This window comes from Aythya ferina, assembly GCF_964211825.1.
Source record: "Aythya ferina genome assembly, chromosome: 1".
Taxonomy (NCBI): domain Eukaryota; kingdom Metazoa; phylum Chordata; class Aves; order Anseriformes; family Anatidae; genus Aythya; species Aythya ferina.
In genome coordinates, this window is record NC_140296.1 from 16,484,238 (window position 1) to 16,628,416 (window position 144,179).

At 41.2% G+C, this 144,179-nt stretch overlaps 3 protein-coding genes and 1 pseudogene across 20 annotated transcripts; 2 read left to right on the top strand and 2 right to left on the bottom strand.

Annotated features, from left to right (window-relative positions):
• Positions 1–10,511: 10,511 nt before the first annotated feature.
• MSANTD4 (Myb/SANT DNA binding domain containing 4 with coiled-coils) lies at positions 10,512–23,344 on the bottom strand. Of its 8 annotated transcripts, XM_084513524.1 has the most exons (4): positions 20,422–21,055; positions 20,172–20,296; positions 14,300–14,926; positions 10,512–12,463 (listed from the first exon to the last, which is right to left on the bottom strand). In XM_084513524.1, exons 3-4 carry the CDS (start codon positions 14,759–14,761, stop codon positions 11,888–11,890), a joined length of 1,038 nt encoding a protein of 345 aa, XP_084369650.1. In that variant the 5' UTR covers positions 14,762–14,926; positions 20,172–20,296; positions 20,422–21,055; the 3' UTR covers positions 10,512–11,887. The 8 variants fall into 8 exon arrangements, with proteins under 8 accessions (XP_084369650.1, XP_084369653.1, XP_084369654.1 ...); XM_084513527.1 differs by lacking the exons at positions 20,172–20,296; positions 20,422–21,055 and adding an exon at positions 23,301–23,344; XM_084513528.1 differs by lacking the exons at positions 20,172–20,296; positions 20,422–21,055 and adding an exon at positions 22,620–22,675.
• Positions 23,345–23,697: 353 nt separating this feature from the next.
• On the bottom strand, positions 23,698–40,113 carry KBTBD3 (kelch repeat and BTB domain containing 3). 10 transcript variants are annotated; one of them, XM_084520733.1, is made up of 6 exons: positions 38,533–39,468; positions 33,699–35,752; positions 32,529–33,337; positions 32,108–32,198; positions 31,629–31,870; positions 23,698–29,243 (listed from the first exon to the last, which is right to left on the bottom strand). In XM_084520733.1, exons 5-6 carry the CDS (start codon positions 31,850–31,852, stop codon positions 27,623–27,625), a joined length of 1,845 nt encoding a protein of 614 aa, XP_084376859.1. In that variant the 5' UTR covers positions 31,853–31,870; positions 32,108–32,198; positions 32,529–33,337; positions 33,699–35,752; positions 38,533–39,468; the 3' UTR covers positions 23,698–27,622. The 10 variants fall into 10 exon arrangements, with proteins under 10 accessions (XP_084376859.1, XP_084376863.1, XP_084376857.1 ...); XM_084520737.1 differs by lacking the exons at positions 33,699–35,752; positions 38,533–39,468 and adding an exon at positions 39,838–40,113 and having other exon boundaries at positions 32,990–33,337; XM_084520731.1 differs by lacking the exons at positions 33,699–35,752; positions 38,533–39,468 and adding an exon at positions 39,838–40,113.
• Positions 40,114–40,157: 44 nt separating this feature from the next.
• AASDHPPT (aminoadipate-semialdehyde dehydrogenase-phosphopantetheinyl transferase) lies at positions 40,158–73,279 on the top strand. The gene is made up of 6 exons (XM_084520808.1): positions 40,158–40,374; positions 41,425–41,650; positions 65,580–65,701; positions 66,167–66,328; positions 71,974–72,051; positions 73,000–73,279. Exons 1-6 carry the CDS (start codon positions 40,231–40,233, stop codon positions 73,156–73,158), a joined length of 891 nt encoding a protein of 296 aa, XP_084376934.1. The 5' UTR covers positions 40,158–40,230; the 3' UTR covers positions 73,159–73,279.
• Positions 73,280–85,115: 11,836 nt separating this feature from the next.
• On the top strand, positions 85,116–94,547 carry LOC311437480 (very low-density lipoprotein receptor pseudogene; annotated as a pseudogene). Its single transcript has one exon. The product of its transcript is annotated as a very low-density lipoprotein receptor pseudogene (transcript).
• The last annotated feature ends 49,632 nt before the right edge of the window (positions 94,548–144,179 follow it).

Genomic DNA, 144,179 nt, shown 5'->3' on the forward strand with positions numbered 1-144,179 from the left:
ACACTGAGAATTGATTTGAGCCATTTTTTTCTGTTTCTGACGCAAATATGCTCAGCTCTAGTAAACTTGTTTGTCCCTGCAGATTCCTACCAATATAACAACAAATCAAACGACTGCAGAAATTCACAGTGGTACCACCAAAGGTTGGATTTTCGTAAGAAACAAGCCAAAATTCTAGATTAAAATATCCAGACTTTGGTGTGTGTGTGTTTGATTTTATTTCTCACAAATCCCTTGTTATCCCTTCCTTTAATACTCGTTTAAAAGTGTTCATACCCTCTTTCTCTTTTTGCTCAGTCTCTGCTTTTTCCCTTTGTCCACCATCATAAAAAATCCGTGTATTTTGCAGAAATTCCAGGCAATCACTGTGCACGAGGTTTGGGAAATCTGAACAGGATACTTCTGTTCTACTTTCCCTTTCACTACACTAACTAATATATATATATATATATATATATATATATAACATCAGTTTGAAATTGATTGATTTTTCTTATAACAATGGAAAATAGAGGAGATATGGCTAGAATAAATTTTTTGTATAGAAATGCAAGATTTAAAAGATTGGAGTGGAATTTACATTCTGAAGAAACAAACACACTGACAGAAAACAAACTTAATCGGAAGACATCAGTTCCCCTGGGGGGGGGGGGGGGGGAGGGGGGGAATTCAAAGCTCCACATTTGTATCTGTTGTACTGAAATTTGCTTTCTGTTATCCACTTTGAGATATCCAATTAAAACTAACTCTGAGCAGTGAAGTTAGCAGTTGTGCCACATAAACTGCATCTGCTCACCTGTCTCAGACACCCACCCCAGGGCAGCCCCATATTCCAGGCCTTAGACAAGAAATTGTCTGTCAGGGAAGCATGCTATGCAGCTAGCCTGAGCAGCTAGCGGCACCTCCCCATCTGGTTGAATGATTTCCTTTTCCTTGGTGCACCCCTAATTTTCTGACACTGTTACCAGGCAAGCCCATCATTACTTCTGAGGAGTGCTTTCAGCCCGAAACCTATTTATTTCAGTCTCATCCAATGAGATTGGATAGTCAGTATGAACACTTCTTAGCAACAGACTTATTTCAGTCTCAAAGAAGTTTTTAAAAATCCTTATTATTTTTGGCTCAGGAAACTTTGAATCACTGCCCATGGTGTCCTCTTGGTCACTGGATAGCCGTAAGCACTTTAAATTTTCTTAGGAATTATTGGTATTGTAAATTTTCTTTCTTCTTGGGAGCATCTCCAAATTCTCCAACTGTCCTTGCCCTCCAACCCTTTTCTCTTCTCTAGATCCAGTTCCCAACACTGCAGGGGTGATGCTGGGGAGGCTGTGCAGTAGATGGAAGACCCTCTGCCACAGGACCAAACCTCTTGTGCCACACTGGGCAAGGCTAATAAATGAAAACAACAACCTCCTTCCCTCCCAGCCAAAAATTCCACATGCTTCAGATATGTAGTATGTACCTGGGTAGTGGCAAGACCATGCATTGGAGATGTGTTCATCTGCACCACCCTCAGGCTCCTATCTCAGGTCCATGGCGTCCATCTCCATCAGAACCTATATTCTTCTAAACCTGTTTTGGCTTATATGCACACATACATACACTCCCACACACACACTTGGACATTAGTGCAATGCTGGTTAGGAGTGGGACCCAGCATGGGTCAGTCAGACCCATGCTCCTGCCACCATCTGTGCCATATAGAGGGTCCTGCTGACCCCAAGGGATGGTGACAGATAGAGTCCATCCAAAAGTCATTCCCCTCTGTTTGGCAATGGCAGAGGAGGTTTGGTAGGAGGTCTTTCAAAATCTACTCCACTTTCACTACTTTTGTGCTTCCCCTAAACTCTTTCTGAACTCTTGGAAGAAAACCTATGAACTGAAGTTCTGAGAGCTCGATTTCTGTCTTTCCCAGAAAGATTTTTGTTCTACAGGAAATAACTCTTTTCTACAAAATGAATAAACATATGAGCCACTCAGACTTAACAATGGTCATATATCAAAAGGGACAGTGTGAAGAGGGCACAAGGGACTCATTATCTGAATGAGTTTGCTCATCCTGAATAAAAGCTGGCATCTTCTAATAGGCTGAATTTTCTTTTCTAGAGAACAGTCCAGCTAAATTGACAAGTTTCTGAGTACAGCCTCCAAAATAAACAGGCTTGTCTTCTTGCAGAAACATTGCAGTTATTATAAATACTGCAGATGGGAAAACAATTTGAAGGAAGGGAAGCTGGCAGGACCCAGGAAGAAGGAGGAGCAGGAGTGTGCACTTTGATGCACAGAAAAGATCCTTTTGTGAAAAAAAAAAATGAAGCAGGGCAAGTCTTCATTGTCACTTCTGCCTCTGAAAGAACTGCTTCTAGAAAGTGTTTTTTTATCAAGATGCTCTATGGCCAAAAAATTTTAAAAATACGAATATGAATTGAAGGTTAAATACAAATCAGTTCTTAGAATAGGATGTGACAATGCACATTTCACTAGACAGAAATGCTGTTTTTTCAGTGTGAGGCAGCTCAGAGGTAGGTGACAACCTTTAGTTTGTCTATAAAATTAAGGTAGGTGATAATCCTTAGTTTTTTTAATAGAGTAGGATTTTTCCCAGACACCATTCTGGATTGGCCCAGTTTCTCCACTATATTTCTGGACCAAAGATCTTTCCAGCCCCGAGTTGTAACTGCAACAGTGCTAGTTCTTTTAGGCATAGTCTGGTGTTAGTCATTTAGAAAGCCATTAGTGCACAACTAGACAGCCCTAGGGTGGGTAGTGTGCCAGGGAGATCTGCACACATCTAAAAGCAGCCATGCTCCTGTCTGGGCAAGTCTGTAAAAGCAGCAGAAACTCCCATACATCCAAACAGCAAGACTCCCCAGGGAGGAATAGCCCAGTAGCCCTCAGTACTGCAAGTGCCCCAGGTGCTAGTGACTAAAATGTGCTTGTTGAGCACATCAGAACCCAGGCTGAAGAAAATTCACAGTTCTTCTCTTCACCTTTGTGTGTTCATTTTCCCACCTTTTCTGCTCTTTTTGCTTTCTCAACTGCTGTTTTTCTGCAGTAGTACAGAAGGATGCATACCAGCAATGGAGGGACAAATCACCTGGTATAGCTTCACAGCATTTCTCCTGAACCCTCTACAGTGGAGCAGTTTTCTGTGCTTGTAAACAACCTGCAGTCTGCCAAACAAAAGACCTATGCATTAATAAAGTGGGTATAAAGTAGTAGTGACATGTTCATTTAAAAGTCAATTGAATACATGAATGGATAGAAAAGCATATTAGTCCTGGAAAGCCAAGAGGAGAAGATGCTATCAATCCTACAGTCACTGACCTTCTTGCCCTTCACCTGTGTCTTTGATATTCACCTCCAGGCTCCAGCTCTGCTCTCCAATTCCTGATCTGTTGCTTTTATGGTGTTGTTCTTTTATTTTTACAGTGGCCATACTGGCCCCCATCACATAGGGGATGCTTGGAACAGCTGCTTCAGTGGAAAAAACAAAGTGATGCTGTATAGTATCACCCTGAACAGGAGGAGGAGGCCATGGGGCCGGGCAGCTCACCTGTGTCCTGGGACCATTTCATCTGCTGTCCAGTTTTGCCATGTCCCTCTCCCCCTTCCTAAGTATCATAATGTAGTGGTCACGGTCACAATCACAAACAATGAGGGTCACCCCACCTGTGGGCGCACAAAGATCATGATCTTGATGGAGCCCATAATACACAAGGACACAGAGGCCTGTTTCTGCGTATTCTTTTATTACAAACTACTACTTGTAAAAGTACATACGTACCACAAGTTATTAACAAATTACTATTAGGAAAGTAAGTACACATTACAAGAGTAATGCAAACACATATATTGCAAGTTACTAGAGAATTTAGACAAGTGAAGAAAGTGAATACTTCAGGTCAGAAACACCTGCTGGAAGCCAGTTTCAGGAACAGAATTTCTGGCCAGTTGCACCACTGCTTTGCTTCAATAAAACAACCCATATGTGTGCCTGTATATATTATGTGAGGCATTAGCAGCAGGACTCTCACCAAAATGCTCCTAGAAGTAAGGTTAATTGATGATGAAAAAAATCCTGCCTCAGAGATGACCCATGACACAGAGCCTGGAGTCAGCCAGGCATCCCCAGTGAGGCATCCAGTCTGTCCTGGGCATTCTTGCAGGGAAGTTCTTGTGCAGAGAGGCTCTTGCAGAGTTTGGGGTAGATAGTGAGTTAATCTTTATACCTGTAGCTGCAAAAGTGGAGTAGGACTGGAATAGGTGTTGCTGACTTCTGCTTTCCTGGAAGGTCAGTTTGTTATCATGGTCTTTGTCCTTCCAACTTGGGGGCCCCTGGCTAAATGCGTATACATTTTTGTCAGTAACTTTATGGGGGTCATCTTTATGGTGGATCACTCCACAATTAGTGATTTCAGCTTTTTAATATCCATTGTCACAGTAAGGTGTATACTACCTGCCTTAGTAATCGAGTCCTCCTGTTGCCCTCTTTCTCTTGAACTTCCACCCAGCTCTGTGACTGAATGCCGAGCCTCAAGCCTTTCCAATGTATTGGGTACAAGATAACCTTGACACTAATACGTCATTCTGCAGACACCTCCTCCTCAGGTTGCTTTGCCATTTAGGCACAGTCAGATGAACAAACCTTCTTCAGGGTACCTGATCTTGCAGTTTCTGCAGCATTTTTAACTCTGTCATTTCTGAGTGGGGGGCTCTCACTGCTAGATCTTGGCAGAAGGATGAGATACTGAAAGGATGGCAGGTAGGAGGTGAGACTGAAAAGCCTGAGGTGCAGACCTGTACAAAAGTCAAACAGCAATGAGAACAACATAATTTTATTACAGAAATAAGAACATCTCATCCATAGTTTTTGTCATCAAATCATACAGTTCTATCAAGATACATAAGAACATGAATGTCACTTCACTGAAGCAAAGCAACAGCGTGTCTGGCCAGAAATTTTGTCCCTGAAATCTGTTCCTAGAAGATACTTCAGAAAAAGTGTAAATCCACCCTATTAGGATAAAACTTTACCTCAGGGCACTAGGGTGTCATTTGATCATGAGGGTTACAGCCCTTCCCACTGTTATTCTTTTAGCAAGGTGTTTCTGGCTGTTCTTCCAACCCCATTACACTTCCTGCAGCCTGTACTTGCAATTCTTCCCTTGTTAGGGAGAGGCACTTCCCATATCTTACGACTCTTTGAAAGCTGGTTGCCACTTCAGAAAAGTCCTTGATTCATGAACACTCCTGTGACAAAGCAGAAAACATTTGGAAATATATATATTTCACAGGCCTGGTATGGAACAGTAGTAGTAGTAAGACCATCAGCTCATTTCACATAATCCTTGGAATAGTTATGAGAAGCAGGTAATGGTTTCCTCCAGCATATTGAACGGGTGACTAAAAGATCTGCACTTCATTAACAGAGCAATGCACAATAGGTTTCTGTGGAAAAATGTCTAATTTATATCTTTCCTGTTTTGCAAACCAAAACTTTAGAAAATGCTTTTCAAACTTCACTTCTCTCCTTTAAGTTTTCATTTCTCTAATCTCTTCCTATCTCAGTGAGATAAATATCAGTCTGAAAAGCAGTGTTCAAGTAGGTAAATTGACAGAGGAGCAAAATTAAAAATTTGCTTCTTCCTTTAACTCTTATACACTCCGTGATGGTGCTATCCATCAAGAGTGAGCTATCTCAGGATTGATCACAGGCCTGGCACAATGTAATTACTGAACCAGAAGCATTGTATTATATAGCATGAAATGAAATAGCAACTCTGCCTTCCACATTATGAACCAGTTGACTAATGATGGAGTGTTGCAATTAGAAAATATGGAAGTAACAAGGCAAGGTATTCCACGGTCTGCTAATGTGTAGAATAAAACTACTGATAGTGTGAAGTAGGGAAATTAAAAACAGTAAAACTGTAACAGAAAATAACAATGGTATTCTTAATAAACTGTAAAAGGAGGGGATGAAGTGTCCTTTAAAGTAGGTCAGGTTTTAAAGGATTATGTGTAGTGCATGAAAAGGGTTTCTTCTTGTCTTGTATCAGTGAACCTTTGTTTTTTTGATTTGTTTTGACACTTTCTGATGTCTGAGAACTGGTGTATTCATTGGCATGATAACCATGACCCAGAACCAGGACATCCTGCTTTAAAAGACCAGGAAGAAAAAATGATGAGATCAGGAGTGAGCACCCAGTGCTCCCTCCCCAAACTCCAATTTCATGCTGTGTGAGTGACAAATGGCCAGATCACAGAGTGACACTGAGGCAAAAGCTCTGGTGGCATAACTAGTGGTTTGAAAAATCATCATTTTGCTATAAATTAGCCTCCCCACAAAAAAAAAAAAAAAAAAAAAAAAAAAAGAATAAGAGGAAATGATGAAGTTGCCCCATGTCAGTACTGAAAGCATTCTTCCCCTGCCATCCCTCTCTTATTGCCTTGAACCTGTTTCTTCAAATAAGTTGATTATCTGGAAAAAATAGGTTGGATATTTATTTTAAAATGCAATAAAATTTTTAAGCCTGTATTAAAATCTTTTAGTAGTCATGAAACCAGCTACAAACATTCTGGGTCACTGGTGCAAAATAAACCAGCCAACATGTGCAAGAACCTGGTTCATTTACATTTTATCTTAATGTCAGCATCAAACTTCAGCAGTGCCTGAGTGATGCAGGGATTTAGACTTCCAGTGACACCCAGCTTTGTAGGAGCTTGTAGCTGCTGCTGCTGCTGCTCTCAGTCTACTAGCTTGTGCTGTGGGATGGATAGGTGAGGGAGGTTAAACTCCCCTGACATGCACTTGCCACCAGAGGGGCTGCTTGTCCAGGAGTTTTAGCCTCTCGGAAGGAACATTGTCCTGAAGAGGCCAACATTTAGACAGTGCACTAGCACAAGTGATGGAAAAGGTGAGCAAAAAGTCAAGTGCTGGACCAGAACTTGCAGTATGAGATGCTATTTGAACACCATAGGCAAAAATTTACAGTGTGATGTGTTATTGACAACTGATCCTGGGGCTGACTATCATTTCCAATGGGAGTCAACCAGTGTTACCAGAAGGGCATCCAGCATGCTACGACAATTGCTAAAGCGTGCTGTGAGGTGCTGTCAGGGTCCTGAGGGCACCACCAGGCCTTACTGGGCCTCTCCCCTCTCTGTCCATTGCCAGGACCCCATCTCAGCTCTGCCTGGGGCCTGATACCTACTCCAGTGACCAATGTGATTTACCAGCCCCTTTCCAGATGAGGAGAGGAGGATTTTGTCTGAAAGATTTACGTTTTGTTCGTCTGTTTGTTTGTTTTCTGAGGGGGACATAGTACGAGTGTAATTCGTACACTTTGAAAGGGCACTTGGCAGATAATTGTCCAGGTCCAGATGTGACATACAAACAACATGCACTCCTGGATTACTCAAAGAGCTGGTGTAGTAGCTGTATTTTTGGCAACTTCTACTAGCAGACCACTGGATAACTGCCTGATGTAACTGAGAGACCCATTCTCCACTCAGAAAAGTTCACAAGAATGCAAGCTTCAACATTTCTTTCCCTCTTGGTCCCTTCACACTATTTCAGAGCTGCCAGTGACCAAGATGTTTTGTCCAGCACATAATGCAGCTTGAGGAAAGTGGTACTGCCTTGCCTCATTTTGCCCAGTCTTGCTGTTGTCCCAGAGGCAGCAGCAGCAGCAGTGACAATGACACCATTAAGCAGTCACATCGCTCCTAACTCCACTAGTCGGTGCTGGAGAACTGCTCTGTGCACCACAGGTTGGTCAGTCAGGAGCTCAGCTCTGCAAGACCACAAGGACAGTTATCAGGGAGATTGGACCTCCTCTGACTGTTATCAGATCAAATTTCTGGTAGACGTGCAGCCTTCTGTCAGGTCTTTAATCCATGGCTCAGCACAACTGCCTACCCTCAGCTCATGCTGATGAGAAAACTGCAAAGTTGAGAGAGAAATCTCAGGAAGTTTGTAGAGAAGAGTCAAACAAGATAAGGGAAAAAAAATACACGGAGGTAGGATTGTTAAGATAGCATCAGCAGCAATTTGAAGATTTAAGGGACAAAAAACCTACCAACATGGAATGATTAAGAAAGCCCAAAATGAAATAAACAGCCAAACAAACAAGTTGGAAAGCAGCAACTCAGCACTATCAGAGATCTCCAGGGAGCCCTGGAGGACGACCCTTCCTCTTTGAGCTAGCAAAGTCTCCTTGGGGTAACAAGGATGCTAATGCTTAGTCTAACTATTTATTAAATTTGAATCATCTTTTGTCTTAATAAATATTTTATACTTTGTGCAAGTATTGCTTGCACCATCTTTCATGCCCAGTGAAATTGTTCTAAATGTCCTGGAGACAATGTGGGGCAGCCTACTCAAGGACATGAAGCTGACTTTGAATCCTACCATGCTCTCACAGGTGTCCCCACTCAGAGATTGGCTGCTGGGCTTTTCTTGGGGATCACATTTACGACTTTGCCCTGTGTGTGAGCTTCTCCATTTTATTTTATAATACTGTTAAGCATTAGTCAGTTTGTCTCCAAAGTGTATTGTGAAAATCCCTCTCCTTCCCTCCTGATTAAGGAGGTATTGGGGAGGCATTGGGGAGGCAAGGACAATCCCCAGACATGGACTGTATATCTCGAAACACGACACTGGAACTCATGATAAGGAAGCGGCAGACGGACAGAGAAACAAACGTAAGGACTATAAATCTCAAAACTGGACATTGGAATTCATTATAAAGATACAACAAATGGAAGAATTAGCAACAACCAGCTCTTGCAATTAAGAAACCTGCCAATTCAGCAGATTCCTGACCAAAGGTGAAAAGTACACTGTGAGGAAGACTCGGGGTCTTCCTCCCAAAGACCCCTGCCCACAATTCTTGGAAGGCTCTACGCAGGCGCAAGGTGCCAAAAGGCTAATTAGCATGAGAAGCGAGGGAAGGCGGGGATAGGTAATGTATATATATAGGTGCTTGTAGAATATTGATAGATTGATTGTATAAATTCAAGACTGCTTTTTGCTTTGGGTATGCACGATAGGTGGAGAGATCCCCCGTGCATCCAGCGCTGCAATAAAGAATATACCACTTAAAGGAATTACGGCTTCGATCTTTGAATCACTCCCCACCCCAATACTTGCCTTTTCCTCAGTATGCAGGTTGTTTCCCTCGTCTTAAAGTCGTTCCCAGTCTGGGAATGTCACTCAGATTACTTATAATCACAGGCTCTTCTTGTAAGCAGGAGTCCAAATTTATCTAGCATAGGAACTGAGTTCATGTGTACGTCTTGACCTTGGTGACATCTATGTGGTCTAAACCTTGCCCTTAGGTTTTGCTGTCAAGAGCCCAATTTGGTAAATGAGGCAATTAAGTTTTAAGAGATTGCAGATTAGTATTTGAAAATAAGACATTTAAATTAAAATTACAAAATGACTGCAATTTTGGTATGAAAAAAAAAGCAGGCTAGAAAATCGTTGCATTAAACTTTGTAATTTGCTCTGCATTTTTTGTTGAAACAGTATTTTCAATGATTTATGACGATACTTAATTTCATCATTCAGTATTTTCCAAAAGGTTCTGTATAACCAAAGGATCCATCATTTCCTTAGGAGGCTGAATAGACAGTTGTTGGGAGGACATAATCGCTTACATACTGCTCTATTCACATTTGGAGAAGCGTTCGAATTTATGAAATGAAAAAATAATCATTCAGATTTATCTCAACTTCCCCCCCCCAAAAAAAAAAAAAATGCTCTTAAGGCACGATTTAGAAGATGTCCGATGTAAAATACAAACCATTATTTTAATGGTTAAGTTATTCAACTGGAGTAAAATGTGAAGACAGCAGCGCTGGTACTGAGCAACAGTAGTAACTCCCTCCCAACAGGAGCCAGATTCCACATCTGCTCCTCTCTGGCTGAGTGCCTCTCATAGACCAGCCCACAGAAGCATTCTCTGTCCCAGCTTAGTCCATCGGGTCCCCACCTCATGCACTGGTGGCTGCGTTGCCCCTCATTCCTCAGTTTGGCAGAGAAAGGAAGTTGGTCACCTTAGGACACAGCCATCATGAAATCCAAGTTATCCCACTACCTGGGTAAACGTTCTACGCACTAAGCAACCCCCCAGATTTTCTTAATTCTGCCTCTCCTGTGCTTTGAAAGAAGATAAGTTATTTCTTCATATTGAGAGAAAAACTTTGACAGATGACCACAGAAAACAATTTAATATAATTTTTTTTGACACATCAGGGAGATGAGAAGTCCTCACTTCATTTCACAAAGAACAATTTCAGATACTTCTCTCCCTGAGGCATTGCTATCCAGCTGGCTTGCGTCTCCTTCCTTTTTCCTTTCTCAATTAAGTGCTGCTTGGTTTGAGTCCTACTCAGAGATGCCTCGTCTCTTCCACTTACAGGCACCAGCAACTTTGGGGTATTGCAATATTAGTATCCATCTTTCTCTTCATATACTGCTGTAAAGAAACTCTCAAGAGTGATTTTGGGTTGTAGTAGTCAAATTTATTTTCACTGTAGAAGCACACTTGTTTCAGTAATAAAAAAATAACATTTTCTTTGCAGAATAAAAGTAATCCTGTAGTGGTATAAATATATTTACTTGCACAAGAATCCACGTAAGTCACTCCATGTATATTCAGATTTAGTATTCCCATACTCCTAAGTGTCAAATGGAGTCAAAAAAGATAGTTGCTCACAGAAAGATGAGTAATCTGAAGTCTGGCTCAGCTGTGATTTACAGATACATATATGAAATAACAGAAATCCTGTTTTTTTCTTTTAAATTAATACCTTGTACATGGAAAAATAGTGACAGCCATCAGTACTGACCATTTCTGTTTGACTAACTAAAACATGGTAAATGGCGTCAGCCACAGAAGGCTCTTCAAGCTGTCTCACAGACATAACCAGTTCTGTCTGGGCAGCACTGAGGTATCAAAAGTTTTAGTGTTCAAGCTCAGCAGTCCTTAGCCTGTGTTCAGCCTCCACTCACAGGCTTCCCATTGTCAGTTAATCTCTTTGAAGGAACAAGCCAGGTCTAGTTGCTTTACTTTAGGGGACTGACCAGACAACAGTTACATCCTGCTACTAAGCCCCTGTGCTGCTAATCCAGGTGTAGGATGCTCCATGCAGCATTATTAACGACTTGACAGGCCCACAGTCCAGCTTACGGTAACTATGGTTATGTGTAACTGCATCTGGTATGAATACTTTATGTAAAAAGGAATAATACTATTTTCCACACTCCCATTCAGTTCAGGTCATGAAACAACAGTGAACACCACTGTAGTGGATTTAGCCTATACTTCTTTAACTTTTAGACAATTGCTGAACTCCTCTTTCAGCTGGAGAAGTAGAAAAAAAAACAAAAAGAGGAAATCAAATTTAATGAATCAATCACATGACTCTGTGTTATGTTCTGCCTAATTATACCTATTTACTGTGTGGGCTATCTTCAGCACCATGCCCTCAGAACATATGCTGATTTATTCTGATGCTCCCTTACTGTTACTGCATTAAAAAAAAAAAGTACAACAGTCAATCTTCTCAATTGTGTCTGTGAAACAAGGACACCAAACTAATACAACACAATACTGAAGACAAGAGAACATTTAGTTTTCATACACTGAAACGCAACTTCACACGTAAGCTTATTTATGTAGGCACACTGACTTATTGAGCACCATTCTTTTTTCCCCCCCCATCTTTTTTTTTTTTTTTTTCTTTTTTAAGTTTAACATCAACATTCAACTCTGAACGGAATAACATTAAACCTCTAGGACAGTTTCAGTATTAGGAAAAGAACTACCTCTATTTTACAAACATCAAATCGCTAGTACTGACTTGGTTGAGAAGTTCACTGCAGGTGACCCTCTCTCTGAATTCGCAGACGTTCTTTTTCCACTTGCAAGCGTTCCTTCTCAATCTGCAGCTTCTCTGACTCAAATTTTAAGAACTGAAGCCTCTCTTTCTCTAACTGCAAACGTTCTTTCTCAAGTTTTAACTTTTCAGTTTCTAGATCCAGAGGCTGCACAACAGGCTTTTCTGTTTGGGTCAGGTCATTTTCCAGGGCAGGTTTTTCAGCATGCAGAGTCTCTAGCCTCAGTTTCTCCCGCTCGATCTGAAGTCGCTCCTTTTCAAGCTGAAGTCTCTCATGCTCCAAGTCAACATGCCGCAAACGTTCTTTTTCAATTTGCAGGCGCTCCTTCTCCACTTGCAATCTTTCAGCTTCTATGTCTAGTCGCTGCTTCTCCAGCTCCACCTTCTGCTTCTCCAGATTTATAAGCAAGTGAGAATCTTCATAGGCTAACCTAGCTTGAGCAGAGCTCAGATTTCCAAACTCTTCAATGTGGGTGAAATCTGGTAGGTCATTTTCTTTTTTCGAATCAGGCAAAACTGATGACAAAATTTCTTCTTCTTCCTCAATAGGAAACTGCGGAGAGGAGTGCAATACACAAGAATTACATTTCAGTTTCTATGTTAGAATAATGTTGCATACAACTTCATTGAAAATAACAGATACTGTATTTTTCACAGAATCTCAGAATGGTTGAGGTTGGAAGGGACCTCTGGATATTATCTGGTCCAATTGACCTGCAAAGCAGGATCACCTAGAGCACGCTGCACAGGATGACATCCAGAAGGGTTCTGAGTATCTCTAGAGAAGGAGACTCCACAATCTCTCTGGACAACCTGAGCCAGTGCTTTGTCACCCTGATCTCTGTCTCTCTCTCCACCTTAAAAATACTCCAGAAATATTTAACTTAGATTCTACAAAATAACCACGTTATATCAAAAAAAATAATATTTTTTTTTCCCCATTTACACAGGTAGAGAAACACACTTGACCTATAAATTAATACTTAGCCATGAAAAATGGAAAATCTGTCTGTGGACATGCAAGAGCAGCATAGGAAACACTGCATGAGAGATATTAGAGTATTCAGAACCACTGACAGAAAATAAAACTGGATCTAGAAAGCCTATGTTGTTCTTACTTTTCATATAGCTCAGTGACATTTACTTAAGCCATTGGGAATTTGTTGTGACTAATTATCTATCAGAGCAGCTGGATCCACGAACTACGTGGTATGTAAGCTAACCCAGCCCTCATTAACACAAGGATTTAATTTCTAAAAACATTTAACACTGTACAGTATTTAAAACCATCTGACATTTTTCACATGCTCCTAACCCATCAAACTGCATTAAGCAGGTCAATAAACAGGGCTTGTTCAACCAAGTTTATGTTGTCGTGTTTGCTGGAAAAACACTTATGATGCAGATGATGAGGGGGTTAGCACCGCTGTTCTTGGTGGAGCATAAAGGCTGTAATTCTGCAGGAGTTATGTGCTACACACGCATAGTACACAAGGGATCACTGTGACCCATTTGTACACTGCAAATGGAAGGCAAACTGAACAAGTTATGGGTTCAGAAAACAAGACAATGAGAGCCACTGCCACTCTTTAAGTATTAGAGAAGACAGACACCTTTCAACAGCTGCCAGGCAGCAGTTCCCCTACCATTTAGCAGTTTCTCGTGATTTTTGGCAGCACATATCCCATTGGAGTTAAGACTCAGATGTTCCCAATCTAAAGAAGTATCCCTTTTTTTAATTAGCACTACACACTTGTACAGGCAGAACAGAACTACAGCTTTGTACAGGCAGACGTATGTAATTTCAGTCTCGTTGGCTGCCTATCCCAGACAGGACAGCCATGGTGTTACTAAGAGCAGAAACCAGGCCCACAGGACTCACAGCTGCTTGATGCAATTCACACTACAGTTCTGACAGAGGAATGGCTGATTGATTTATTCAAGTAACATGTTCAACTCCCGTGGGTCCATTTTAAGAAATGCAAACACTATGCAATCGTGCCTACAGGCAATGTATACTTCATTTGTTAAAGAGGTGCATTTCTCTTCTCCCTTCATCCATTCCAGTAACTTAACTTATTAAAATAACCAGTTTCCTTCAAGAGTGTATTTGCTTTCTACTGACTGGAATAATTCCTGTCTATGACACACAGAAATGGAAAACGTACAAATACATACTTGTATCAAGGAATATCAACCTTACATAGCGCTGCAAGTTGCTAGATGTAAATATCATCTTTCTGAAACATACCTGCTTCTACAATTTCTTTAATTCACACGTTCAGACAAGACAGAAAGAGATGCTATGAAAAAAACACAGCAAAAATGTCCTACGCTGAAGTGAAAAGGGGGTCATATTGCATATAGTTAATGCATGCCAGTCACTTACCTCAAAATTTTGTGGATCTTCCTCTTCTTCTTCTACTTTGATTTCTGTTAAAGATCCACCTGCTTCTCTGAAGTCAGTGATATTCTGCCATTCAAAACTAGATTCATTTGCAAATCCCATTTTGTCATCCATATCTTCATTGAGAGAGTCATCTAGATCAGATGAAGGAAGATGAAACCCAGCACCTACCATCTTGATGTTTGCATTCAGGCGTTTTCTCTTCATGAGTGCTCTCCAGTCAAGATATCTCCTTTTCACTTCTGTCCCCGTTCTCTGCTCTCCTTCACCTACAGCGTTTACACACTCTGCTATTTCCTCCCAAGCCTTCCGTTTCATCTCATTAATTGTTGTATTAAGTTGTTTTGAAAAGAGTACTTCTCTCCTTTTTCTGATTTCCTTAAGGAGAGTTTGAGTTTCCTGAACACTAAAATTACTTTTTCTTTTTCTTTTTAATTGTTTCATTTTTTCCAGCTTTAACCTAATAATTTTACCACAGTAGACTACAAGGATTATTTGACACTAATCAGCTAGTAATACAAATAAAATTTAGCAATGAAAGCAGAGCTCAGTTCTTGTGAAGTGATTTTTCTCTTCACTTTGTAGTATTTTTCCTATTTGTCAGGCTTCCTAAGAGAAAAAAGAACAATTTAAAAGAACAAAATAAATCTCAAAGATACACACTGTGTATTTTCCTTTAATGAACTTGGCTCCGAAATCACCAGTTAAGGAATGCATATTCTGAACCGACTGCTCATCTGATAGAAAAAAACAATTTTGTTAAACTCTGAATATAAAGTAGCTACAGATAAGCTTCTCTAAACTCATATGAATTATAAATCCATTAATATATCCATGTCACAAACCGTTAAGGTTGAGTTGGTATTTCCATTATAGAAATACAGCTATTTTCCTTCAGCTCTTACAGTTTTGCCAGTTGGGATATGCTTAAGGCTGAAATTTGACATATACATCTCAGTTTGAACGTCATTTCCAAAAGAAGCTAAAATTGTTACATCATTACTTCAAAACCAAAATGTTTAGGCAAATGAAATTTGAGACATTTTTTAACTACTTCTGTGAAGAAAAAAAAAAAAAAAAAGCAGATATGTTAGAAGTTGAAGTTTTAGAGGTTCTTCTGACTTATCTTAATCATAAAAAGAACTGAAGCAACCCTGCTGAATAACAGAAAATAGCTATTTGAACTAACTGTTCAAACAAAAGCCACACAGTTTTAATAGGAACTAGTTTTAGGAATAAGTCATTACACACCCATGTTAAAGCCCTCCTCCATAGTACTCACACTGTAGAACACCTCAATTCATGTCAGGTGTGACCACAGGTTCAAAGCTCAGTGCCTCTACCCCAGCTCCAGCTAATCCCATCCCTCATGCTGAGGAGCAGGCTAAAACCTCGTAACACACCTGACATCATGCACAGCTCTAAAAGGAAGCAGAAAGTCTGGGAGAAACACGGGACTGTTACAGCAGTGATGAATATAGCACAGACCACATTATCAAAAAACAAAACCAAAACAAAAAAAAAGACTGAGAATCAATAACAATTCCTGTTCAGACTGCTTGGTAAATTCATCTTAAATTCATCTTAAGATTCTTCATGAACTTTCTTTTCAATCACATTAACCTACCACTTTTAGAAAAAGGCTTCAAACCCACCAGGGCAATAATTTACTATACTTACAGTTTCATGTTATGCTTATTATTGATCTAGTTTGCCTTCCATCCTCCAGAAGCACACCGCTCAGATTATATATTTGATTGCTACTGACTAATGACTAGTGGATTTTATCCTCAAATAACTTCCACCCCTAGGTTTTTATAGGATTCTTGTATTACTAAGTATGTAGTATTCGTATATAGGATTTTATGCAGGATTTTTGTATTACTAAGTATTTTTCTCCTGTTATTCTCCTGAAGTTGGTTAAAACTTACACATCAGCACATCACACAAAAGCTTTCCAGTTGGGAGGTAAGGTACATCACCATTCAGAGATCAGTCTCCATCTTCTATGCACTATTTACTGTAAATAAGTGGTTTACATATAAAATCTTCTGAGTTTTCTGTATCAAACAACATTCTTTCATTCCCAACACGTAAGCATACTGGCATCATTTTTCTTCCAATATTGCATTTAGGAAACTGTTTTACTAAATTTCCTGGTTGAAATATTGTCCCTGTTACAAATGAAGTCTCAATTCAATCTGAATTTAGTAATATTTATAAAAGACAAGTAAACAGCGCTGGGTGCACGGGGAGTCCATGCTCTACCAACACGCACACAAACACTGAACACTCTAAATATACAGAACATTGCTTTTACGTACGCCTATATATATGTACAATCAGAACAAACAATCCTTTAAGTAAGTCTATTACTATTAATGTCCATAACTGGGGGAGCATAGTTGGCCTGGTTGAAGTACTCCCATATATTCCATGACTTATCAGTCTCCATTTTCTATTCCTTTTCTTGATTACAAACACCGGAGAATTCCAGGGCTAGTCGTTCGAACAATATGTCTCGCTTTAAGTTGTCAAGCAACTGGTCTTTGGGACGTATGTATCCCATTCTTCCTGGATCGAAGAAAAGCGTATCCATCTCTTTTTCAAGGCCAATAGGGCCTGGGTCAAAAGGCACGTCCAGGTCACCAGGGGGCGTAACAGCAAAAGCCTTTGATGGCAGTAGCAGCAGAGGGGCCGATGGCATAGCAGTCGGATCAGTAAAGGAGCCCGCAGCTCCCTCACTATCTGGCAAACCACACGTTTCTGACTGTGGTCCCACACGGCTCTTTAAGGCCTCAGAGACTGCTCGCCAGGTGCCAAGCAATCCCACTGCAACCTTGTCATTTTTAGTTGCAGAGTCCCACACCTTGACCTCAGTTTGGTCCCTTATTACAGGCCCATAAACTGTCCGATTGTTAATAAGGAGAATAAGCTGTAAGGCTACCAGGACAGTCTTTGTTCCTAAGGATGTATGATTCCCCATAATGCGCAACTGCTTACCAGCGAGAGGCAGCTGTGTGTGCGGGTCCGCTTCTCTCAGCTTGAGATTATTCGCAGCTCCAGTGCACCTATTTCCAGCGACCTTCTGTACGAGCTTCTCTGAGCAGTTTGCTGAGTATGGCCGACCCTATCTTCATGAGGCGATCAATGTGCCTGTTCCTGTCCTGGTCCCTGTTCTGCTAGCCTGTTCCTTTTTATTCCTTCTTTCTGCTTCTTTATTGATGACGTAACTTCATTATATCGTGTTGCCTTTTTATCTCGAGGACAGGCTCCCCTCTTACACCCTTCACCCCACAGCAGTTCTTTTCAAAACAACTTTTCACTGGTCAAACAACTTTGCCCGGCAACAGCAAACACCCTACAACTTCCATGCCTTAATAGCTGGAAAAAGGAGCAACCCAAGACTGCATGGCATCTCCTTCTTTGTTCCCTCTAAACTCTTTTACATTCCTGATGGCCTCATCGTTAAGAGTCTGATATTCTCATCAACCACGGGGCTTGCCAACCCCCATGGCCACACTCCCACATCTCCCCCTTCTTTATTAATATCAACCATCTTCTTGACACGAATTATTACTCCATATATCACATCCCTACTGTGAAATCATTTATTTCTGGTGGTTAATAGCTAGCCAGTATGCAAGCCCTGAGTCCCAAGAACAAATCGATTTCATAGAACATAAACCTGCATCAGCATGGACCACTGTATGGTGCTCCCATGCAGCTACCTGGCACTTTTGACTCCTCAAACGCAAGTTGGAAACTGTCTATTGTTGTTTAAGATACAGTGCAACTTCCTGCCTTTCTGAAAATAAAATGGATTCATTTTGAAAAAAGACAATTATTGGAGAATGTACTAGCTCTTAGGTTGGTAATGTATACACTCAGCTTGCCACAACTTGTAATATAAGAAGCAGCAAACAACTTTCTGCAGTTTAAAGTCAGATTTATACCACAACACAGCACTCTATCTGCTAGAATTAGATATTTTATTTCTAACACCTTTTACCTGATCTTTAAGCTATTCCCTTAACCTTCATTATTATAAGGTTGCCATGAAAAGATACTTGGACATTCAAGGAAGCAGTATCACATTTACTTGCGTCTAGCAGTAAGTCAATTTATTTGGTACTTACTGTGCTTTTCAAACTCAAATTGTAATGTTAGTACTTTTCTGTTATTATGGCAATTGAATTTCTTGACCTATCAAATTCTTAACTTTATTTTGTGTAACGTGCTATTTTTTGTTCAGTTGATTAAACAAAGCAAAACAAAAAGTTTAAAAAGCCATTCAGCAGGTAAGTTCTTCAGAAAAGTTGCCAATACACAGAAAGAATTAAGAATACTTTTAGAGGTTTCACTGTTCATATAACAAGTATTCTGGATTGACAAATAAATAGATTGAGCCAAACTCTTGTTGCCAGGTACTTCATGTTTACTTCAGAAACTGTGCGTGTGCGTGCCTGTATGCCTGTTTCCCAGGTAAGGAGTATTACACAGAGCTCTTATAGCAGACAGTTTCTCTGAGTTTTCACTACCAAGACACTGAATCTTTGTTTAAGGTCAAACCCTACTTAGGATTACTGAACTTGGCAGAATTTCACATGCTTGATTCCAAGAAAACATCCAAGTACTTCACTAGCTATTGGACAATGGGTCAGACTATCCAAAGTACTGGATAAATCAAACTCTTACAGTACTACTCAACTGTCTTTTTTTTTTTTTTTTTTTTTTTTTTTTAAAAAAAAGTAAATATTAGACTCTTACCAAATCAAAGTTGTTTTCCTCTCAAAGCAAGCACCAGCTAAGTCCAAGGTTCTGGTCATTCCACTAATTGGGAATCACAGGATTTCAAAAACTTTTATGTTATTTCTTTTTAACCCTGGACCTTGCTAAATTTCTCAGTGCTAGCATGGCAGGGGAAAGTAGGCACAATCACTTGGGGTGTGTGTGGGGGGTGTTTCAAATCACTTTTCCATCCTCGTTATCTTCTAAATATAATTCTACATGAATAAGGAAGATACAGACAAACTCAGTTTTCCTCTTAGCTCCACGTCAGGTTGAGTTAAAAAACAAAGGTCAGGCTTTGAGTTAAAAAACTACAGGTCAGTTTCACTGCTGCTCACCCAGGTGCTCTGCGTCACCTGCCCAGTCTCCCCTTCCACTCTTGAAAACCTCTGATGTAATAATCCCTTACTATGTAGTTTTAAGACTTTTTTTTTTTTTTTGCTATAGAAAGGGAGAAGCTCCTGAAAGCAACTACAAAGCCTACCTGTTTTAAAACTCATGACTAATCGATAAGCACATCTTACCTTTTCTCTTTCCTTTCTGAAAACATATTGCCTTATTAAAGATGTTTATTTTCCTATTAATTCAAGTGGTGTTTATGTATTTTCTTAACATTATATTAACATCCAGATTTGGATCAACTCTACTGGGGACTATTTACCTTTCTGGTATATTAAATAAAAAGAAGTATTAACTTTACTGAGGCTGGGGTTTGTAATATTCTGCTTTCTGATATTGCTAGATGGTGCTCAGGGACTTAGTTTATAATTCTGGAAAATTAACTGTTACATGCTCAAAGTATTTAAGGGGCAAGAACACGTAACAAGTCTGAAATATGGAAATGCATACATTCAGCAATAATTCTACATGGAAAAACATTACAGCTTTTTCCAAAGAAAAAGGATGTGAAGATAAGAGCAGAGGTGAAAAAAGTCCAGTTATGTGACAGAGAAATCTCTGGGAAGTAATAGGATACAAACAGCCCTTTATGTGACTAGTCATGCACCCCATCACATGGCACGAGGCTCGCTACAAATGCAAAATTCTGTCTGCATATTTGCACCTTTTGGGTAGGAATGCAACATGCTGGCCAGAGAAACAGAAACGCTGTTGATCATGAGAGAACAGAAAGCTTTCGAAGGGCTCCCAGGTAAGACAGCAGCATGATGCTGTGAGCTTGATGCAGTCCTGTCAGGCAGAAGCAAGCAAAGGTTAAGACGGTCCTCATATCGGGACTAAAGAAAATGAAACTACTCGTCAGTGTTGAAATGAAACAGGTATTACAAAAGTGAACAGAACATTAATACACAGACCAGTAATAACTGCGGAGTGCAGAACGACAGAGGCATCCACATTCTGCCTTTTTGTTTCCTTCGCTCACACCTCACTGTGTGCACATGCTGAAACGGGGCGTTTAAAGCCACAACAAAAAGCCCACAGCCAGAATTCGCCAAACAACCCCCAAACCCCATACAGTCGCCGGGGCTGAAAGCCTGGTGTTAGCATTAAGCTTTAATTACCCTCTAGAATAAACCTGACCTTCATTTTAATTATTATTATTATACCTATATAGTTTGGCTTTTTTCTTTTACAACTTTCAGAGGTCAAGACTAAAGAAACAAGTTTTAAATGAAGGAACCCTGGAACCAATTTTTTTTTTTTTCCTTTTTTTCTTTTTAATTTTAAAATTTCGAGCTCCTCGGAGGCTCTACACGCGATGATGAAGCCCGGGGCTTTCTGGAAGCCCCGAGGCGCGATCCCTCCCCCCTCTCTGGGGCCGTGACGAGCCGTGTTCGTGTGGCAAGCGCCTGGCGGAGCGCCGGAGGCCGGTCCTGAGGGAGGCCGCCGGGCCCGCAGCCCCTTTCCCATGGGGCAGGGGGCGCGGAGCCGCGCCGGGAAGGCCTCCCCCGCCGGCAGCCCCTCCGGGAGGCCGGGGGAGGCGGTAACAAAAGCGGCCCGGGCCCGCGGCCCCTCAGAGGCGCCCGCCCCGCTCCCCAGGGAGCCCCGCGCGCCGCTCACCTGCACCCACCTCGCCCCGCCGCGCCGCCGGCCCTTTAACGCCCGCCGCCCGTCCATTGGGCGAGCCGCGTGCCTGTCAGCCCGTCCCGCGCGCCTATTGGCGGGCTAGGAGCATCGCTTCGTTTTTGCCCCGCCCCCCTTCCCTCCAGCCGCGCCGATGCGCCCCGGGTACGCGCTGGGCGCTGTAGCAGCTCTCCCCGCGGAGCCGCCGCAGCGCGCAGCCCCCGGGCGGCCGTTGGCTGCAACCGCTGCTTGTCTTGAGGATGCTTTGTGGTGATTGGCTAAGATCTGGTAAGGACCGCCTCCTCTTCAATGAGCTTCCGGCGGCGCGTTTCTCGCCGGGTCAATGAGGCGGAGGGCGGGGCCGGGAGCAGGGGGTGGGGCCTGGCTCTCGCTGCGCTCCATCACCATGGTAACGCGGCCTGTGCTAGGCTGCGCGGCAGGGGGCTGAGAAATAAACTTATTATTTATCACTTGGTTCATACAGCTTCATTATTTATCACCTGGTTCACACGGCTTCTGGGGATCGTTGCTCTGGTGGTGAAACCCTCACTTTATGTTGCCATTTTACACTTTCAGCCCACAATTCTGGCAGCGGTGTTCCTGAAATATTTATACAAACCAAGCACAGAAACACTACAAAGTTCTGTCAGCCTCCAGAAAATGATAGTTTTGCTGCTATGCTTGCCCATTGTGTACAGAATACCAAAAAATTTTAAGAAGGAAAATAGCGAAGTAGGGTAATGAAACCATGCCATGTTATTAGCAATATATTATACTGCATATTATGGTATTATTACAAATCCCAAGCATGACCTAGGCTTTAATTTATGCTATTTTATTTTGACAATGCTCAGAAGTAAGATGCAAGCAAGCACTAAAGATCTTGTAAACTTGTTCAACGTAGATTCAGGTGTAATAGGTGGAGAGAGTGGAATTCATTACCAGTCTGAACCTCTGCCAATCTGCAACAATAATTACAGCTAATTATAACTCATTAAGTACCCCTCTTTCATTGTGAAGCACAAAAACACGAAACATGATTACTGCCTAGTAAAATAGTTTGAGCTAAGAAGCATACTTTTTCATATGGTAGCTGTGCTCATAATTTTAAATGGATCTCCTTTTTCCCCATTGTTATTCCACTATTACAGAACTATTAATCAAAGGTGAAAAAAATATCGGTATATACCAGCTTCCTCCACCAAAAAGTTCTTAGAGCTCCTTCATTCACGTGAACTCTCTTGAATTTACATCTAGTTCACTGAAGCCTAAGAAAAATACAATTATAATCACAGAATCTCTATGTTGTTTTGTATGTTGCTGGCAGTTGCGACAAATCATCTCATAGATTGAGATTGTCATAATTTGACAAACATCTACAAGTCTGTTGTAGTTCTGTAATATGCAGAAAATTAATCTTCCAAATTAGCAGAAACTTTTGGTTATGAACTGTAGCACAGAACCAGTCTGCCACAGAATCATTCAGCACCTGAAGCCTGCCTGTGTTTGTGCCAGACTGGCTTGTCGTGAGCTGCAGCTCTGCCCAGTGTCTGCTTTCTTTCTGGCTTTGTAGTCACCAACTCCACATGTAGTGCATTTTTATAAACTTCATTATGTACAGAGTCTGGTTCCCTGCTTTTGATCACAGTGAGAAAAGCCATATCGTACAGTCTGTTTCACATACAAACTGTGCAAGTCCAAGGTGAGTTAAAGGTTTCTGTATCTGTCAAACATACATACACAGTTTTCTTCTGATCGTGCACAGGGTTACATAACTACATCTCTCAAATTTGGTCTGCAAACTCATTGTTCTATATAAGCTTTTAGCATTGTGAACACTGTCAGGGTGCCTTGTACATGCCTTTTGCTAGTTGTTGGGCAAAGGCCTTGGGAGATTGGAGTATCAATTTTTATTGCTGTAACTCTAATTTCTCTACACAGTGGTTTGAAGGTTGCTAAATTTTAAGTTCTGTAAGAATATAAGACAACCCAGGGCTCCCCCATTTTGTATTAATGCTATTGCTGCATGCGTTGCACCTGAATTTTAAAGTTGCTTATACCCTTTTATTTAAAGCAATTTTAAGCAAAATAAAGTAGTATGGAAGCCCATTTCAGTCAAAATAAATACCTAATCATTTGCAAAACTTAAACTGTTAAAAATGCTACATACCAATGTGATCTAGTTGCGTCCAATGAAAATATACCAAGCTAAATAAATACTTTGCAGTCAATAAATCTTAAAGCTTTCCAGCAGACAATCAGTTTGGCTTAGTAGGTGCAAACTGATAAACAAACGATATAACAATATACAAAGTCCAAGGATAATTAAAAAACAAACAAACAACAACAACAAAACCCTCTCACTGCAGTTTTTATGCCTGCTAACTTCGCTCTTGGTCACAGCCTAATATTCAAAATGTTCTACTATGTGTCAACCTAATATTCAAAAACATACTTTAATTGTTAACCTAATTAGAAATATTGTTGATTCTCTGTATTTTGAAACTCAGTGGAAAACAACAAGAAAAAAAAAAAAAAAAAAAAAACAGAAACAGACCTGAGAAGGATTCAGTTGCTCAGTGCTTTATTTCACAGAAGAATGAACATCTCAGCAAACATACAGTATCGCACTTTCCACATATCAGCAGAGCCCAGGCATTAGCAAAATGTTACTGATCTCTATGCTGTATTGGATGTTGGAAGGGAAAAAAAAAATAAACTGAGCATAACGTTCAGATACAAATATTGTCAAATATATCCCTGGTTTAATTCTGTTTTAATTAAAGTAGATCTTGTGCTGCCTCCTGTCGGTCAACTACAAACAAAAACATCTAAAAGTAGACTCCACGTTTCAAAATGCAAACAGCACATCCTATATCCTAGACCTTACCTAACAGTTACTAATAATCAGAAGAGGTATACAGCTTTCTTAATGGAGTAATACCAGGAATAAATCTGACCCAGTAAATCTACTCCATTTTTAAAATATAATGATTTTCTAACAGCAGTAAACTGACTTACTATTAATGTATTTAGAATATAGAAAATAAATTCATTAATACATAAATAATGATCATCAGGTCTGTGCAAACATAATCAATATAAACACCTGAATAATTGATATTTATTATAACTCAACCAATATGATAACATTACCAAAGTGCCATAATGTTTTGATAGCATTCTTTAAAAATTAAGATTATTCCAATATAATCATTACTGGGTATTGAAGTTCCACATACAATATATTATCTTAATGTATATTATACTGGTCATGCTTATAATGTGTTCTGTGACATATAATAGACAACTATTAGAAATGTTTTGGTTACATCATTTAAGTGCAAATAGTAGCATATACTTTTACATGCAATTTGAATGTTTTAAACATTTTACTATATTTCAGTGAGAACATAGGTAATCATTAATCTAGTCATGGACTGTTTTTAGAGGAATGTACATTTTCATAAAGTTCTGTGAGCTTTTAAAATCAGAAAAAATACAGAAAAAAATGCATGAATTTGGGGATCTTTTTAAATTCCATAGCTGCTGTGTAAAGTGAACTAAAAATATATATTTGATCCAGACTTACAGAAGTAACTCAAACAAATAATCCATATTCTTTTGAGCAGTGTAGTTGACTTCACTGAGATTTCATCTATCATTGGGTATTAATCACAGCATGCGGAATATAGGCCATTAGTCATATCATAAAGCCTTGTTTCTAACCATGACTTTCTAACACAGCTGCTTCTGCACTCAATTTCGCTATCAGATTTAACCCTTGTATGTGAAACTACAGCAAACAGCCTTTTTATTCCTCCACTGGCTTACCTACATAATGGAAGAAATTTCATTCTATTTCACAGTAACTTCTTACAAGCAATAGTGTAAAATAACTGACACTACCACTTCATTTCTTGATCACCAATTAAGACAGCTAAACTCCATTTGAAATCCATGAACGATTTGTCAGACTGGGAACTGACGTTAGTTCCTGTGCAAATGTCGCGTAGAATATTAAAGAAGCATGTGTTTTTCCAAATAAAGCTGCATCGTTTTCACTATATATATATATATATTGTATAATTTACCACATATGCCATTGCTCTGTCTGATGTCATGTGACAGAGGTGTGTGCACATAGCAAGTAGCTGGATGGAGGACCACCAGATAAAATGTGCTGGAAGGAAAAACTTGGAGGAAAGAGCATCACTTTAATTTGTGACTGACTCAGTGCTGTTTATGTGGCCCACCAATTTGGTCAGGACGGTGGCAATTAAATAACTCGCACTTCTCTAGTTCTTCCAACTTGCATAGCGGTTTCTACCCACGTGCTATGGGCATAATGTTACTTTTGTCATTGCATAAATTGCATACTTATTACTTGGGTATAAAAACAGCATGAAAGCACAAGCAAAGAATTAGTATTTCTGATGGAAAGTGACAAGTTGCAATAATTAATGGTTAATGAAGTCTCTTTGCTACCTTGAGTAGCCTTATTAAAGCTAAAACTACTGTTCTCCTGTACATCTATTTATTTGTCTCTTGATGTTTCAATAAGCAGAAATAGTTTTCTCCATCTCTCCTAAACTATTCAATACATTTGGTTTGCACTAATGAAAAGTAGTTCTGTTCCAGTATAAAAATACTTGCATTTTCATATGGTGATTCTATAAGGTACCTGTCTAAATGTAGTTATGAGTTGGAGACTCATGATGAAAAGAGCAAAATAAATGTGGAAGTTATCTGAAATACTGCTAAAACAAACTATTGACTTCTACAGAACTGACACATACCTTAATAGAAATTATCAAGGTGGAAGGTTCCACTAGTAATAGGTTATCCGAATGTGCATAATTTTCATTTATATCCTTATGAAAGTATTTATGATAAATATTGTGTACTTTTTTAAAGATATCTGATAACAAATTATAAAAATCACAGAATTGGAGCTTGCCATTGTTTGGTATCTGAAAGAAAAATACATTGCAAGGTGATACCAAGCTTTAAGTGCAAATGTTGAGCTTGACTTTTGCAAACAGTACATGCAGTAGAGATGTGATAACGAAAGTTGCACATAGTTGCTTCAAGCTGTGTGAAAGATTTTTTAGCTACCTCACTAAATTTTGTTCATTTTTCAGCTACTTGGAAAAGACATGCTTAGATGTTTAGAACCATTCTGCCTGGCATAACACAACTTTATGGCTTAAACAGTATATAAGGGCTCCCAAAACCTTATTTAAATATCTGGAAAGAAAGAAAATTATCAGGCTGGGGAAGATTACAAATGAGTTTATGAAACCTAGCTAACACCAGTGTCCTTCTGTTAGACACAGCTCCCAGTTTGTATGCATGAGATCAAATTTACTTCACTATGTATGCCTACACTAATAGTAATACTGAAAGTCCATTACAATTTTAACATGATGATAGATTACTGTAGGAAGTTTCTCAAGCAATATATTATGTAGTGTTTACCGTGTAATATTTTACCACTTAAAATTACTATGAAGTACAAGATGAAAGTGTCATACGTTTAAAATACTATAGAAGTAAAAAAAAAAAAAAAAAAAAAAAAAAAAAAAAAAAAAAGAATAATAAGGTGTTATTTCACTTTAGAATACTATTTACTTTAGGTATGGGGAGTTATTTATGTAACACTGTATTTTATATATGGCAAGATACAAACTTTTCCCGTAATTAACTGAAGCAACAACTAAAGCTTACTGTGCAGCTTGCTTATCAGATAGCACTGCAGACTTCAGCGATGGAAGACTTCTGTTCGAAGCGTTTTTCCTTTCAGCGACTGAGGTGACCATCAAGTTCCCACAGGAATCATCCACCCTGTAGAAATCTTTCTCGTCCTGCAAAATGGCACCAAGGTTTTTCTTGCCACAGCTATGGGATGACAACGGAAAGTACAGCTACTACTAAGGCACAAGGATGGAGAAACACTGGTCAAACGGAAGAGCTGATGTAAGATGACAGAAATTATCAGTCTCTTCATGTTAGATACCTGGTTTTAATGCTGTGAAGGTCACTTTGGCTTTTGCCTTTGCTAAGGTCATTCTAATAAGATAAAGCTGACAAAAAAACAACAACACATGAATGTAGATTTCTTTTAAACTTCAGTTACATAGGGAAAACAGTATCACAAGTACTTTTTTCACTCAGCAATTTGTCTCCTAGGTTGACTGTGATTATTACAGAAATAATGGCACATTACAAGATGAATTCTTCATAACTTCTTTCTTGAAATGTAGTGTTTTGAAAATTCAGATAACTACAGAGAAGACTTGTATATAAAACTAAAAATACTTTATATATAATGAGTGACAGTTTTATGGACCCTTTCAAAAACAAGTCTATAGCTGACAATTTAAACTGAATAACTTAAAACAAAAACAGTACATATTCTTCTGCAAATTAATACCTAAAAATCTATTCTAAATCTTGTGCATTTAAATAGATTCATCTGACACAAGAGTTTCAAAATTCTCCGGAGCAAATTGTCATTACAGATGACCAGGGGTCCCTATATTTATTAAACTGAATGACCTGACAGTAAAACTCAGTTAAGGCTCTTGGCATTGGGGAAACTTCTTCCCACTCAGACCTACTGCTGTGGTAGACTTGAACTTCATCTGTGATTTCTTCTGGAGCATAATCACCACCTAATATATAAATTTTGTCTTCTGTCCCAACTGCGCCTGCATTAAAGCCAGCGCATTCGAAAGATCCTTCCCCTTTCCATACACAGGTTTCTGGGCAAAAGCTGTAGACCTTGTAGGTGGAGAGATCACATATATACAGCGTGCAGTTCACTGGAACAGCTTTGATTAGAGTTGCATGGAAAAACTGCCCAAATTCTGCTACAAGCTCCGACCACTGATCAGTCATAGCATTATACTTAAAGAAACAGTCAAGAGATGGATTAAAGGCATCAGTAATCTCTACTTCTGAGCCAAGAACGTAAATTATATTCTGACATGCACTTGCTTCTGGATAGTAGATACCCCTTGGTAGTTGGCTTACAGATTTCCAGTCTTTGGAAAGGGGATTGTAACATTCTACATCCAAAAGACTTCGGGTTTCTTGAGCTCCTCTGGTCTTTCCACCGATTACAAACAACTGATTTAAGGTTACAACAGATGTGTGCATTGTCCTTGGCTTTGTCATAGCTGACACGATGGAGAATTCGTTACTGACTGGGCAGTAGCACCAGGTTTGGTCTGTGGCATCATGAAACGGTTCAGCAATATGAAGCCTGACGGTCCTGTAGCAATTCCCTTTGCATCCTCCAGTTATAAATATTTTTTCTCCATAGCTAGATAAACTTGACCCTGGAAGATCAATCATGTGTGTATTTGGTAGTTCTTTCCATTTATCTGTTTTGATGTTATAGCAAAATGTATGCCTGTTTTCTCCATCTTCATCAGTTTTATGAACAAATATGTATTTTTCTGTCGTTGAAGGGCGTGCATCTGGAAACAGTCCACTAAAGTTTTGCACACTTTTAACTGCATCATTGATTATTACTGAACAATTAGCACTTTTCAGTAAATATTCTTCAGAGTGCAGGAAGTCTTGCAAAGTCTTTTCAGGTAACTGGTGTAGTCTCACTTTTTGGATCAAATTAGGCAGATATTTCTGTCGTGTTTCTAAGTTGTGTTTGGTCCATTGAAGGACAGCTTTCAACACTGATTCTTCCTCAGGGACATCTAGTTCATCAGCCTCAAGACATTTTTGCAATATCTCAAAATTAATCTCCAAGAAGTCACTTGATCTGAGCAGCAAGGAAAAGTGGTGCTGTACAAAATCTAGTGCGTGATCAAATAAGCGGTCGGAGCCGTAACTTTCCGATAGCGAAAGCAACTGTAAGCAATTCACAAGATCAATACTTTTTATTAGAAAGTCACTGCAAGCTTTGGAAAGGAGTGAAACTTGAAGAAATGATGACAGCTGGAAGAGCATTTCCACATTATCGTTTGTTATCTCTGTTTTTCCTGTGTAAGCATAATCAAGAAAAGCTTTCACTGCCTTGGGTGATAGATTACTAATAGTAACATTGCCATCATCTCGTTCTTTCATATTAACTTCAAACATGGCTCTGTGAATAAAATACAGAAGATATACACAGAAATTAAGGATCTAGCAAACAGAAGAGAAAGCTGATGTGAGAAGGAGGAGATAATAAGGTGGGATGGCTGTATAGATCTAAAATGTGAAGGTTATCAAAAATAACAACACATTTGCTTGATATGGTAGCAGACATAAAGGAGTGGTGATAAGAACATATTCAAAGTGATAGCTCATAAAAATGATAGCAGCAGCTGTGTTTTCTATGGATTTTCAGAGTTAGATGAAGTCTACAGCTCTCAATGGGAACAAAGATGTGAAAATGTTAGGGGCAGCATCAGTTTCAACACTGAGAAAGAAAGGCAGATTTAAAAAATATATAGCAAAAAAAACTAACATGATTTAGGTCATGCACTGTGGATGAATACAGAAAATTAAGAGAAAAAGAAGGCCTTCAAAATTGCAGGCTGGAACAAATGGCAGGATGGATGATGGGTGCATGCCTCAGTAATAAAAGTGGACAAGTGGTGAAAGAGGAGAAAAGTATGAAGAACCTTCATTTTTACTATAGAGTTGACAGATAGATTTATGGGTACAGGCAGATGTCAGAAAAATGAGCTTTTGACATAGTATTGGATGATAAAATGAATCTTGTGCAGAAAGTGGATTGTGACTGAATACAAAGAATGGTTGACATTATGAAACAAACATTATTGATCAGTAGGTCTGTCCAAATTTTACTGCAACTGAGTATTTTATTACTAAATATGCAATAACTACTCTTTAACTTTTAACTACTGCACACGATAGCAACAGCTCCTGAATTTGACAAATGATATTAGAGAAAAATTAGACAAATGATTCAAAATACTAAGTACATCTGGATAAAATACTAAGTACTACATCTGGATTATTAATATATCCAATGTAGTTGCTATTAACAAAAGGAGCTCTGTTACACAATTAATATCTGTATAGCATGTGGTTTTTAAAATCCCATACTTCTATGAAGCCAAAAAGAAAAAAAAAAGATAAATCACTCTGTATAGCATACTCTTTGGAAAGTGAAAATCAGGTAAAGCAGGAACTCACCTGAACAAGAAGGTAAAATTACAGTAAGAAACTTACATCCCAAAGAACTTTTTACATACTAAACAACCCAATCTTTTGAATCCTTTCCTCATTGACCCAAGAGCTATGATATAAATCTCTAAGTTGTAGAGTAAAATAGAAAGGATGCTGGATGCCTAGGAAATGTACTACAGCTTCACTTACCCACAACAGCAACTGAATGATACCAGTAGGAGGAAAGCAGTCTAGGAAAAGGCTTTGGATTTAAAAGTTAACCAGTAGGGAGTAAAATATTGATGAATATTGGGTTCACAAAGTGAAACCAAAACTAAGAGAAGTCCGAAGGTGAGAAATATAATTTTTCAGATGAAAAATCTTTCATGTAGTGGATGTGGATACTTTCTATTCCATAAAGACAGTAAACGGGCCTTGCATTCCAGGATAACGTCTAATTTTGATGGCTGCTGTTAGCAGCTGTTACATGCAAACCCTCCTGGCAAATTTTAACCTGAAATGACTATAGGTAGTAAAAAGGCCACGTTACCATGTGCTTACTTCAGTTCTAAAAATTACCACTGGAAGCTCTTTCTACCAGTGTCTTCATGTTTCAGTAAAAAGTGTACTTGGAAACAGATTTTCAGCATGGAATTGCATGACTGAGTCTTCCTAATGAAAAGCTCAGCAAAGTTCTTCATAAATTTATATTCTGTACATGAAAAATCTGTCCCTTAAGAATGTATAGCTTTAAGTACCAGAAGGAAAATCACAGGTTTGTTTCATGCTGAAAGGCTGAACTCTGTAGTTTTGAAAAAAATATTAGATATCTGATAAATAACTATGAAGACAAACTGTACTATGCTGATCACTCATCTTATTATAACAAAATCCAGCCCCACAAACAATTTATCCACAATTGTTCGATACAAGATGTATATGGAATCAGCCTGTTACGTTTCACAATGTAAATGTGCAAAGTACATAGCCTGTCCCAAACAGTCAAGCAATACCTTTGCAGTCCTTCAAGTATAGGTACAGGCAACTTGTTTCAATTCTACCAAACAGCAGAGTCATGCAGTTATGGTTTGACATTTTTATTTCACAGTACAGACTGCTATTTGCATCTAAAATTCATAGGGTCCTCATATAATTTTGGAAATATAACACTGCAATTTTTTATTTTTTTTAATTTTAAGTATCCTTAATATGATGTTTGACCATGTTGATCAAAACCCTGCAGACATATGAAAATTGTGGTGATTTATCTTTTATTTTTTGGTATTCCTTCCCTCCCTCCCAGAGTACTTACAAGCCATTTCCTGCAAACTCATGCCAAAATTATGTTTACCTGAAAAAATCACTGCATGCTGCCAGTACACAACGATGACAAGGAATTGTTTCATCTTTCACAATAATTTTAAAGTCAAAAAATATATTTTGTTCTCTGAACTTTTGTAGTACTTTTAGAATTTGTTGTCCATGACCTTCAGCCACTAAGGAATTGATTTTATTTTCAGGAACAGAAATTCCATTGCAAATAGGTCTGCTAATGTAATCCCGTTGATTGGCCATGTTTTCTTCAATCTACTCCTGAAACGGAAAAATAAGTAATGGATTTTACAGTCTCATTATTTTTTTAATCAATGTGCCATAAAACACAAATCCTGAAGTTGGTTTGCAAGTCTTATGTACGGTTCTAAATTTAAGTGACTTTTACACTGAATTTGATAATAATACTTCTACTTTGCAAAAGACATAAAGAAGACATACTTTGAAAAGTAAAATATCTGATGCGTAGCGAAAAGCATATATACAAATAGTACCTACCTGTAGGATTTTTTTCAATAGAGTCCACAGGGAACATACCAAGGAGTGTGATACAGATTTTAATGATCATGAGAGTATTCCTAGGCTTATCCTCAAAAAAAAAAAAAAAGCACACTCTTATAATTTGATGAAAAATGAAGATGGAAAAGGAGCATTTCATTACATATTTTTAGATTTTAAGAAGGTTCATCTGCATACTACAAACCCCCAAACGCAAAGGAGTCCAATGGTCTTTCTAAGGCTTACAGAGCACAGGAGATACAGGCTCCTGGATTCCCATTAGGTACTCCAGATGAAAATAACAGCACAAACACACCCTGGCCTAGTCACAGGATTGCTAGGGGTTACCAGCTGGGGTCATTTAGAGACAGTTTGGTGACAGTACAGCTTTGAGTGTTTAGGTAATTGACACTGACTTTACCTTGCAACCTCTACATTTGCCCCTGAAGCCGGCTGTTTGCTTACAGCTTATGTTGCATGCTGGGAGCTCCACTTACTGAGACGTAAACATTAACTGGGTTCAGAACTGATTTAAACTTAAGACAATGCAATCTTCCTTTCAGTAGACAAGGTTTTCTTGTGAAAAACCCTATACTGAATAAAGTGCATGGTTTGTACAGTAAGTTGGGCTTTGCTTTTTTGTTTTTTTTGTACATTAAAAATATTTTATTCCACTTTCATGGCATAAAGAAACTTTAAATATATTTTATTTACACCTGTCTTGAGATGTATTTATACTGCTACAGATGCATAAGCTGGCCTTGCTGGAAACTTGTGTCAAGCTTGCCTATTTCAAAGCTTAAGGAAACACGGCACAGTTTTTCTATTAGAGGATTCTGCTTCCACAATTCCAATTCCAATTAGCAATAGATAATGGCCCACCTGAATTGACAAAGAAGGGGATAAAAAAATCCAAGCCAAACACAGAGACCATAAAAATATCGATTCTGCTTTTTAAATTTCATGAAAAGGCTTAACTAATCAGGTGATACATTCAGAACAAACTACGCCATCAGGCAGTCTTCTTCATGGGAGGTACTTTCACAGCAGACTGATCTACGCTTTTATCTAGTCAGGTAGCTCCAACCACAAATAGACCTCCATGTCTCCTGGAATAGAAGAGATCCATTGATCTTGCTCCCAGCACTGGCACCCTTGGAACAGGCATCTTCTCCTTGCCATGGCCAGACAATCTCATGTATTCACTCTTTCCATTCTAAGCCTGAGGAACTAGGAAAATACAGAAGAACAAGACCACCATTTATTCTGATAATATATGGCCTCATAAACCTCAACTTCCATAAATCATAAAGCTTTTTTTTTGTATGTCAGAATTCTCTAGAATTTTCTTATGACCTTCAATTCTACTCCTCAAGAGACTGAACCTGCAAAAGCAGTCACTTCAGTAAAATCAGTTTCCCACAACTGAATGAAACTTAAAATAAGTCAATTTCAAGGTTTAATTAGCATTATGTAAAGTAAAATTTTTCTAAAGGACATGTAAACCTTTTTAACAAATTCTGGAATTGATAATAGATAGTAGACATGTTCCTCCTTTTATATGTAATTTCTGTATCAAGCTCTGACTTACTACTTGTTTTCTGTGGGTAAAATTACCAGTTTCGGAAACATTCATCATTGTATAAGGAACACAGAAACATCTAATGTCATCAGGTCCATCTCTGCAGGCAAAGACATCATATAATCACTTTCATAAAAGCATATATTTTCCAATTTTTCTTTTACCACCACTATTTCCACTGAAAGGCTTTTCCACTACTATTGATGACAAGACTGCAAGCGTTCTTTTAAGTACACATTCAATTTATTAATGCTTACGCGTATTTGTTCTTCTGACAAAACTGTCATTTGACTTAATTTTCCTTTGTGATATTTAGTCACTCACAACCATCAAGTGATGATATCCTCTTTTTCATCCATGTTTGTTCGGATGAATTAAACAACTGCCAAAATTTCTAACACCATTTATGAGACTGAATTTTTCTTTTGCTTATTATTTCTTGCAGCTTTTTCTTCACTCAGTCCAGTTTGAGCTCATCTTTGTTTCATTGTTACCAGATTTATTGTACAGCATGATGGTTAAATTCTCAGCAGCGTCTCACTATTCATCTGGTGCATCTTAATCCTAATCTGTGATAGCAGTGTCTCCTTATTTTAAATTAAAAGCAATTTTCAGTGATGTACTGCAACTGGTTTTGTCCACCATTAAGGAAGATATACATAATACTGTGCCATGGTTTAGCCTAATTCACTCCTCCCTCTGCTTCAGTAGAAAAAAAATACATCAATTCTCATTTCTTCTGTAGCTAATTCCTGCATTATACGATATTTTTGGTACTATATTACCAGTTTGACCGATCTGTTCATGATTTTATATCCCTACAAAATACCTTGAACAATTCAGCTAAAACTTTGTACGTTAAAAACAGAGCCAAGTAGTATTTATAATTATTTCATGCATCTTCTACAAAGTCATATGAATTAATCAATAGTTGCAATTACATTTATAAATATTTGATCAAGTTCCTGACAGCAGAGTTCAAACATGGGGGGTGCAGACATATGTTGCGTAGGTCTGGAGTTCAGAAAAGCTGGGCAATGAGACTCCTTATTTTTGTTCCTTGTAGGAACACAGGATTCCAGTTACCGAGCCTGTCTTTACATGAATTATTACCATGAACAGAATTTCAGTAGATGGTTCATTAGACTTGGGATCTCCTATTTTTATTTCTTAACGTATGGCTGTTTGCCATACGTCCTCTTCCCAAGGCACACAAAAGCTATACCTTCTCAGGCCCTCTTCCATCACACAACCCCACAGATACTCGTCACACAACTGCCTTCTGGCACCTCCTGCAATGTGACACATCAGATTCTGGGTACTGGCATATGGGGCTGGGTATTGCCTGCTCTGAGACCAAACGTGGTCTCTGATGTGACCAGACTGAGGGTACCCCACCACTCAGCAAAGCTTCTTTGCTCACGTACTTAATGTTTTCACATCTTGTACTCATTAATGCCACATTTTGGTCACTGGGTAGACACACCACTGGCCATAAGAACGGCAAGACTCATGGCATGCATCCTGAAGAGGTCGGGAGGGACAGATGACAGTCTCAGGAACCCTTCAGCTACCTGCCATATGGCCTCCTCGATGAAGACGCCCTGACAGAAGGGAGCCTTGGGTTGTTGTCTATCTTTGTGCTTGTGGGCTCCATCTGATCATGGCTGATCATTTGCTGCTCTTACTGTATGGTTATCCCCTTTGTTGCCACTCTGCCTTGTCAAAGGGAATTTAATCATTGATTTTTCCAATCTCAGAGTTCTGTGTACCCATAAGTATCAGCCCAGCTTTCTAAAAAATGAAACCAAACCCCCTTAAAGTTTTCCCACTTGAAAGTCACATCACAAAGTGACCCATTGGCCACTACAATTACATTTGACAAAGATGTTTATTTAAGATCAACCCCACTTAAACACATAATCAGGAAGATATATGTACCTTCCAAGGCTGCCTGTTCAGACTTCCACTTGAGATGTGAGACATTCTGCCCACCTGACAGCTGAATGGCAAGAAATGGCCATTTCATATCTGGCCACAAAGCAAGGCAAAGCAGCAGGCACCTGAACAACAGGAGGTGGGGATGGTAAGGTAATGGCAGTCGTTAGGGTGTCATTTGAGGTGGCACCCTACACCATCGGCCCCTCTGCCTACAGCCATCAAAGGCTTTTGCTGTTACGTCCCCTGCTGACCTGGACATGCCTTTTGACCCAGGCCTCACTGGCCTTGAAAAGGAGATGGATATGTTTTTCTTTGATTCAGGAAGAACAGGATACATAAGGCCCAAAGGCTGAGTTGCTTGACAACTTAAAGCAAGACATATTGTTCAAAAGGAATGGAAAATGGAGACTGTTAAGTCATGGAACTTAAAGGATTGTTTGTTACCTTTCCTGATTGTACGTATGTATAGGCATACTCGGGTTTAGTATGTAAAGCAATGTTCTGTATATTTAGAATGTTTGATGTTCGTGCGTGCGTGTTGGTGGGGCATAGACTCCCCGCACACCCAGCGCTGTTTACTTGCCTTTTATACTTTTTATGAATATTCCTTTTATGAATATTACTAAATTCAGATTGAGTTGAGACTTCAGTTATAACAATCAGAACATAGCCATAGAAAGTACTTGCGTTTACATACTGAACCGACAGCCCAGATAGCCTTAGATGCTGTGACTAACAGATAAAGTGGTTAGTTACATTTTGTGCTAATGAAGATGAGAATGGTATGAGATGTGCCATTCTATGTGGGTAACAGAGGTAAAATTATTAAACAAGGAAAGGATGAAGGCACGCATAGTAAGAATCAAGCATGAACACCCAGATGAGGAGGACATGGTACAAAGTAACGCTGGAGGAGACTAACACCAAACTCTTACGATGATTTATAATAGTAAAATAAAAATCTATATAGAAATATATCCAACTTTGTAATAGCCAAATGGATGTTTTGTGAAAGTATAGAACATATATAAATATTGTGCCTAAGCTAGCATTTTGTGAGAAAAAAAACATGCCAGGGCCATGCCTGCCTGACAATAAACATGACTGAACCTCTGCAATTGAACAGAAGCTCCAGACTGTTCCAGCACATTGGACGCCAATTTTACTTGACCAATGCATTCACACAGCACAAATAACATTCTCCGTGTAAATGTTTTCTCCTCTAATAATGCACACATCCGAAACAGTCTAAACTCAACACTGAAGTACCAAATAAAGGTTAACAAAAAACTGTAAAGCACCCTTTAGCTGTTTTATCTCAAAGCACAATATCACTGTGCTGCAGCACTCTCTATACAACACTCTGTAAATTAAAGAAGAGAAAAGATACTATTTCTTAATAGTTCTTAACCTATGAGAACTATCTCATGAGAAACAAGCAGCCTTTGTCACCTCACCTGCTCCCAACTTGGTTGGTGTGCCTTACTAGACAAAAGGGTTTTAAAAAAGAGAGATTGTAAATGCTGTTATTTTACAGAATACTTTATGTACCTAGGAAGAAAGACAATGAAGATAAAGAAACTCTATTCATTTTTGAGAGGAGGCTTTAGTTTTCTAATACAAAATTTAACTGTACAGACAGTGTAAGTTTTGAAAAAATACTCCCTCCTAACCTCCAACTGCTTTAGTGTAATAAGAATGCTATAAAATCTCAGGAGGTTCGGTATGTCAAGTTCAATGTTTTAAATTAATATTTTAAAATTTATTTTTAATATTTCAAGTACTCTACATAGTTATTAAGACAATTTGCTGTTTTCACTCCTGATCTATTCGAAGGGGGAGAAATTAATAATTTATTGTCAAATTTTAAACACACAGCTTCCCACTACACATCTAATTTAACAGCTCCTGATTCAGCAAGATGAGAATGAATGGAACAGGTGTCTAAAGGGTACCTTTGGTAACTCTTCTAATTGTTGACTGTACAGGCAAGAATGGATTAAAAGACAATTGAAGTATAAATACTAAGTAGAAAGTTCTGCATTTCTGTATTTTATTATTATTTGTCTCCACTGTATCAATTATCTAAGGTCTCAAACAGTAACAGAATTCCAGGTTCCTGTCTTGGAAATTCAGTGCAACTCAGTCTCATAGCTTTTTCATAAATAAGTGAACATCGCAGAAAATTAATACTTAGTCAATCATTTTCAGACAATCAAAAAAGATGCATGTGACATTATGAGACATTTACTCCACAAAAAAAGTGGCATTTATCAATAAAACATACTGAGACAGTACTGTAAGAAGAAAAGGTGACACAGAGACTTTAAAGTTTTGAATTCTTTAGAAGTGATTAAAAAAAAAAAAACAGCATGAAAAGAAAAAAAAAAAAAAAGGAAGAAGAAGAAACAGCATGGTACCAGCAGGAAGCAGTGAAATTGCACTGGTTCCTGCAGACATTCCCAATGTGGAAGATTCCCTCTCTGCAAGCAGCAGTCTGTAATTGCATATCCTTTCACAAACACATAAATCCATTAAGACAAAAAAAAAATAATCAGGAGAACTCAAACTGCTTGGATTTTATTGTAAAGCTAGATTTATTAAAATCATCAGGTTCCTTTGGAAATTATTTTCAGATAAGAAAGGTCAAGAATCATAATTTTCATTTTCAGAAAAAAAAAAAAAGTGAATTAAAATGCAATGTTGTACTTCTAATTCTGGCAAAAGTAATAACTGCAAATTCCGGAAGAGAAAAAAATTGCTGCTTTTACTGTTACTGGGTTTTCTAGTCTCTTAATTTCTGTATGTGATTAAAAATAAGTTTTTATTTTCAAAGAGTACATGCAATATTGAACACATTTATAGGATATTTTAGCATATTTATAATTCTAGCCCATTTTACCTCTAATCAAAATGTGGCTTTATATTGAATTACTCATCATTATCTTACACACCATGACGTGCATCTCAAACTTCAGTCTTTGCTTATGTGTAATGCTTGTTGTTAAAAAATTTCATTAAATAAGCTACTTTTTTTCAAGTATATGTTTTAATCTCTATACCTAGAAAGCATAGACAAGTCACACTTATTAATCAGACCTGAGAGTTCTTTTTTTTTTTTTTTTTGAACTAGGTAAGATCCCTATTCCATTAGATATAACAAGTCATTAAGTGAATATTGATAAGGCCACTATTTCCTCCTTAAAGTGTGCTGAATACAATAGTCGAAATGTTAAGAGTCAGATACAAATTAGTATTCGTAAGCAGCGTTTTCCTGCTTTTTCTGACTGTACTAAATCCTCCTCTGCTGTCATTTCACTCAGTGTCACTGTGAATAACACACAAGGGAGTGAGTACGACATCCCTTGCTTAAGTCAAGGGGAAGAATGGGAATCACATTTGAAAAGGAACAAATGACACCGCTGATGCCTCGCTCAGACACTTTCTTCCCCAGCTGTTACTACAGCATTTAAAACATTTTGCAGAGCCCAACCTGCATGCAGTTATACTTGGGGTTATTTTGGGCAGGAAGACAACACATCACCCGGCCTGGGGCAAAACAGCATTTTATTTTTTTCACATTAGAGTGAGCTGGGGTGCTGAATAACAGCAGATTCTCAGAAACGCTGGACCTAACACCCCTTTACTACTTTTATTTATCACTTGACGGCCAGCACAGACGGGCGCAGCCACAGGCACAGTGCCCAGCGGGGCTGCCCGCTCCCGAGGCCCCCAATCCGCAGCCCAGGGGAACAAAATGGCCCCACCTCAGCCCTTCCTGCCCCCCAGAGACCCAAAGCAACGGCCCCAGGAGGCCTTTGGGGCCAGACGGGGCCTTCAGGGCCCGACCCGCGGTGACACCGCCCGGACCCCGTCCCCGTCCCCGTCCCCGTCCCCGTCCCCGTCCCCGTCCCCGTCCCCGTCCCCTTCTTTGCCCCTGCCCTCACAGCGCCCCGCCCGTCAGGGGCGGGCAGCGGCTTCAGTGCCGCTATTGCGCATGCCCACCCACCCGCCCGCGCATGCGCCGTGCGCCGCCTCCCTTCATTCTAAGGGAGGACTCATGCTGCCGGCCCGTTTTTTCCTCTTGCAGCCCGACTGCGGGCTCCGGGGCGTGGCGGTTCCCGGTGCCGCCGCTGCTCCTGTGGAAGCGGCGAAGAGCTGCCCCCCTCCCCACCTCCGCGCTCCCCGCTGAACAGCGCGCACCCACCTGCAGCCGCCACCAGCAGCTCGCCGTCCCGCTCTGGCCCACCCCCCGGCGGCAGCCCCGTCAGCGGATTGGCTCCTTCCGGTGTCATTCTCCGCGTTCGCTCCCTCGGAATGGCTCGGCGGGCTGTCAATCTGGATAAAACCCCGCCCATCCTCCGCTAGAGCTCTGGCGGCACCGCCCAGCCTCCTTCTCTCTGATCAGCCTGTGGTTGGCCCGTTCCCCTGTCACTCAGGGCTTTTCTGGCATCGGATTGGTCCTGGCAGCTCCCCAGCTGGGCCCTCCCACCGACCGCTTGGGTTGGGAGGGGGGGGCGTGAGGAGCGCGGCGGGGCCTCCTGAGGGGGCCCCGGGTGAAGGGGGGGGCTGCGCTGAGGCGGTCCCGGCCGAGGGGGCGATGGGCGGCGTGCGCTGGGCCTTCCCCTGCGCCTCCTGGCGCCCCCGCCGCGAGGAGTGGCTGCTGGCGGCGCGGCTGGTGCAGCCCGAGGAGAAGGAGCGCATCGGGCGCTTGGTGTTCGCCCGCGATGCCAAAGCCGCCTTGGTACCGCAGGGAACGGGGCTGGGGGCACCGGGGGCTGCCTCGTCCGGGGGGGCCGCGGGCAGGGCTGGTTGTGGAGAAATGGGACCTGCGGGGTCACGTCAGGGCGGGCAAGGGGTTAGAAATCGTTACTTGGCAGCTCTCGTTGCAGGTTAGGTTAAGAGGGTGGTAGCACTCTGCTATGAGTAGTTATTCTGAAAGGTTCACAAGTTTTATGTCCCTCAGGAGGTAAGGTCACCATATCACAGAAGGGTTTGCGTTGGAAGAAACCCTAAAAGATCACCCGGTTCCAGCCCCCTGCCATGGGCAGGGACACCTCCCACCAGCCCAGGTTGCCCAAAGCCCCATCCAGCCTGGCCTTGAGCACCTCCAGGGATGGGGCATCCACAGCTTCTCTGGGCAGCCTGTGCCAGGCCTCACCACCCCCTGAGTCAAGAAAACATGAGCAAGTTCTAGGAAATTCTGCACAGAGACGGTCGTAGTGTAATCTGTAAACGAAAAAAGCTGTTTCATCCAGAGTCTTTTGCATAATCAATTCAGGTTTAAAATCTTACATAAGAGTGGGGCAGTAATGCAGTCTTTTGCTAATTACCCTATAAACAGTTACTCATCACTTTTGTCTGTGCACTATTTCATTTAGCACCAAAGTAACTGAATGTACTGAAAAGCAAACTGAGAGAATTTTAACTGTTCAGTGTGGGGTAAAAGGTATTCATCTGTGCAGTAAAGTATCTTAAGTAAAAAAGAACAATTTTATGTCACTTGTCTAGGCTGAAACTACATTATATTGGGCCTTATTTATCTCTGTGCTAACAGTGGTAGCAAACATGTTGTGTAATCAGGTCTGGTGAAATGTTTTTCGATTTGGTTAAGTTTATATGGCAAGGGCTTTCATTAAAGGGAAAAGCTTAATGATTTAACATAAACATATTCATTTTCTCTGTGCAATAATAAAAGCATACTTATTTTTAGGCAAGTGATTTTCTAGGAACCACAAATACCTCATACATAACATAATAGTTCTGTGTGAATCACTTCTGTTTTATTTCATAGGCTGGTCGCCTGCTGATGCGGAAATTAATTGCAGAAAAGCTGTGCATACCTTGGAATGAAATACACCTGCAAAGGACATCAAAAGGAAAACCATTCCTGGCAAATGCCATACTCAGTGCCTGTTCGAATTACAACTTCAATGTCTCTCATCAAGGGGATTATGCAGTTCTTGCAGCTGAGCCTGAGCTCCAAGTTGGTGTTGATGTCATGAAGACTAGTTTACCAGGTAATGCATTACTGTGACGAAAGCTCGTTTTGTAATATTTAAATGCTGAACACATTTAAAGTTCCTCAAAGAACTAATCTGTGTCCTAGGAATTAAGTGTTATTCAAGGAATGTGCATGCATGTGTAGTATATATGCTTCTTTATTGTTATACATACTGCTCACTTGATTCCAGATATGGATATGTGTCCAGTTTAGAAAACTAGAACCGTGCATAAATAGTCATAAATCAGAAAGTTGTGATACTGGCAGGATTGGTATCTGCAGATATTTTAGTTGCTGTTTGCTTCCTGGTAGGCAGGTAGAAGCAGGCACAATTTTTTCAGCTAGGGACAATGGGATCCATTCCCATGAGACCTTAAATGTTATTTCCCATTCCCATAAATGAGGACATTATATGCATTAGCACCAGTAATGTAGCAAACTGCCATGATTGTTACGTGTGTACAGTAATCATCTGTGAGAGGGGATCATTAGGGAGTGCTAGAGGTGCCCTTCCCTCATAAAGGGCTAAACTTCACAAGCATTGAGATCTGTGGCTTATTTACAAATTAAATAAATTGGTTTATTTAGTTGTATGAAATTTAAAGTTAACGGGATTCTATTAGTGAACTAAAAGACCAAAAGTGTAAATTAGAATTGTAGTAAAGTGTATTTTTAAATGCATTTTTTAAAGGTCATTTTCATAGGTTCATAGAATAGTTTAGGTTGGAAGGGACCTTAAAGTTTATGCAGTTCCAACCCCCCCGCCGAGATGGGGCACCCACAGCTTCTCTGGGCAACCTGTACCAGGGCATCACCACCTTCTGAGTGAAGAATTTCTTCCTTATATATAACCTAAATCTCCCCTTTCTTAGTTTAAAGCTGTTCCCCTTTGTCCTATCGCTACACCCCCTGACAAAGAGTCCCTCCCCAGCTTTCCTGTAGGCCCCCTTTAGGTGTTGGAAGACCCCTATAAGGTCTCCCTGGAGCCTTCTCTTCTCCAGGCTGATGCATGACTAGGTTAAAGAAGAAACATACTGGGATTTACAATTTGCTGGAATTTTTCAGACTTAGAATCCTCATTAAACAATCAAACAGAGACTAAGTAGTAACAGCTGCATTCTCAAAAAAAATTTGAAATCTTCAGTATGTCCAGCACTTTATACTCAAAAAACTTTAATGTTGTAAGATTAAAAACTCAAACCTTAACTCAGCATCTTTCTCTCTGAGAGTGTTAACGCTTTGTTGTTGTTTATTGTAAACATCAAATTTTTGGATTGGCATATTTAGATAAGATGCACAGAAACTTTACTGAAGTTCAAAGTGAAGTTCTCTGACTTAGTTCCTTCTGCTTGTAAAGGGTAACCCAAAAAAATGGTAGTCAGTATGTGGTGCTGTCACTGTAGTAAAAATGCTTCATAACTGTGCTGGAGCAGATGTCCACGCTATAGCAACTGTAGGACCCGACACCAGAGCAGTTGGATATTTCCTTACAGAAACTGGCCTGTGAATCAAGTCACACGGGAGCAGATAGACCCCTGAAGAGACTAGAGCAATGCAGGGCCCAAATACCAGATTACGCTCAAGGACAGTGCTTTTATCGTGGCGTTTTCGGGCAAAACAAAGCAAAGTGATAAACAGCACAGCGAACTGCACATGCTGAAAGTAGCCATTAACAAGCCCTGAAATTTGATGTACAACAAGAGCATGCCATGGAGCAAGTAAGTGAACAAATGAAGCAGTATTGAAAACAAATAAATTGATGTTGTGACCAGAAATGAGAAGTAGCAGCTGAACAGGTATAACAACTATAAATTCCACCTAGCACAGTCCAATCAATTTTGTTGTTAACGTGAACTCCTCGAGCCCCAAGCTGTGCAACAAAAAAGACTGTGGTGGGTTGACCATGGCTAACAGTTCTGCCCTGACCTAGTCACTTGCTCACCTCTATCCCCTAGGGAATTTCAGCAGAAGGGCAAGTGAGGAAAACCTTATGGGTTGAGATAAGGATAAATTAGTAAGTGAAGAAAAATGGGAGCAAGGAGAAAAAGTGATGCAAAGGCAATCACCACCAGCAGGCTGATGCCCAGCCAGTGCCCAAGCAGTGGCTACTTTTGAAGCCCTTCTCACTCCCCACGTTATTGCTGAGCATGATATTTTGTGATGTGGAATATCTCTTTGGCCGTTTCAGGTCAGCTGTCCAGCCTGTATCTCTTCCTGATCTCTTACCCATCCCCAGCCGATTTGTTTGTTGGGGCAGGGTGAGAAGCAGATAAGTTTTTTTGGGGAGCTAAAAAAAAAAAAAAATCTAAAGTCATTCATACATGATTATGAATAAAATACATGGAAATGTATTATCTTGCATTCTTTACTGTTTTTTTTTTTTTTTTTTTATCTGGCTGGAAATTTAAAGATACGTTGCTAATAGCCATCTAACAAATCATACAAAAAGTGTTAAATTATTTTTTTTGAGAATAGTAAGCAATTGTGAAGAGTATAGGTTTAATTTCACATTTAGATTTAGAAACTTGGATTTGTTTTACTTCCCCATTTTGGAACACAATGCATCCCACGTTGTAAGGGGATATATTCTTACTCTATTTCTAGTTAATATAAAAATCCTTCAACCTAAATATTAGCTGGCTGTATTTAAATAGTAATATTAATAATTCTGTTTGTAGAGCTTTCTTAGCTTTCTTTTTCTTGTATTTCACTATTTCTTTCTTTCTCATTTCCCTCACATTAAATCACTGAAATACTGAATAAGTTAAGGTGCATTGATCTGTTGCTCATTCTGCAGGCAGTTTCAGGAAAAAATCAAGGTTCGTTTACCTTGTATCTGAGTGTAATCTTCTTTCAGCATTTTTAATCCCTGCTGTCACAAGACAACCTGTCTTTGGTTCTGCAGCTCAGCACACATTGTTACTTACTCTTAGTTATGTCAACTTCAGCAAGCTAAATTTAGGGAAAATTATGTAGTATTAATTCTAATGATAAGTTAAATTTGTTGTTTGGCTTCTGTCACATAGTTTTGTAGTTGCTTGTCCTAGGATTTCCAAATATGCGAAGCTGAAGGTCACAGAAGGATTTGGTATCAGGAAAAAATTTTCATATCAGTGTAAATGTAGGAAAAGAGATGAAACAATCCATTTATTATTATTATTTATTTTTTTTAGTTTATAAGAACAGAGTTTGGGTACAACATTAAATTCTTAACTTCTTCAGTATCAAGAAAGGCTTCTGACAGTATTTCCTAGCATTGTTGATGGCAGTGATCATGAACTCCCACTGTAGAGCAAATCATGCCACATCACCCTGGACAGCTGTGCAGAGCAGCTGTGTGGATTTAATTTGGGAACATGAGCTGACGAGACAAAACAGTGCTTTGAGATCTTACACAAACAGACTTCAGTGATTTTCCCCAGAAAAACAAAAGTGAGGGTTATTCTGGAGATGCTGATTCCAAAGGCTTAAACGATGGAGTGAAATTGGTGTTTTTGTAATACAGTCATACTGCAAAGGTGTATATTGAAATTAGCCCCCTGAAACAAGCTAGTGACAGATACAAGCTAGTAGAATTCCTGACCATATGTAGCATCTTTTTAATGCTACTTTACCCACATCTGCTTCTTTCGTTTTCACAGAGGTGTAGTATATTAGCAAAAAGTATTGGGGAAGTCATTGTATCCACGGTCTGAATTCATGGTAGCAAGCCACACAGCATACACACAGGAATACAAAACATTCCAAAATTTCTGGGTTTGTTTCCAATTTTTGAAGTTCCTTAACTAGCATACTCTGTCCTGAAGTGATTTAGCTGTCAGCAGCTTGTATGGAGCACATCTTTTCTATCTTTTGCTAATGAAAGAGAGAAACTTCAGTGCTCATCATTTTAAGTAAAAAAAAAAAAAAAAAAGTCTTACATGAGTGTGTGCCTGATCTTGCATTTTCCATGTTACTTAACTTTGCACAAACATTTGTAAAATAAGTTTAAAAATACTATCTCCCAAATTTTAGAGGTTTTGTTTATGATCATGCAGTTTCATTTTTGGAATGATAAATTCTGGTTTTGGAAAAGAAATAAAATAGTAATGAAAAGTTAGTAATGGTATGTGGAGGGAAAGTGAGTTAGTGAATAAGCAATACTAAGGATAGAATTTGTAATTATAGTTTCTGTACTTCGAACTAATGCAAGGAGGTTTTTTCACTTTTTTTTTTTCCTGAGAAAGCTTTTTGACAGAATTAGCAGGATTTTTTTTTTTCTGTTTTGCTATGTATATAAGCTACCTTTGACTTTACCAACATTGTTTTATCTGATAGTTCCACTGAGTGGTGCTGTTGCTCTGCAGTTGCACAGTACATTATGTTTCAGATCATAAAGGCTTGCATAAATCTGCTATAATCTCTTTCTCTGGAATAGCTACAAGGACAGAGAGTTCCGTATGTACAGAATACATTACAGTATTTTTTTTAATATGCTTGTTTAAGGACAGAATACTCCATCTTGTGATGTTATTCAACAAAATCTTGAAGTCTCAAATACTCCAATTCTTAACGCTCCTTTATTGTTCAACCAGTGAACAAAATATGTAGAATAAATGCAGTTGCATGATACTCTGTTGTGTAAGTTTTGAGAAATATGTTCATTAATTGTGTACTAGCATATACACAAGCAGACCTTGGTGTACATAAATATTTTATATCTCATCTTAATCTGTTCTATTTTTTTATTTATGTTCATTACTGAAGAAGTCTCTTTCAATATTAGTTTTGTTTATTATTAAAATCTGAAAACTGAAACCTCTGCAAGAATTAACAGTCTTAGGAGGTGAAATCAGGCCACACAAAAAGCTAATTTTAGCAGTGCAAATAGAACTTTTGTAGAAGTCTCTCTGCAGGTATGCAACAGTTCATCTTTTTTTTTTTTTTTTTTTTTCTCCATTAAGATACTGAAATAAATAATGTAGTGACAGTAGGAAAGGAAAATCTCCTCTTTAGGTATGTTATGTTATAGTTTCCTAGGGTGGTGGTATTTTTTTTTGGTTATCCAGCAGGTGATTGTAGATTTAAAACAGGGCTTTAATTTATTTGTTTGGGAAGAATGACTGAGAACAAACTTTTTTTCCTTAAGATTATTTTGAGGTGATTTTTAAAAAGTCATTTGGGAAAGTGCATACTGGTTTGCAGATTTGTTATTGGAATTAGCTGTGGACATCATTTGTCTAGAGAGGTAATGCATGTGAAACTATTTTAACCCTTTCATAAAAGAAATGAAAAGGATTCTAACAGTACTAGTAGCAACTCCTGCAAAACAAACAAAACAAACTTGGCTTGTGTTAGTGTATTTATTTTTTTAACTTGCAGACAAGAAATTCTGCAACAAGTGTAAACTTGGTTTAAGTGGTATGTGGCTTGTTGATTTATTGGTCACTTAAACCCTGTAAAGTAGGATGTTTTTAGAGACAATAATTGTATAATAGTAGATTACTGCAAGCATATGGAAGAAAAGTCTACATATTTCTACTGTGCAAATGAATTTCTAGTCAGTAGTACAGTTTCTTAGATTAGATGGAATTACAAAGATAAATAAATGAACAGTTCATTCCTGATCTTTCATCAGCAGCCTGCCATCTTTCATATGTATTCCTTTAAAGTTAGTTTGATCCTGACATCTTTAATCTTAATATAATTTCAAAATTAAATACCTGATATGCAATAAAGTTAGCTTTGTTCATGAGTCTTTTTTTATTCTAGAGTAGCTTATTACGGCACAAAAGGGTATTTTTTTCTGCATGTGAATTTTACGGGAAATTAATTTGATCTAAAAATACTTCCTGAGATACTTTTTAAGTATTTGTGAATGTGCATGTGAATGTGCATCGTATGGAGCACATCTTTTCTATCTTTTGGTAATGAAAGAGAGAAACTTCAGTGCTCATCATTTTAAGTAAAAAAAAAAAAAAAAATCTTATGTGAGTGTGTGCGTGTGTATATGTGCATATATATATTTACGTATGTATATTTTGAAATATATAGAATGTGATGTCCAAATACTAGACTGTTTGAGACTGTATTTCTTTGTCTCAGAGAAATACAGTCAGAATTCATTCTGTTTTTATTCTCATTATTTCATCACTGAGGTGAGATAGCACGATACAGGATAGAGACTTTCAAGTCAGAGAGAGGTCACACATGATTCGGAGTATTTAAATCCTACATCACGATGGAGAATACCATAATTCAGTGGGTGGAGGAAAACTCTTTCCAGACAATTCTGTGTCATTTCTTCTGGTAATCACAAACTACATTCAGAGCAAGTCACACCTGCATCATAATTAGGATGTTTGGCATGAGTCTTTTATTTAGCAGCCATCTTTAAGCTTCTGAAAATGCAATGCTTTTTTAATTTCTGCTTTTCAGGATTTTGTTTGACCTAGAAAGTGCCAGAACAGATTGGAGTGCTTTTGTCCTTCTTACAATACCTTACCTTTCTTTACCTTGACCAAAGTTTTAATTGTTTTTGGTTTTATTGTTGTATCTCATAGCAGGAATCAGCAGCTGATCTTTTGCTAGAATAGACAACCGAATTATTAGGTGATGGTACAGCTGTAAATATGTAGGTGCACTGTTTGGAGAAATTAATCAGGGTTTTAGGTTAAATGCTGTTTTTAATTGATGTAGGAGGTTAGAGTTTATAAATATGAAAACAGTTCAATTTCAGATTTACAGTAACGCTACTGTAAAATAGCTAACTATTAGCCTTATTGACCTAAAGCATCATAGTGATCCTAAGTCTTTCACTGAGTAAATGGAGGAATTTCTTTGTTCTTATGCTGTTTGAAGATGGAAAGAAACAGCCATCTTAAAGATGCTTGTAAAGAGTACATTATATAACAATTTTATTATTCTGCTTTATTTAAATTTATAACACTGTTTTAAGTGGGAATTTCCTCATGTTTGCAAAAAACACTTTCACATTCTGAAAATGGATTAAGCACTGATGCTTTAATAAACTGTGAAAGGAAAATTTGTTTTTTTTTGTGACTGAATCTTCTCTTTGAGGGTAGATTTTTTCTGTCTAATAAGCTTATCAGTCCTTCAGGATGTTTTTTTTGTAGGACAACATAAAACCATTTGGATTAAAGTAGAAAATAGTAGCAAAACGTAGAACAGTGACAATGAACTTGTGGAGAATATGTATGTTTAAAATGAGGGAGAGATTAATAATTAAGAAAGGAAAAAAACTTAAAACAGGAGCTTTTCATAAAAATAAGAGAACAAAGAGAAACTACAAGAATGTTTGCTGGGTTGTTGCAGAAGTATCTTTTTGCAGACTGAATTTATAGTAATAACAATTTATCCCTTAATTGGTATTTGGGGAAATTAAGTTACACATTCAAAATGAGAGACTAAAGAGATTTGAATATATATATATATTAACTAACTGAAGGAATTACTTCTCAGCCTACACTAATAAAGGTTAGCTTTGGCTTTCCAGATTAAGGAATTCAAACACAAGGATGTAACAGGAGGGCCAAGGTTTCAGTAATTATTATACATATGTTAAGACTTGCTTTTAAAGGAGTTTCTTGGTAACACTGATTAGTTTCCAACAGGTCTGTAGGTGTGTATTTGTTGCAAAAGTTGCAAAAAAGCAGCTGTCTTTATTATGTGCTGTCCAAGGTTTATTTGGATGTTCTCTGTGCAAGGGTTACAGTATGGAGCTCTCATTTATTAGTTTCAATGTTGGAAGACAATGTTCTAGAGAGGTTTGCAGATTTTTAGTTTGAGTTATGAAATAGTAGAAAATACTGTCAATATCTTAACATCTCCCTTATGAAACAATAAAAAAAAAAAAGCTTTGTCTGGATTCCCCTGAGACACCTCCTTTTCTAGGAGAAACTTTGATTATTTTTAACAATGCAAATATTTTTGTTTCTTCACAATAAGATTGCTGCTGTCGTGTCAGGTTTTAGAGAAAGTTTAGGACCTGGAGACTTTTGTTACCGGTATAATATTTGTCTACTCTTTCTTGCCGTGTATCAGGTTGGTAATAGAAGTTCTAGGCATTCATCCCTGTTTCATGCTGTGTTGCATTTTCATAGAAAATCCAATCTTGTCATGCATAAATGAAATTGTCACTTGCTCTGTTTCGATTTCAAGTCTTTTCATTAGAATTGCTGGTTGTTGTATTAAGCGTGTTGATCTTTTTCCCGGCAAAAAACAATTTAATAAAAACATGAGCAAACACTTGGAGATCGTATCTGTAAGAGTATTACCCTGCTGAGCTGACCATGCTGTTCTGAAATGTGAAATCTCTCTAGGCAGGGTGCCGAGCTGATTGTTGTGAATGTATCCTGGTAGGCAGGTGAATGCTCCCCACACTGCCACCTGAGCATCCTCCCTCCCCAGAGAACAGAACCAGAAGGGCAAAAGTGAGAGAACTTGTGGGTTTGAGATAAAGACAGGTAAACAAAGCTGTGCATAGAAGCAAAGCAAAAGAAGGAATTCATTCGCTACTTCCCACTGGCAGGTAAATGTTCAGCCATTTCCAGGAAAGCAGGGTTCCATCACACACAGTGGTTGTGTAGGAAAACAAACATCGTAGCTCCAAACATCTCTGCCCTCCTTCTGCTTTTCTTCAGCTTTTATTGAGCCAATATCCCTTTGGTTAGTTTGGATCAGCTGTTGTGGCTGTGTCCTCTCCCAGCTTCTTGTGCACCTCCAGCCTAGTTGCTGGTGGGACAGGATGAGAAACAAAGGCACTGGCTCTGTGTAAGCACTGCTCAGCATCAACTAAAACACTGCTGTGTTATCAGAACTGCTTTCATCACAAATCCAAAACATAGCACCCTGCCAGCTGCTATAAAGAAAATTAACTCTGTCCCAGCCATAAAGAGCACGCTGGCAGAGGTGTATGGGTCATTGAAGTCCTTTTTTTGTTTTCAATTGTGGAACATGCTCTGCTATTGCTGTATTGCAATTGTCTTCCTCTTGCATCTTTTTTTTTTGTATAGCCTATTGGCTCGATAAGAGCCAGCGCCAGCACTGTCTGCTTTGGACCTATGCGTGTATTGATTTTTGTGTTGACAGGGGGAAGGATGCTGAAGGACAGCTGATTGCTGTTTCTTCTTTGTGGGAAGACCAAACAAAACATGCTGGTTTTTAGCTGTTGAGTAGGCCAGACAGTCTTTTGGCTCTTGGAAAGCCTAACAGTTGGCTTTAAATTTTGTTGTTGCTGTTTTGTTTTCAGTGCATATTCTTACATGTACATTGTTACTCTCACGGATGTATAGGAGAGGTTGATTCCCAAATTTAAAGCCATAATATGTACTCATTTTGAAAGGAGGAGAGGAAGAAGGGAGAATATATACACAGAAGTGGGGATATTCTAACTGTGAAAAATATTTACATGCTGTTTACTGTGGGCATAAAGAAATCTCAAAATCAGATGGAATAAACATTTGTATTCTGGGACAGTTTTCTGTGCAGTGTCCTGACCTCCGCAATCACAAGGCTTGGTAGTACTGCTGCAGAGCAAGGCTATAGATCGTTAGGAAAATAGGATTTTATACGTGGCTGCCATTGTGCTAGCAACATATTGAGGTTTTTGTTGTTTTGCAGGGTGACAGAAAGCCTGGCTCTGTTGACACGTTATGTTCCTAAATGTCTGTCACCCTTAAAGAGATGTGGCTGTGTTTGACTCTTTGGTTGTCTGATTTGTATATTTAGTTTTGTTCTTACAACTCACAACCATAATGCCTTTATAAAAGAAAGTCCATTTAGGAGTTTATTTAGATTTTGTGTTTTTGTGTTTAATTTTAGCATGATGCATCATAACTTCCTGAGTGTTGAAAGGAAGCAGAGTTCCTGCTGTTGAACAAAATGAGATAATTGCTTTAACTGTTTGATACCTTATATAATGGAAAACTGATTAAAATGTCATTTTCTTGGGGGTAATTTACCTTTGTGCTGGAATACTGCGGCTACCTTGAGATGCAAGATCTTGGAAAGAGTTTAAACAAGAAAAAGGTACAAGCAATAATGCAGACAAGTTAAGAAAGGGTTTCTTATTTCATTATTGCTCATTATCTTATTTTTTTTTTACATTGTAGCTAAAAGTAAATTTTATTAAAAGAATTCATAGTTTCTGAATCATTCTATTTGATAATACCCAGTGTATTTTAAATATTTTTATTTTCTCTACTTAGAAAGGAGTTAAAGCCAGACGGCATATGCCTTGTGCAGACCGTAAGCTGTCTGTGAATTGATAAGGGATCAGATGTGAATTTGTATCTAGGTAATAATTTCTGATTTTTTTCTTCAATTTTTTTGTCAGGGCCACACTTGTGTCAAAACTGCTGTTTCTCCAGTTCACTTCTGGAGGTAGAGCTATCAGTTAGGTGTCCTTATTTTCTTTTGTTTGTCAGGTCAGCTTGCTTAAAGATTGATCACTGCTGGGCCCAAGGACTACTGCAATTGAAACTTTAGCAGTTTTGCTAATATTACAAGGACTTAAAGAAAGTAACTGCAGAGAAAAATAATATACACTAATTATGCCAGATTTTTTAATGGCTTTTCCATTTTTACAGTCTGGAAAAGGGTCAGTGATTCAAAGGAAGCAACCTCAAGTTTTCTGACTTTCAAAATGAATGCTGCTTTTCTGAGTCATGCCAAGATACAACATCATCAGTGACTGAAACAAGAATAGATGTTCAATATACATACCACTGGGAGAATTTCAGGATAATGGCAGGAAGTAGAGAGACCACAGAATGCAAATCCAATTTCTAATTCACACTAAAGCTGTGTGAGCTAATAGATTTAAAAAACATGCTCTGTTAATTTCCTATCTGGTTCTTCTAAGTCATTTATTTAGATAATTATTTGTCCTATGTTGTCAGTTGCTAAACATCTGTATAAGCATTAGTTTACATTAATAAACAATTAGGGCTTGGTCATCTGTTGCAGAAGAAATGTTTTCGCTACTTTGGTTTTCTCTAGAGATGGTAAAATACAATCAAATATGTGGTGCCCTGGACGGAAAGGATTGTCAGCCCAAGAACCTCAGTATGTGCTCATCCTATACAGTTCATTAGCTTACAGGATTTATAACCAGCCTGTTTCACTGTACTAAGCAGATTGACTGGTCGATACATCAGTTGCTCATTTTGCTAGCTAGGCTAGGCCCATTTGCCATCTGAAAACGAACTTGTATGTATTGATTAGATATTAGTTCTTGATCAGTGATCTGTTCCTTTCATGCAGTTCAAGGCAGTTACGATTGTGGGGCTTTTTGCTTGTTTGTTTTTAAGGGATTAAATGCAAGGCAGTTTTTTGGCTTAGTCTTCAGAGAAAACAAACAAACTAACTTGGTTGTCATTTAAGTGGAGTAGATGTTATTAAATGTAAGTGGCTTGTTGGGGGGGAGCATGCACGCATGCTTGTACACGCTTGCCTGCATGAAAGATGTTTGTTTTCCAGATTTGATATTGGATTCTTCCAGTGTAACTCACTCCTTTCTTCTCCTCGCTCTTCCTGAAATTGCCAGGGTAACTTATATTTTAATGTAATAAAGGAACTTAACTTTTGATTTAGTCTTTTTTTAATATATAGAAGACAATTTTTGAAAGATTACTAAGACTGTATTTGTAAGGATCTAATGTGCTTTAAAGTTTATTAGAAAGAGAGAAAGCTATGTGTGTGTGTATATATATGTATAGGTAAAAAAAATCAATTGCCTTCACAGCTTCACTAAATTTTGCATTTAGTTTATTCTGTGAACTCTGTCTTCGAATTTGTGTTGTATATAGGAGCATGAGGCTTAAGTGTCTGCAGAAATGAAATACATCTTGGTCTCAAGGATAAAAGTTCTAGATTCTCTTGTGAATATCAAACAAATTTAGACACCAGCTGGAGGAACTGGTCACAGATCTGGTGGATGAAGAGCCTTTCCTATATTGGCTACTCATCCTTAAGGAGAAAGTTAATGAATCTTTTGGGAAGGAGACAGAACTCTACATATTCTGGGGAAAAAATACTTTTAAAGTTGGGATATTGAGCAGCTAGGCCATCCAGTCAGTTTTGTTCTAATGCTAATAAGCATACATATTTGTATTTGTTAAACAGATACTTGGAACAAATTGTTGTAAGTTAATTGTATATTATAAAAAGAAGCTACAGGATGTTTTGGTTAATGTTATTAGAGATTTCTTGTTGAATCTATTTGCTTTTCAGTAAGATGATCTAATATAAAAACAAATACTCTTCAATATTTACATGTGGAGTTTGTCGTAGACTAGAGAAATGTTTTTGAGATTTTTGTTAATGAACAACTGCAAAAAAGAATGAATTTGCAACAGTTTGTGTAAAGGGAGGAAAAGGAGTCAATTACAAAAACATCTACAAATGAAAACATATTTTCAAACAAGAGCAGGGGAAACATCAATTTGCTCTACTATTGAAAAGCAAATTAAAATATTTCACAATTTCTTATAAAAAGAAGCAATGTAAGTGGTGGAAAGTGTTAAATACAAGCTAGTAAATGAAATGGCATAGGTGATGTAGAAGTATCTATAAAGTATCTATTGGATGTATTTGGAAAATTTACATTGCTAAGAATTACCACATTCAAAGTCTGCTGTTAAGTTAGATTTTCATAATTTTTATAATGAAGTTATCTGAACAGATGCATTCATTTTGGGAAATAAAAAGACAACATTTTTATAGTTGGGGTTCTATACTAAAAAATCTTTAAGGTATTAATAAATGGTAATTATGGAAAGAAATAGATTTTTGACAGAACACTCACAGTAATCAATATAATATATTTCAAAGCAAGAAAACTCTTACATTTAAACTTATTTTTGTCATTTCTCTTGACCCAGGCAAGTTTGATGTTTAATTCAGAAATGTCATCCCCATCTCCTTGTCGTGTTATTACCTTCTGTGTCACTGGCTCAGCTTTTTGTCTCCTGAAATGTATTCTCTCATTTCCCCTTAGAATCTAAATCAGATTCTCCTGATTTCTTTCATTTCTTGAAACCTTTTCTCCAGCATTTTCACAGATCTATTCCTGCCACAATTACTTTTCTTCTCTTAGAGAAAACCAGCAAAAGTTTATTGTCTGTTCTTTCAGAGTTTTAATAGTTGACGGGTACAAGGATCTTTTCCCATTAATCAAAACCATCCATTGAACTCGCTTACCAGTTTTCCCTGCTTCCAACTACACTTATTTTTCTTACTTTTCAAATTTTGTATGCCAATGTCTTATCTGTCTTACCTATTCCTGAAATCACAAAAATTAGTTTATTCTGTGATGATCCCCCACCTAGTTAGATGCCCCAACCAATCAGATAAGTATTGTACAGTTTCCTGATGCCAACCAATTTAAATAAGTGATTTACGTTTCAGGGGAAGAAAAAAATCAGATTTGCCACTGAGGTGGACAAAAATAGTTTAACTGTGTTGGATTCTGCTTTTTCAGTAGCTCTAACTATAAATTACAAGAAGGAGCATTTAAAGTGCTGTTAGTGAAGTTTTTCCACGTAGTTGAATTCCCAGCTAATGTTTCCTCTCAACAAGTGTGTTTTGTTGTGGTTTTGTTTCGATAACCCTGATCACTGCGAAAGCAGTGCTGGGTTATGTTACAAAGGACTCGGTACTGTGTGAACCCAGCTGTGTGGGTTCTGCTCGGGAGCTTGTTAATGTGTGGATGTTAAGAAGCACAGGCAGATCAGATGTGCAATTTTCTACAAACTATATAGGTATGTCCTACAGGAACCCTTTTTATTTACTACTGAGAGCTAAATAAGAAATAGGGGTATGGTTACATAATTCCCAATGAGAGTCTGGCCTTACTGCTTTTCATTTAATCCATAAAGACAAAAAAAAAAAAATAGCCCTGGAGGTATTTCTGTTGTATGTGTGCACTACAGCAAAGCTATCTGTTCCTTCAGAGAATCTGGTTTTCTAATTTATTGTCAGTTCATATATTTCATGATCTTACAGTTCATAGATCTTTATTTTAAAGAAAGTTCTCTTAGAGTTTGCTCTTGGATAAATATTGAAGTTTGCTTCTAGCTTTGTTCCTTCCTCAACTCCCAGGTTGTGAGAGATGTGGTGGGTTTGCTCTCCCACCTACCCCCCTCAATGAGATGGGGGAAAAATAAGATGGAAAATGCTCATGGGTCGAGGTCAGGGCAGGGAGATCACTCATCAGTTACTAGCATGAACAAAACAGACTTGATGTGGGGAAGATTAATTTATTACCAATTAGAAATACAGTAGGGAGGTGAGAAAGACAAAAGTCCCCTCCACAGGCAGCACTGTGTGTATCTGCTGTGATGCGGTCTTGCATGGACAGCAAGAGAACAACCTGCTCCACCATGGTCCCCTCCATGGGCTGCCGGGAAACATCTGCCCTGCTTGACAGGGCTCTGGATAGTATAAGGCCCTGTTTTCAAAAGAAGATCGGACCAGATTGTCTCCAGAGGTCCTTTCCAACCTAAATTTTTCTGTGATTCTGTAAATCTGCCTCTGATACTCAAACCGATGTGGAAAAACAGACAAGGCAGGCTGTAGTACTGCTAGCAATTTCTTGAGAATAAGAGCCCTGGCTCCTGTAATCTGATCCATTCCTCAGAGCAAAATGACTATACTTTATAAAGAAGGAAACTGGAGGGGAGGGCAGTTCAGAGGAAAGCAGAGACTGAGCTTTTCAGAGCTGGGGAGCGGCAGCTCACTATGTAAATCTGAACATGAGCATCCAGGAGTTGAACAGGTGAAGAAGTCTGGGACAAAAAAAAAAAAAAGGAATAAGGAGAGAAAAGGCAGTACTGCATGAGTGTGCTATACCCTTGGTATACTAAACAGTTTAAGTATGAAGTGCATTCATGTTTTGAATGTGTCATAATTTATCTGAAGAAGCAGGTGCACCACTACCCTCCCCTTAAATACCTGAGAGAAGAAAAGGAAGAAAAAAAGAGTTTGGAGCATGTTTTAATACAGTCATTTGATCACAAAAAATAGGCCATTTAAACTCAGCAAGATGAAAGACCTTTCTCCAAGTTGAAGATATTTTTGTTGTTATTTTTCGTTGTTTCATGGAAGTTGGAGTGTCAAAGCAGATGGATGTTTCCTGTGCCTTGGTCATCCATCAAGACATGCTTGGCATTGTGGTTGCTTTTCTTTTTTTAGTATCATCTTTTTCTCCTGAAAGGAATGTTAATTCTGTCCTGAGATTGTTCTGGATCATTCCATTAGCTGGCTACTGCAACTGTCAATGTAATTTCTGAGTTAAGATGTTATTTTCCACTGTAGTCTATAAAGGAAATTAAGGGCATCTCTAAAATGTCACTGTCATGTATTGTATGATATATACAGTATGTCAGGTTTCATTTTGAAATATGACATGGAAAGGAAATTGTCAGAAAACCTGCATCTCTGCTTTAGTGTGGCACTAATTCTGCCAGATCAAGTATTACTGCAGCCAGTATCTTTTTTTTTATATAGTGCTTAGATGCTTGTAGAAGATGACTACTTTATAGAGGAGGTTTAGTACCTTTATCCCTGGTTTAAGATGGGGAACACTAATAGAAAGAAGGGAAGTTACTTGCCCCTGGTCATTCACAGAATCATTGACAGAACTCGGGTTAGCATCTGCGTCTTCATTAAGTGATAATTTAGTGATGAATTTTCAGAAGTAGTGTATTGTTTGGGAGAATCATAGACTTGCTGAGGTAGGAAGGGACCTCTGGAGGTCTGTTCCAACCCCTGCGCAAGCAGAGACACCCAGAGCAGGCTGTCCAGGACCACGTCCAGGTGGCTTTTGGAGATCCCCAAGGGGGAAACCCCACAGCCTCTCTGGGTAGCCTGTGCCAGGGCTCTGTCACTGACACACACAGACACTCACACGGGGGAAAAAAAAAAAGTGGTCCCTAATATTTAGACCAAGCCTCCTTTGTCCCAGTTTGTGCCCATTGCCTCTTGCTCTAGCACTGGGCATCACTGGAAAGAGCCAGGCTCTGTCCTCTGTGCACCCTCCCTTCAGTCACTTGTAGACTTTGGTAAGATCTCCACCGCCATCTCCAAGCCTTTTCTTCTCCAGGGGGAGAAGTCTCAGCTCTCACTGCCTTTCCTCATATGAAAGGTGCTCCAGTCCCTTCAATCATCTTTGTGGCTTTTTGTTTGACTCTCTCCAGTTGTTCCATGCGTCCCTTGTACTGGGGGGGCCATAACTGGACCCAGCACTCCACGTATGGCCTCACCAGTGCTGCATAGATAGGAGGGATTGCCTCCCTTCATCTGCTGACAACACTTCATCTATAGGATGAATAGGATACCAGTAGCCTTCCTTGTGGCAAGGGATATTGCTGGCTCATGTTCAGCTTGGTGTCCACAAGGACCCCCAGATCCTTCTCTGCAGAGCTGCTTTCCAGCTGGGTGGTCCCCAGCATGTCCTGGTGACTGAGATTGTTCCTCCCCAGGGGCAGGACTCTGCACTTCTCCATGTTGAACTTCATGAGGTTTTGTCAGCCCACCTCTCTACCCTGTGAGGGTAGATCTGGATGGCAGCATGGCCCTCCGATGCATCAACCCTTCCTCCTGGTTTCGTGTCACCTGTGTTATAAATGGCTCAGGATTCAAATTAGGATTAAATAAAAAATAGGATTTATTGAAAGAATATAAAGGAATAGAGGTAAGCAAACAGCGCTGGGTGCACCGGGAGTCTCCGCTCCACCAGGACGCACACCAGTTACATCAAGCAGCTGATTTTTATGCTCCTAGACTAATACATATTCATTACTACTTCTAAAAAAATAGATAATTAAAATTAGCTTCCGGGGTGCAGTCCCTCCTACTGGAGCATGCGCAGTCTCCTCTGGGGTCTCTTCTGGGGGTCTCTAGGGGTCTTCCATGCTGAAGGCTCGCAGTCTTCCTCTTCCCCTTTGTACTTACTGGGCACCATCCCAAGTTTACAGAACAACTTCTTCAAAACACCTTCTTCAAATCTTGTCTCCCAGCCGCTTTTCAGCTTCTTTCTCGGCCCCCCCCTAACCAGATACCAAAGATCCACATAGTATCCCATAACAGTCACTAGTTGTTATCAGTTGTTCTGAAACTCCCAGACACACGGGTAATTAAAACATTCTTCCCCAGCCATTCACAGACACATCTATAGCAGTGTTAGAAATAGAAGTCCGGAATAACAAAAGCAAACAGGTTCATAAATTTAAGAAGTGATAAATTGGCTAGAATGAGGAATGAGGGGGAGACTGGGACACACTGCAGCTGTGGTTCAAGCATTGAATTGCCAGTGCAGGGCCCAGAGGCAGACAGGATTCAAACATTTCAAACAGAATTGTTCTTTATGGACACGAATTGTTAAAACATTCCTCACAATCCCTTATCTTCTTTTTAACATCCCCAATTCGTGTCACTTCTGTTGTTAATAACTGGATTTCATCAGTCCGTTCTTGGAGGGTCCAATTCTTAAACATCATAATTGACATATCCCCTTCCCTTTTTAATGAAGTTATTACAAATGTACTATTTATCACCCGGTGTATTAATAACGTAAGGCAAGGTATCATACAAGGTATATACAATAACATAATTACACCACATGACAATAAAAATAACACTCTTTTAACCCATGGTCCACCAGGCAGCCATGAAAATAAATCCCATTCCATATCCTTCCAGGTTTGTGTTTGCTCGCTCACCTCCCCCCCTTCCTTCTCTGGGATGGGAGACAGAAATGGGAAAGTGAAGCCTGTGAGTTGAGATAAAAACAAGAAAATAATAACAATAATAATAATAACAATAATGATGATAATAGTACTACTAGTAATAATGTGTACAAACAAGTGATGCACAATGCAATTGCTCACCACCTGCTGTCCGATGCCCAACCTAACCCCGAGCAGTCCGGCCCTCCTCCCAGCCTGCCTGCTGGCAGGACAGTGAGAAGCTGAATTTGGCTTGGTCCTTGGCTTGGTGTAAGCACTGCTCTGTAACAATTAAAAACAATTAAAACACCAGCATATTATTAACATTCTTCTCATCCTAAACCAGAACATAACATTCTATCAGTTACTAGGAAGAAACACCCTTTTTATCAATCTTTAAACAGCAATTACTAAAGCTAAATTTTCCACAGACTTCTCCTTCTTGTGCTAGTAAATAATCCAAAGCTAGGCAATTTTGATACAAAGCAGTTCTCATCTTTATAACTCATTTAAATCAGTTCTCATCATTTATAACTATTTCTATTACAGCTAATAACCTAATTATTCTATTAAGTATATATACTGGGGTCCTATAGTCCCAGGATCTGTCTTCTGCCCACGTAGCTGGATCATAATAGGCAAACGCCTTCAGTCAAGGAGTTAGGCCCGCTTTCAGGGTCACTTCAGGCTTGTGTTACCGTTCGGCCTGTCAGGGTGATCCAGCTCCTGTAAAACGAATCACAATTTTATATAGGTTTAAAAAAAAAGGTTTTTTTTTATGTTATTTTCTCGGGACAACCTGATCTTAGTGTGGGAGAAGTCCGGTCGAGGCCCTGTCACTCGGCAGTCAATACCCATAGGGGTTGCCTCCCTCGGTAGACCATACACACCGCAGTGGAGGGTCCTGCCCCGGTCTTGCCTTCTCCCTTTTCTCCCTTTAGGCTTGTCCCCTTTATTTAGCATCCTTCATTCATGCAGAGCCTCGTTGCCAGAATATTAGTTCTCCCTTAGCTTGAGTTTCAGTTTCCCAGGAGCGGACTCAACCCTCCAAGTTTCAGTAGTTACTGGTCCTTTTATTCTGGATGCGTGGGTCCCTTTCTGCAGTTCTCACAGCTGTTTCAGTAGTCAGTAAAACAAGGTACAGTCCCTCACATCGGGGGTTCAGTGATTCTTCCCTCCCATGGCTGCTTGTTGAAACACTTTCTTTTTTGTCTTCTGACAAGTTAAATAACAGTTATCTAATTTGCTTTGCCGTATGGCCCTTTCCAGGTTCCTGTAGCAGGATTCATCTGATAGCCACGGCTACATTCACATTTGTAGCCACATTTCAGGTTGATACAGATTTGACTACAGATACCAGGGTTTTGGCATTCATCAATACCTCCACAGTTTCTCTGGTTTACAAACTCAAACCCAGCTGGACAGTCACATTCATTTATGTTGCATTCCTTCAGGGGCTCATCACCCCAGTCCTTGCAGTCTCTCTGCTGGTTACACACTTTATTGATATCTATGCATTCTCCACTTCTGCACTTGAATTTGCCAGGTCCAGAGCACTGAATAACATTGTTTCATCAGTGCCATCCAGACAGTCTCTCACACCACTGCACTGCCTACTCCTATGGACACAGTTCCCATCTTCACATCTGAACTGGTCTGGCCTGCAGGTCCAGGAAGGGCAGTTAATTTCATCACTTCCATCCTTACAATAAGGATCTCTGTCACATCGCCACTTCTTGTAGATACATTCTTGTAGATACAAGTCACATTGTCAGGCGAAGGTGAGCAGCAGGCAGAGCGCTCCGCACCGTCACCTGTGTCACTTATACTACTCCTATTACCCATGCTGTTAGTGTCAGTGGCATCCTCCTTTTCTTTTTGCCACTGACCATTCACCACAAATGGATGAGACACATGATTACTAGTTAGGAAAGAGAGTGTAACGTCTGCTATACGGCTGCAGGCAGTGCCAGCTGCAACCTTAGGTTTGTGAAAGAGCCTGCCGGTGGTCATTTGGCAGTGTAATCTGCGTCTCTGCACTCCTGCCCTGCAATAGAGCTAAGTCGTCATTAGTAATGGTTATAACACCAATCTGGGGACTAATAGTCCTTTTTGCATTGCAATATAAACCTTTTATAAAAAGAATGCTAGAGTGAAGCAGCACAGCCGCTGCTGCCGCTGCCTCCATGGTTACGTCAGACAGGCTGCAGGGTCCTGATGTCCGCCCCTCTGCTCTGTGCCGACTCGCCTCACGGTGAGAGTCGACTGCCGGTGTCCACTGACGCCTCTGATCTCCCGTAGCAACTTGATCTCGGATGTTCCGCAATTACTTCAATTTCCCCGCGTTTTGCAGCTTCTGTCAGGTCTATTCTTTGTCTCTCAGAGCCGTCCGTGGCTCTGCAGCGTCCCAGGGCTCTCTCCATCCAGCGGTAGTCCCTCCGTAGTTTCTCTGGTCTCCCAGCGCCGCTCCAGTCTCTCGGCGCCGCTCCGGTCTCTCGGCCTGTTCAGGTCTCAGCGAGTCCAGGTCTCGGCCTGTGCGGGCCTCATATGTTGCAGGAAGCACAGCCGAAAGCACCAGTAGAGTCAGATCATGCTCCTGCCTTGTTCTTGTCACAGTCAAAACATTTAAGAGCAAAAATAGGATACACGAGATACAAAAGATACACCGGGCCCATATATTAGGCACCACCACTCAAACTTGGATAAAACAGCACTTCTTTTCAGTCTGTCAAGCACTTCGTTCATCTCTGCCCACTCCCCTTGCGGAGAGTACAGAACCACGGATCGGAACTCTGCACTCGCTTTGCAGCAACGCTGCATCTCACTCACACAGCACAATCGCACACGGAGGCCTCCAGCACATCTCATTCATACCACAGGAATATAACTTAGAATGATAACCAACCAAATAAGTATTGTCTCTGACTGTGTTCTTCGTGAAGTGACTTGTAACACTTTGTTTCAAACCCTTACACTTACACAAATACTTTCAACACAAAATACGTACAATATGCAAATATTACAATATACAAAATTTCAACACAAAATACAACACAAAATACATACATAAAAACACATACAATTATTAACACTCCAGTTAGTATCCCTCCAGCAGCCGAAAACATACCGTTTGTCTGCAGTTTCAGGAGATCTTTGCTCCTGCGGTGAGCAGCCGAGTGTGGAGTCCCCTCCGAGCAAAACGCTCAGGGTGCACCTAGGGGCGTCCGCGCTGCAGCTGATCCCGCAGCCGAGCAGAGTGTCTCCTGCCTGGCTCTCCAAAATGACTCACAGAAAGCTGACTCCACCATCAGTAAGATTGTAAAGTAGGTATGTTTACTCAGTTCCATGCAGCACGGGGCGGGTAGTCCCACCAGAGTCATGCACGCCTAACGTGGCAAATTGCTCTAGTAAAGAGTTACATATACATGAACATTCCTATACATATACATATTCCTAACCTGTCCCTTTGTGAACAGTCCTCCTTATCTCAGACCCCTTGATTAAAATCTGAACCATGAGGTTGTTTTTGATCTGGTTCTCGGTGTCCGAGAGGCTCCTGTTATCTGGTGGTATAAGTGCAGCACAGGCACAAATGCAGCACATATTCATTCTTAATCAATTGCTCTCTAATTTCTAATTCCATTGTTTCAGCTTGCTCTTTTCCGGATCCACAGGTATTCTACTATTAATGTTTAAAGCCTGACAGACCCCGTCCTCCGTGGATCAAAATACATGGGGTCTTAAGGGTTCTTTTGGTCATTCTATCATATAATACTGGATCATTTTCAATTTACTCTTTAATTTTCTGGGGCCCCTATTGTTCCAATTTCTAATCATTATTCATAATGGACTTTTTGGTCATATATCTGGTAATTTGCTCCCTTTCTGGTCCTTGGTCTTCGATTTTATCTGACCCATCCGGGAATTTTACTAGTGGCAATTCCCACAGCCCTTGGTTGCCCCCAGTGAGAGTGTCTTGCAGGGGGTTTAGGACCTATCACCCACCCACGTATCACTCCATTCACCAGCCCAGCCCCCCCCGACAGGAGATTAGAACCGGTGAGAAAACAAAAAGACCTCCACGCTGACTTTAGAAGTCTCAGTTACACTCTCACACACAAACACGGGCAACCGTACCTTTACCCAACCGGACGGTATCTTACGAATCAGTCGTCTTCGTCCAGAGTCCAACCGGACGGTATCCACAAGCGTCTTCGTCTGGGATCGAACCAGACGGTATCCAAACGACTGTCGTCTTCATCCGGTTCGATTCCGGACACCGGAACCCAACCGAACGGTATCCAAACGACCCTGTCGTCTTCGTCCGGATCTTCGCGCGCAGAATTACGGGCAAAAAACAGCCGGCAAGGGAGCTCAAAAAAAATCAAATTCTTTGCTTACCTTTATTCAGGTTCAGGATGGCATTAGTCCTGATCTGACTCAAACAGGAGCCACCAAATGGTGGGGCGCCTCTCCTAGATTAAATCAGAATTCAGGAACTATAGCCATCCCGGACGAGCCCCCAAATTGTTATAAATGGCTCAGGATTCAAATTAGGATTAAATAAAAAATAGGATTTATTGAAAGAATATAAAGGAATAGAGGTAAGCAAACAGCGCTGGGTGTTTCCTTCCTCACACCTGGGTGTTTCCTTCCTCACACCTGTGGATTTACTGAGGGTGCGCTCTACCCCCATCATCCAGATTGTTAATGAACATGTTAAACAGGGCTGGACCCAGTGCTGACCCATGGGGTACTCCTTTTGTTACTGGGCTCCAACTAGACTTTGCACCTTTGGATTTGGCCATCCAGCCAGTATTTGATCCACCTCACTGCTCACCCAGCAGCTTTGACAGCTTCTCTGTGAGAATCTTACGGGGGGCAGAGTCCTTACTGAAGTCTAGGAAGACAATATCCACTGCTTCCCCCTCATCCATCAGGCTGATGACTTCATTGTAGAACCTTAGCAACTTGGTCAGCCATGGCTGCCCTTTGAATTCATGCTGATTTCTGATGATTTTCTTCTCTTCCATGTGCCTAGAAATGGTTTCCAGGATTAGTTGTTCCACCATTTTTTGCTGGGATTGAGGTGAGGCTGACTAGCCTGTAGTTCCCTGAGTCTTTTTTTTTTGCTATTTTTGATGATAGGAGTGACTTTTTTTTCTTCCAGTCTTCAGACACTTCTTCCTGTCACCATGATCTATCCAGGATTAAGAGTGGCCTTTCAGTCAGGGAGGTGAGATTGTTTTGCATTAAATACAACTTTTTTTTTTCTCTTTAACATGAATATCGTATTACCTACAAAAAATTTGTCTCAATATGTGTAATTGTCTCTATCCAGATTTTGATCATCCCAGATAAAGAAAATAGATTGCTTGGTGCCATTGTCTGTGTAACCAGCTGTAAGCCATGTTGGACAGATTGTATGGAATACTGATTAATGATACAGGTTTGGGGTGATTAGTCAAGTGTGTAATGAAGTCCATAGCTTCCAGTGCATTGTAGAGATGTCGCTGATCAATATAACCATACAATCTGTAGTGTCTACTGTGAAGTAAATCCCAACTGCTGGGGAAAAGTGGTGTAGTCCCTGAAAAGCTGTGGCAACAGTACACAGCTGTGCTTATTTTGTGGGACACTTAAATTTAATCTGAGGATTTAAGGCTTTTTTTCCTTTTTTTTTTCTTTTCCCTGTGATAAATTTGGGAGACTGTATTTCCACATGTGCTTTAAAAAGTGTTTCTTTCGTATTCCCACCGTCAAAGGACAGGAGGCAGAATAGCTTGGTGAATTTTGACAAACAGCATGCTGTTGTATAAAGTGTTACTTAGATCAAGCTGTCAAATATTGAAGATTGTATATGCTTGTTTTGTAGAATGTTGAATATATATATATATTTATATGAATTCAGAACTGGTCAAATACTGTCTTTTTCAGAGATTGCTGAAAATACAAAATATGTTTGACTCATATCACATTTTTATGTAGTAATTCTGCTACCGGAATGTTCCTTTTAATACTATGTCCTGAAATGTCATCAATATCTGCTCACTGCTTTGAGGCTATGTAGAGTAAATTCAGATTGTAGAGCAGAATTGGTTCTTGTTTTGTTATGAATGACCTTTTTTTTTTTTTTTTATAGCAATAACATGAGGTGATTTATTTACTTACTACTGTTCTATTAATATTTCTGTAAATATTTTTTCTAACTTCTAGGTAGCAGCTCAATTCCAAATTTCTTTCACATCATGAAGCGACAGTTTACTGAGACAGAGTGGGGTGTGATCAAATCTATGAATAATGAATGGATGCAGCTGGATATGTTTCATCGGCACTGGGTAATGTATTGCTTCTCTATTTAACAACTGCAATAACCTTCAAATTCCTATTTTGTTATTATTTTCATTATGATAAAATTGTATACTTCTAGAGTTACATGATCATATGGAGGTTATCTTTTATAATGTCAGAGTAAATTTAAGAGTACTACCACAGATGACATTTCTAGGATTTATGACTAATTTTAAACACACACACAGAACAAGGTAAAGGGTTCTTATCTGTATGTACCGTTCGTAATTGTAGTTGCCTGTTCATTATTACACAATAACTTAGGAATAACAAGGCTGATAACTTTTTTTTTCTTGGTAACTGGATCAGTTTATCCTGACATTTACAGTGGTGTAAGCCTTAAATTTATGTGGCCTACATTGTCTGCTCCAAAGTAGTGTTTACAGAGAAGTTTGGTTGACAACAGCCAGTATGAACAGTCCGTATTCTGAAAACAACATTTTATGTTATAGGCCCTAAAAGAAAGCTTCTTAAAGGCTATTGGAGTTGGAATTGGCTTTAATTTGCAAAGAATTGAATTTAATGTGTCTCCATTGCAACTGGAAATAGGGAAGGTGTATAAGGAGACTCAAATGTTGCTGGATGGAGATAAAGAAGAAGAGTGGACTTTTGAGGTAAGAAATATTCAAATTATTTGTTTTAATAATAACAACCAGTCTCAATGCCTTAATCAAATTGCACATTTGATGTCTTAATTGTAGCTTCACACCTTTGTTTTGTATAACCACATTGCAAAGATACAAATTAAAGCAAAGGATATAAATCAGCAGCATGTAAAAATATTTCTGATCACAAAAACACCCCAGAGAGTACATTCATTATGACGTCTCTTTATTTTTTCTGTTCCTCAAATACCTTTCTGGCACTCTAGGGAACATCTTAGAGCATGCAGGAAGTGCATTAAAGTGTATTCAGGCCTGACTTCTGAAATTTTGAAGTTCTTTGGTTGGTTGAGAATGAGACTAGTGATTAACTCCATTAAATGCTTGAAATGGAGAATGTGTCTTCAGCTCTTTGGTGTATTTATTTTTCTCTACGTGCTTGTATGGACAAAAAGCAATGGGGTTTTGTGGGTTTGGAGTTGAGGTGTGCTGGCTGGCTGTTGTGTGTGGGAATGGATAGATGCAAAAAAAATGTCTTTATTTGAAACATTAATTTGGGTTCAGTCTTTTTGGGTTTGATTGTGGTTTTCCTTGCTTGCTTTTTCTTTCTTGAAAGTTACTGAGACTTGCTAGTAAAACATCCACGAAAATGGACCAATGGCATCTAATGTGGTTTGAGGGGTGAGAGGAGAAAGAACTGGTAGGTATTGTGATCTTATATTATTTAAATGCCCTAAGAAATTAAGCTACAAAAAAAAAAAATAATCCCAAGAGCACCCTGGAGAGCACTCTTGTCTACCACTGAACAGAAGAAATGCAAAAGACGTGACTTGAAAGTTTTTTATAAAGCGGGCATCTTGCTTCAGGCTGTCCCAATCTCTGTCTGCTCTAAGTTTGTGCAGTAGTCATATTGCTTGCTGTCTACTGACTTTGCAATTCTATTTCACAAAATAGTCAAGCACACTTTTCATTTGAGTACTCAGCTTCCAGTATGCTTTGAAACATTTACATTTTGAAAATATGTATGTTGTTGGACACAACTGTCCCAATAGAGTTTGTCAAAATAAGTTTTCTAGTGTGTACAGGTTTTATGTAGTATACAAAGTACATAAATTATAAGGAAAAAAAAGGAATAAATATGCCACAAGTTAAATGTTACAGATATGACTTCCTCACACTTCATTCCTTTCAGCATTTCTAGTTACCTTTGGATTTCTATTACTTTAAAAGTCTGCCCATGCTAAATCAGTTCTCATTCTAATACTGCCATGCTCTCTAGGAACTGAGCATGTCATGAAATCCACCAGTGGGAATTACAGACTGACAAAAAATATATAGAGAAAAGATTGTGACATCCCTTATAATAAGACTGTTGTCTGTATAAATGCTAACTCATTGTCAAAGAAGCATCTATCTCTTTTGACTGATGTCTGAATCTACGAGTTTTGGTCTTAAGTGGCATGCTGGTTGTTGAATGACTGAAATGGCTTGAAGTAGATAATGCAAATAACTCCCTGTATTACTTAAATGTTTTTTTTTTTCTATATTAGTCGAGAATTACTTCTAGAAGCTTAATTTAATTTTTGTCTGAGGAATGTCTCATCTCCCATGTTCATCTCCTACTTCCCAGGAGCACAGCCTTATAACTAGGCAGGTTGTAGTATCTTAAAGAAAGAATTTATTATCAAGTTTAATTTAAAATATTAGCTCTGTTGGGTATAATTTCTTTCAAATATCAGCATTAATTAAAATGAAATTGGAAAAAAAAAATATCACTTTTTCAGTTACCTATCCCAGCCTAAAATTAGGCATCACTTTGCATTTAAAAACCACTTGGGTGGAGAAAAAATTGTGTGTCCATTTTGTTACTACCAGAATTCATATTTTTATTCGATTATTTGGCCTTGAACCAAACTATTGAAATAACTTGTTACTAGAAAACACTAATTTTGAGAAATATGGGGGAGTCATTTGAGGGGATGGGATTACCTTCAACTCTTCTTGAGGTAATAGGACAAAGAGTACAGTAGAACGTCATTCAGAAACATTAAATTTTAAGATACGTCTGCTATCTGTGTGTTAAGTATGATTTGTTCATATAAGTGTTCATATAAGTAGTGTATGCTTTGCTCATTTTAAAAAAGAATAATTTGTTTAGTAACAGTTAAAAATATCGTAGTCAAGTGAAGAGCAATTTAGTATTTGTGTGAGGTTGTTAATTTAGCATGGAGTCATTACTCGTTTTATTTATTTTTAATATTATTAAATAGTACTTTTTGAAGAAGAAAATCTTTCAGGATGAAGTACTAGTTAATTTTAATAAAAGTGAAGGAAGTGGGTCAATAAAAATTCTGGCAAGTTTTATAGTTTAAAGAGTTAAATATATGTCTACAATATGTATCTGTAGCAGACTTTTTCTATAGAAAAAAAATCTTGTTACTGATATGCAAAAATTTAAGTGTGTTTGTGACTTTTTAGTCACAATTTTGTTACTCAGGAATGATGCTTGGATAGCACTTACTGGAGCCTTTATTACAGAATTTAAAATAGGGAGCAAACCAGTTTCCCATCCCAGTTTTCATATAGGCAGTTCATACAGGAAGCTTCCATTTGTCCTAAACTTCAGTCAGCATTTAGAATCACCTGCCATCACTGCTGCTGCATGAATCATTGTTCACATTTTTTCACAGCAAATATTTGTTTGGCTTGTCTGTATGCAAACACCTTACTTCCAGAACATGGATTTCAAACTGGAATTACCTGGGTCAATTAGAAGCATATTTGGTAATTGTTGTTGGCATGCAGCAGTAATGGAGTCTTTCACCCTCAGTAAGAGAAGTTCGTTCTGTTGTATTGTCAGGAATAAATAGGAATGAAAATTTTTGTTCCCAAGACTAGCTAATCCAACCAGATTTACACAGCAATCAATTCTGCTGACTGGAGGTGCAGTTTTCTCATAAGCTGTTCTGTTGAGTGAACCCAGACTGATTTGAATCCCAGACACATCATTCTGTTAAGCCTTTGAAGTGAGGCAATTATAATTCTCATTGTGTCTTTAGTTGGAACAGTTCCAGTAAGTTTGGTTCAGAGAAAAACAAATTGTTTTCTGTTTCACAGACAAAACAAATGTATCTTAACAAAACAAATCCTGTGCCTCAGGGAAGTTCCTGTACTGTCCTTTTTGTTTCCTGTACTGCTCTTTCGGTTAATCTTCTATTTCTGTGTAAGAAGTTGAATTTGATTTATAAGACAGTGTATGGATATGAATATGGAGGCTGGTTGTTTTTTTGTTTTTTTTTTTTTTGGTCTCTCTGCTGCGTTATCTCCATAACATAAGGGTTTTGCTGCTGGAGTCCGGAAAAGATCTCATTCCTTTCTGTATTTTTTCTGGGCTTACAAGATGAAGGGCCTAGTTTATTACATTTAATTATAAGATGCTGGGAACTGTTTTGTGTTCTCTAATGTACTGAGGACATGTGAACTAAATGACAAGGAGCCTACTGAACTATGCACTGGGTGTGGTCTCTGCAGGACAATGGTCCCCCTTACCTAAAGAGTCACCTCCTGTTTAAACGATGCTTTGAGCTGACAGAAAATGATTTTGTTGACAATATGTAGGAGACTTTACATTATATACGCTTATAGTTGCAAAAACAAGAAATAATATAAATGTTCACTCTACAAACGCAGATTTCAGTACATTTAGCTTAAAGCTGTAATGGTTGTTTTCAGACTTTGACCTGCAGATGTTGGCCACTGTGTGCTGTGCTGTGTGCACAGTCTCATCAGTCTTCAACCTCTTGGACAGGCAAAAATTGAGAAAAAAGTTGGGCGGTGATTAAGGTGATAAAAACTGGATATGGTGATTTTTTCCATGTAGACAAGCACAGCACATTGCCGTCCTGAAGCTTTATAAATTGTTTGCCAACACTTGATAAAACATCTGATAGGCAATTTTTTGTTGCTTTTTGAATAAATTACAGAAGTACGTTACATGTACGGATGATGAGGTAGTATTTTTATCCTTGGCTTATTTTCAGTCTTGTGACGTATTAAAGGAGTAGAAAACTTAATAAAATATTTCATAGCAAGTACAACTATAGCTCTTGCAATTACAAGAAATACAGTTCACACTACAGGTTTGTTGGCATTTTCTCTGGGCATCAAATATTTCTACTGATACAAAGTTGAAGTAATCAATCATTTTCTTAGTAGCACTTTGCAGGAAGACTAAGCAACATGAGCTTGATGTTTTTGGTTTTAAATGAGTGACAAATTTTGCTGCTAAATCAATCAAATACGCACAACTCAGGTGCTGAAGTGACTGAAGTAAAAACACACTTATACTCCCACACCAGCACGTATCTGCCAAGACACCCATATCTTTGCCAGTAAAGTCCCCCAGCCTTGTAGTTGTGCTACTACACATGAGTAGAGCAGCTGCTGTCTTGGCTGAGCTGGGCTGCGTAGATCTGAACTGAGCATCTTGGCACCTGTTTTATATACAAGGCTACTGGGGAATCACAAAAATGGTATTCTTGCAATTGAAATCTTTGAAAATGCTATATAGCAGATGAGCTGTAGGAAGCCTGAGGCAGACTGACAGCATTATTTTAGACGACATTTTGCTTAGATAAAATAAAAAAGGCAAACAACAACCTGCCAGAAGAATGGGAGGACATCGTGATGCTTTCTTCATATAACATGGTGCATTGGAGTATTTTCCGAGGAAGTGGAAATGAGTTCAGTCATACACCTCCAGAAAGCAACCAGACTAGTAGCCGACATTGAGATTAATGGTGACATCTAAATTGTTAATTTTTCTAGGTAAAATTCTTGCCTTCAAGAATTCTTCAATTCTTGATTTTCATTTTAAAAAGGTTGTGCAGAAATGGTGTGAAAAGTTTTGGATACAGAACCAAAGGAAACATTTTTCCCTTCATTAAAAAAAAAAAATCAACAGTTATGACTTGACCATAGAGTAAACATTATTCAGAAATAATAATATATAAAAGCAGATTCTTTCGAAATAAATTGTTTCGGATGAATTATTAGTCTTTCTGAAGAGGAGGAGGACTTTTAAACAAAATTATTAAATTATATATACTATTAAAATATAGCTATTACATAGTTATAAATTTTGTGTGTGTTTGTGGAAAAGGGAGTTACATTAACACAGAGCAGTGCTCAGACTGTCATGTCAGAAATTGACAGTTGTGGCCTTACATGATCCAAGAGTGAGAGAGTCACTGGTTTAAGCTTATACTTTTGTTGCTCTTCAGAATACCCTCCAGAGAATGTTCACAGTTCATCTCATCAAAAAACATATGGTTAAAATAGTTTGTATGTCTTGTGACTTAGAAGGGATGACTGATAAAGGAAGACTGAAGTCCCAAACCTGCATGTAAAAGTCTACAAAGGAGAGAGATGATGCTAACCTATAGTAACCAGTTCAGCCTGGCTTAACTGTATCTGCATCCTTGAGCTCTTGAACAAACCTGTGAAGAACTATTGCTTTCTGAATGTCATTAGTTTAAATTATTTTAAATAATGCTTTGGTGTTGTTCTGAACCATATTCTGACTGTACATATAGTCTTTGATGGAAACAAGAGTAAAGGAAGTGTTTCTACATTGCTGTTTTTTTTGTCTTTACTAGGAAACCCGGTTAGATGACTATCATCATGTTGCAGTGGCTCTTGGGAAGCAGGAGGGATATGGACATCAGCATTCTGATGTAAGAAATTAAGAAATGTTTGCAGGTCTTCGGAACTAATCACTTGAACGTAAACTTAACCTGATGCCATATTTAAAACAGTCTATAGTCTCAGATGTAGGGCCAAGGAAAATAAAGCTTACCTTAACCACAGTGTTAACCAGGTTTTTCATTGGACTGTTACCTTTAGTCCTATTGTGCCTATTTCAGAAAAGTGCTGGGAAGGACTTTGTTTAAAAAAAAAGTGTGTAGACTTGATTTAGAAGAGGCACTTACAGCTTCTGTCAGATTCATGCAACTGTACTATTTGCCTTGCTGGAATTACACATGCAGGTAGCATTCAGCAGACTGCACAGTAACACAAGCTCAGAAAAACAAGCCTGTTTTTCTTTGAAATACAAATTTCCTTGAAGTGATGAAACTAATAGAGAGACCATGACTCACTCATCTCCAATATTGGAGCTTAATCTGGATTTAGCACTGGGAATTGTGAGTTGATTGTTACAGCTTTTGTCCTTAAGTAGCGTGAGTTTCTGGGAGGAGACTGAATGCATGCACAACCCCAGTGATTGCTGGTTTTAAAAGGCATACAGGTAGGCATTCCTCTATTAGAATAAATCCTGATGCTATCATCTCAGCTGTAGATGTCTGCTCATGTCTGCTGTAGAACAAAGGAGTTTGTTTTTCCTTTTTCTGGACTTAAACATTCATTCTGTGGTGTTTGCAGGACTCCCTGTGCCTTGTTCTCTCAGGTTTCTGACGTGAGTCTCAAATAAAAACTTGCTTTTTCTGTGTGCCCTATTACATGTTTCTGTGAGTTAATGTATAGCCTAAATTAGAGACAGTGATGTTGGTCTTAACTGTAATACTTTCTTATTCAGTAACAATATGCTGTTTAAACCGTATGGGGAAGGTTGCAGGAAGAAAAATTGAGATATACTAATTCATGTAAAATTGTGTTTTCTGTAGGTGTGTTTCACGGAACCTAATCAACAACAGTTTACATTATTGACTTTTGAAGATTTAGTCGCATCTGGTATTCCAATTGCACCTGAGGATTCTGCATGTTGGGACAACTTCTGTTCTAAGCAAGAGACTCCAGTGAAACAGAGTTCACATTCAAGATAAGAATGCTTCCAAGCAGCGGTAAGGGGGAGGGAAGGAATTGTCAAAGCTCTCATGCTGTTCTTCAGGTTGTGGAAATATGTGTACATGTATAAATGAAAAGTGTTTTTCTTCATTTAAAATATTTCCTTATTTAACAGTCTGATATTCACCTTTTCGAAAATGACATTCTTTATCAATATTTTAAAAAGATGCATGTTTCCTTGCTGAAGGAATTCTGAGTGAAGTCTAAGCTGATCACGTTTCTTTGCCTTTGGTTCTCACACTTAAATTAACCTTGCTAGGAACAAGGAGCAGAGCTACAAAATACTGTTGATCAGTCAACAAATTTAATAAATAAAAGTGTATTTCTGTACTGTATGACAAAACTTACATTATGATATGTTAAAAAATGTTATGCCTTGTTTAAAAAAAAAAAAGTTTTATTCTCCAATGGGTGAATAAAACCAGAGGAATTGGTACAAATCCTTTTGCTGCTATTATATGACACAAGTGTTGTACAAGATGTGAAATTTGTATAATAGCAAGCAGAAGTCTGAATTGTACTACCCTGGGAACAAAATCCATGTAAAACTAGTTTGAGGCAGGGAATTACCTTAAATTTCATATTAATTTCACTTACAACTTTGGCTAATTAAACCTTTCTATATGTAACTTATTATTTGATTTTTAACTTTTTTTCTCTTTTTTTCTCTGGGTGATAGATGTGTCAAACAGCAGTTAGATTTTCTAGGCTTGCATTTACAGCTTTACAGTCCAAGACACTAAGTCATGGGAAGAAAACAAAACAGAACATTTGTTTGTTTTTTTTCAAATGATTTTTCAGCATCTGAAGACAGAACATTTTACTGTGTTACAGTGAATTACAATTTTTAGAAAAGATCTATAGATTTTGAGTGCAGCTCCAGAATATTTTATACCGTTTTTCAGAACAAATACTCTTTGGTAACATGGGTCCCCCAAGTGCCATAAATACATTGTAGTCTTCCTAAATGTAAGAACCTTAAAGACCATGTAGTTCCAACCCTCTGCCATGGGCAGGAACACCTGCCACTAGACAAGTTTCAAAGCCCCATCTAACCTGGCCCTGAACACTTTGAGAGATGAGGCATCCACAGCTGCTCTGGGCAACCTGTTCCAGGGCCTCACTACCCTTACAGGAAAGAATTTCTTATTCATATCTAATTATCTAATCTAAATCTATCATCTTCTAGTTTAAGAACATTCTCCCTTGTTCTATCATTATCTACCAGAGTAAAGAGTCTCTCTCCATCCTTTTTGTAAGACCCCTTTATATATTGAAATGCTGCAGCAAAGTCTTCCTGGAGTCTCCTCCAGGCTCAACATCCCTGCTTCTCAGCCTTTCTTCATAGGAGAGGTGTTTCAGCCCTCTGATCATCTTTGTAGTCTTCCCCTGGACCAGTTCCAACAGGTACACATCTTTCTTGTGCTGGGGCCTCTAGGCTGGGCTGCAGCACTCCAAGTGGGGCCTCAGAAGGATAGAGTGTAGGGGGACAATCACTGCCTTCCACCTGCTGGCCCCTCCTTTGTTGAGGCAGCCCAGGATGCAGTTGGCCTTCTAGGCTGCAAGCACCCACTGCTGGCTAACGTTGAGCCTTTCAACCACGAGAACCCCCAGGTCTTTCTCTCCAGGGCTATTCTCAATGAGTTCTTCTCCCACTCTGTACTCATGTCTGGGATTGCCTCATGTCAGGTGTAGCACCTTGCAATTGGACTTGTTGAACCTCATTAGGTTCTTATGGGCCCACTTCTGCAGACCGGTCCACATCCCTTTGAATGGCATTCTTTAGTATCAATTACACCACTCAGCTTGCTGTCATCTGCAAACTTGCTAAGGGTGCACTCAATCCCATTGTCCATGTTGCTAATAAAGATATTAAACAGCACTGGTCCCAAGACAGACCCCTGAGGGACACCACTCATCACTGGCCTCCACCAGGAGGACATTGAGCCATTCATCACTACTCTCTGTGTGTGGTCATTGAGCCAATTCTTTACCCACCAGTTGTGTTGGGGCCCAAAAATGAATACAGTACTCGAGGTCTGGCCTCACCAGAGCCATTGGAGAATCACTGCTTCTTTGTGCCTTCTAACTTGTTTACATTCCTCATGGCTTCATTGTCAGGAGTACTATGTTATCACCGACCACTTAGTCGGGTGCACCCCATCGTATGTCACCGTGTCCAGTGTTGCCTTCAGGGGGCAGTGGCGACCTGGTTCAGGAACGGCACGGCAGCCAACCCCAGGCCACTCGGTCCATCGGCTCACACACACCAATGTGGTGGATGGCAAATGGCATTTATTGTCGAGTCACTTGGTGTTATATACCCAAGGCCCATAGCGTCACTTCCGCTTGCTTACATCACAGACCACACGCTACTGTCCATCAAGGGAGGGGCTCCACCTTTCCATACAGCGCGACATCTTCCGGCCGCCAGACCCTAACTACCCACATTTCCCCCCTCCCTATGCACAGCCAAATTAGCTAAAATATAACAATCTTAAGATGTAGACATCATAACTTAAATAAAAAACATAAGGCACAATAACCAGGAGAAAACTAGGAGGTAACTGGCAACCCTGAGTAAATACACTGTTAAAGTAGTTGTTGGTGTTCTACCAACATAATGTTAACTTTCTCTAACCAACTTTTAACAAACAACACAAGCTTATTTAGTATACAAGGTCCAAAGATAAGATCACACAAAGGCATTGCAGCCACCCACCCACGGAGGCTGCTTCGCTGTTGTCTGGATTCTGCCAGTGTGGAACTATCAGGCTTAGACAGGACGCTTGCTGACTTATTGTCTTCTCTTGTCACCAGGGTATACAGATTATGGGGGTGTCTGATGATCCGTTCCTGTGAACAGAAACTCAGTTTTCATTAGTTTTATTCTGAGTCACGGTCAGGTCACTGCACCGAACTGGCGCCAGCGCCCGATCCACCGTGATCTGGCAGATAGTAGGCGAGTTGATCATTCCTTGAAGCAGCATTTTCCACTGGAAGTTGGGGCGTTGGCTGTTTGGAGCTTCTCTGGCCTCACGAGTTGCCATAACTTCATGGGCCCGCAGGCCCTGGGCTTGCGGCTGGGGGGTGATCACTGTTGGGTCCGTACCCATTAGCCACTTCAGGCTAGAGCCATATAGTGGGTGATCCGCCCCAGTAACTTGGGCCAGTTGTCTCGTACAGTTGTCCTCCCATTCTTGTTTAAAAACGATCATCCCCCCCCTGTCAAAGATCAGTCTACAAGTTTGTTTTATATCAAACAGGAGCATATCGTCTCCCCCGAAAACACCATCTATGAGGGTAGAGACCATTGCAGAATGAAGCCCTTTATCTGCAATGGCTTTAACAATCACTTGTACATCCTTGTGGTTTATTGGTGAGTGAACCCTCTGCCCCCCATCTGTCACCCAGACCGGGAACGCTAGCATGGCCGATAGAGCCCAGACAGCACACGCAATCTTAATTTTCCTCCAATCCGTGAGAGGAATTTCTCCCCCTCGCAGTGCAGCTTTATTTTGGATGGGGATATTTTTGCTATCTGTCCCCATTTCCTCCTCCGAATTTGAATCAGTATCTGATCCGAAGTCAGAGCTCGACTGACTGGTCACCTCCGAGTTCCGGTACCCTCCCATCGAGTTCGGGCCCTGCCCCCCCTTCCCCGCGGGCGGGCCACTCTCTCCCTCGTGGCTCGCCCCGCCACCTTCTCGGCGAGGCGTTTGCCCCACAAGAGCGTTTTTTCAGATGGCCGTTCCGATCGGCTCTCTGCCCCTCTCTCGCGCTTCTACCTCCTCCCCGGTCGCCCCCACAGCTGTTCTCTTTCTCCCGTTTCCACGTGTTAGTAAAACCTAGCACTTCATCCCTGTTCCCGCTGGAGGCTTCTTCGCCCGACTCTTCGTCTTCTAGTTCAGCGCCGTACTGGGGTGCACGTGGCAGTGGTCTCTCCCAGATTTCCTCAGACTCTGGTTCCCCACCGGCACCCCTGGCTTCCTCAGCTGAGCCACTCCATAGCTTCCATAATTTTGATACCACCTTCACAAGGGTTTCCATCTTCCTTGTTGGTCCAGGAGCGTCCTCCCCGCCGGGCTGGTCCCGCCGCTCCGGCCACGGTTCACCTGAATCCAGGAGTTTTCCTGGGTTTCGGCACCACTTGTTGCCTTCAGGGGGCAGTGGCGACCTGGTTCAGGAATGGCACAGTGACCAACCCCAGGCCGCTCGGTCCATCGGCTCACACACACCAATGTGGTGGATGGCAAATGGCATTTATTGTCGAGTCACATGGTGTTATATACCCAAGGCCCATAGCGTCACTTCCGCTTGCTTACATCACAGACCACACGCTACTGTCCATCAAGGGAGGGGCTCCACCTTTCCATACAGTGCGACATCTTCCGGCCGCCAGGCCCTAACTACCCACATCCAGTCTTTCAAAATCACACCCTGAGATCACAGAACCCGAAATCCTGAACATGGCACCAGCTATGCAGCCAGTCATTCACCTGGTCTGTATGCTGCCTCCTGCTTGGGTCCCAGTCTCCAATGGAGAGGCCTAAGGAGAGCACCACTTGTACTGATCCCTTCAGCATCTTTCCAAGGAACATAAAGTCTCTTTTGATGTTTTGGTGTGTCCTTGTTGCAGCCTCAGTTGTCCCCACGTGAAAGAACAGGAACAGGTGATCAGACAGGTGCTGGCCAGGGACTAAGCAATCCAGTCACAACCTTGTTGTTTTTAATAGAGTCCCAAAGTTTGGCCCCAGTTTGGTCCTATGTTTCAGGATAATAAACTGTTTGATTTGTAATAGAGGGGTCATTCATAGCAGCCCATACAAGCATGTGCTGCAAGGCTGCAGAGGGCACAGTTTTTCCCTGTTTTATTTGAGAATAAGCTGGAAAGTTCCCAGGATATTCTTTGTTTCTAAGGCCATGTGATTCCCCGTTGTTATGAATGAAGTCTCAACTCAATTTGAATTTAGTAATATTTATAAAAGAATACTTATAAAAGGCAAGTAAATAGTGCTGGGTGTGCGGGGAGTCTGTGCTCTACCAACACGCACACAAACATCAAACATTCTAAATATAAAGAATATTGCTTTTACATACTAAACCTGAGTACACCTATACATATGTACAATCAGAAAAGGTAACAAACAATCCTTTAAGTTCCGTGACTTAACAGTCTCCATTTTCTATTCCTTTTCTTGATTACAAACAAGTCTCCATTTTCCATTCCTTTTGAACAATATGTCTTGCTTTAAGTTGTCAAGCAACTCAGCCTTCGGGCCTTATGTATCCCGTTCTTCCTGAATCAAAGAAAAACATATCCATCTCCTTTTCAAGGCCAATAGGGCCTGGGTCAAAAGGCATGTCCAGGTCACCAGGGGGCATAACAGTAAAAGCCTTCAATGGCTGTAGCAGCAGAAGGGCCAATGGCATAGCAGTTGGATCAGTAAAGGAGCCCGCAGCTCCCTCACTGTCTAGCAAACCACACATTTCTGACTGTGGTCCCACAGGGCTCTTTAAGGCCTCAGAGACTGCTTGCCAGGTGCTAAGCAATCCCACCACAACCTTGTCATTTTTAGTTGCAGAGTCCTACACCTTGACCTCAATTTGGTCCCATGTTTCAGGATCATAAAGTGTCCGATTGTTAATAAAGAGAATAAGCTGTAAGGTTACCAGGACAGTCTTTGTTCCTAAGGACGTATGATTCTCCATAATGCGCAACTTCTTACCAGCGAGAGGCAGTTGTGTGCACGGGTGTTGCCTTCAGGTGGCAGTGGTGACCTGGTTCAGGAACGGCACGGTGACCAACCCCAGGCCGCTCGGGCCATCAGCTCACAGACACCAATGTGGTGGATGGCAAATGGCGTTTATTGCCAAGTTACACGGTGTTATATAGCTTGGGTTTACAACGTCACTTCCATCTGCTTACATCATAAATTACATGCTATTGCCTATAAAGGGAGGGGCTCTATCTTTCCGTACAGCATGATATGTCCCGGCCGCCAGACCCTACCTACCTAGATTTCCCCCCTCCCTATGTATAACTAAATTAGCTAAAATATAACAATCTAAAAAACAATTCTGCTCCCGTCTCAGTTTTATACTTTATAATAATCTTAAGAGGTAGACATCATAACTTGAATAAAAAGCATAAGGCACAATAACCAGGAGAAAACTAGGAGGTAACTGGTAACAATGGTGTGTAACTTGGGATAACTGGGGCCTAAACTATTAAGTGTCTTGGTGTTATTGGGAGCCACATCCTCAGTATTATTCTTGGTATTGTTTACTAAGGGCCTGGATGTCTGTGGGCTAAGAACCAGGTTCGGTGTTGTCGACGGAAGGAAGACACAGACGCTCAATATGAGTGAACAGTGAACTTCAACTTTAATGGATAGCTCAGTCGCCTTTTATCTAGTTCGAACATAATCAACTCATACATATCGCAAAAACTAAGCTCAGGATTGGCTAACATTTCCCGGTCTTTTCAGCTAGTTCCTCCTTCTTTTAGCTACCGTCCCGCCTTAGGGACTTTCCCAATCACACAAGGGCATCGTGTCCTTGAGCCTGATTGGCTCTCAGCCAGCTGCGTACGTGCCCAGACTCATGTGAGTTGAGTACGGTACTTCACTAGCCCATTGCCTCCTAACTGCCCAACATCCACATGTCCTATTTCACTTAACCATTCCTCCACAATTCCCCCGTTTTTATTTTGCGCTACAAATACCTTCTCTGTGAGTTGCTCTAGTTTCTTAGTTAGGCAGTTAAAGATTATACATGCAGCAACTGTAATCAATATAATTATAAGTAGAAAGCGAAGTCCCTCTTTGACTAAGAAAACCCATCCACCCATGTTCCCAAAAACAGATTTAAGCCAACCTTCAAACCAACTATCTTGTACTACAATTTTTTGCGTATGATCCCTTAACCATTTCAACTGGTCGTGAATTGCCCAAGTGACCCACATATTGGTTTGAGGATCGATTTTGCTTAGGATGGCACTATTATGTCCAACCGTCATTGTCAAAGATAACGCAACCAGAATCCCTTGCGCCGTTAGATCAGCCATGGTTGCTGTTATTCATACTTGATGACTTTTCTTCAATGGCTGGTTTAACACATGGACTAGGCACCCAGGTTGGCCTTGTAGGGGAAGAGATACACACATAACCTCGCCCCATATAAATCAGGTCAGCAGGCCCCAACCATTGTCCCGTTTTCATATCTCGGTACAGTACTCTCATAATACATTTATTACCATTTTCAGACTTAATGTAATGACATGCCGCGGGTGGTTCCTCATCATCTCCAAATACACACAAATGATTGAGAACAAACAAAGTTTTATCCACCCTCTCTCTAACATCTGTAATGTCTTTAAACTTTTGCAAGTACTGCTTAACTGTTCCATTAGCCCTTTCTACTATAGCTTGACCAGTTGGTGAATGTGGAATACCAGTTATATGCTTAATGTCCCACAGTTCCATAAATCGCTTAAGTGGCCCACTAACATAGGCTGGACCATTATCTGTCTTTATAGTTTGTGGTACTCCCATTACTGCAAAACAGCTGGCAAGATGACGTCGTACATCCCGAACTTTTTCCCCAGGCTGCGGTGTCATGTGACTATAAGTGTCTATCGTTACATGCAGATATCTCAATCTGCCAAATGCTGTGACATGAGTGACGTCCATTTGCCACACTTCGTTGGTTTTAATCCCTCTCGGGTTTGTTCCGATTCCAATTCCCACTCCCAAATTGTAATGACTACACGTTGGGCAAGCTTCTACTATCGCCTGTGCATCAGCTCTAGACAGTTTGTAAGCCCGCGCAAGTCCCTTAGCGTTCTGGTGCTTCAGTAGCTGTTGCGGCGACTAGTCGGTCCGCTCGAGCATTGCCTTCTCCCAGGCCTTCCTCCCACTGATGACTCCTTATGTGTATTACTGCGTACGGTTCACTTCTTTGAGCTATGGCGATCTGTAGACTGATTATTAATTCTGACAGCCATTCATTTGTTAAGTCTCTCAAGCCTGAGTCTTCTATACGATTTGCTATGCCTACTACATATAAGGAATCAGATACCACATTTAACGGAGTATCTTTCCATTTTATAAATGCCCATACTACTGCAAGAAGTTCTAGTCAACATAAAGCTTACATAACATAGGTGAATTACGCATTCCCTGGGGTAATACAGTCCATTCAAATCTTTGATCCGGACCTTCACGATTTATTGCCGGGAGAGTAAAGGCAAACCTCTGTTTGTCATTTTCATGGCCACAATCAATAAATGCCAACCCTCTGGTATCATAGCAGGATTAGGTAGACCAGGTTGCAGTGCTCCCATGGCACACATTTGATTATTAACCACTCGCAGGTCGTGAAGTAAACGATATTTCCCCGATTTCTTGGGAATCACAAAAATTGGAGTGTTCCAAGGGCTTGTTGACAGTCTTAGGTGCCCTTGTTGACACTGCTCTTGTACTAGTCCGTGAGCATGTACTAGACTTTCCCGTTTTAGCGGCCACTGCTCAACCCACACAGGTTCATCAGTTTTCCATTTTAGTGGGATTGGGAAAGTCCAAGCAATGGCCATACCTATAAATGGTGGTCTGATGTAAGAACCATTCCCATCTGAGCAAGAACGTCTCTCCCTATCAGTGCTTGTACTCCATCTGGCAACGGTAACACAGATACACTGCATTTTACAACTTTGTCACCTATTGTCCATTGCAGTACTGGTGATCGACGAGCAATAGTCATACCTCCTACTCCTGCTACAGTGGTACTGGATTCGAATGTAGGCCAATGCGGTGGCCAAGTTTGCGCACTGATTATTGTCACATCTGCGCCAGTGTCCAACAATGCCTCAATTTGCAGTTTCTCATCCTTTAAACATACTGTGATTTTCTGTCGTGGTCTCTGCTGCATGCCAAGCGTTAATAACGCTACTTTTCCTGTGGAGCCAAATGCTCCGAGTCCTCGGCCCTTATTGACCATCGGTGGTAGAGATGCCGCAAGGTGTGGCAACGGAATTAATTGAGCTTTGTATCCTGCGGCACATGCATTGGAGGAAACATTGCAGAAACCATAATCTGTATTTCCCCAAAATAGTCTTTATCTATAAGTCCAACCAATATTTGTAATCCATTCAAGGTAGCAGACGATCTTCCGATCAATAAAGCTCCCACAGGATCACCATTGACAATAACTGGTCCCATAACTCCTGTCCTTACCCTGGTGGGTTTAGAGTCCAATAGCGTTACATCTACTGCTGTTGCCAAGTCCAAGCCGAGGCTCCCTCTGGTGGCTGGTCGGAGGTAAAGGGATTCTTTGCAGATATTGGTGACAGTGCCATTCCGGCCGCTGTCGTAAATGCCGCTTTTTGTGTCGTCGCGGGGCGGTCCTTCCCGCTCCTCCAGCCGTTTCCCGACGCACCATGTCGACAGGTTGCTGTGTTATGCGTATTGGATTGGCAGTTCTGATACCACACTGATTTCGTTTTGCACTCTTGTCTCATATGTCCTGTGATCCCACAGCGAAAACAACGCGGTCGCGGTGAAGACCCTCGGCCAGTAGGACGGCCTCCGGGCGTTTGCAAAGGAGCAAGGGCAGCGAGTACTTGATTCTGCGTACTTGATTCTGCGATTGCTGTGCAGTCTCTCTTAATACCTGTGCCTGTTCTTTCATTCTATTCCCTAGTTGTTTTATTGCTTCTACCAACATAGCCTGCGGACCCACGGGTACCTGAGCCATCCTTTCTAAACCCTCCTCAATTGTCCAAGTTCCCGGTAATGTAGCTAATATACTACGAGTTGAAGGGTTGCAGTTTTGAATTGCACACTGCTTTAGAATAGTGCCCTTTAGATAATCAGGTACTCCAGCCGCTTGTATTGCGTTTGCTACTTGATCAATAAACAACCCAAATGGTTCCTCCCTTCCTTGCTTGATGCCCATATAGGATGGTATCCCCCCTGGCTCTCTAATTTGGTCCAAGGCTCTCCGAGCCAATCTCATTGATTCTTTAGCTTTGTCTGGACCCAGCAACGCTTGTGCCTCTAATCTATAATATGGTCCAAGTCCCATCAATTCCTCCAACGTGACACCATGCAACGGATCTCCAGGTGCCCTTATCGCAGCTACTGCCTCTTGACAAACACTTTGCCAATGCACATTAAAAAGAAGCTGTTGATGTTGTGTTAGGATCAGCTTCATTATACTACGTGTGTCCCCGGGGAGCAATATATTAGTTCCCCAAATATAATCTAACATTTGCCGAGTAGGTTCCCCCTTTAAACCAGAATCATTTACGGTAGATCGTAATTGAGTTAATAGTTTCTAGTCTAAATTTGTCATATTAACGGTCACATTCCCCTGTGCATCTGGTGGCGATTATACTACCGGAAAAGCTTGTGTTAACTGTGTTGCCGTTTCATAATTCCCTTCACGCAGTGCCTCATTTGCTATTTGCCTCCATAGACCTTCTCTTCCCTGCGCCCCCGTTGTGAAGGGATTTGTATTTGATAGAAATGGGTTAGCACTGGTCCTTCCACTTGCTCCTTCCTCACTTTCTATTGGAGCGGTTAGAGCTGCTGGTAGTGGAAGCTCCTCCTCTGCTACAGAGGACATTGTCACAGGCACCTCCGAATTTCCCGAGACCCCCTGTGTAATAGTAAAAGTTCTAACGGAAGGTGGCAACGGGCAATCTGTTCCTTCCATATTTATTTGTTGTGGATTAACATTATTAACCCTTCCGGGTGGTCCTAACCGCTCTGTTGCAGCAGCGGCAACTCTTTGTTCAGTTTTATGTATGGCTAATGCATTAGTCACTGCTCTCCATGGCTTCATCAATTTTTTAGCAGCCTTATTTTCATTAATAACATCATCAAACAATTTATCTCCAAATTTACGCCACTCTGCTTGCTCAAATACTGTATCAGGATTTGTAAAACAACCCTTAGCTACCCCATATGCTAATAACCCTGGCAAATCTTTTTTACAATCTATATCTAAAATGCTCCGCTTTTCTAAAAAGCATTTGAGCAAATCATACGCCGCTTGTCTCTCCATACCTTTATATACGTCGGTTGCAGCCTTTGCAAAGACCTCGGCGGCGCTTCTCCAGCGGGACCCTTTATAGGCTCATCCCGGGTGCGGGGACTCCCTTCCACCTTCCGAGCTGCGGGTGCGGGGGCTCCAAGTTTTCGTCCCTTTCACCTTTCAGACCTCGTCAACGCGTGACCGGCAGGATCCTCTCCCAGGTGCGGGGACTCCACGTCCCTTTCACCTTCCCGATGTGGGTGTGGGGATTCTTGTCCCTTCCACCTCCTGGGCTGCGTTGCAGGACCGGTTCCTCCCTCATTCCATCTAACTGTGGCCCAGGATCACTGCCAGCAGTGTCCAAATCCCGTTCAGATCGGTCCCTGTTTGGGCGCCAATTGTTGTCGACAGAAGGAAGACACAGACGCTCAATATGAGTGAACAGTGAACTTCAACTTTAATGGATAGCTCAGTCGCCTTTTATCTAGTTCGAACATAATCAACTCATACATATTGCAAAAACTAAGCTCAGGATTGGCTAACACTTCCCGGTCTTTTCAGTTAGTTCCTCCTTCTTTTAGCTACCGTCCCGCCTTAGGGACTTTCCCAATCACACAAGGGCATCGTGTCCTTGAGCCTGATTGGCTCTCAGCCAGCTGCGTACGTGCCCAGACTCTCATGAGTTGAGTACGGTACTTCGCTAGCCCATTGCCTCCTAACTGCTCAACATCCACATGTCCTATTTCACTTAACCATTCCTCCACACTCTTTCCTAACTAGCAGTCATGTGTCTCATCCATTTGTGGTGAACGGTCAGTGGCAAAAAGAATAGGGGGAGAGTAAGGGGCGACAAAGACAGAAACGGTACCAGGAGGATGCCACTGACACTAACAGCATGGGTAATAGGATTAGTATAAGTGACACAGGTGACGGTGCGGGGCGGTGGCAGGCGCTGCCGCACTACGGGGTGCTCTGCCTGCTGCTTGCCCTCGCCTGCCTGTGCACTGCTGCCGATGGTGCTAGAGCAAAATGTGAAGAATCCCAGTTCCTGTGTAGTAATGGACGCTGTATTCCTTTACTCCGGAAATGTGATGGTGATGAAGACTGCTCAGATGGCAGTGATGAGAGTGCTTGTGTGAAGAAGACGTGTGCTGAATCTGACTTTGTGTGCAACAGTGGTCAGTGTGTGCCAAACAGATGGCAGTGTGATGGGGATCCGGACTGTGAAAATGGGTCTGACAAGAGTGCTGAGCTGTGTCATATGAGAACATGCCGGGTAAATGAAATCAGCTGTGGTCCTCAGTCAACCCAGTGTATCCCAGTGTCGTGGAAATGTGATGGTGAAAAAGACTGTGACAGTGGAGAAGATGAAGAGAATTGTGGCATTGTGACTTGTAGTGCAGCAGAATTCACATGCAGTAGTGGGCAATGTATTTCCAAAAGCTTTGTCTGCAATGGTCAAGGTGACTGCTCCGACCACTCGGATGAATCTTTGGAGCAGTGTGGCCGCCAGCCTGCACCTCCGGTGAAGTGTTCTATGAGTGAGGTGCAGTGCGGCTCAGGTGAATGTATCTACAAGAAGTGGTGATGTGACAGAGATCCTGATTGCAAGGATGGAAGTGATGAAATTAACTTCCCTTCTCAGACCTGCAGGCCAGACCAGTTCAGATGTGAAGATGGGAACTGTGTCCATGGGAGTAGGCAGTGCAATGGTGTGAGAGACTCTCTGGATGGCACTGATGAAGCAAACTGTAACAATATTATTCAGTGCTCTGGACCTGGCAAATTCAAGTGCAGTAGTGGAGAATGCATAGATATCAATAGCGTGTGTAACCAGCAGAGAGACTGCAAGGACTGGAGTGATGAGCCCCTGAAGGAATGCAACATAAATGTGTTTGATGAACAACGGTGGATGCTCCCACATCTGCAGAGATTTCATTACTGGCTATGGATGTGACTGTCCAGCTGGGTTTGAGCTTGTAGACAAGAGAACCTGTGGAGATACTGATGAATGCCAAAACCCTGGTGTCTGTAGTCAAATCTGTATCAACCTGAAAGATGGCTACAAATGTGAATGTAGCCGTGGCTATTAGATGGATCCTGCTACAGGAACATGGAAAGGGCCATACGGGTACAGAAATACAAATAACACCTGTGATTACAATGACACTGCTGAGCAGGGTTTAGGGGTTTATGGCACGGAGACAAGAGGTAACAACTATAGTGTTTGGAACAATTGTACAGCTTTGGCCTTACCTCCTGATGTTTTTCTGATTTGTGGGGATAGGGCCTGGCAAGGCATCCCTGCAAATGCTATTGGATGTCCATGTTACTTAGATAAACTCATTATATTTGGTCCTAGCTTGTCACAGTTGCGTGAGATTGCTGGACATAAATGGGCATTGCTTGTACCGGATTGCAGTGATAATGTTGAATTGTTTGGTGTTGCAGCTAGAGTGGCATTGGCAATTGCCAATTGCAAAAAAAAACTCTACTGGTGTCTGTCGTGCTTTCGGCTGTACTTCCTGCAACAGTTGCATATCATGGAGCGTTTTGATGTCCCAACGGATTTTTATCTGGGGGGGAGGGGTTATGTAAGAACTTGTGATCCCCACTCCCAAAAAGCTTACACATGGCCCTTTTTTAATTTTTGTGCTCGCGATTTCAAACCTGTTTGTTTTTAGAGTTTCTGAGACTGTTGACACTAGCTGGTCCACTTGACTTCCTGATGGCGCAGCGATCAGGATATCGTCCATGTATTGGATGATAGTCGCGGTCGAGTCACTGCGCCGAACTGGCGCCAGCACCCGATCTACCATGATCTGGCAGATAGTAGGTGAGTTGATCATTCGTTGAGGCAGCACTTTCCACTGGAAGCGTAAGTTGGGGCATTGGCTGTTTGGAAACACGACAGAGAAAGCAAACCGCTCCTTGTCTTCTTCATGTAGAGGTATCGAGAAAAAACAGTCCTTAATATCAAGGATGGCACAAGGTTGCCCTTCCGGTATCATAGAGTTCATAGGCAACAACGTTTGGACAGGACCCATTGGTTGAATTATCTTGATTACTTCACACAGGTCATGGAGGAGGCGAAACCCTTCACCGGTTTGCTTGGGTATTACAAAAACTGGAGTGTTCCATTGGCTAGTAGAAGGCTCTGTATGACCTCGTTGTAGTTCGCGGTCGACTAGCTCGAGAAGAGCATCCATTCGAGGCTTCGACAGGGGCCACTGCTCGACCCACACTGGGTCGGACGATTTCCATGTCAGTCTAATCAGTGGAAGTGGGTATGCGGCAGTGGCCCTTACGGTGAATTTCTCACCCTGGCTTTTAATAGGGCTAAAGTGTTCCTTCCCAACAGGGGAGGGACTCCTGACATGACATATGGGAAGAGAGTAATGGTTTTCTCCGGTCCCTTTTCAGTATGGAGCGTGATTGCAACCAATTGAGTGCTCTTCCGAGCTTGGGTTAATCCCCCAGCTCCACCCACCATGGGGGCGTCTTCCAATTTCCAAGTCGGAGGCCAGTTCGTCTCAGGGATAACTGGAATGTCTGCTCCAGTATCAATCAAAAAGGGGACACTAACGGTGGTGTCATTTAAGGTATCATAAAGGGAACAGATCCCCCACACCACTGGCGGGTTATCACACTTTACTGCCAGGGCCACCCTGGGGTCTCGCCCCCAGAGGGTGGTCCTTGCTGTCCCTGAGATAAGGACAGGTTCGGCTGGACCGTCGTTTGAGCCATAAAATTGGTCGCCTCTTGAGGGGGCAGTGGGTTCGGGGGCACTGGGTTCAGGAGCACCGCGCCCCATCCGAGGTTGGCATAGTTGGGCCGCCTCATGTCCCAAGTGGGAGAGGGCTGTGCGCGGCCCAATTGGCCTCTCTCCCTCCCATTTCCCTGGGTTTTAGATCTGCATTCCTTGACGAAGTGCCCTTTCTTTCCACAGGCCCAACACGGTACTCTGGGTCAGTTTTGGTGTGGGGGGAGCGCTGTTGGCAGACCCCCCAACTGAGGGTAATTTGCCGTGACGTGGCCTGCCTGGCCACATTTAAAACATGCCATCACGTTAGCTATTGTGGTGCGAACAGCTACCTGGATCGGGGTTAGGTGCTCTTCTTTCGCAACATGTTTAATCATGTCCGCGATGCTAGACCCTGCCGGCAGTGATCGCAAGATTTCTTTGGTTGCCGAATTACACTGCTGGCGTAGGCATTCTGCTACGACTGGGCCTTTTGCCTCCACGGGCAGTGGCAAAGAGTCGACCGCTGCCTGGAGACGATCTTCAAATTGCGTAAAGCTCTCACTTTCACTTTGTTTTATTGTTGACCATGGCGATGGTTTGGCAATAACTCTAGAGGCTGTACGAATAGCTTCTCTGGCCGCACGAGTAGGTGCCATAACTTCATGGGCCCCCAGGCCCTGGGCTCGCGCCTGGGGGGTGATCATTGTTGGGTCCATACCCATTAGCCGCTGCAGGCTAGAGCCACGTAGCAGGTGATCCACGTGTTACTTGGGCCAGTTGTCTTGTACAGTTGTCCTCCCATTCTTGTTTAAAAACAATCATCCCTGCCCCGTCAAAGATCAGTCTACAAGTTTGTTTTATATCAAATGGGAGCGTGTCGTCTCCCCCAAAAACACCATCTATGAGGGTGGAGACCATTGCAGAATTAAGCCCTTTATCCGCGATGACTTTAACAATCGCTTGTACATCCTTAGGGTTTATTGGTGAGTGGACCCTCTGTCCCCCATCCGTCACCCGGACCGGGAACGCTAGCGTGGCCAATGGGGCCCAGTCAGCGCATGCAATCTTAATTTTCCTCCAATCCGTGAGAGGAATTTCTCCCCCTCGCAGTGCAGCTTTATTTTGGATGGGGATATTTTTGCTTTTGACTCTATCTGTCCCCATTTCCTCCTCCTCATCCGAATTTGAATCAGTATCTGATCCGAAGTCAGAACTCAACTGACTAGTTACTTCGGGTTCCAGTACCTTTTTGTCGGGTTCTGGCCCTGCCCACCACCCTTGCGGGCGGGCCGTTCTCTCCCTCGTGGCTCGCCCCGCCTTCTGCTCGGCAAGGTGTTTGCCCTACAAAGGCATTTTTTCAGATGGACGTTCTGACTGGCTCTCTGCCCCTCGCTCGCGCTTCTACCTCCTTCCCGGTTGCCCCCACAACTCCTCTCTTTGTCGTTCTCCTCTGCCTCCCGCCTGCGCGCGCCAGCCAGATCCAGCACCTCCTCCCCGCTCCCGCCAGAGGCATCTTCGCCCCGCCCTTCGCCTTCTGTGCGCCATCTTGGGGCACATATGGCGGTGGTCTCGCCCAGAATTCCTCAGACCCTGGTTTCCCAGTGGCGCCCCTGGCTTCATCAGATAACCCACCCCATTGCTTATGTAATTGTGATACGACCTTCACAGGGGCTTCCATCTTCCATGTTGGTCCGGGAGCATCCTACCCACCGGGCTGGTCCTGCCACTCCGGCCGCCATTCACCTGAATCCAGGAGATGATTCCTGGGTTTCGGCACCACTTGTTGCCTTCAGGTGGCAGTGGCGACCTGGTTCAGGAACGGCACGGCGACCAACCCCAGGCCGCTCAGGCCATCAGCTCACAGACACCAATGTGGTGGATGGCAAATGGCGTTTATTGCCAAGTTACACGGTGTTATATAGCTTGGGTTTACAACGTCACTTCCATCTGCTTACATCATAAATTACATGCTATTGCCTATCAAGGGAGGGGCTCTATCTTTCCGTACAGCATGATATGTCCCGGCCGCCAGACCCTAACTACCTACACATGGGTCTGCTTCTCTCAGCTTGAGCTTCTTCGCAGCTCCAGTGCGCCTATTTCCATCGACTTTCTGTACGAGCTTCTCTGAGCGGTTTGCTGAATCTGGCTGAACCTATCTTCATGAGGCGATCAATGTGCCTGTTCCCATCCTGGTCTCCATTCTGCCAGCCTGTTCCTCTTCACTCCTTTTTCCTGCTTCTTTATTGATGACGTAACTTCATCGTAACTTCATTGTGTTGCCTTTTTTAGCTTGAGGGTAGGCTCCCCTCTTATACCCTTCTCTCCACAGCAGTTCTTTTCAAAACAACTTTTCATTGGTCAAACAGCTTTGAATATAACAACAGCAAGGACCCAGAAACTTCCATGCCTTAATGGCTGGAGAACAAGAAACTGAATACTGCATGGAGTCTCCTGAATCACCCTTCTTTGTTCCCTCTAAACTCTTTTACATTCCTGATGGCCTCATCATTAAGAGTCTGATGTTATTATCAACCACGGGGCTCGCCCACCCCATGGCCACACTCCCAAATCTCACCCTTCTTTATTAATATCAACCATTTTCTTAACATGAATTACCACTCCATATATAACATACCCATCAGGTGCTGGCCACCCATTTGGTATTTGGTTACTGTCTGTCCAATTTTTCAGGTTTCCCGGCATGTCTTGAGGACTTCCCCAGGAGGTTCAATTTAATATTGTCTTATTCCATTCATACCCTCCTTCAAAGACTAAATCCCCTACCAATTGTTTCCCATTCTGGTTTTGCCAGCAGGTTCACCCAATTATGCTTGTTTGTAATACCCATTGTGTCATTCTATTACCCTTTGCCGGTTTCCAAATTTCTGGGTCTGAAATGTTTGCTTCCATTGACTCCCAAGGCCAGCGTTCTCTTTGATTTGTTCCTCCACAGACAAAACAGTTTGTTACATTTAATGCCTTCGCAATATTCTCTGCAAGATTTATAAGCAAGTTTTTAGCAGTGGTTGGAATCTGATATTTAGCTCCCGTTTCAATTTAATGGTAAAATGACTGGAATCATAATCGCTTTGTGGCAGATTCCCTAGCTCTTTTGATAACCCTTATATCTATGATAGCCCCAGAATTCCCCTTTCTTCCAATTGCAATTCCATATTGGGTTGCTTTCCTCTGCTTTAACTCACTCGGATTATGAATAGTATGGTTCACTGGATTACAGTCCCTTGAACTATATTCTTTCTTTATTTCTTCCTTTTTAAGATATGCCTTTAATCCAGTACACAAAGTGGGTTCCTTCTGCCATGTACCCCAACATACACAGCTCCAGTCCTGTGGTGGTTTTACTCAGGTGGGCAGCCGAGCTCCACCACAACCACTCTCTCACTCCCCCTCTCCTCAAAGAGGAGACCTTTTGACCTTGACCTTATTCTGTTTAATAGCAAAGCCAGCTTTCAGGAGAATTTGAATTATTTTCTTCCCTTTCTCAAAAACTTCTTCTGCCGTGTTACCCCATACGATGATATCATCGATGTACTGCAGGTGTTCGGGAGCGTTCCCCTGTTCCAGTGTCGTCTGGATCAGTCCATGGCAAATGGTAGGGCTGTGTTTCCACCCCTGGGGCAGTCGATTCCAAGTATACTTGAAGTATACTGGAGTATACTATATACTATAGTATACTATACGGCATTAGTGTACACTGTGCGCCTGTGTCCACTAAAGCTTTATATTTCTGCGGTTCCGGTGTGCCAGGCCATTGAATCCACACAGTCCAGTAAATCCGGTTGTCCCTCTCCTCTACCTGGCCAGAGGCAGGGTCCCACTAGTCCTGGTTGGAGTATCTATCAATTAATTCTTCCAAATGTGAAGCAGAAGTCTCTTCGTCAGGGTCAGGAGTAATACTAGCCCTTCTACTGCCTCTGGGGGACTGCCCAACAGAAACTGGGGTAGCAATCCTCCTAGGGGACCCCTTTGTTGCTGCTGTATCTTTCCGTAGCTCACGTACCCGAGCAGCTAGAGCTGAGGTTGGTTCACCGTCCCACTTCCTCGTATCTTCCCCATGGTCACGTAAATAAAACCACAAGGTACCCCGCGGTGTGCGGCCCGGATTCTCCCTTGTTTGAGCCGGAGACTGCTGGCGCTTGATGGCTGAAAGATTCTTCTGTCTAGGTGAGGAGGAAGCTATGTGTTCATCTAACTGTTGGGACAGTCTCTCCACAGCTGAAATGCAGGCCCGTACTGGGGCAGAAAGATTTTCGTCATATTTATGAAGCTGATTAGACACGTTGTCCACAGTTGGCCCCATCCCCTCCTCCCAATCCATTGCTGCCAGTGCACTGGTATGTGATGGGGGTGCAGCCCGTACAAACTTCCGCCACATGGACGTTATACACTGGACTTCATCAGGGTCTTTAGGTGTCTGGGCATTGTTTAAATCTCTATAAAGCATCTCCAGCACAGCTAATTCCTGCAGCTGCTGGAGGCCCTTATCCATAGTGGTCCATTTGCTTACTTGGTATACAATATCTTCTTTGTGGGGATGCCTTTCTTTCACAGCTGTTAGGATTCGCCTCCAGAGGCTGAGAACTTGTGCCTCTCTCCCAATTACTCTATCAATGAGCCTTTCTCTAGAGAGGGATCCCAGCTGCTTGGCTTCATTGCCTTCTAGCAGTTGGGTATTGGCCCCAGTATCCCAGCATCGAAGCAGCCAGGTGAGGATGTGCTCACCTGGATGATGACTGAAATCTTTTCGTATTTCTCACAGCTCACTCAAGGATAGAGACCGAGTAGTTTCTGATTCATCTATGATTTCTCCCTGATGTCTCTTCTCCCTGATGTTGCCGTGATGATGCTGCTTTAGAGCTGCCTGCCTTTTCCTCTTCTCCCTTACCCTTAGGAGGAGCTTCTTCCCTTACTAAACAACCTGATCTCTGTTTCCACTGTTTTGTCTTTACTATAGGGGCAACTGATACCATAGATGGCCGGTCCTCTGGGGCGGTCACAGTGTGTGCTGTCTCATCATCAAATTCAGGAACCTCCCTATCCCCTTGAGGGTGCTGGGCAGTGTTAATTGACGTTTGATAAGCGTAAGCCAGACCCTAGCGGAGTGCAGCAAGCTGGTGGAGTTCTCTAGTATTGCCAGGGTCAGGGCATACATCTTTCAAACATTCTACCCGTTTTCTTGGATTTTGCACTTGTTCAGGGGTGAAATTAAGAACCATTGGAGGAGAAAACCGTGATAGATACCTGCCTAAATCCCCACACACACCTTGCCACCCACAACTACTTTGTCTGGGGAGAGGTCCTTGGATAATATTCTTAATAAATTGCTTTACCTTGGGGAAGAAGACAAACACTAGACCTAGTAATAGGAGGATAATATCTGACCAAGGGTATCCAAGATACTCAAAGGCTGCTGTAATTAGCCCACAGGGAGAAAAGTAGAAGGCACCACCCCCGATATTATTCACTGATTGACTGCTAGGGGCAAAAAAGAAGGCGCTGTAATTCTTAATATTTTCAAAAAGATAATCTCCATGAGACCAGGAAGATAACAATGCAGGGCCTGAATACCAAACAAAACTGAAGGCCAGTATGTTACAGCACAACATGATAAAAAATCCAAGCACAGACTTCAACGCTTTCTCTGATTGGATGTGAAGGAAAAAAGAAAACAGAGAGTAGACTACATACAACATAGCCACACAGAAAAATATTACCAGAAAATCAAACATTATGACTACCAGTATGTTAGTTGTAAATACTTCAACCAAAGCTATTGTTATCTCAACCCTCAAGCCCCACGTTGGGCACCAAAAAGGACTGTGGTGATTTTACTCAGGTGGGCAGCCGAGCTCCACTACAACCACTCTCTCACTCCCCCTCTCCTCAAAGAGGAAGGGGGAGAAAATACAACACAGAGAACTCGAGGTTTGAGATGAGAAAGGTTTAATTAAAGGGAAAGGAAATGGGAAGAAAAAAAGAAACAAAAGAAACAATAAGTCCGCGTGGAAGCACAGAGAGAGGGAAGAAAAAATTATTCTCTACTTCCCATCAATGAGCGATGTTCGGCCACATCCTGGGAAGCAGGGCCTCAAAACGCATAGCGGTTGTTCAGAAGGAATTGCCCCCTCCCCCATGAGAGCCCCCCTTTTTATTGCTGAGTGTGACATCAGGTGTTATGGAATATCCCTTTGGTTGGTTTAGGTCAGCTGCCCTGGCAATGGCCCTTCCCCATCACTTGCCCACCCCCAGCCTGCTGGCTCCTGGGGGCTTGGAAGGAGTCCTGATGCTGTGCCAGCACTATGCAGCAATAGACACAACACTGGAGTGATATCAGTGCTGTTCCAGCTACAAGTGCAGAGCACAGCAGGCTGCTGCAGGGAAAAGGTGACTCTAGCTCAGAAAGACCCAACACAAGTCCCTGGGCGCATGCCCACAGATATAATTTTGTTGACTTCTCCGCCTCTACTGATACCTGGAAAACACCATATCAACCGCGTTCTATTTTTTTGGGGCATATATATATTTTTCTTGTTCACTATAATATTTCACCCAACTCATTGTTCCACAGGGTGTGTAATAATCGTCACTAGCAGCATCACAAACATCAAATTTGATTGATAAGGGCTTACTAAGATTTGTGGTGATGCAACTTTTCCCAATTAACCTTCCTCCTTCATTATTAGTTCGTACCTCTATCCACCATCGATAGGGGACCTCTTTGGGATCATAACAGGTTATCTTATTACTTTCATTACATCAAGCATACTCTAGCTTACATAGCATAGGTTTAATTCTTCCCCTTTACAGGCATAGATAGTATGATATACTAGTGTTTGTTCCTGAAGTCTTCCTCTCCGGGTGTTAACAATACATTTACTACAATTCTGAGAATGCCCCTGGACCAGTAGAATTATGCATGTAATTAGGAGAGGTCCAGTAAAGGCCATGTTACCTGGCGGCTTTTACCCTAAGGGGTTGCAGCCCTTGGTAAACCTTCTTGAGCCACAGTACTGGTCCCTTCTCCGGTCTTCCCTCTCCCTGATGCTTCTTCGGAAATGGTCCAGGCTTACACACCCTATGGCTCTCCTACCTGCATTCAACTTTTCCACGAGTTAGTGGGGGCTCGATTCAAAGTAGATAATCAATCCTCTAGGTATATTTCCCACCTATAATTTTAAATTTTCAGGAGCAGGGTAATTCAAGATGTTTCGGGTATGACATATACTATCTTATCTCTACCAGAGGTGGCACTTCCCCTATGGGGTTTTGGGGTCCCCAAATCCTTCTATTAGGGCCTTTATATGAGTTTGCAATGATCACTAATATTCTAGTCAATACAAGTTTTAGTATATATACACTTAGCATCCAAAGGGTTGCTGTGCCCTGATATACTTCAAGTTCCCGATCATTTGATCGGGAACCTCGTAGGGATTGGCTGCATAGAGGGCTCCTGGAAGGGAGATGAACAAATCCAACCCCAACCCCCCAGTAACATGGAACAGAGCCGCAGCCCCGGCCCCTCCCCACCCCCAAGCAGGCAGGAGCTGTGCTTGTGCCCAACAGCCCACCCACCCCCGGCACTATAAAAGTATAGAATCATAGAATCATAGAATATCCTGAGTTGGAAGGGACCCTTAAGGATCATCAAGTCCAACTCTCGACACCGCACAGGTCTACCCAAAAGTTCAGACCATGTGCCTAAGTTCACAGTCCAATCTCTTCTTAAATTCAGACAGGCTCGGTGCAGTGACCACTTCCCTGGGGAGCCTGTTCCAGTGTGCAACCACCCTCTCTGTGAAGAACCCCCTCCTGACGTCCAGCCTAAATTTCCCCTGCCTCAGCTTAACCCCGTTCCCGCGGGTCCTGTCACTAGTGTTAATGGAGAAAAGGTCTCCTGCCTCTCGACACCCCCTTACGAGGAAGTTGTAGACTGTGATGAGGTCTCCCCTCAGCCTCCTCTTCTCCAGGCTGAACAGGCCCAGTGACCTCAGCCGTTCCTCATACGTCTTCCCCTCCAGGCCTTTCACCATCTTCGTAGCCCTCCTCTGGACACTTTCCAACAGTTTCATGTCCTTTTTATACTGTGGTGCCCAGAACTGCACACAGTACTCGAGGTGAGGCCGCACCAGCGCAGAGTAGAGCAGGACAATCACCTCCCTTGACCTACTAGCGATGCCGTGCTTGATGCACCCCAGGACACGATTGGCCCTCCTGGCTGCCAGGGCACACTGCTGGCTCATATTCAACTTGCTGTCTACCACGACCCCCAGATCCCTCTCTTCTAGGCTGCTCTCCAGCGTCTCATCGCCCAGTCTGTACATGCAGCCAGGGTTTCCCCGTCCCAGGTGCAGGACCCGGCACTTGCTCTTATTGAACTTCATGCGGTTGGTGATCGCCCAGCTCTCCAACCTGTCCAGATCCCTCTGTAAGGCCTTTACGCCCTCATTTGAGTCCACAACTCCTCCAAGTTTGGTGTCATCAGCAAACTTGCTCAAAATACCCTCTATTCCTACATCCAGATCGTTTATAAAAATATTGAAAAGTACCGGCCCTAAAATGGAGCCTTGAGGGACCCCACTGGTGACCGCCCGCCAGCCTGACGCAGCCCCATTTACCATAACCCTTTGGGCCCTGCCCGTTAGCCAATTGCTCACCCATCGTATGATGTTTTTATTTAGCTGTATGGTAGACATTTTGTCCAGTAGGATCCTATGGGAAACCGTGTCAAAAGCCTTGCTGAAGTCCAAAAAAATCACATCAGCTGGTTTCCCTTGGTCCACCATACGGGTGATCTTATCATAAAAGGAAATCAGGTTAGTTAGGCAGGACCTACCCTTCACAAACCCATGCTGGCTGGGACCAATGACTGCTTTGTCCCCCAGGTGCGCCTCAATAAGTCCGAGAACCAACTTCTCCATGATTTTACCAGGCACTGACGTGAGACTGACAGGCCTGTAATTGCTAGGGTCTTCTTTCTGACCCTTCTTGAAAATTGGCACAACATTTGCCAGCTTCCAGTCTACCGGGACCTCTCCAAATTCCCAGGATCGTTGAAAAATAATTGAAAGAGGTTCCGCGATGACATCCGCCAGCTCTTTCAGCACCCGGGGATGAATCCCATCCGGACCCATGGACTTGTAGGGATCCAGGTGGAGTAGCAAATCCCGCACACGTTCAGGGTCAGTTGGGAGTTTGTCGTCCCCACCGTCCCAGCCCACCAGCTCAGGGCACCCTGGGTCCCGAAGCCCATCATCGGCATTGAAGACAGAGACAAAGAAGGCGTTAAGCGTCTCTGCTTTGCCTACGTCATCGTCTGTGAGGAGACCTTCCCTATCAAGGAGCGGCCCTATGTATTCTTTAGTTCTCCTTTTTCCATTTACATATCTAAAAAAACCCTTTTTATTTTCTCTCACAGACACAGCCAGCTTCAACTCTAGCTGTGCTTTGGCCACTCGAACTTTCTCCCTACAAACACGAACAGCATCCCTGTATTCTTTCCATGACGCCTGGCCCTCCTTCCAGTAGCGAAACACTCTCTGTTTCCGCCTAATCTCCATTAGAACATTCCTGGTCAGCCACGCCGGCCTCCTGCCCCGCCTGCCTGACTTGCGATATTTTGGAATTGCCTTATCTTGTGCTTCTAGGAGGCATCGCTTAAAGAGTGACCAGCACTGGTGGACATTGAGGCCTTCAAGAGCAGTTTCCCAGGGGACCTTGCTGACTAGTTCCCTGAGCAGCCTGAAGTCCGCTTTCCCCATATCTAGGGATGAGGTTTTGGTGGCACTTTTCCTTCTGTCACCATAAATTTTGAACTCAACCACTTCATGGTCGCTATGACCGAGGCAGCCACCAATCACCACATCTCCCACCAGACCCTCTCTGTTTTCTAGCAACAGGTCTAGGAGGGCACCTTTCCTAGTTGGCTCCGTTAGCACCTGCACCAAGAAGTTATCATCTAGGTGCTTCATGAACCTCCTGGACTTGCTCGTGTCAGCCGTAGTAGTCCCTAGGGAGCACCACAAACAGGATGCGCTAACAGGACCAGCTTGGCAGTTAGCGCAGGCAATTTGCACGGGGCAGTTCAAGCGGGGCAGGGAGGAGAACCTAGACCTTGCCATGGTGGGCACCCATCACAGCAGTTGGTCAGAGGCGGCAACCCAAACGGAGGAGATCCTGCCTCTCTGGGCTCATGTGGGCGCCCAGGTGGATCCCCTGAGGGGGGAGGTGGCAGTCCAGACAGGGGACTGCAGGGAACTCCGGAATCTGGAGGCCCGTCTGGGCCATGAGGGAGGAGAGTGCTGTCGCGGGTGCAGCTGTGCCTTGCTTCAGGGACTCCTCGAGCAGGTGGCTGGGCTGCAGCAAGAAATCATCAGCCTGAGGGAGTGTCTGAGGGTGACAGATAGGAGGGGTCTTCCTGCCCCTGCTGTTGCTCGGCAGCTCTCTCCTATGTCCTGACAATGGGTAGAGGCTGCCCCCGTTGAACACATGCAGAACAGAGGGACAGACTGTCCGCAAGAGACAAGGGGCTGGACCCTTGTCTTGGCTCGAAGCAGAAAGAGATGTCTGCCCCCGACACCTTGAGGCCCAAAAATGAACACAGTACTTGAGGTGCAGCCTCACCAGAGCTGAGTACAGGGGGACGATCACTTCCCCAGACCTGCTGGTCACACTGCTTCTTATACAAGCCAGGATCCTGTTGGCCTTCTTGGCCACCTTCTTGGCACACTGCTGGCTCATATTCAGCCGACTATCCACCAATACTCTCAGGTCCTTCTCTGCCAGGCAGCTTTCCAACCACTCATCTCCCAGCCTGTAGCTCTGCTTGGGGTTATTGCACCCCAGGTGGAGGACCCGGCACTTGGCCTTGTTGAACTTCATGCAGTTGACCTCAGCCCATCGGTGCAGCCTATCCAGATCCTCCTGCAGAGCCTTCCTACCCTCAAGCAGATCGACACACGCACCTAACTTGGTGTCATCTGCACACTTACTGAGGGTGCACTTGATCCCCTCATCCAGATCATCGATAAAGATATTAAAGAGGACTGGCCCCAGTACCGAGCCCTGGAGAACACCACTAGTGACTGGCCTCCAGCTGGATTTGACTCCATTCACCATGACTCTTTGGGCCCAGCTATTCAGCTAGTTTCTAACCCAACAAAGTGTATGCCAGTCCAAGCTGTGAGCAGCCAGTTTCTTGAGGAGAATTTTGTGGGGAACAGTGTCAAAGGTAGTCAAGGTGTACTACATCCACAGCCTTTCCCTCATCCACCCAGCGTGTCACTTTGTCATAGAAGGAGATCAGGTTCGTCAAGCAGGACCTGCCTTTCATAAACCCATGCTGTCTTGGTCTGATCGCCTGGTTGCCCTGCAAGTGCCATGTGATGACACTCAAGATCATCTGCTCTATGAGCTTCCCTGCACTGAGGTCAAACTAACAGGCCTATAGTTCCCCAGGTCTACCCTTGATCCCTTCTTGTAGATGGGCGTCACATGTGCTAGGCGCCAGTCAACTGGGACCTCCCCTGATAGCCAGGACTGCCAATAAATAGTGGAAAGTGGCTTGGCCAGCTCTTCTGACAGTTCTCTTAGTACCCATGGGTGGATCCCATCCAGACCCATTGACTTGCGTACATCTAAGTGCCGTAGCAGGTTGCCAACCGTTTCCTCATGGATTGTGAGGGCCACATCCTGCTCCCCATCCCCTTCCACCAGCTCAGGGAGCTGGGTATCCAGAGAACAACTGATAGAACAAAAAATAGGATTACAAGGTGCACCGCTGGGCCCGTATATTGGGTACCACCAATCATCACTTGGATAAAACAGAACTTCTTTTCAGTCTGTCATGTGCTTTGTTCGTCTCCAGGCACTCCCCTCACAGAGAATATGGAACTGCGGATCGGAACTCCACACTCGCTTCGCAGCGACGCTGCATCTCAGTCACAGCACAATCACGCAATCACACAAAGAGGCCCCTTGCACTTCTCATTCATACCACAAGAATATATCACTTAAAACAATAACCAAACTTGTTTGTATAATCTCTGGCGTTTTTTTCCTGTCTTAAATATGCTCTCACAGAGGCGCAAAACAACATCTCTTATTGGCTCAGTTCTGGAAAACAATGGGGCCCTTACCAAACATGGGGCAGCTTCTAGATCCTTCTCACAGAAACCACCCCTATGGCCCCCTGGTACCAAAACCTTGCCACGTAAACCTACTACAGTACATTTATTCAGCGCTGGGCAGCATGGGGGGTAGTCCCACCAAAGTCGTGTGCACCTGACGTGACAACTTGCCTTGGTTATATGCAGTAAAGAGTTACATATGCATGAAGTTTCACAATACACTTATACATATTCATAACCTGTCTCCACTTTGTATTAAAATTAGTTCCAAGGAGTCATTTCCATAAATTCCTCCCATCTGTGCTTGCACAGTGTATTCTGGTGGTGGTTGACAGGGGTCGTGGGGATGAAGATTGATGACTCTTCCTTGTCACCGCTAGTTGAACTCTTTGCATAGCCTCAGTTGCTCCTTAGCTCTTGTCCATCTGCAGGACCAGTTTCTACCAGTTTCTTAAGATAGGCTCACATTCTTATTAGGAGACTGACCTTGGTAAGGGGCCCAAGGCTTCTTGCTTTAATTAATTTGCACAAGCACCACAGTTAGCAAACACACTAAGTAGCATCCTAGTTTCATGCCGTCAACACTCTCTCTCTACTTGATAAGATTCCCCTAACTCCCTCTCTCAGTCCCCCTTTTCTAAAAAGTTAGTTCTTTTCTAAAAAGTTAGTGAATTATTGTATTCTCCTAACTTCCTCTCTCAGTATCATTATGGTCCTAAGATCCCTCATATTTTGCCTCCCCTGAGCAGCCTGATGATCCTAGTTAGGGTTGGTATTTGGGCACTTCACATCCCTTGGAGGACCTTCCTGATTTTGTCTTTCCCACAGTCTCATTCCTGCTTGCCTGATCCAATTTCCTTCTTAAAATTTCTTACATCTAACGTGTTCAAAGGAACCACTACAAACCCTATCTCCCCCTGACTCCCCCCAAGGAGTACCTCCCTCAAAGGGTAAAGACCTCCTAAATTGTCAGTCCGACCTCGTGTTTCACTTTCCTCCCTTTCTGTGGCTCTTATCTTACATGTATTTCTAGTCCATGCAGGAGGAGAGGGAGAGGGAACAGGGGCTGTGGGCAATCAACTTTCAACAGGTGGTGGTTCCAGTTGCTGTGAATAGGGAGAGGGTATATTACCCAGAGACTCCCATTTTTTCCTGTCCCCTGTCAGTTCTAGTATTTAAAGCAAATATTTGGGTTGGGGGAAATGCATTTGAGGCTTCTATCCATAGAGCCCCATAATCGCTTTCTTCTTGGTTAAAAGGCTCCTTAGAGTTAACATAGAGGTTCAATGCCTGACATACCCAATCCTCAAAGGATCTGAAAACTGGCCAAAAAACATGTGGTCTTAAAGGTTCCTTTGGCCATTTTATCATACAAAATTCAGCCATTTTCTCTTTATCTTTTAATTTCCTCGATTCCCAATCATCCCAATATTTTAACATTATACCTAATAGGCTTTCTGGTGGAATGTCCGGGGTCTTTGGGCCTCTCAGGTCTGAGAGTCTACTTTTCTCCTGACCCAGCCTGGAAAGTTCTGAATCCCTGGAACCCTTAAAGAGGTTCCGAATCCCTGGCTGTCCCTGTGTCTAGAGGTGTCTTGCAAGTGGTTAACCCACCCATGAATTCCTAGAGCAATCGCTTCAGTCCTTCACCAGCCCTTGTGGGAGATCGGAACTGCAGTTAGAAGACCTCCACACTCGCTTCGGAACTAAGTTCTGTCTCAGTCACACCCTTACACACAGTCACACAACCGAATCCGACCCCAACCAAACGGTATACTCACAAATCCTCTTCGTTTGGGTCTTCACATGCAGAATTAGGGGTCATGGAGGGAGAGCTCTTGGTACTTTATTTGCCTCTTATGTTCGAAATCTTATTGGACTGTAGCGCCGCTAACGGCAAGGGCTGCTAGGTGGGGCGCCTCCCTTAACCGATCGCAGATCTGAAATCCAAGAAGATCATGTCGGAGTCACCAATTTGTAAAAAATAAAGATACAACTCAATCTGAATTTAGTAATATTTATAAAAGGCAAGTAAACAGCGCTGGGTGTACAGGGAGCCTACGCTCCACCAACACGCACACACAACCATCAGACTTTTTTCTTTTCTCCTGCATGGACAGATGCAAAAATACAGGCAGAAAAGGTATCAATTGAAACATAGCTAAGTTTTCTGAATTCTGGCAAATGTTTAACAAACAGTCCTTTAAGGCTATTACTATTAATATCCATGACTGGGGGAGCACAGCTGGAGAATGCAATCCTGATTGAACTGCTCCCATATCTTCCATGACTTCATTATTTTTTTCTCAAATCATGCAACAGTCTCCACTTCCCATTCCTTTTTTTGATTACCCAGATCATCAGGGGGCGTAACAGCAAAGGCCTGCAATGGCAGTAGTGGTGGGTGGGCCGATGGTGTAACAGGTGGATCAGTGGACAAGCGCACAGCTCCCTCACTATCTGGCAAACCACGTTTCTCTCTGACTGTGGTCCCACATGGCTCTTTAAGGCCTCATAGATTTCTGGCCAGAGGCCAAGCTATCCAGCTGCAACCTTGTTGTTTTAGTAGCAGAGTCCAAAAGCTTGACCCCTGTTTGGTCCCATGTTTCAGGATCATAAACTGTCTGATTTGTAATAGAGGGGTCATTCATGGTAGCCCACACAAGCATTTGCTGCAAGGCTGCAGAGGGCACAGTTTTTCCCTGTTTTATTTGAGAATAAGCCGGAAGGTTCCCAGGATATTCTTTGTTTCTAAGGCCGTACAATTCCCCATGGTGCACAATTGCTTAGGTGAAAGAACAAGAACAGTTGATAGTCCTCTGGCTTGACCAAGCTCAGTAGCTTCCTTACAATGTCACAAATTTTTTTTGTCCCCAGGCAGGCAGCAAACCTCACAAGAGATTGTCTGGGTGGCAAATGGGCACCTCAGTGCCTCTCAGAGAGGGATATCCAATTACCAGCACCCTCCTTGCTTTTTTGTGGCACTGGTTCTTACACAAGTGCTTTGCTGGTCCACCTTTTTGCAGTTGCCCTTTCCAGGGTCTTGCCCATTACTGCTGTTGTTATTGACACCCTCTCCTTTTTTCAGCCCCAGAGCATCCTATCTGTTGTGTAGTGTCAATTCAGGAGCAAGGGGGAGTTTCCTCACTCTGCTCTGAGCAGAGTTGAGGGTCCAGCCTCCCTTGTCTTGTGAGTGGTTTAGGAACTTGAAGTGTCAAAACTGTTTTCAAGACAATTTTACAGTTACATGACAAGAGACTGGTGCCATTTGATGTGAAAATATGCAGCTTTGAATAGTGGATTATATGAATTCACTCAGGTGTTCACAAAACCTGTAAACCTATGCAAAACATATCTTGTTACTATATTATGGAATCAGTTGCACTGATGTTAATCAAATGCTGCTCTGGTCTTACTCAAACAAGAAATGGTAGACATATTAGCAGAAGTAGTGTAAATATGATTGTAATTTATGTATGATTGTAATTTATGTTCCCGAAAATGCACAGGCAACAATTTGCATTCAAACTATCATCTTTACCCAAAACATTGCAATAAAACCATGGTCTACAAAGAAAAGCAAGATAGCAAGATAGGAAGAAAAAGGCAGATCCTCGAGAGAGTATAACTTAACCTTCTGCGGAGCATTACATGACCATAGCTCTACAATTGACAAAAAAGATGAGCAGTGTTTGGACAAAATTGATACAAATAAGCCTAAAACAGTGTTTCAGACTTTTCTTCCTTAACTGCTGCCTAAATCTACCTGTTACTGGACATGGTAGTGTCCTGTATGTGTGCTTCTGGGCATGTTCCTTCCATGTACAGATATTTTAGATTGTTGTACACCGTATCAAAAATGTTGGTATGAAAATCTATTCTGAATTATTCTCAAAAGAGCTAACAATTATTTTGTTAAATCATTTTTTGTAATGTGTTGTGGTATCTTCTTGTGCTGTCTCTACGTTTTTTTATTTTATTACTGCAAGATATAAAGTATAATTCCTGTTTCTGCTAAGATGGAGTTTAATTTCTTCATGGAAATAAAAAATGCATTTTATGGTTGTGTTCTGATCTTGTGTTGTCTATTTATGGATGTACATTTCTGAGTTATTTTTTTTTCTCTTGCTGTTTTTTAGATCCAGACATGTGGGATTACTGAAACACTTGTCTAATACCCTTGTTATTTCTGAAACAATTTGTGGGAACACAAAACTGCATGCATCTGGACTAATTGTCCATGCTGTGGCATTCTTGTAATACTGGGTGTGTTCAAGTCTTTTCTAGGACAAAGATACTCCCTGTTTTTTATTTTTTTGTTGTTTGTGTGTTTTTGTTTTTGTTTTTGTTTTTTCCCCTGCAATTTTAATTTAATAAAGTGCAACCTAGTTTCTTGACATAAACTATAACATAACATTATTGTATTCTACATTAGAGAGAGTCATTTGGTCTAAATTGCAAAAATGTGATATTTAAGACATGTAGGAAGATACATATTTTCAAAGAAAACAGGCCACAATGTTGCATAGTGGCACTTATTAATACATGTAAGAAAATTTCTGAAGAATTTTGTTTGAAGCTGTGTTGTGGAACACAAAGGTTCTTGTAGTAGAACCTCATTCTCTCTCTCTCTCTCTCACACACACACACACACACAAAACACTTTGGATTTATAAGTGATGTAAACAGTAAATAATGCATATTTTAGTTGAAATGCATCTTTGATCCTTGAACATTTAGAGGTACCCAGATACCTTTATTTCTCCTTTTCAAAGCAGCAAAGGAGTGCTGCCATATGGCAAGGTCTTAGGAGAACCTACCCAGTAGCCACCATAACAGCACTGAGGTTTTGATTGAGTTGGGTTTTGAGGACTTACCAACAGCAACCACACTGACGTTAGATTTACCCTTGTTTGTAAAGCTCATGAATAAGCTGATGTATCAGCTCCATCCTGTTTCCTCATCTGTCGGCTTGGCTGACGCTGTGCCCTCAGTCCCGCAGCCCCTCCAACATCTGCCAAGGGACCTTTTGCTGCAGCAGTTTTCAATCGGCCGCTCTCAGCACGCTGAAAATTCCTGCTGACAATGGGTTGACCCTGAGCTGATATGTTGTGGTATCATTATGCGTGCTTTGGTGCAATATCCCCCTAGCAAGAAAATAGAAAAGATGGTTAAATGAATTATACATTAAGACTGTAAATGAAGAGGGAAAATAAATATGAAAATCAGGATGAAAGTGTATTCATGCTAGCTTTTAACTCACAAAGAGAAGTTTTTAGTTCTACTTTGTTCTAAGGTCTCAAAGCATCTGAAGTTATTTCAATCAGTTTTTCAGTCAATAATTTAAATATTTGTGTTTCCTTTTTTTTTTCTTTTCTCTTCCCTTCCCCTCAAGGTTAAATAGTGGTATTCATCTTACACACTTCTGAAGTTCCTGCTTAGATTCTCAAACTAGTGAATTTCTGTTGTCACAGTAGTTTAAGGTTTCCAGCCTTGGTTCAGTGTTCTAAAAAATTGCTTTCCTTTAATCTTGAAATAGTCTGAATTTCACTCAAGTGACCATTCACATCCAATTTATCCAGGGGAATCTGATAACAGACAGAATGCAGGAACCTGGAGTGTCCTCAAATTCTCATACAGGCTGGCCGCTTTCCCATACCTCTGCCCGATCCTGTGTGTCAGGATTCTGTTTGCTGCCCAGGTAGGGCATGCTTATGCTTTTTCCATTGGTACAGCAGTGCCAAGGGATGGCAAAGGCCAGGGTCGCACTGTGCTTCTCAGATATTCTCACACAAATAGAGCAGCAGCAGCGTGAGCCTGACAGCACAGCGCTTCCTGCAGCTTGCTGCAGCTGTTATGTAGTTGTTCAACCTGGTCCTGTTTTGGTCAGAGGTGGAGAGTGCACGTTTCTGTTGTAAAGGCTCTTAAATTGCCTCATTGTTTCTTGAACTGCATTGAACTTACTTAATGTCACTGAATATTAAACTCCCAGTTGCCTAACTAATAATTCATTTTCACTTTTTTTACCACATCTAGTGATGTTAGCTAGAAGCATCAAATTTGGAGAAGTTTTTGCAACAGAATCGCACAGAATCACACATCTGAGGTGGGAAGGGCCCTCTGAAGGCCATCTGGTCCAACCCCTGCTCAAGCAGGGACACCCAGAGCAGGCCACATCCAGGTAGCCTTGGGAGCTCCCCAAGGAGGAGACCCCACAGCCTCTCTGGGCAGCCTGTGCCAGGGCTCCATCACCCGCCCAGCACAGCAGTGCTGCCTGGTGCTCAGAGGGAGCCTCCTGGGTGCCCAGCTGTGCCCATGGCCTCATTGTTAAGCTACTCAGATGTGCATCACTCCTTATAGTCTTGTATCCTGGCACTCATACCATCATAATGCATCTTTCTTCGCCTTTTGGAAAGGTACAGAAAATAACTTTTTTTTTTTTCCCATTTGTTTTCTTTCCATTTTTTAACTATCTGTCACTCAGAGTAAATTAGCATAGCACCAATTTATTTTCTGGGGGGTTGCACCTACACAGATTTACAATGGCTAAGGGTTAGACCTGATATACTAAATTGAGAGTGGGATTTGAATCATAACCATCAATGATGGCTTTCTTATTGAGAAAACCGTATCTTGGGCAATAGAAAATTGATCTGAGTACTGATCTCTTTCACAAACTTCATGGGATTGGCATGTTTTGGAAAAATGCCGCAGGAATGTATTTAAACTCACATGGGAGAAGCACCTTGGAATTACTTTAATCACTATGACTACAACAGAAATTGGTAGGCAGTTTACTATAGCTTTAGATCAATTTCACAGGAGGTACTGAAGTTTTTCAAAGCCATTATGAGTTTCTAAAATATTTTAAACTGTTTTCAAGATTACAGAATTCAAAGGAAACATCTTCCCTGTTTAGACTTGCTCCAAAGAAATATTAATGGAGAGTGTTAAACTTGTGTTAGCATTATGACGTTGAAATTCACAGCAGAAAAAAAATGTGTTTTAAGTGGCATTTCACCAAATTGTGGCTGTCACCAGACCTCCTGAGTTGACCATCCATAGCTAATTAAATCTCTTAAGTCCTTCCACTGCTTCTGTGCCATGAATATGCTAATGGATGCTTTCATCAGTGTTGTAATTTCTGCTTATGGCAAACGAACTGCTGGGTTTGATTTTAAGGCATAGTAGGTGGGCATCCTAATAACCAGTGCAGAAGGGACTGTAGTGGAAGGAGGAAGTATAAAAAGCCAAAAAATATAAAAGATTTTTATAAATACAGTTATAGGTTTTATATATCTTTGTGTTATGCATAAAGGATGTTGTGTATGTAAGACATTATGTAATACATTATCTATAATGTTATATAAGAGTTTTATAAATTTATTACATATATTTACATGTAGAGTTCTATATATATATATGTACCATATTAGAGTATCTTACATGTAAGGATATTTCTCAATTAAGGATATGCCCGTGTTTTTCTCTGCAGTTTGGGTAGGCATAAATACTTATATGTAGTTTGAAAAGTATTATAATTTTTCATCATAGTGCTTGATATATTTAAATGACCACCTATTAGAATTACTTTGAGTTTGCATTTGAAACAGTACACAGGCAAAAATCTGAAACATAGTAACTTGAAAATATTTTCTGCTTAAGTGAATATCATGCATTTTGTCAGCTTCAGCAGCATTGTTTCGTGGCTGCCATCAGGTGAGTGGGTTCTCAGCACATGTATCAGTGGTTCATGCAATGTACACCTCATCCTCTCTGAGAGTTTTTGTGAGGCACAGAGAGCAGCTTGTTCAATGGGGTCACCAGCCTCTTTGTAGGCAAAATGGAATTTTCCTGCATGTATTCAGCTCCAACACCACATACTGAATACAGTAGGATTTCCAGTATGCAGTGTTTACTACCTACATAAAAGCATTTTGTTAATCTTTTGATAGTTATGTCATCTACAGTTAATTAGCTACCTGAAGAACACGAGGAAAATGTATTGAATTAATTCTGTTTGGTGAAATTCTGTGTGGGTAAAGTTTGTACTTCAGCTATGTACTTGGTTATACCATAATTAAAATTCTCATGCGAGCAAAAACAATGTGTTACAAAGAGGCAGATATTTCTGATATCGTTGTTTCAGTCTAATTGCTTGTTAGGATCTTTAAATGACTGGCCTTGTTAATTTAAGATGTTTTCCCTAAAGTACAGTAGGATATTTATTTGCATTTAAATTATGCAGTCAGGTAGCTCCTACTTGCAGAAATGATCGCTGTTTCTCAGTCACCGTTCGGGATAAAAAGAGACAAGAGCAAACTGCTCACTGCAGTTGAAGCACATAGCTTTCATTTGGCTTAAGTCAGATACGCTGGCTATAGAGCTATATAGTTTCAGTCATGTAAATGCATCTAAGTAATCGGAGAATAAGTTTATCTTCTGAGATAAGTCTTCAGTGAAGAGAGGGAACAAAATAATGCCAGGTGAAAGCTGCTGCAATAATGAAGAAACATTGTAAACGCTGGAAATTTTAAAATATATCTAATTTATTTATAAAAGTACATTTTCTGGGACTTCTGAAACAATGTGATTAATAGAATGGTTATGGGGTTTGGTTTAGTTTCTTGGCACGACAACAGAGTTGACTGAACTGTTAACTTTGTACAAACAGCTTTTAAAAACAAAATAAAAAATGCAGCTACATTAAATCTTTAGTGTGTTTATGCAAATATATCCATTTCAGCCACACAATGGGTTTTAACTCTTTTGCTCTCAGACTACAGTAAGTTCATCGCTGACAAGTATTGTAGCTGCTATGGATATGTGGTATATATATGCACAGAAACATACATATATACATATACGTGCATATATATATACATACACATATAAAGTACATATTTGATCATCTTTAAAAGACCTAGAAATTAACCCTATCTTTATTAGCTCTGTAGCCTGGACAGGTAAGAAAACAGCTTCAAGAGCAGGTACTAAACATGGTACAAATATGTTTGGCTGAAGAAAGAGACAATTTAAGGCCTGACAGTTGGGGGAAATTAAAAACAGTACCTTGAACAAATAGAAAAAGGGACAGATTAAGGCATAAAAAATGTGTTTGTTGGTATCTTTTATCAAAAATAAATGAATTCAAAAAAAGGTGAAAAAAAGTAAATATGGTAAAATACCCAGTTCTGTGTCATTTTATGATTGGTGAATCATACAAGACAAATTAACAACAGAAACCGAAGAGACAAGATTGCATTGAACTTACTTTACTTTATCCCAGAGATCTTAAATGCTTTCCTAGTTGATATCCAGTGCGGTGGAGGAGAATCTGTGGTATCACTACAGTGCATGCTTAAAATATATTTAAGTTTCCAAGAGGACTAGAAAAGATGAATTTGAATGCAACTGTTTCTCAAACCAAATGCTTCTGAAAGGAATCTCGACATCGTAGGTTGGCAGGTAGCAAAACACCTATTAATTAGAAAATCTGGTGAGTATATCATAGGCAAATAACTACTGTGTCCTGCTTTAAAAAGGTAATTCCATTATTATTATAAGACACAATATCAGAAATGCTGCCTACAACTTCACCACCACTTAGCAGTACAGATCCCATAAGACATACCCAAACTTACCTTTGCTGTTTGTAGAACATTATTTGTAAAAGAATGATCAAGCACAAGTTTTAACCACAATCTGGCTCTAAATTCTTCTGAACTCTACCATTCCAGGGCACAGAGGATGGAAGGTTTTTTCTGTGGCTGCTCAGGAAGATTCCTCAACCCTAAGGAATCTCATATCTAGTGCAGGACACAGATATTGGGCCATGGCAGTATGCAGGGTCTTCCTTCTGATTTCAGAAGGCCTCTGGCAGCCCAAGTAGCCAGAGAAAATTGGTAAGAGGAGTAAGGCAGGCCAAAGACTGCAAGCCCATCTAGCACCTGAGCTGGCATCAAACAAGTCTTCGGAGGAAGAAACTTTACTTCTTGAGTATAATGGCAGCTAAAACCTGATTGCACAGAGAGTGGTTTATGGTGTTAGCTTTCACAGTGAAAACCGTTGTTCCAAAAATTATAGAAGCTAAAATCAGAATCCAGTCTGTCCATCTGCTGCCACCAAATTTTTTCCTTAGTGGAAAGCAAAATGTGTATTTCTGTGAGAAACAGTACAGGGCAAAGGTGTAGCTGGGAGGGAGGAATCAGGGAGTCTCAAGACTCTGGTGGTAAAATATTTTTCTCCTTTCCTCCAGCTTCTAAAATGTAACATTTCTGTACCTCTAACATATATTTTACTGTAATTTTGTATTATTTTTGATATGGTACAGTTCTAAGATGGCTTTGCTTCTATTTTATTCAAGAAATACCACATTGTTATGTTTTAACTGGACACCTGCTAATGCAAAAGTGCCAATGAGAATTAGTCTGCCTGTGCAACCATAACAAAATGCCTCTTTTTCCCCCTGTCTGCATCTTGTCAGCTGAAACTGCATGCACCCTTTGAGAAAGAAACTGTCTCCCAGTACTTAGTAAAACAGAGGCCTGGTCTCAGCTGGAGCCTCTCTGCATTACTCTTACACAAATAATACAGAAATAATTGAATCCCACCAGTGACAAACCTAATAATCCAACAGCAGCTTCTACAAACTCGGATGATGCTGCTCTTGTACATGGGGGATGCTCACGGGTGGCTGTGCTGATACAAGACAGACTTTGCTGTTGGACTGCTGATGCACTGAAGAGATAGGCACAGGCCTCAGTGGCTCCTGTGAGTGGAGACATTGCTCTCAGATTCTTCCACCTTGGCAAGTTGTGGCATTCTGTGTAACCTATAGGTGGCTTTCAGATGAAATTTCTAAGTAGTTTCATGCCTGCCTACTCCTCCATTTGAATTACTACGTCTGTAATAGAATTACAGAACATCCACGCCAGAAATGTTTATGCAGCAGGCAGCATGCCAAAGGCTTGACAATATCATAACTTAATTAAATGTGAGTGTATGTATGAACTGAAAGATAATTTGGTTGTGCTTAGGGTATATGGCCTCTGCTTGCCATGCTTTCCTGCTTAGCCTACAACTTCTTGGCCAGAATATTTTTATCTTCTGCCAGCCAAGGTCTCTTTTTTGATGCTGATTACATCCCAGGCCAGTTCACAAATACTGGATAATCACTGCACTCTCCCAGCACTCTCCTCCGGTTCATGTTCTTTTACCCCTTGCAGTTTAATTTCCCTCTATGGGGGACTGAGTCTGAGTGCTCTTTTGATACAGATTGTCCTTCCCTTGTCTGCAAAGCTGCTCTGTGCACTTGGCTCCCATTTTGCAGAAGTATAAGTGAATATCTGCAATGTGAGTCTATGGACATTTTTTAAAAAAGCTTCTCTGATTTCCCTTTTGTCCTTCTGAGTTCTGTTTTTCTCCTGATGTACTTTCCTCTTCCCCAATATAACACCACTTATTTTCCTGATAAAATAAATTCACATTTTACTTCCCAAGTTTCTCCCTCATCCTCTTCCTTTCTCCTACACAACCCTTAAATCTCTCTTCAAGCTATATGCTCTTTCTGCAGCTATTTTTCATTTTTTTTTTTCCCAAGCCTGCATTTTACCTCATCAGTCCCTTCATTCTCATCAATCTCAGAGAAGGCTGCCCTGTGCTAGCTGCAGAGGTGGGGAAGGCAGCTGTGGTTAGACTGGCCCAAACCACCCTATGGCACTGTTTGCAGGCAGGAGTACACAACTCCAGGTCCTTGCACAGATGATGCCCCCTCCTTGAACAGCAGTGTCACGGTAGGGTTTGGTTCATTAAAGATCTCCACTATATCCTTATGAGGCAGGAGCAGGCATTATAATCAAACAAGGCATTTGGTGTTGTGCCACACAGGTCTCACTGGCCTTGATGTGGAACTGAAGCCTTTACATGGGACCTTCAGAAAGTCATCAGTGCATTTATTTTCTCACTTGTGAATTGTGATGATACATCTATGATTTCTACTACCTGGTGGTTTGTTTTGTTTAGTGCCTCAAAGTGCTTGTATTCAAGCTTTTAAAAAGGTGAAAAAGACTGAAAAAATATTGCTCCAATTGTGTCCATGTATTTTTTGTTTGTTTGTTTTGTTTTGTTTTTGAAAAGCATTAATGGTTTTTGGAGGCTTTATTAGCTTTAATGGACAAGAAGAAATCAGCATAATCCTCTGGGTGCAGTTTAGATGCTAATCTACCTTGTTCTTTACATCTAGCAGACCAGGTAGATGCAAGGAGTCAGCTTACGTCTGTAAGCCCTCTGCGAAGCATTTCTGCTCTGCCCCTTCTCTGGACCTTCCAATTCAGACAGGTCTGCCCATGTCCAGTTCTTAAAATAATCTGTGAGTGAACAAGGCAGCTTCTGAGTTTGATTGATTTTTATGACTGCACCTTCTGTCACTGGATATCACTGAAGCTGGTCTTACACTGAGTCAATTCAAACAAAAAATGTTCAAATCATTTAATGCTAGCCAAAAGACTTCAAAAGCTAGGTACTGCAACAATGTGATAAATCAAAAAATAGAGTTGTTTTTCAAAGTATGTGTGAAAAGTCTAATTGCAACTGAAGCTTTTGATGAGATTGTTTCATGCAAATGGAACAAATAATAAAAAAAAAAAAATAAAGAAAAATAAATATCATAAAATATGATATTTATTGTTAATGTAATTTAAGATTTGTCAGGACATAATAATATCTCAGAGGTATAAAAATGTAGGAGCTGGCTAGAGGCCACAACTGCTAAGCTGAAATGCTTGGATAAATGTTTGTTTAATGTGAGAAATTAATAGTTTTATGCTATCTTAATGCTTTTGAAAGATTGTCTTGTATTATTGCTTATCAATGATTTATGTTATACACCACAGAAATGAAAACAGTGACTAACTTAATTGGGCATAAAGAGGAAAGTGTCTTTTTTTTTTTTTTTTTTTGAATAAACTATAAGTTTTCTATAATTTTCCCATGAGAGTATTTCTTTCCAATGAATATAAACTGAACTATTGCTTCTCTTACTTCCTTATTTGTCTGACAGAATTATGTTAGACATGCCATCTGTGGCAGGGGAGTTTGTAATCTGGATATTGACATTCTGGCAGCCGACTTGCATTGGACAATGAACAGATTGCCATCAAAGCAGAATTTAAAAGGCTATTTCTAACTTCAAAAGCCCCACTCTTACCAATCTTTTGAGTGTTTCTGTGTCTTGACACATAGCCAGTTTGCTACTTTTCTTTCACTAGGTGTGTAGAATCTTCATGGGGGCCACAAGGAGTGAAAAGTTTCATCATGATGGGAATGGGCATGAAGCAATCTAGAAAAATACTTTTGATGCATTTTATTACCACCAGTGTTGATGGGTCTTCATTTCTTGGGGCAGCTTCAGAAAGATCTCAGGTGCTATGTTCCTCAGAGCTGCCACGTCCAAAAGCTGGATGCATGGACCTGTGAAGGGAATCCACAATCAGAAGCAGGTGCCTCAGTCACCTTTATGTTAAATGGTGAGAGCTGTGTGTTTTAATTAATGTTCTCAATATCAGATGTTCTGGGCCCAGACGGAGGCAGACTGTGAAAGAAAGAAGCAGCAGTATCTTCTGGTCCTTGCAGGATGGAGAACAGGGGGACGTTTCAGCTAGAATCCAAAAGACATCTCAGGGGGCAAGGCCCAGCAGGCATAGACCCTCCAGTACAGTATGACCAGAGCTCATATGTCTGCACCCACTTGACAAATAGGAGCAGTACAGGAAAGACAGAAAATCTCAAGGCAGCCTGGGCACCCAATGAATCTCATTAACTGTTTTAGTTAATGGGATGTTGATATGGTTTTGAAATTCTGTATTATTTTAATTTTGTTTTATGCTAGTTTTTGTAATTGTTAATGTTATGCTTGACTGAGGAAGGAAGATGTAATCAACTCTGCCTTTACTTGGCTCTGGTAACAGCTGGCCAATGTTATGCAGAGACCAATGTTGTGCAGTGGTAACCAGTGAGAAACAGATCTGGCTCCCCGCACTGGCTCAGAGCCCCTCTAGTGATGGAGGCACAATTGAATTTTGCCACAAAGAAGATGAAAACAAAATAATTGGAATGCACTGGCTCTGCTGGAAAGCACTGCACTGCCAGCTGGGGAAGGTGAGATGAAGGGAACCCATTTACCCTCTTCTTCCCTCCCTTTATTCTGCTATATGTCTAATATGCAGCAACCTCCCTGCCTTCAGACCTTCTCCCTCTGTTTGAGGAGAGGATGCGAGCAGTGACTGGATGAGGGCTGAGTTGGATAAGTCTTGGTGGTGCCTGGAGACACCAGCATGTGGCCGTGGCCCGAGCCTTCTGCTGCTTGCTTCCAGGGGCAGAAAAGCTCCAACAAAGACTCAGAAACCAGAGCTTGCTGTTCCACTTCTTTTTCTACTTTCTTTGTGATTTTTCAGCTACAAAAAAAAACAAAAACAACAAAGGAGAATCATGGTTATAAAACTGAACCTAGACTTTTGCTCTAAATTTTGCTTTAGACTTACATGGGCTCTTCCTCTCCCTGATGTCAGCTATAACCTCAAAAAATGGTCAAGAAGGTTATATATTGTTCAAGAATGCTTGCTGGAGAAAAGCAATTCCCAATTTCTCTTCTTCATTCTGTATGCTAGGTTTTTTACTTTCTAATTTACTTTTCATTCATGATTCTTAATTTAAAAAGTCATCATTTAAGTTTGAGCAGACCAATTTTCACTACTGTAATGTCTTTTACTCTTGATTTTGAAATGAATTACAGGATATGCTAAAGGCGTAGGAAGAACAGTTCATACAGCTTAAACTGGGCTGGACAGCCTTTAAAACGATCCTAAACTCTTGAATTAGTTCTGTGATGTAGATCTTATTTAAATTGTAGCCAGAGAACACATTTGTGGTGCTATTGCCAGGAAGACTGCAGATTGTGCTGGATGTAAATGAGGACTGCTCTACCCCAGCCCAGCAAAGACAGCCACATGAGCAGCCCTCTGCATCGACGGTTGGTCTGCTAGTGGGAGGACTGGGATCTGCCCTGGGTTCTGATATTTTTAGTTAAATAACAGCTAAAGCCCTGTCAGAGCACCAATTTAAATGCTTTGTATTTTTCATTCTCTCCTTGCCATCAAATAACATGTAATATTCAACACTTTGTGGAGCATAAATTCTGCTTCGTACTTTAGGGCTGTACCCCCCAATCTGAGGATCAATCTAAACATTTTATTTTATTTTTTTTTAAAGCCAGACAGCTAGCAAGCCTGCATCAGTCTAATTCTACTGAAGTCAAAGAAACTTTGCATACTAAAACCAGCATATAGTCTTGCCCAGCTTTCTTGAAATAATGATCCCATTCAAAATCCACACCCTGCCCGACATTTTCAAGGCTGATTTGAGCATAGAAGTACATGATGTGTATTGCAAATCTAGCAGTGCATAGAAAATAATGATTCAAGCAAAGCAAGAACCTCTGCTATTTAAGCTGTGTTCATAATATTTATCTAAATGTAAATGAGAACGTTGCTGTTCATACATCTGTTTGTCATTTTGTTTCAGAAATTTGATCAGGGAAAAGCCTTGGTGAACTTTCTGATAAGATACTTACAACTTTCTAAACTAAAACTTTGATCAGTGTGAGAAACAGATGAGGGCTTTTGCATGAAAAATATTTGTTCAAAAACTCTTCTCAAGTTTTCAGTAAATGTTGTCTGTATTAGACGCTTTGAACATGCCCATTAGATCATGATAGATCATGAAATAGTAAATAAAACTGCATCGATAAATGTTCATCAAATTTCTTTCTCTTTGCCTTCTTTGACATACCCATGATTCATGCACTCAGGCTGTTTTCTGCTTTTTGGTAATGAAATTTTGCAAGCAAGAGGTTATGTTCAAAATGATCCAAAAATAAACAGGAGTAAAATGAGATGCTACCTCTGAAAGTTGTTGCTCTGCAGCCCACCCCAGACCAAAGATCAGAGAAGTGTGAGGTGTCAGAGCTCTTGAAGGAGGCAGTGGTGATGTTCTGCCCTGTGAAGGGTCTCTCACAGGGCAGCGGTTCCTCCTTTGAGAAATGGATGAATGAAAGCTTGTGCAGCACTTTGAACATGTCAACATCAGCATAAAAATGGGAAGAATATTGTTTAAAAATTCATTTAAAATCAAAGTGTTTATGTGGCTTGTAATACATTCAAATTTATCACACAATATTATACATTATGAAAAAACTCAAAAACATTTTGGATGATGGATGTAAGCTTGCTATATTCTCATTACTGTTTTAAGAGGCAATATATTCCTTGTGCTTTGCACAATGCCACAGTCAGAGTATCCACATGAGGGAACTGGAAGAGGTAGCACTGAGAATTACTTCCTGATGTGAGTAATTCCATTGATTTCAAGGGCAAATGCTTAGGAAAAGCATGCACTGACCTCAGGGGGAATGCCAGCCACATCCAGCTAAGTATGGATGTGCACTGGTGCTGGCACTGGGTGTGAGTGTTGGATCTGAGTCAATCCCTAGGGCAGGTGCCATGTCTTCTCAGAAAGATTACAGCACATTTCTTCTTTATTTCCATAACCTAAGAGTATTTTAGAAGTCTACCTAAAAACTGGAGAAAAGCAGAACAGTAATTTGATTTGTCTTAGACTAACGCTTGTCAGGAGCAGGGGAATAGGAAGACTAATAATTACTAACATAGCCTGAAAAACTGCTTGTCTGAATAGCTGAAAGTACTGCAAGTACCTATTAAACCCAATGACCATGTATTGCCATGGAGATACTTCATAAAAATTTTATTTAGCTGCTTTCCATTCACTTTAAAACCAACATATGTAATTACTTCAATTTCCCAGGCCCAATCTCCAGAGATAGCTCAGAAGCTCATTGCTTCTCACAGTTCAATCCTTATGGAGTTAAACCTATTGGATGAAAAATATCTATAAATGTACAATGTAGATAAGGGTGATTAATTATTTCTGATAAAACTGGAGGATTTGTTTAGTTAACCACTCTAGTTCAGCTTCTTGCATTTTTAGATCAAATTACAGAAGTTAATATGGACTGTTACGATAAAGCTTGTAATAAAATTGATTCTTGGTGATTGTTTGGATAGAGTTAGTTACAACCTCAGCCATCCAGAAAGGTAAAAGGTGCTGTATGTATTTTGAGTTCAATTTCTTGAACTTTACTGAACACTTTAACAATCTGTAGAAAAAATAAATTAACATTTGAGAGTGCCATCAATTGAAGACAAAAAGAAGTATCGCGGCATTCAGAGGTTTATGTGTTGCTCACAAACAATTGCTCTCCTGCTACTGAGCAAGCAAAGTGTATGAGAAATAACAAGAGAAGTAAAAGCGATTAAAATAAGTTGTGACACCTTATGGAAAATAACATCCGAGCTGGAAACCAAGTGAATTTGCTGAGTTATAAACATCTACTTCAGCTTTCAACATGATGAAGGAAAGGCTGTTCCGCAGAATTCTGCCTGGAAATTCTGCAGCACTTTTTGCCAGATCTTAAGTTGGGCAGTCTGAGGGTGAGTCCTCTGTACCCTTTCAAAACTGTAGAAGAAAATGCAATGGCATATCCAGAAAAAAATCCCTGGGATGAAAAGCTGTGCACCAATGAATTCTGCCATCTGGAGAATGTCTGTGAGCTGGGAGATGGTGCCTAAAAGATGAGCCAGAGGAAGCAGTCTTGCTGCTGTTTGTTCAGTGACAGCCTGAAAATGAAGATGTGACATGTGCATCAGCCAAGACTTTCTCACTTTAGTAGTAATTTTTTACAACTTTTCATGAAAAAGTTGCTTGTACTCATTAATATCAAGTAATTAAATGCCATACACATGTAGAAGGAAAAGACCACCTCTCTGAAGGAGCCAAGTATCAAGCAAAAGACAGGAAGTGGAAAAGAGTAGAGAATGAAAATGAAAATTTTCATTTCATTATACTCCTGTTCACTTTCTCTGTCATTAATCCTGACACAAATTTATTTTCACTCCTTTCTCTGCCCAGAATATAGTTACACAGAGGAGAGAAAGGGGATAGGACTTCTTTGTAACTTTCACTATCTATAACTGCGATGTCCTTCTCCATTTAATTTTGCTGCCTCCCCTTTTCCTGCTCCTTCAGGATGCTCTCTGAGGAAAAACAACCAGTGAACCGAGCCCTCCATGGCAGGATCAGTTTTGCAGAAGCACAGCCCAGCCAAATCATACAGCTGTGTTGCACCTGTGCTGTGGCTGTCCCAAACCTGTGTGCTGTTAGCACAACAGAGATGCACACAACCTTTTTCAGATTATGGTAGGAAAAAACCCTTCAGCTTCCACAGGAGGTTGGATACCTGTGTTGCTCAAGAAATCCAAAAGCTAATCCTTCAGCAGTCCTGTGAATTCCTGATTGACTCCTGGCAGCAAGTTGTACTTGACTATATACTTTTCTCTTTCTCTGATATGAATGGATCTGTGAAAAACAGAAGAAATTGAACCTCAGAAGGCCTGAAGGACTCTGCTGTTAAAATGAATGCAAATAACATAATTCTCTTAGTAGTTTTTGCTGCTTTTTATTTATTTATTTATTTATTTATATATATGCCTTTTTTATTTTATTTTTACAGAAATGGCGGGGATTTGTTTTTCATTGGTTTAATGGCTATATTGCATTATGTATAGTAAAACATTCATGATTTCCCATAAACTCTGAGATAGTCTATTTAAAGATAATCATAAAACAGTCAGGTTATAGCCCTGAAAGTGAATGAAAGCTGACATCTCGGTTAATTCCCATAGCAGCAGCCACACATCTGCCCATTCTCTGAAATAGTACGCTGATGTGGTATTCACCAACATGGGTGGAACTCAAATAACCAATGACACTGAATGAGATTATCATTGCTATAAAAGAGAGGAATTCTGTTTATCTGAAAGAAATAGTGGCATTTTTCCTCCTCTCCTCTCCTCTCCTCTCCTCTCCTCTCCTCTCCTCTCCTCTCCTCTCCTCTCCTCTCCTCTCCTCTCCTCTCCTCTCCTCTCCTCTCCTCTCCTCTCCTCTCCTCTCCTCTCCTCTCCTCTCCTCTCCTCTCCTCTCCTCTCCTCTCCTCTCCTCTCCTCTCCTCTCCTCTCCTCTCCTCTCCTCTCCTCTCCTCTCCTCTCCTCTCCTCTCCTCTCCTCTCCTCTCCTCTCCTCTCCTCTCCTCTCCTCTCCTCTCCTCTCCTCTCCTCTCCTCTCCTCTCCTCTCCTCTCATTTTATTATTCTATCAGGTAATTACATATGGGTTGATATAACACTTAAATATTCTCTTTATCAGAGGAACTCACATTTTCATTTGCTGAGCCACATAGAGTTCTTGTTGGCCCACTTCTCCAGGCTGACCAGGTCCCTCTGAATGGCAGCAAACCCATGGTGTGTCAGTGGCTGGTCTAGCTGCCACTCCTCATCTGTGAACTTGATAAGCATACAGAATCCCGTCAGCCAGGTCATTAATGAAGACAATAAACAGTATTCACCACAGTATCGTCTTCTGGGACACACCACCAGTGATTGGTGTCTGTCTAGACTTTATGATGCTGATCACAACCCTTTGAACCTGGCTGTGCAGACTGTTTTCATAATCCACATCACTGTACATTTATCTAGTCCAACTTTAGCAGTTTGTGTATGAGGATGTTATGGGAGACAGTGCTGAAAGCCTTGCTGAACTTGAAATAAACAAGATCCTCTGCTCTCTCTTCACCCACTAACTCCATCTTTTTGTTTCAGAAGACTTTAAAGTTGGTCAGGCAGGATTTCCTCCTTGTAAATCCATGCTGACTACTTGCTATCACCATCTTTTTGTGTGTTTCAGGAGGGTTTGATATGGTTTTCAGGGTAATTTGCTCCATCACATTCCCAGAGATTAAGATGAGGCTGACCAGCCTGTAGTTCCTCAAACTCTTCTTGCCTTTCTTGAAGAGAAGAGAGACATTTACTCTCCCCAAGTCCTCATGAATCTCATCCAGTCACCACAGTTCCTCAGAGATAATCAAGACTGTCCTTGAGTGGTGTTGACCAGCTTCATCAACCCTTGTGGGTGCATTCTATCAGGTCCATAGACTTGTGTTGTCCAGTTTGTTTAAATGTTCCTTAACTGGACTTTTCACTAGTGAGTAGAAACCTTCCTTGCTCCAGGCTTTCCCATGAATCACAGTGGTCTGGGTTTTCTGACGACATACATGTATCTTACCAGGTAAGACCAAGGTGAAGAAGTCATTGAATACATCAGCCTTTTCCATGATCTCAGCAGCTGGCCCATGTTTCCCTTAGTTTTCCTTTTACTGCCTTTGCAGCTTTAGAAGACCTTCTTGTTGCCTTTCACGTCACTCATCCTCACCGGATTAAGCAACCCCTTCCAATGCCTGACTGCTCTTTCTGAGCAGAAATGTCTCCTCATTTCCAACCTGAACCTCCCCTGGCACAACTTGAGGCCATTCCCTTTAGTCCTATCACTTGTTACCTATGAGAAGAGGCCAACCCCCAGCTTCCCACACCTTCCTTTCAGGTAGTTGTAGAGAGCAATAAGATCTCCCCTGAGCCTCAGTCTGTGCATTGGATTTAGGAATATCTCCATTTTGTACTAAGGTCACATTGCTTACCGTAATCCAGTGGCATGGCTGACCTTCCATCCATGTACCCTTTGCAAAAAATAGTGTTTAACTGCCTGTCTGAGTCCCGAGGAGATCGGTATCTGCAGAATTGGCTTTTCAGTCTGCTTTATTGGATAGCATGCAATATGCTGTCTCATCACCGTACTCTTAATTATTATTTTTTGATGACTAAGATCTGAGCAAACAGTCACTTTATGTGATAAAGTTTTTTTCTTTTAACCTACTGCTTTATTTTATCCTCTATTCCCTTACTTTTAAGGTTATTGTGAGCGATAATTAAATAATATTTGAAGTGTCACTACAAAATATGATTACAGAAATAGCTGATTCTCATCCAAAATTAGCAGAAAGGATAAAGCCCTGAATTCTAACTAATCTGCTTTAGCAAATCTAATTTAAACATCTCAAATTTTGCTTTAGGAAATCATAATGAACTGTAGTGGATATTCTGTGTATGTCTTAACACTTTCCTTGAATTTTCCACGGTGTTCAGCTTTCCGAAGAGAAGAATTGGGCAAATTCTACTATGGTTTTTTAAGATGACCAAGGAAGGATCTTTCTGATGTTTGAAAGCAGTTGTAACCTTCTTAGTAGTGCAGGTTCCCCTTATGTACAGATTGGTAAATATTTCTGACACAAACACAGACTTCTGCAGTATGCCAAATTTGCTCAGAGAATTAAAACTAAATCCACTGTTCAGGCTTTGGATGTGAAATAGTCTGAGTAAACTTGTTACTGGCTGAAAAATCAGCTTTGTGACTTGATCTGATCTTGTTACCAGACTACACCCTGTTGGAGTGGAGGCAGAATGAAGAATACAAGGGCAACTGAGCTGAAATCTGCAGATATGTGAATACTTATTCAAGGATGCTAGGACAGCAAGAGATTTTCTAATTTATAATTCTACCTCTGGTGCAGCAGACAAAGTGTTTGCACCAGCCTTGGGAGTGAAACTTTTCCAATAACTGACACAAGTTTGATGCCAGTGCTTCTCTTCTGTGGCAAGATGAAAGCATTGTCTTAAAGGTCCTTCTCCTTGGCAAAACTCTCAATGCCCTTGTACAGAGAATAGCCTTTCCCAGAATAGATCACCTTTTACATATTTATTTAAAATGAAGCCTGGATATGCTAGGGATTGGTGGGAATGTGTGCAAGGGAGATGCACACAATGCCCTCCTTACTTTCTTGTGCAGAAGCGAAGTCTCAACCTGAGACTGCAAGCTGCTAGAGACACCAGCTCCTAGGTGAGTTATAACATTTAAGATATTAAAATCCAATTAGTTTGATTTTTGCTCTCTCGCACAAAGGCAGAATACTGGTCAAGTCCTTTCTCCTGCCAACATTTTCTATGAAATTCAAATTTGTATTGTGAACTGGGATGGAGGCCTTTCTGGACTGCGTCAAGACAGGAAATGATATATGCAAGATCTGAATTCTCAGCTTGGTTGTGTGGACACCCTAGAAATTTATTTCCCTCACCATCAGAGCCACTTCCAGTGGCACATCCCTGCAAGGGAGCCTGATTGCACTGCTGCAAAAATTCTACACTTATTTCAACAACAGCAGAATGGAGGAATAAGGGGGAAAAATAATCCCAACTCCTCTCATTCCCATATATCATTTCTCTTCAAGCAAGCAGAGGTAGTTTGCAGCCTCTGAAGATGTCTTTCCTAATGCAAATACATTCACAGGTCTCTCTTCACATAATAGATTAAAAATTAAAAGTGAAGTTTTGGATGGAACTGCCAACCTGAATTTGCTTTTGTTTGATTTTTGCATAGCAGCCTGGATGACAGATTTCCTCAGGCCATATTTCACTAGAAAATTTGTTTTTCAAATTCCCCATAAAAAAATTAAAAAAAATAAATAAAAAAGCATGTTCTTTGGCTTTTTTAGTAACTTCTTTCCCTGTGTAACAGTTGCAGCCTATCACTGAACTCTGTCCTGGTGGGGAGCACTGCAGCACGGGCTGCTGCTCTCTGACAGGTCAGCAGAAATGTGGTTCAGCCAGAGCTTAAAACAGGACAAAGGAGAAAAGCTACAGGTCTTATGAGATACAAAAACTTCAGTCACTTCAGTTTTATATAAGGATGGGAAGAGCATAATTTAAAACTGCACAGATAGCCCTTCTCTTCTTAATTCTTGAGTGCTCTAGTGCTTTACTCTCATGAGATTTTTCTTTCAGCCCAGTTTTTGTGCATAACATATACATGCATGTATATATAACTTGCTTCTTCACCTCCTAAAAGACCCCTGCTATTTGGCAAATTGCACGTAGGAGGAGAAGAAAGGGCTTTTAAAAAATCTGATATCAAAGTGATGCAGTGCAGGAAAATGGTAAGTAGAGAGGAAAATGGCAATCTAAGAGCACAGGCACTCACAGCCCGCGATGCGCAGCCCCTGGGCCAGCAACCTGGTGTGTATGGCCAGGTTGGCATCAGCATCACCTCCAGGGGGGCCTCGGCTTGGCTGGCCTTGAGACTGTCACTCCTGGAATAAACAGGAAATGGGATGATACCGAGGTACGGCTTTCCCTCCAGAGAGAGGTGCAGTTTATTAGCAGTCTTTACATGCTGTTGTTTTGTTTATCATGGAAAGCAGCCTTGGAAAGGGCTGCTTGCCTCAGTTCCTTGGACGCAAAGCAATTACGTGTTAAAGAAGCGTGGGAGCAGCAAGTTAAGAGAAGCTGGCCATGGAAATAAGGGAGAGAGCATTTCATTAACGTTGCAGAGGCTGTGCTACCACCATGGTGCGGAGCAAAGGCACCTTCCCATCCCTGTGCCTCCCAATGCCCTGCCTGGATGGGACCAATGCCATCCCCATAAGGGCAGGGATAGTCAGGGGAGTTCAGCTGAAACATCTCTGTTGGGAAGTGCTGCTGTACTGAGGCTGAAATATTCTTTCCATTTTGATGTAATTCTGCTTTGAAACAAATTTTGGGTTTGTCTTGAAAAAAAAAAAGAGATTTTGTTTCTGCTTTGGAAGTTGCAAATAAAACTTCACAGCTATGACACTGTTTCACAATTTTTGAAAGGAAATATATATATTTGAACACTGAACAGGAATTTTCACAACATTTATTTTTAAGGAGAAAGTACTGTAAGCATCTAGAAACCAACTCCAGCATGAGGCATTGCAGATTTTCTTCTGTACATTTCTCCTTTAACTCCAGTACTTGGAACAGAAACCATCCTTTAGAAAAACACCTTTACACATCCCTACTGGCAGCATTGAGTGCCCTGGGAAACATCTGCTTGGATGTGCAGAATTACATTTTTCATTGAAAATGTCGGCTGTTCAGGGGAGTAACGTTCAACTAGCACAAACCACACTGTTAGAATATTAACTACAACTTTGTCAGAACACTGCCACCTCTAGAAAAACAGACTTGAAAGATTAAGGGGAAGCCTCTATAATATAGTAAGTAGACACAAAGTAGGCAGAAACTCTAACCTACAGCAGTTCAATTACTCAATAGATTTACCCCCCAAATGAAACTTTAGATAATATAGCACAGCTGACTAGGTTATACCAGCATTAAGTGATGTTCTCAGTACAATAGTACAGTAATTTCCCAGAAAGAGGCAGGCAATCTGTTCTCCTTACAGGAAAAAATCTAATATCATATCACCAGTAAGGCATATTTAGAATGGACTCTTTCAGAGGAGTCTGACAGATAATCATCTGTCTTCGAATTAAAATGTGATGTGAGTGTCTGGTTTTCTTGAGTTTGTAACAAAATCTCATAAAAAGGCACCTATTTTTATCATACAACCATCTACAAGCATGTTTAAGCAATTAAATTAAGTCAGCAGGTTGTGAAGATTATCCAAAATGGCAATGTGAAGCAGGCATCCTTGGAGAACACAGGGATACATTCAAGCCATTCTCTGATGAGAAAGAACGTCCCTCACACTCACAGAGCCTGTCACCAGGTTCAGCATTGCCTCAAACGTAAATTCCAGCAGGGTGCTTTCCACCACTGCTAGTATTACAGCATGGAGTGGCACTGAAGAGTTAGGCCATCAACAGTGATGCTTTAAAGTGAGCCTGAGATAAATTTTGACATAAATATAGGAGAAGTCTTGTGTGCTTCCAATTTGAAAAGCCACTGGTAAAAGAGTTACTGTACAGAAGTCATTGCTTGGGGGCAGAAATATCTGGGCCACCATGGCATAGTGTTTCCAAGTTTATGTAACGCTGTACACAACATATCTTCCCAATACTCTTTTGTTTATCAGAATATGCAAATAATCAAGTTTTAAACTATAATTTATTCATACTTCAGTCACACTGGAATATGTGAATTGCAGAGTTCATCCCACCAAGGGTCCAAACTGTGCTTAGTTATCTTCTGATGTTCAATCATGTAGAAAATGTTTCACATGTTTGAGAACTGCTTCATGCCTATCCCTGCCCTGCACTTTTCAATTCAAGGGAAAAAAGAAAGTAGGAGAAAGTGTTCAAAAATGTATTTAAAAAAAAATATAATTATTTTCTTAATGTATATAGTATGTGTAGGGCAAACACAAAAGCAATGTTCATCTATTCCAGCACTGACCCACCAATTTCTACCAACAAGCAACTCAAATCATGATCTTGCAGGTTAGTCAGTAAAAGCCCCTTGACATGGCATGACATCAGCACAAGGCAATTTCTAACACAGACTTGAGGTAGATGAGCTGTATTCTCCAGACCTAAGTTAAAATATGGAATAAGAACAAAAAGTGTTGTAAGATGAACTGTCAGAGACAGTAGCAGTATCATTGCAAAAGCTTCTTGTCTCATTATTACTCATTAAAAGAATAATCATGAGATACAATTATTTACTCAGTGAAGTATGTGAAGACTGTAAGTACTTTGTTCATTGCAGTTACTCTTCAGATTTACATACCAGTGGGTGTTGTGGTACCCACAAGGTTCTAGACCCCTGGACTGGGGACTTTCAAAGCACGTTGCCTTTCCTGTTGCTCAGCACCAACAGGTGTCTTTTCTGTGGAAATAAGGACTTGTGGGAATAAATGGATCTGTGGAAATGTCAGGATCACCCTTCTGGTGGAACCATGGGGCGCACCCAGATTCAGGAGCTCTGAAGACCTTCTTCTACCCTCCACTTAAATTCTTCTGTTAATGTATGGAGGGCTAAAATACTCAACTACTATAAAAAAAAAAAAAAATCTGTTAGAAGGTCCAGGCCTGCTGTTTACAGCTAATTGTATCACACACACACACACACAAAAGAATGAATCATCACTAGCACATTACATTTTCAACTCACTCTGAAAATTTTCAGTAAGGTAAGAGAGATTAAACCTTCTATAAATCTTGGAGTGCTTCTTTAATGTTTATCTACTCACCCTCATCTTGAGCAAGATAACTTCAGTTTGAGTGAAGCACAACTTGTTTGGCTATAGCCTATTTTCCCCAAAGACATCAAAGATTTATTTGAAGGTAAATGAAATCTTTAGCTGAAACATCAAATGATGGAAAAGCCAACATCTTCCCAGGTGCTATCCTAATCACCATTATTGTTAATACCTCATTTTTTCACTGGTCTGCATGATTTTACTGTCCTTATCAAGCTTCACCATTCCCCGTCCGTATGTTTTCTCCAGCAGATATTTCATACCTACTTTGAGATTATGAATAAAAATGTTCAATATTGTTGGATTTTGTTATGATCTCCATGAGCCTCCAACAGATATGCTCAGGCACAGCAAGCATTTTGGGTGACCTTGTTGTTTACCATACTCCATCAGTAGAATCTAATCTTTTTTTTTTTTTTTCCTCTGCTTTCAATTTATTTATTTATTTATTTATTTATTGGCTTGGAAAAGCAATATATATTCCTTTTCTGCTAGCAGTTCAGGTGTTGTTTTTATTTTCAAACCTGTGTATGAAGACATATATTCATTGTTTTGACATAAGTGTTTATCATTCATTTTTACTCACTAAATATTTAAACTGTACCTCTTCTGAAATCACATTTTTCATAAATAATACATTTGGGGCAAAAAGGTGTTTTCTACCTCTGATTCAAAAATATGTAATGTTTGCATTGGAGCTACTGTGTCACTATGTGCATATAAAACAAGTAATAACAGAAAAAAAAAAAAAAAAACTATTTTTTTAATCTAGGCATCTAATAACCTTTTCTACAGAAGACTTCTTAAATATGGATTAAAAACATCCAGAAAATGTCAGTGGATGTTTATATCAGCTCCAACTCAGAAAAGTACCATAAAAAACCTCCAGAAATGTCAAATACTGTAACACTAAGTTTGACCTCCAGATGATGAATTGTGGTCTTCAGCAGCTGGATTTCAGTGATTAGTTCCTGTTTGTCCAACTGCTCAGATTTGCCATCCCTCTGAGGAACACACTCCCACAGACTAGCAGTCTTGGGTGCCAGGATGTAATTTGAGTGCCAGAAAATATTTGGACAGTGTGATTTGGGTATCACTTAAACTGGCAGGTCCCAAAATAGCAAGCTTAAATTCCAGCAGAGAGGCAAGAACTTAAAAAAGACATTATGGACAAAAAAATAAGTAAAATAGCTAGAAAACAAAATTCAAGGCAGGCTGCCACAACTGCACAATAATGTAATGTTGATTTCAAACTTAAGCCATTATGGTATATAGGATAGTCGTGAGGAAAATGCATGTCTGCCTATTAGAGGCAATTCAGATAAAACTGGATTTAGTGAGAATCTTTGCATCAAACTGACAAACTGTTTTGGAAATCAAATATGCTACCTGAGCTTCATTAAGAGCACCACAGGCACAAACACTCATTTTTCAGTTTTAGAACAAAAAAAATACAGGGACAATAGAAGTGCTAATTTCTGAATGTTTTATATACATGAAATCAAAAGTCCTCTGTAGACTTTGAAACTGCTTGGAGCATCTATAAAGAGCAGTGCCCCAGAGTCTTCGTATAGCTCTTTGGATTGGGAAAGGGGTTACAGAGCCTGCTGGTGCAGTCAGGGACCTGACACTGATCACCCTTGGACAGCCTAGCTGAGGACCCAGATTAACAGGAATTGCAGACTTTCAGAGATCTGCAGACTTTAAGATCCTTGCTAGTCTGTGCGCACCATGCTATCAAACATATGCAATGAGTCAAAATATTTTCTGATATCAGCTTTTTCTGTAGGTTTTGACTGTTGGAGTAGTTTGCCTTCCATCAGATGTTACAGAAGTGCAGGTCATTTTGATAGCCTGTCCAGCTAGGTTTCAGTAGGAAACAGCTTCTATAAACAAACTCTGGTGATTACTTGTGCTGCTCAGCAAAGGCTGTAGATCTCAACCTGACAGCATCCAGTGACCTGCTTGGTCTCACTGGTGTTTTGCTTAAGGTGTCCAGGATTTTACAGAGTGTTGCAGAGCTGCCTATTCATATCAGGCCATTTTGGCAATGCACAAGAAATAGATGTAAGAAGACGGTAAGTCAACAGCATCCTAGCTCATTCTGTGCTGTCATTTCCATTATCCTGTTGTATTTTGATTAGCCACTACCCTCTCACTCATAAATACCCATGTAGACAATAGACACCTTGGTCTCCCAGAGCAGTCAATCTCTAACCTGGCTGCTACTTCAAATTCTGACACGATAAGGATGTTTGAGTGCTACAGAAAATAGTGTCTTCTAACAAATGCAATGAAATGGCTGTCAAGGATTTTCCAGCTGCAGTCAGTATAAGCATCTAAATTAAATATCATTCCAAAAGGTGAGCCGCATCTAGCTTTCTTTGGTATGATGTTAGCTAAATTGTTGAACTTTGAGGAACATTTGCAGAAATTAAAGCTTGTGATGCCTTGTAATGGCTTAGCACAGGCTCACATGCCTCTCCAATCCACAACTCAGCTGCAGACCTCTGTTCATCTCACACCATTTGTCATAGAGAGAGCTGATAGACATGTGGTTTTATTTCACTCTGTGTACCACACAAAAACATTTCTATCTTAACCTGCTAATGTAGCTACTGGTGTTAAGCATACGCATTCTTCACAGGGATGCAACTCATTAACTATTAGAGAAGATCCAGGCTACTGTTCACCTGCCATTGCATGCAAATCTTCAGTTGCATACAAATCTTTTCAATTTTCTTGTAGTTTTGCAGTCTCCAAAATAATACCTGTGGTCTTAAGAGACTAAGCAAAGATAGTCTACAGTCAGGCCGGTGAGAGAAATGTTTCTCATTAAAAATAAGAAAAAGGTTCCTCAGCAGTAGTCCTGCAATTTGGTTTGAAGTTCCTCCAGCCAGACCAGCCGAACAGATTACAAACTGGCCAGTTCACAATCAGATTGCAACCAGTTTTCACAGGTGTGGCCAGCGTGTCTTGCAGAGATGGATAAAGAGCTGTGAATAAAACTACAGCGAGCAGAGCTGCCATAAGGACTGATGGCAGCTCCCCAGCATGAATAAGCATTCAGGGAGATGCTGCTGGGCTTTGCAAGGAGAACGTGTTTGCTGTATGACTGGGCTCCCTAGATAAGAGATTTTTGCAGTTCTTCATTTGCAAATGTTCAATCTTGCAAAACTTACGAGGAAGACACCATGATTCTGTCTCCCTCGTTACCTGTGTGACCATCACCTGTGGTTTACTACTGTGTCTTCTGCTTTGGATGGGTTCTAATGAGACCAAGACTTAATTATATGTTCATTACAGAAGTCAAAAAAGTTCCAAACTTCCGAAGTCTGGTTATTTTTCAGTTCATACTGTTGATGTGAGATCATCTCTTCTGTGTGCATTTGACTTGTGCAGCCAGCTACTGGCGTTACTCAGCCTGCCTTCTGCAGCTGCGGATGTGGGCCTGGGTGGAGGGATCCCTGTTTCCAGCTCACCCTGGAGGCACAAGGCATGGGCAGATCCCTGTCTCCACATCCTTCTGCCCTTTCTGCCTTTATGCCTGAGGCATACTTAGGAGAGACAACAGCAAAGTGTGGATGGGGTGAACTCTTTTGGTAAAGCTTTGTCTTTAGGTTTCACTCAGTAACAGCCAGGGATGTGTCTGCACAAATGTGCTTAGGAGCACATGAACAATAATCTCATTGCCTCCTAGCAGTGAAACATCTACCAGGTTTCTTCATGTAACCACTAATTTAACACATTTAAAGCATTTTTTTCAGGAGCACGATCTATTCTAGATATTTTACATAATTTATAAATGATAATCTGATCAAAAAGCATTATATTCATTACTAAAAATGTTCAGTGTATTCCAATCTGAATTTTATTTACTTCAACTTCAGGCAGTGTTATATATTTGTGCTTTTATCTGGCAGATTAAAGAGTCCACTAATGTACTTGTGTACTGTACCAGAAAAGCGGCAAAAGAACCAATTTGAAGATCAAAGAAGATTAGGTGGATGCAGCTGCTGTACTCAACCATTTGAGTTTGTTTATCACTAAAACATATATTGGTTTGGCCTAGCTACAGACACTGCACATTTAACTACTGTTGATTTTCAGCTCTTAGAGTTATGTTTGTTCAGGGTTTTCTATGAAAGCGAGTGATTTCTTATTTAGAATAAAATCAGCATCAGAAGTGTTAAGAGTAAGTTTTGTAGGAAGAAGCAGTACGTCTCCTCTCAGAGAACAAAACACCCTCCAGGCTATAATAATTTTTGTTACACAGAAAAGATAGTTGCCTACGAATCATACATCAGGGAGATGCTGTGATGACTTGTAACACCAAGAGGCAATCTTTATATTAAAACTTCTCACTGCTGCAGCAGCTTAATAGGCACATACCACATAGCATGGTGAGATCTTGTGGCTGGAGCAGTTACCTTCTGACACCACCAAGCATGCCAGAAACATAGTCCATGCTGACAAAACCAAACAGTGGGGGAAAGAATCAGCACTACCGAGAAAGTCTGTGTAGTTCCAGAACTGCACTCAGATAACTGGATGATTTTTTTTCTCCTGTCTTATCCCCTCCTGAGTGTGTAAAAATGCACTTCCTTTTACTGTATAAAAATAAATATCTTCCCTGTTTCTGGTAACCATAACAAGGACAGCTGACACAATTAGAGAAAACCTCACAGGTTTCTGACTTGCTCTGCTCCACGCTCCCGAGACAAGGGGCACTAAAGTGAAAACACGCACACAGTCCCTCAGTGCAGGTGGGCAGAGGGGGCCTGCAATGTTTATACCCACCTCAGAGCAGCTGGGGATCAAGCCAGATGAAGGTGCACCAAATAATCATATTTTCATATCTGTGCAATCTTAAAAGCATCAAACATTGCAAGATGAATATCAAAGAATGTAAGAAATCACAGAATTACCTGAATTACTTTTTGGGAATCTGAATATTCAGCTTACAGTTTTAACGAGTAGTTGAGTCCGAGCAGTTACCAAATCCAGATTCCCTGTTAGCAAAGAGGACAGTGCAGGGCACTGGGTGATAAAAGAGATAGATCTGGGCAGTGTCTGCTCTGCCCTGCTGGCACTGCTTCAGGGGCTGCTCTGACGCACTGAGGTCAGCTGTGACACATAGGTTGTCGGACACATCCACGGGGCTGTCGCACCTTGTTATACTGAGATATTCCCTTCACTTTTCCCCCAGGACCCATGGGCAACACGGTGCACACTGTTCTGCTGACCACATGTTGTCAGCATTCAGCCCAGCTGCCCAAATTCCTGGCTGCTGCAATTTGGGCTTCTAATTTGGTGTCTGTTAATTTTTCTCAGGTGCCTCCTCTCTTGAAGCCACATAATCATAAGGATTTCTGCATTGCAGAGGCTGAGTATGAGGAGATGTAAGGGCACCTTCCCCAAGCAATAACACGCAGAAGCCTCCTCCCTCCATGTATTGAGCACTGCAAGAAAATTAAACTGAAAAGTAGCCCAAGCAATAAAGCAAGGCTTTGTGATTAGGATAATACCTCCAAATGGATTAAATTCAATTAAAGTTGTAAGGCAAAAGAATGAAACATTAAATTTATTTTAGTAGTAACTTCAGCAACTCCCAACAAAAGATTTTTCCTCCAGGCATCTGAATAGCAACAGGCAGTCCCAGAAGCATCTCAGCATGCATAAATCATCAAAACACACAATGAGAAAGAAAGTAAGCAAGCAAGAGAGGGAGAGGAAACAAGCAAGCACAAAAATACACAAAAACAACGCAAAGTACAAAAAAATAGTTCAGGGTAAAAGAAGACCATGTGAGTTTTAGGGAGTTGAAAGGCAATGTGGAAACCTTTTAATAAAAGCAGTTCTGCTGGTTTCATGGGGCACCAGTTCTTTTTCATGGCATCAAGAACAAAAGCAAAAACATTTTGGAAATGGCAGTTCTTCATCTTTCTCTTCTCTTTCTAGATTTCAAAAGAGTTGTCATTCTCATCTTCCCCATGAACAAGACTCAGAGCTGATAAGAGGAGTAGGAAACTTAGCTAACACAAATAAAGCCTTTAGAGCTTAAATAACCTTGATGTGCCTTTGTTGCTGAAAATTTGGAACAAAGGAAGCAAGTCTTCTAGAAACAACCTCCATCTATAACTACACAGATGCAAACACACAACAGGGCAGAATGGATGACTTCTGGCAGAGTTGGAGTAGGGAGAGCCTCTGCTGTAGCATGATACTGGATCCCACCTGCACACCAAGTTTGGTGCCACCTGCAAGCTTGCTAAGGGGACCAACTCTGTCTCCTCCTTTAGGTCATTGACAGAAATGTTAGACAGGGAAAGTATCAGGAGAGACACTTGCATTACTCCCCTTCTTATTGGCTTCCAGATCAAGTACAACCAATTAACCACTGCACTCAGAATTATTATTTTTTTTAATCATCTGCTTGTCCACCCATCCAGACAGTAATGTCATTGCATGGACATATTGTGGGAAGCACTGCTCTTCTGCCATCCACATCATTTTATCATACATGTAGAAGTATACCAGGTAAAGTGGACCCCACCTCTCCCCACTTGTCCTCAAAGAGGGTCCTGTTGTTGTGGAAACCCTGAGAACAAAATAATCCCTAGCAACAGTGCCAGCTATGGCACTGTGGACCTGCAGGATCTGACACCTTCTTCCCCAAACCTTCCTCTTCACTGGCAGGACCAAGGAGAAAACCACCTGAGCGCCCATGGTCTTGACCATCACCTACGGATCCATGCAGTCACTCCAGACACACTCCAGGTGGATGTGGCACCCTGGCCATACTTTTGGTGACCATGTGGAGGAGAAACAGGGAAGTCCAAGGGTTGTGGGAGTCTCAGCAGCTCTTCTGGTTTGTAACCTTTAACTAAGCTTTTTTCCTCTTTTCCTCTAGCTGGCTTAGCTGCAGCTTTACCTCTACAACTAAAGAAGGTTATTTGCAGAATGACCCCTCTCTCCCAGAGCTTACATTTAGCCTGTACCTTTTTCTGTATTGGCATTAACTGCCCCTGCTACAACAATAGTAAGAATAGAGTTGCTGTTAATTTCTTTTTTCTTTTTTTCTTTCTTTTTTTTTTTTTTTTTTTTTTTTCTGTAAGATGTTTTTCTATTGCCCAAATTACTGTTTTTTCAGGGCACACTAATAAGTCCATGTGACATGGATGACAGATCACATGGCACATATTTCAAACTTGTAGCAGTACTTCACAACTCCCATAAATCCAGTACATTAATTTAATAAATAGAAATAAACTAACCTGGAAAAAAAAAAAAAAAAAAAAAAAAGTTGAAGACACCATCTGCTGAGAACCATTAAACAAAGAGAAAAATCAGTTAATTTTGGCAAAAGGAACAACAACAAATAATTCATACAGCTCTGCAAGGGAGAGCACCACACCATTTGTTCTGCTGTTGGATCTAACTTGTGGTGGCCCATCTTCCAGAGCAAGCTGTTTTGCCCTGCCTGCATGTCTCAAGGAATTTACCACAGCAGAATTTCAATAAGATTATGAAAAGAAAATCCTTTCCTTTTACTGAAAAAATATCTTTTGTTTTTACCAGATGAAAAATTGTCCTCAGAAAATTAATGACAGAAGGAGATTATTTCTTACCCACATGAGAAATGTACCCCTGTACCCAGTGTGTGCTGCTTAACTTGTAGCAAGCAAGATATTGTTTTCTGTCTTAAATTACCTTAATACTGACAGCTGCTTAATTTCTCTTTTTTGGGTAACCAATATAGCCACCCTCAAGAGACTGAGAGCACGTATTAGGTCCTCATGGCCTTCCATAGGCTGAATGTGTCAGCTGAGCATCCAACCTGCCTAGGAGACAGGACTGAGGCTGGCATTAGCAGAACATGTAGGCTCTGTATCTCCCCTTCATGTATCTGGGACTGTGTGGGGAAGATTTGTTTCTGGAACAACCTGGGACATTTGTACAAGCTAGCATTTCTCAGTGGTACTCCTGCCTCTGTCTGAGTCATGGCCAAAGCACGGACATACTGAGGCAGAATAATCCTTAGCAACTGCTGCTCCTACTTTTCCTTTTCTCAACCCTAAATTGCTCCAAAACCAGCAAGCCATCTATGAGGATCGTAAAAATCTGTGTGAACCCAGAGCAGATGCCCCTGCACTGTATGGAAATGGTAAATTCAGTCCCACAATCTCTTTGCAGAACTTAAAGCTTCAATAGAGAGCTGTCTGTTTGACCTCATTGCCTTTTTCTGCCTTCATTAAAGCTAATGATCTCAAGGCAGCAGAAGGCCATTGGAAATTTAGTATGTAAATAATTGCAAAGGTTATTAAGTATGCTGAACAAAAAGTGAATATTTAAATGGCATCCTTGCAGACAGGACTGAGGCCTGCAGTGAGCTGAGAGCTCTCACACAGCCAGCTGGCAACGCATGCCAGGGAGGGAAGGAGACAATGTCTGGGAAGTATTCCTCGGACAAGGTTCCCACTACAAGATTCTCTGTGAAGAGCTGTAAACCCCAGTGATCTCAGCCATGCTCTTTTTAAGGATTTATTGGTTTTACTGTGAAAGATTTATGGCAAGCAAAAATAGCAGCCCACCAATGACGCTTACTTCACACCAACGCCACATTATAGGTTTCACCATCTAATGCAGCTGACAGACCAACTAGTCCTTATTGAAGAGGAAGGATGTTGACTCAGGTCACATACAATCCAGCAATTATGTGCAGACAACTTGAGAAGGCAATGGGTACAGGTTAGGGTGGGAACCAAGCATGGCTTTTTTGGGTGTTTGATCCTTCCTTGAAGCAGAGAGCTCATTAGGAGTGTCTGGCATTCATCTGCTGAAGAAGAAATTTTTCACTGTGAGGGTGATGAGATACTGTAACAGGTTGCTCTTACAAGCTGTGGACACTACATCATTGAAAGTGTTAGAAGTCAGGTTGGATGGGACTTTGAGCATCCTGACCTAGTGGGAAGTGTCCCTTCTCATGGCAGGAGAGTTGGAATCAGATGATCTGTAAGGTCCCTCCCGACCCAAAGCATTCTGTGATTCTGTTCCTGCAGATGTGCATGTTAGTACTTTTTGTCTAGCTTTTAACCAAGTACTTTCAGCTTTGGTGATTTAAGAAGGAAGGAAAGCTCAGGAATCAATAAGTCACCTTTGCACCCATTGTACAGAGGCAGGGTGTTGTGACTCCATGTCTCAGTATGGTTTCACTTTGTTTATAACACCACTCCACGTATAATTCCACTGGGAACAACACAGGATGAAATCAGGAGCTGAGCTCTATTACTCATGATTTATACCAGAGAATGTTGGAGCAAGCTCACTAACTGCTTACTGTAATGCTCTGCCATTTACCATAATTTTTAAATACTTTTTAAAGCTCTGAAATCTTTGAAGTGACTGACAGACACCATGAGGTAAGGTCCAAGGTACAGGGTGTCAAACACTTTCCATAAACAAAGTCCTTAATGAGCTTCCAAATCCCCTCCTGCTTTCCCAGGGTGCTCAGCTTGCTTTGGGGACAGCCATTGTTTTACACATACATTGTTTATATTTTTGGTTGGTTGCATTGATAGTTTTGAACCTGTTGTTACAGAATTAATATTTGCCATCATGTGTAGGTTTCGTCTGCTGAGGAGAAGGTATCTTTGGTACAGGGTGAGATTCTGCCCAGAGCTAATGTGCAAACAAAAGATGGTGGCAACAATTCATCATCTTGGGATGTGCTACATTCCTTTCTGACCACAGGGACACAGCAGTTGTAAAATGGCCCCTGGTATTTTGCTTCTTCTGGAGTCACTGACAAACCAGGTAAGTGAGAGCAAAGCAGGGCCCTGACGAACACCTGTATGGGCCCTAGCTGGGCTCTCAGCACTCCTCCAGATTGCATCCCTTTTGAAGAATAAAGATTAAGGCAACTTCTAGTAGTTCATTCTGAGTATATTAATATTGATCTGAAATGAAAACTTTTTTTTTTTCTTTTTTGTTTTTTCCTTTTTTTTCTTTTCTTTTTTATTTCTTCTTCTTTTTTTTTTTTTTCTTGCTATGTGAAGATTTCACCAACAATGAACATCCATCCTTGGAGCCTGATGATATTCAACACAATGAGATAAAATTGAAGGGTTGGGTCACAGAAAGTCCTAAAGAGGAACTGATTACAGTACCTCAAAGAAGGAACACTTTTTTTCCCTCAAAAGGGGAAAGTTTTAAAATCTCTGTCTGACCTTTAAGTATCTTTGAACAATATTATTATGCATAATCTTTCTTTCCCTACCCTTTATGCTTCAGCCAGAGCCTTTTTGACAGAATACATTCCTTTTCCAATACAATCTCTACAATTTCAAAGTTCAGTGGCACATTAACATTTACAGAAAGTTTTTATCATTATTGTAGGAAAAGTTTGAATGCCAGATTCACTGTGGGATTAACTAATTAATATTTTGAAAGCACTCTGAGGAAGAACAGTGTAAAAGAAAAATACATATTTCTAGTTTTGATGAAAACTAAGACTCCATTGTGCAGGTTTTCAATTTAACTTAATGCCAGAAAGGTCCCACTACAGGACCTAGCTTAGTCATGCTTTTGCATTCAAACCTTTTCAGTACAGTGCTCAAAAATAGCTGGATGTTTTCCTGAACTAGGACTATCCTTGACAAAGTGAAAAACATGCAGAAATTCTCCTTCTGGGTCAGTAAAGCCAAAGGCAACAGACCAAACAACATTTAACTTTCATAAGAACACTTCTATGCATGCATTATCTTGTCCCCCAGTACTCTGCTCCTGATTGCAGGACGGAGCTGAGTCATCTTGAGACACAGTCCTTCTGGACAGGACAGGACAACTGAGAAAAAAAAGGCTGAATTTATCAGACAGCAGCACCATCGCAGTGGTGGGAGCCCACAATGGAACGTGTCTCCAGAAGACATCAGACTGAGTTTAGCTCTAGTATCTAGACCAATAAAGAAATTCAAATTTTTGTTCTTGTTTTGTTGTTTTTGTGTGTGTGCATAAGTTTTGTTGTTTTTTTTTTTTTTTTCATTTCCTTTTTTTCTTCCCCCCCTCCCCCCTCCCCGAAGATTCAGCTGTTAGTTTCTGAATTGCTTTTATATTTGATAATAAAAGCTTTTCAGGCATGCATTGCAGAAACAGTGAGATTCAGACTAAGTTAGTAGCATGGAATAAGTATTACAATATCTAAATATGAGACCCTAAAGGCAAGCTAAGTGCCCTATATAATCAGTGTAGACATCTCTGAAAGCTTTCAGAAGGCAAATTAGACCAATTAAGTAAGCAGCTACCTGTCTTTGCTGACTGCGTAGGAAAGTTAGGCTTCTCACTGCTTCTATGGATCCGTGGAAGCTCTCCAAAACAAAGGCAGTGGCAAGCATCATCTCCAAATGAACTCATCCAAGATAAAGATGATCTAAGATCTTAGGACTTGTTTCTTATGAAATGTTTGTGTATTTCTAGTGAAGATAAAGTCACAGTTGTGGGAACAAAATCCTTCAGCCTCTCTCCTTGCAAGCTGGATGAACAGCCAGTCTTCTTTTTGAGTGCTGTGCTGTCACTGGCTGCAGTAGGAGGCCAGTGCGTTATGCATTAGGTTATTGTGAGAAAGGCAGGTAGCAGGACAATGTTATGGTCTGAATTTAGTGCAGTGCTATGAGGCCAATGTGTCCAAATTCTGTGGCCTCCCTGGGGAGCCATGTGGAACTTCTCTAAGGGGGGATGTTGTCACTTTGGTTCTGAGTACTCTTAAGCAGAAGTACATGAAATCCATGGGTAACTCAGGCATCAGGGTAAATCAGTGACTTCTGCTTGTTCCTGGGGAGCTAGCTGGTGCTATAAAGCAGGATTGTCTTTGAGGGATGGGCATGTTATAATCCTTCACGTGGCAAGGCTTTTGTACTTTTTTAGAGAGGTACAAATTCACATATTCCAAATCCAATGTTTGCAAAGAGCATCTTGTTCATCATTTCTGTGTTAAAATCCTTGCCACTTATTAATCTCTCCCTCTCAGCTCCAATGTAAGTTTTATTCATCCATGCCTTCTTTGTGGACTAATGCTAGTCCTTAGTGTCCAGTTGAGCTGTATGTAATACTCTTCTCTGAGGTAGAACATATTCTTTTCTGATTCATTTCATACTAATAAGAAGGAAATGAGAATGGGAATTGAAATACATGGGTAAAAGCTTTGGTAATGGGCATGCCGAATAGCAGAAGCTCAGGGAATAATCAGTTCCATAATATCAAGTAGATAAATATTAAATATAATTCTGAAGCTGTTCGATAGGTCTAGCATGGGTTACATCTGTCTCTGTGGACAAATTGGATCCCGTCTCCATGGAGGAGTTAAGGTAGCTTTGCACATGAAATAAAATAGCTCAGAGATAATTAATGCAAAGAGCAAGGCAGAAGAAGAGCTCCCAAGAGGCTGTGGTCCCACGTAGACTGGGTGAGTTTGGGTGTGCTGAGGAAAGTTTCCTGTCAAAGCCTGGGTGATGGCAGCGAGTTACCAGATTGTATGAAGGGAGGGGAAAAAGCCCTGAAACCCAGGATGAACAGAAGCATATACTCTGCCTGCCAGAGTAGGCTTTGGATAAGGGGATGATGTTTCATTTGCTCATTGTGTTTAAAGTGTTTGTCCTAAATAGCAGGCCTTTGCTTTATCTGAACTAACTGTGAGGGAAGAGGAATGGCACCTACACCAGGCCTACTGCAGGGATCATGGTAATGGACAGGAGGAACCATAAATGCCTGGGATGAGAAGAAAAGGACATAAGGATCCACCCCAGAGGGCTCAGAGTTGGAGGAGCAGTGCTCATGCAGAGTGGCTTCAGAAGGCTTTGTGAAGAAGGAGTCATTATTTCCATATTCCCTAGGCTCGTGATAACAGCTCTTTCATCTGGTCAAAGAAGCATGAGAAGATGGTGTTTGGAAACTGAAACTTGATAAATTCTGGCTATACCTAAGGTGGTGTTTTCCAGAGGGGTGTAGCCATCCCCAGAGCAGCTCACGAAGGCTCCCAGTGCAGCCCCCACCGCTGGCACAGCGGTTTGTCTGGAAGCTGTGCTTCATGTAATGAACTCCGAGCAGGTCTCTGAGTTCTACAGGGAGTCATGTTAACAATCTGTCCTTTCAGTAGCCAGGACATCAGTTCCTGTTTTTCCACATCTCCACACAGTATTAGTAGTCTCCACCAGACCAGATCTTTACAATTACCTTCTGTTTCTGATCACATGCCATCTGAGGAGCCACCTGGTAAACTAGTTCTGTAGTTGAGGTTTTCAAATCTTCATCTATATAAACCACATCAGCTTTTAAGCAAATCGTCCAAAATCCTTAGTCACCTTTGAATTTCTCAACATTTATCATTAAGTACCATCCAGTCCACAAATGTTAGAGATTCACTACTAGGAAGCGCTTCCTCTTCCAGTACCACTACCTGGTAACAAACCTGAACTGCTCAAGAAACTTTCAGACTACCTTTTGACTTTCTTTCCCTTTAATTACCACATATAAAGAACTATTCCAGAAAATGTGTTGCGCATTACAACAATATGGGAAATGAAACACTGTTGCAATTTAATGGTGGCCAATAAGGAGTGAGTTGTTTTGGTGTATTCTTAAAGCACTAGCATTCCTCTTAACCACTAGAAAAATCTAGTTATTTGCAATTATGTATAGCAAATTGTGTAAGTCTGCAGAACTAGACTAATGATTTGCCTGCCAAGGATCCCCAAAGGGATCTATATTCTTGCTCTCAATCCCCAATGTAGTACATTAAACACTGAATTACTTTTTTACAGCTGTTTGCCCACCATTAGCTTTTCATTCACGTTGATCATCTCCCTGCAATAGAAAATGTGATTTTTTTAAATAAAAAGAAAACGAAACCAGTCTCCTACCAGCATGGTTAGTAAGCTCGACTACCAGAATTATCATCAATGTCTTATGTCTAGCAATAAATAGACACAATTGCTAAAAAGTGGGTTTGTCAGAAGACACTGCATAAAATTAACAAACAAGAAGAGACCCAAGAGTTTGGGCAGATGCTTTTTAAAGAAGATGTTCTGAGAATTGAGTTTGAGAGGGAGATATCTTAATATATCTGTGCATGCAGGTGTCTGCACATTCTTGAGCTTCTGATAAAATCACTGAATATCTCTTCAACAGAGTCACAGTAGCCAAATTTGCTATTATATTTTGCTGGCATAAATATCTTGAGAAAAACTGATAGCTAGCTTCTGTTTTGTTGTCCTTTAAAACTGTATTTAATCTTTAAACCTTTTATTCTGATTGGTTTGAAAAATAATTACCAACTCATATGCAGCACAAAACGTCACACCTGGAGCTTTTTGCTTCACACCATAACAGTTCCAGGATGCAGAATATGAGATTTAACCCAGAGAGATTTCCCTACTACCGAGTTTAGCAAGGTATAAATTCCCTTTCAAAAGCACTTATTTTTTAATTTTTTTTTGCTTATTTCTATAAGCAAACACTGTTCTAAAGAAAAACAGGAATATTAGAAAGCTTCTCTTATTTCAGGTCTCATATCATATCATATCATATCATATCATATCTTATAGTATTGTATCATATTATATTATATTATTATATTTTACATTTTTGAATTCTGCATACAGAAGACTATAAAGGTAAGAATTCATTATAAATGATATTTGAGGCTGTCAGACTAAACCAAAAAGTCATAATAGAGGATAAGTCCATATATTATTTGTCAGTCCTGTGGTGGTCCTCTGAGATGCAGCTAAACTGACTTGCTTGGAGATTGTTTAGTGAATTTTGAAAGTCAAAGTAGATTCTCAGCTCTGTCAAAAAGTCTTCCATATGAGAGGAAAAACACTGCTGTTTGTTTAGTCCTAAATACAAGAGCAATATGCATCCTTTTGACTGAGGAAGCTTATATTGAACTCTGGAAGGTACTTCAGGAGAAAAACAAGGACAAGCAGAACATGATTAAACTAAATACTCGGGTTATTTGGTAGTCGAGGGGGAAAGCTGGGTGACCTCCACCTCCCTTTCTGATTATTCACATTGGATCAGACTGCAGTGATCTTTTAGCAACATTTGCAGGTTACCAGTTGATGAACGTTCCTCAAGTTTTGTTGAAGTATGTGAAGCCTGAAATGAAATGGACACATAACAGGTACCACTATCCCTCTTCTGTGCTGTTTTGGGCATCTTTTAGTGGTCATAAAGAGACTCCAAAAGAAGGATATGCACACCTTGAAGGAATGAAACAATTATTTATTGGTTAATGAACCAAAAGATAGCTAGGATTTAAGGAGCCCAGTGGTGCTCACCACCCCACAAGGCACCCCAGAGCCTTTGTTGTAGGGGCAGCATGGGAAGGGTTGGCCCCCTCAGCTTTGTCCTCAGTGGTGCTGCTTTACCATCTCCCACTGACCTGACTCACTGATGACACTGATGACTGGACAAAGAGGCGGTTCAGCCTGGTGGTCCAGCTCACTGAGTGTCTCCATGGAGGGAGGCTGTAGACGGGCTTGCAGAGAGAAGTTACCTATAGCGCATGGAGCTGCAGTGAGAGGGCTACAGAGCCTCTGTCCTCCCCTGCTTTCACCGTCCTTTTCCCTTGCTAAATCCACATGTAAAATTTGTTACAGAGGTGAGGGGAACATTGCTGTTAAATTATTAAAATCCATCTTTACTGGTTTTGACATAGCTACAGCATTATTGCAAGCATTAAGATGTTTATTTAGATGTTCTTGCAGTGTCCTATTCCCCTGCTGATGAGACCAAATAGAGATATATTGAACCTGGCAGAGAGCAGAAAAAGTGATAGAGTCATATTGAATCCTACCAGTTCTGATCACAGGAGCCCCAAATCCTTACTCTCACCAGCACAGTTGCAGTTTCATGTTATTTAGGCATTTTTTTGTGAAGAAATGGAGCATTGCTTTCAGTTGGGACCTGACTTTACAAAACCCTGACAGCTTCCTACAAAGTGCTATCTTCCATTACCACAGTTTTCTCCAACTGCAGCTCCCAAAGACATTTTGTTTTGGCTGTTGGGACATCCAATGAAGCTGCCAGAAATAAGGCTCAAAGCAAGCAAGATTTTTCTTGCAGTCAGTGTTGCAGCTGAAAAGCAGAACTCTTCAGCATGATTTCTTAAAGTTTACATGGCTTCAAGGAGAGGCTGGAAAAGTTCACATAAGACAAATCCGATGAGGGCTGTTAAGTATGTAGAAAGTACTCACAGATCAGGGGTTGCCTCTGTTGGGTTTAAGTGGCAAGAGTTTGGTAGAAGGGGGTCTTCAGGGGTGTCCTCTGTGACCAGACCCCAGGAGCTGCTGCAGGTCAGATCAGAGCCAGTTCCAGACAACTCCAAAAGGGACCTGTCACAGCACATGGGTCCCACATGGAGCAGATCTCCATGCTGCAGCCTGTGGAGGAGCCCCTGGTGGAGCAGGTGGATGTGGCCTGGAGGAGGCTGCGGCCCATGGAGAGCCCCCGCAGGAGCAGGCTCCGGGCTGGAGCTGCAGCCCGTGGAGAGGAGCCCACACAGGAGCAGGGGGTCTGGGGGGAGCTGCCGCCCACCCGTGGGGGACCCGTGCTGGAGCAGTTTGCTCCTGGGGGATGGACCCCGTGGGACAGAGCCGTGTAGGAGCAGTTCCTGAAGAGCTGCAGCCTGTGGGCAGCCCCCACAGGCTCAGTTCGGGAAGGACGGCATCCATGGGAGGGACCCCGTGGGGAGCAGGGGCAGAGAGGGACCCTGAGAGAATGGTGGAGATGAAGTGTCAGGGACTGACTGCAGCCCCCATTGCCCGTTCCTCTGCACCACTTTGGGGGGGGAGGAGGACGAGGAGGGAGGGGAGCGAGGTGAAAGAGGGTGGATGGGGAGGTGTTTTTAGTTTGCTTTTGTTTCTCACTCATCTAACCTGCTAGCAATAGGCTATAAATTACATTAATCTCATTATGCTGAGTTTATTTTTTTGCCCATGATGGTAATTGGTGAGTGATGTCCCTGTCTATATCTCAACCTTTGAGACCTTTTCCATCATATTTTCAACCCTTGTTATTTTGAGAAAGGAGAGTGAGAGAGTGGGTTGGTGGAGTTTAGGTGCACATCAGGGTGAAACCACCACAGTGCCTGAGCTGTAAGTAATAACAGGCTTGGAGAAACATCAGAAGAACACCATATATGTTTTTCCTGCTCCCACATGGTGCCCCAAGCTTTTGGGTCAAAATGAAAGGAAAGGGGATAGAACTTGATTTGATCTGCTGTACCCATTCTTATGGGGAAGCAGAAACACTCTTACCTGATTAACAGCAAGGTTTCCAAGCATATCATTGCACAGACTGTACTTTTCTATTAACATTTTAACAATGGCAAAATAAATTAAACAGAATAGGAAACATTTTAATGAAGCATAGAATAGGCTATTATCTGTTTTAAGATACAGACCATTAAGACATTTAACTTTTTGATCTTCATGCCTACTGTCAAGAATAGTAACAGTTTGTTCTACATCTTTTTATGATAGGCATCACTGCCATCTCCATTTGTGCTCTTACTAAGTTCAGCTTCTTGTGTAATTGTGGATAAAGTTGATATTTGGTCTGATTCAGCTCAAACAGCATAGATAAAAGAAATCTAGATTCTCAGATCCTGGTTTGTCACTTTAGGCAGATCTAATTTTTTTTTTTTGGTTTGTTGGTTGTTGTTTTTTTTTTCCTTCCTGCCTGAACCCCCTGCAACCTGCAGCGGCACTGGGTAGTACTCAGCATTCTGCTGCTCATCTCTCTACCAGCCCAGCTCCCAAAATCTGACCTTGACAGGGAGAACAGGGAAACTGAATCTTATGACAGTCACCCCACTTGGGATGATCTGAATCAAAAGACAAAGATATAAGAGATTCCAACATATTAGAAACTGGCAGCACAGATCAAATCTATAAAAAGGTAGGGACCAAAAGTTGGCAGAATCTATTAAAACAGCAATTCTGAAACAAGTACTTCTCTGCGTATACAGCA

Excerpts from the sequence above, each read along its gene's own strand:
- MSANTD4 (XM_084513527.1), bottom strand. The coding sequence starts at position 14,761 with ATGAAACAATTAAAAAGAAAAAGAAAAAGTAATTTTAGTGTTCAGGAA. Across the intron at positions 12,464-14,299 it reads AAGATCCACAAAATTTTGAG|TTTCCTATTGAGGAAGAAGA; the intron begins GTAAGTGACTGG and ends TCCTCTCCGCAG.
- KBTBD3 (XM_084520730.1), bottom strand. The coding sequence starts at position 31,852 with ATGGCCAATCAACGGGATTACATTAGCAGACCTATTTGCAATGGAATT. Across the intron at positions 29,244-31,628 it reads GCATGCAGTGATTTTTTCAG|AGCCATGTTTGAAGTTAATA; the intron begins GTAAACATAATT and ends TTTTATTCACAG.
- AASDHPPT (XM_084520808.1), top strand. The coding sequence starts at position 40,231 with ATGGGCGGCGTGCGCTGGGCCTTCCCCTGCGCCTCCTGGCGCCCCCGC. Across the intron at positions 65,702-66,166 it reads ATATGTTTCATCGGCACTGG|GCCCTAAAAGAAAGCTTCTT; the intron begins GTAATGTATTGC and ends TTTATGTTATAG. Across the intron at positions 66,329-71,973 it reads AAGAAGAGTGGACTTTTGAG|GAAACCCGGTTAGATGACTA; the intron begins GTAAGAAATATT and ends TGTCTTTACTAG.